This window comes from Macaca fascicularis, chromosome 15 (assembly GCF_037993035.2).
Source record: "Macaca fascicularis isolate 582-1 chromosome 15, T2T-MFA8v1.1".
NCBI classification, from domain to species: domain Eukaryota; kingdom Metazoa; phylum Chordata; class Mammalia; order Primates; family Cercopithecidae; genus Macaca; species Macaca fascicularis.
Genome location: NC_088389.1, coordinates 121,933,635 through 122,077,813, shown reverse-complemented (window position 1 = coordinate 122,077,813; position 144,179 = coordinate 121,933,635). Strand labels below are relative to the sequence as shown.

At 45.2% G+C, this 144,179-nt stretch overlaps 1 protein-coding gene and 1 long non-coding RNA gene across 5 annotated transcripts in view; both read left to right on the top strand.

Annotated features, from left to right (window-relative positions):
- The window catches only part of ROR2 (receptor tyrosine kinase like orphan receptor 2), a 219,442-nt gene extending 164,297 nt beyond the window's left edge, over nt 1-55,145 (top strand). For 2 of the 4 annotated variants that reach the window (XR_001485448.4, XM_074017849.1), the window contains exons 2-9: nt 8,250-8,327; nt 23,963-24,250; nt 25,371-25,401; nt 40,508-40,635; nt 44,512-44,826; nt 46,770-46,981; nt 51,158-51,360; nt 52,643-55,145. Coding sequence is in view for 3 of the 4 variants with exons in the window: in XM_074017849.1 (XP_073873950.1) it covers nt 51,178-51,360; nt 52,643-54,085 (1,626 nt within the window). In the remaining variant the exon portion in view is untranslated. Of the gene's footprint in view, nt 1-8,249; nt 8,328-23,962; nt 24,251-25,370; nt 25,402-40,507; nt 40,636-44,511; nt 44,827-46,769; nt 47,016-51,157; nt 51,361-52,642 lie in introns of all 4 variants that reach the window. The other 2 variants (XM_005582234.4, XM_074017848.1) reach the window with 1 other exon arrangement.
- Nucleotides 55,146-78,302: 23,157 nt separating this feature from the next.
- On the top strand, nt 78,303-142,781 carry LOC135967604 (uncharacterized). Its single transcript, XR_010581750.1, has 3 exons — nt 78,303-78,874; nt 138,932-139,085; nt 142,599-142,781. It is a non-coding gene; the product is annotated as an uncharacterized lncRNA (long non-coding RNA).
- The last annotated feature ends 1,398 nt before the right edge of the window (nt 142,782-144,179 follow it).

The window sequence follows — 144,179 nt, the reverse complement described above, 5'->3', positions numbered from 1 at the left end:
TTGGGCTTGGGATTTGAGAGGAAAGGAGCCAAGGCTAACTCCAGCCTTGTGGCCTTAGCTGGGAGCAGGGTGGAGTCAGCACTGATGCAGCTGGGCGGCCCCGCCAGGGCGCAGGTGTGTAACGGGAGGCCGGACTGCGGCATGGACAGGTCAAACATGGTGCCTCCTGGACACGCAAGTGGAGGTGTGGGCAGGTGGCGGGATTTCTGAGTCAACTTTCAGGGGAGCGGTCTGGCCTGGACAGGTGGTTTGGGAGTTGTGGGTATTCTGGTGTTATTTAAAACAAGCCTTTAAGGAGTCAGGATGGAAAGAGAGGAAAAGCTTTTCCATTCAGAGGACTGGAGAGGAGGAGAGACTCGCAAGCGGGCGGAGGCAAGAAAAGATCCAGACGTGGGCAGCGGAGTGGGGAGGTTGTGAGCGGTGTGCGTGGAATGGGGGCTGTGTGAATGCTGACCCAGGGTCGTTACCCACAGCGGTCAGGCTGCAGAAGGCCGGTGCCGCCTCCATCCCTGGTGTGCCCTCCAGGCCTGACACGCTGCTCGCAGAGCCGCAGAGTGGCACTGGTGTAAATATTATGAGAAAAAGAAATGTCAGCCAAAGAGGGAAGAGCTGAAAAACTCATTTGGGCACAAGACTAGGCCTAGGGAGGGGCCGCAGCTGTGGCTGAAACCCCGGAGGGGTGAAGTGGGAGGACCGCCGGTCTCAGCGGATGGCTGTGAGGGTTGGAGGCGGCTTCCATATAAGTGAGAGTTGGGCTCAGAAGGGAGGCGTTTGGGGCACTAGAGTCACTAACTTGGCAGCTCCTCTGGCATATGGGCAGTCCCAGCACGCCTGAACTTAGCCCAGAGAAGAGAGTCTATCCATCCCTTCTCAGGGCGGCACTCACCGTCAGGCTGAGCCTTGCCGTTGTGAGTCACTCTCAAGTCAGCACTAAGTTTTGAAGACAAATGATGCTTCCCCTTATAGGCTGAATTGTGTCCCCCGAAAATAGAAACACAGGAGTCTTAGTCCTCTGTGTCTCAGAATGTGCCCTTATTTGGAGATCAGGTTTTTACACAGGTAGTTAAGGTAAAAGGAGGTCATCAGGGCCCTCACCCTGTGGGACTGGTGACCTGTAAGAAGAGAGATTTGGACAGAAAGACAGTGTGCATGGAGAGACAGTGAAGAGATGGAACGAGAAGCCACCGTCTGCAAGCAAGGAGTGACCTGCAGCAGATCCTCTCTCCTGGCCCCAGAAGGAACCTGCCCTACTGACACCTTGATCCTGGCCTTCCAGCCTGGTGAACTGTGAGACAAGGCATTTCCATTGTTTAGGCTGCCCCATCTGTGGGGCTTTGTTGTGGCTGCCCTGGGAAACTAACACAGAAGCCACCTTAAAAAGAATCACTGCTGTTTCCTGTGATCATATCAGACATTTACCCCTGTTTAATTCCAAGACTCTGAAGCAAATTCTGGCTGCCAGAGAATCTTCTGCTTTTGAACCCCCTCTGGGTTAGCCTCTGACTACATAGCCTGGGTCCTGGTTGATTATTATTCTTCCAATGTGGCGCAGGGAACCTAAAAGACTGGACACCCCTGAAAAGCCTTAAGCAAATGAAGACATCTGCTTTCGCTGCCAAAGGATAGCGCAGTTTCTTTCCTAATTAGGGTGGGGTTTTTTTTTTTTTTTTACATCCCTCCCTTTAATTAAAAACTTTCCAGAGATTCAAGGTGAAAAAGTAACCTTTTATATGCGTGGGAATAACGAATATTCCAGAGCTACTTCCTTGAAACTAGATGAAAAGATACAATAAACCTGGAGCCTTTACTTAGCATTTCTGTTTGCTCTTTTTCTGCTGGTCTCGGTGCACAAACAAGCAGCCACTTTGGAGAAAGCCTCAGCTCCCTGTCACAATGATGAGGGGATCTCACCTTCTCACTGTATCTGGTGGGGGTGGAGGTGCGGCGTTTGGCCTCCCAGCCCCGCCGGGCTCACGGCTGCCAGGGCTGTGGACGCTGGGAAGAGAGGAGGTCTGTGAAAGGCCTCAATTCAGCCGCCTGAACGGCCTCTCTCCCCCTTCAGCTAAATATTCCTTTGGCCCCTGACAGTGGGCTTTTGTTGGGGGCTCTGGGGGCTGTCAGAGACAGAAAGTAGAAAGAGCTTTATGAAGGCAATATTGAAGGGAGTTCGGCTGGTACATTGACTCACTTGGGGGTTTAATACGTTTGCTGTAGAAGTGGAATCGAAGCAAAGTTTAAATTGGTGAAACGGTTACTCCATTTTCAAGTGGTTGAGTTTTAACTCCCTATTTCTAAGTAGAGTTAAGCCAGCCCCTGAAGGAATATAAGACCAGAGGCGAGTATTTACTCAACTCAAAGTTAGAAATAATGAAAATAAAAAATTACAGACTGTTAAGACCACTACCAATCAGGTACTGGCAGCCCACCTTGCGTGCTGTTTGGTTTTCTAGCTGCAGTTAACACACAGGGTGCAGTGTCTTAGTCACGCATTGCCCGAAACAGTCTCAAGGCTCTTTGCTATTGACATACTTCTCCTGACCCAGGTCCCAGACGAATAATGGCCTTACCCTTTCACGACTTTATACTCTGCTCCTTCCCAATTTTTCACTTTCCTACCTTAACTGTTGCCTTTCTAGCATCATGGGTGTTTTTGATCTGACCTGTTGCTGAGCTGAGTAGTTGTTCTGGAACACGAGTGACATTTGCACTTGTACGTGGGCCAGTGGGTACACGGAGCGTGCTCGCAACGTAGCTCATTGTGAAATCTATCCTTGCCATTCATTCAGGGGGTGTCTGGTGTGCAGCACCGCCACCTTCTCAGGCTGTGCTTTTTCCCTGCCATGGCTTCTGTTCTTCCACACATCCTGCAAATTATACCTTCACATGAGGACAACCAAATCCAAGAATGCCAAGCTCTGGTGAATAAAATAACCTTACTAATTAAAAAGAGACTGCTTTGAAGTTGTCTGAACATTCTGAAGACTGCATCTAATTACATCACAGTAAGCATACCGATTCAGATCAACAGGTGAAGAGATGAATGGATGAAAAGTCTGAATAACAAAGCACGTTTAAAAGAAACGCAAATCAAAACCAGAATAGCACCATGGGCTCAAATCCAAGGGCATAGGTGAAACTTCATTAATAAATGCTTGCTTAATGGTGTGTCTGCTGTTAATGAGAGAATGATTGTGATACTGAAGGTAGTGCCTGGGAATCAGAACAGACGTGCTTGCTACTTCACAGATATAAATTTATCTTTTTTTTTTTTTTTTAGATGGAGTTTCGCTCTGTCACCCAGGCTGGAGTGCAGTGGCGTGATCTCGTCTCACTGCAATCTCCACCTCCTAGATTCAAGCGATTCTCCTGCCTCAGCCTCCCAAGTAGCTGGGATTATAGGCACCTGCCACCATGCCTGGCTAATTTTTTGTATTTTTAATAGAGATGGGGTTTCACCATGTTGGCCAGGCTGGTCTCAAATTCCTGAGCTCAGGTGATCTACCCGCCTTGACCTCCCAAAGTGCTGGGATTATAGGCATGAGCCACCGCGCCCCGCCAGTTATCTTATCTTGTTAATGCCGTAAATCAAGATGTCACATCAGACGTCCATGTTGAAAGAAGGTTTTCAGAAGATGGTTATATAATTTCTTTCTTTCTTTCTTTCTTTTTTTTTTTTGAGACGGAGTCTTGCTCTGTCGTCCAGGCTGGAGTGCAGTGGCATGATCTTGGATCACTGCAAGCTCCGCCTCCTGGATTCACGCCATTCTCCTGCCTCAGCCTCCTGAGTATCTGGGACTACAGGCGCCTGCCACCACGCCCAGCTAATTTTTTGTATTTTTAGTAGAGACGGGGTTTAGCCAAGATGGTCTCGATCTCCTGACCTCATGATCCACCCACCTCAGCCTCCCAAAGTGCTGGGATTATAGGCGTGAGCCACTTCACCTGGCCTGGTTATATAATTTCTAATTATTCAGAATCTGCACCTCCAGCTATTGCAGGCCTGATGTGACTCTCTTAACAGCAACCTGGCATCATCACTATCAACAGTGAACCCTTTCACTTTGGCCATTCTGTAGACACCAATTGGTTCAGCCTGGAATATACAACACATTCATAAAGTGCTTCCAAGAATATGCTACGAATTCCTGCTTAAGAGCTGATGTCACCATGCCAATGGCAATTCCTATAGGACTCAGCTAAAAAATCCAACATTCTCCAAAATGTTTTAATTTCTAAATATTTGCCAGCATGCTGTCTAAATCATTGAATAACATATTAAATCCAGTGAATTTGTGTCTGATTCTGTTCATAGGGTTAGGGTACATACTTGGCTTTGAGGCCATTTACCAGGGATTGCACCATTAAGAATGTAAAGTATTGGCTGGGCACGGTGACTCATGCCTGTAAACTCCTAGCACTTTGGGAGGCTGAGGTGGGTGGATCATTTGAGGTCAGGAGTTTGAAACCAGCCTGGCCAACATGGTAAAACCCCGCCTCTACTAAAAATAAAAAAAATTAGCTAGGCGTGGTGGTGGGCACCTGCAGTCCCAGCTACTCGGGAGGCGGAGGCAGGAGAATCACTTGGACTCAGGAGGCAGAGGTTGCAGTAAGCCAAGATCGCACCACTGCACTCCAGCCTGGGCAACAAGAGCGAAACTCTGTCTCAAAAAAAAAAAAAAAAAAAAAAAAAGTAAAGTATTTGGAGGTAGATGTTTTATGCAGTTCTCTACCTGTGAGACTTGGTTTTAAGGGATTGAACAAGGTGATAGAAATGTGTAATTGTTCTTCAGTAAACTTTCTACTTTAGTTTTAGATTTATAGAAAAGTCGTGGGTAGTACATAGAGCCGCCACGGACCCCACACCCAGTTTCCCCTGTTGTTAATACCTTACCTTGGCGCGGTACATTTGCCCCATAATACGGGTGCATTATTCTTGACTAACGTTTCACACTATTCATTTCCCCTGAGTTTTTACCTAATATCCTTCTTCTGTTCCAGGGTCCTGACCAGGATACTACGTTATATTTAGTCTTTGCTTCTAGACTGTCCTGTGTATTTTTGACATGGATAAAACTAGATATTGAATGTGCCATTTCATTATACCAGCCACACTTAAATTTTTGTTTCATATTAAATGTTTTCCTCTCTTTAAAAAGTATAAAAAAGCTAAAAGGAGCTTATAAATCACCACTCCCCTACTGACCTACCCAAGGGTTGAGTTTCCTTCTGGCTTCACCTCACCACTCTGTGATGTTTTTACAGTGAAAATGACCCAGGTCCAACAGAGAAAAGTCAGGGCACTGTGTCTGTCGTACGGATGACATTCTTGATGGTCATGTAGGGCACACTTACGAGCATTTTACCCAAACGAAGGTCATGTGGTTTGGCTAGAGTGGGGTCCTCATTTTCAGAGAAAAATATATCGAAGCCCTGAGGAGTCAGGACAGATGAATCTCCTCTCAATCTCTTTTCTGGTGGCCCAGAAGGCCGTGTGGCCTCTCTCTTGCTCCACCAGCTAAATCCAGGCAACTAACCAGGACAGGGACCTTGCTTGGTGAACCCGTCATCTAGCTGGGGTGCAAGGGTGCCTGCACCAGGTGAAAACCAAACAGGCCTTTATGTAAAGAACGACTCAGCACAGGCACCTAGGAGATGTTGCAGGGCGCACCACCGTGATGAGTCACCAGCCATATTGGGTTGGCAGTCACCACCGAGGCAGGTTGTGGTGTTGTGAGGCTGTCACAGAGTCATTGGGTCAGGAACGGTGATAGCCCTTTAGGTGCAGAAGCACATGCTCAGTACGTGTGCCCAGTGCAACATCCATTGTGGTGGCCCCTAAACTGGCCAAGTTGAAATCGTTCCCCGATCTTCTGAGTAGCCAGCCATTCCTCCCGGCTTGTGTGCAGCAGGAGTGGGGGCGTGTGCAGGTGTCCCCACCAGGCGAGCCTGGCTGCTCCTAAATTGCCCCACCTTGGGAGCAGCAATCCTAGTAGCTCCGGCATTTTGGGGTAGTTCCTCCCTTTCATACTTCAGTCATCTCTGAGGCCTCACGTACGTTCCCCACATCCCCTTCTCCTTGTGGAGCCAGCCCCCCAAGTCTGGGAAGTGGTCTGAGCGAGCCTTATTAATGGCCTTGTTTCTTAATCCCGTGGCACAGTATGCTTTCTTCTTTTTTTTTTTTTTCTTTTTGCTACTACAGGGCATGCATTTTAAAAAGTATAATTATAAAATTGAAGCTTGTTCAAAATACTGCATATTGTATGATTTCATTTATAGAAAATGTCCAGAACAGGTAAATCCATAGAGACAGCAGATTCGTGGTTACCAGGGCTGAGGGAGACACGACACGCTTGGCGGGGGGATGACTGCTAATGGGAATGTGGTTTTCTGGGGGAGATGATGAAATGTTCTGGAATTTCATAGGGGTGATCATTGCACAACCTTGAGAATGGACTGAAAACCACTCAATTGCACACTTTAAAATGGTGAATTTTATAGTGTGTGAATTATATCTCACACACATTAAAAAATTGATACTTGTTCACAGTAGAGCCATTTAAATTGAAATAAAAGAAATTTAAATTACCTGTAATTCCAGATGACTAATAGTAACATTTTGATGATGATGATGATGATGATGTGTGTGTGTGTGTGTGTGTGTGTGTGTGTGTATGTGTGTGTGTGGCAGTTTTGTTATTATTGTTTCCATGTTTTGTTTATTTTGGAGGAAAGGTGGTATTCTTAGCTCTTTTACGGGTTAGGAGAAACCCTATTGGGTTCTGCTGAAAACACTGAGCCCTGTTTTCACTTGTACCCATCCTACAAGTTCACATACTTCCTGTCACACTTTGCATATCAACTTTAGAAGGCTGCAGTATCTGGAGTGAGCCCAAACTATGTAGTATAGGGAGACGACACTTTAAAATTTCAAGATATAAATGGTGTCTTAGTTTCTCAGATTAGCAATAACAACCTAGTTTTGTTGAAACTTAAAGTGTCAGTTCTAAGGGTCTCGTGATTGGACATGCTGAGTTTATTAACCGCGTTTGACTGGCAGAGGAAGTGAAATTTCCACGCGTGAAAATGCCTCCATTTCTGAATTAGAAACTGACTTGGGAAGAGCCAGGACTCTTTTCCACAGGGAAATTGGGCTAGTGAAGCTTATTTTTCTTTGGGGTATGTATTTATTTGAGTGTTTCACACCATTTGTCAATTTCTAAGCAGTTAATAATTTTTATGTCTCTTTTCGATGTGTGTATATAGCGTAAGTATGTTTGATTTCATGTGGTCTCTCTACATTTAAACAGTGCTGAGTGATGGTGTGTGTAATGTGCTGATTTAAAATTTCAAATCCAAACTGAAGTCTTTAATACTTCAGCAGAAATCCATGGACCGCCTTGCATAGCTGACGCCAGCCTCTGTTCTGTAGCAGAAGGTGCTTCTGTCTAGGTTTCCATGATGGAACCACTCGTCCTCCCCCAGGGATGCAGCACCGGCTGGCCCCATGTGGTTTACCTACTGTTGAGGAAGAGTAAAATACACACAACTGTTAACCTGGGGAAGAATGGTAGGATTGCCGTGGGAGAGGTGTGTGGTTTGCAGGGAGACTTAAGAGAAGAGAAACGTTTCTTCTGAATGGTTGCTCATGGACATTTTATGAAAGATGGCTCAGGGCTTGGCTTTTGGGGGTGGGTAAATTTGAACTAGAAATGATAAGAAGAATGGAAGTGAAAAGCCACAGCACCCATTTATGTCCTTTACATTGTGGGGTGGGTACTTGGCTGCTGCCACTGGCTCTGGGGATGGGGAGGGCAATGAGTTGCTTAAGAAATCCTCCAACTCTGAATTTATTACCCAATTACCAGGACCTCCATCTGGAGGGCAGCCTGCGGCATCTGGCTACAGAAATGTTTGATTTTGCCAGCCAGTGCTTTGGTTTCTTTCTCTCCCTCTCCCTCCCGCTCTCTGTCCCTCTCTGAATGAAGCCCAGGCTCCACTGACTTACTTCCATACCTGGTTTGCAAAGCCCCCACATTTGCTATTCTTGGGATAAGCTTCAAAGTCACTTGTACTGTTATGTCATATCTTTATATCACTATAAAATCCCTCCAGAGGTTACCGTAATGTCTTATCCCTCTGTGTTTTTTACAAATACCGTGTAGTTTTGCTAGAATGTCATTGTCTGCATAAAATTAAAGGCTCCTGAAAGGAAAACTTGTTTAATACCTATCCTGGTTTCTTTTTCCCAGGTGAAGTGGAGGTTCCAGATCCGAACGACCCTTTAGGACCCCTTGATGGGCAGGACGGCCCGATTCCAACTCTGAAAGGTGAGCTGGGACATGCAGGTGCTCTCTCTGTTCTTGGAACGCCCTGTGCTGAGGCTCATCTTGCCCTGCCATTGCCTGAAGGAAGGCGCTGGGGGTCCTCTGGCCCCTTGCTGCCCCCTGGTGGTGGGCATGGTGGACTGCCACCTTGTTTCCTGTGTTTCTTGACTTGGAGGGCATTGAGGGCCTGTTGGGGCCACAGGTGGGAGGTGACATGCAGGGAGGCGTGGGCGGACAGTTGGTGGCGGCCTGGCAGATGGGGAAGGGGCCTGAGCAGAGCCTTAGGAGCTGGATTCCTGTTGCCTGTGACTCCAGAGGTGTGTGTACGTCTCAGTGGGCAGGCGGCCCTCCTCCTCTCAGCCACCTGGATTTCTGCCTTGTGGCTTCAGCTCTTCCCCTGGGTCTGTGGTCAGAGCCATGCTCACTTAGCACACCTCGCTGGAACGCACCACAGATTTGTCGGGTGGATAGAACAAGTTTCCCCCGGATGCAGACCTGTGGCTTGAGGAAGTGATGCATTTGCTGATGCATGTAGTGTCACCTCAGCCGCAGATAGCCTGTCTCAGTCAGCTCGGGCTGCCTTAGCAAGCACCACAGACCGGGCAGCTGAAACAACACACACTTCCTAGTTCTGGAGGCTGGAGGTCCAAGATGAAGGTGCCAGCACGGTTGGGTTCTGGAGAGGACCCTCCTCCTGGCTTGCAGACAGCCGCCGCCTTGCTGTGTCCTCATACGGCGGAGAGAGAGAGGTCTGTTTGATTCTCTTCTCATAAGGACACTAATCCCGTCATGGAGGCCCCGCTGAAACCAGCCCAGTAGTCCTATAGGCAGTTCTTTGGGATAAACAGAGAACTTGACCCTGGTCTTAAAGTTTGAAACTTACATTTGTTTTATCTTGAGTTCCTTCTAAAGGAAAAGGATGCCCAGACCTCTCAAAAAAGTATTGAATCATGCTTCTGCAGGCCCTCCTCCATCATGTCTGCTTCTGTACCCCTCCCTAGTTCCTGTTTTCTCACACACAGTTACTTTTCTTCTCTGGTGTATAAACCCCAAGTTTTAGTCCATCGGGGAGATGGATTTGAGACTGAGTTCTCATCTCCTTGACTGCAGCACGTGATTAAAGCCGATTAAAGCCCCTTTCCTTGGCACTGCTTGTTGTTTCAGTGATTGGCTTTCTGTGTGGGGAGCAGGAGGACCTAGACCGAATCCCAGTGTTTTCGTAACACCCGCCTCATGACCTCATCTAATCCTAATTACCTTCCAAAGGCCTCACCTGCAAATATCATCACATTGAGGGTTAGAGCTTCAACTTACAGGTTTGGGGGACACAAATGCTCAGTCCATAACAATAAACTGCTGGAACAGCCACTTTATTTCTGTGCAGTCTACAGAGTGGCTCTGCACAGCATCTGCATGGAGGTCAGTTGTTTAAAACCAAGAGCAGGTGGAGCTCTGCCCAGCATGCAGGGTGGTGGTGAGGCTGGTGCCTGGTGCTTGGAGGCTTCCTTAAGAGGATTCCATCCTCTGTAGGATGTTAAATGTAGAAAACACATGCTCTGAAAGCTTGTTTAGCACACTGGCCTTGGGGACCACATTTCCTTAGGAGTAAAAATAGTTTTTGATGGTTAGATTCTCAACTTGTTTCTCAAAAGCCTGACAACCCACAGTGCAGAAAGACCACAGATACTTACTGATTGCCCCCATAGCTGGCTCTGCATGAGATCCTAGGACATGGTGTTGGCTGAACCGTGCTCTTTGCTGTGTGGAGTTTACAGGTCTGGGGAGAGTCAAGCTGTCAGGTGATTGTGAAATTCTGAATTGTGGCAAGTGACCTGAAGGAAGAGATCAGGTTTGGGGAGGGTAGAAGAGAAACGGGTCTCTTGATTTGGGGACAGATGGTTGTGCTGAGATCTGAAGAGTGGACGCTGGCCAAGTGAAAATGGGAGGGAAGTGTGTGCCAAGCCCACTGGGGGCCCTGGGTCAAGCGGGACTTGGTGTCGTGGTGGTGCCACAGGGCAGATGCCTGGCTTACGGGCTGGGGCAAGGTGGAGGTCAGAGTCAGCTGGGGCTGAATCCCTGAATCTCAGTAGGGCAGCCGGGAGGCTCTTGAAATTCAAGTCAGTTAGAATAAATAAATATTACGAATTCAGTTCCTTGGTTGTACTAGCTACACTTCAATTTGGCAAGAGCCTCCCACAATGGGTAGCACAGATCTAAAATGTACCAGTATCACAGAAAGTTCATGGGGGCAGCGCTGGGCTATGCCCTGCACAGCACTTTAGGTCCCGGAATTTGTGTTTCATTGTCAGTTGTTGAGGGCGTCTGGTCTGGGGGGTGGTGCAGTCTGATTCACTCTGTGAAAAAATCACACGGCAGCTGTCAGGCACGGTTCGAGGAGAAGCAGAGGATGCAGTTGAGGGAGTGGGGGCGAGTGACGAGAAGCAGACAGGCCACAGTAACGGCCGAGAATCCAACTGGAGTCATTCCATAGACTCTGATATTTCCTTGGGAAAATGTATTGCAGTCCTTTGTTTCAGATGCGCTGCAAACCTCTCGCCCAGATGGGGAGCGTGGGGGCTTCCTGGTGGGCCTGGGGCGGGGCTGTGCTGAGGCTCCTGGAGCGCGGGCTGCAGGGGGCCTGAGACTGCTTGTGGGATGGGAGCTGCTCTTTAAGTGGAGTGATCATAAGTAACCCTGTGAGGCAGAAACAGCTGCATATTCATGATGCACTTAGGAAGATACATTTGCTTATCAAGGTGAAAAAATGACCATCAGATGAAATTTAACAGAAAATTTTATTCCCTGGATGCTGCAAGCTCCCAGCATTTATACGTCAAATTCAGTGCCCTAAGGTGGTATTCTCTCACTTCCCTTTCTGGAAGTGGAGCAACTTCTCAAGCTTAGAATAGAATATTTTCTGCTGTGCTTTTTGTTTGTTGGGATTTGATAGCCTCTTGACTTCTTTTGTTGTTGTTGTTAACCCACAAGCGATTGGGTTAAAAACCATGTGTGTTCACTGCGTTCCCATGACTGAAAGGAGTTGAGAGATGACAGAGTTTGGAAGTTTGCCTTGGACTTCTGAGAGCACAGAAATGCTGACGCTGAAGGTGGCCCGTCAAGTGGGCACATCTGTACATACATGCATGTTTATGAAAGGGTAGTACAAAAAGAGAGCAAAGAACCACAGACGGCCGGGCTGTGTTTCTTTGCAGTAGCAGGAAGGGCCTGGTTAGATGGTGGCTTCACCCTTCCCCTGGGGCCAGGGCCTTGGGCATGGCAGTTTCAAGATGGGAGTACCCCCTGGCGTAGGCGGGATGAAAGGACTTGCTCAGCTCGCTCCAGGCACCCAGAAGCAGTAGCTGATGCTGGCGCCATTTGTTAGCATCACAATCATGATGATTTGTGGATCCATCAGCACCCTTAGTGGGACAGGATCCATAGTGAACTGCCCGCCCCCGCCAAAGTCTCAGGGTAGGGGCCCCAATCTTTCCCCTGCTCGTTAATTATCTGGTTCTGTAACGTGATTTTACTTCCTTTTGAGTTCTTGCTCTTGCACAAATGGAGACTGACTCCACCCGTCCTTCTACTCCTGGCCCGTTCCTTATATCATTTAGTGATAGAAGGAGTCGGCCTTGCAAAGCCAGACTCATTCGTCCTGCACATTTTTGCTCATAGAGCTTCTGGGAATGTCACGCTTGGCCACATTTGGCCTAATCACATGTATAATCATAGCTGAATGTACTATATTAGCTATTTATTTAACCCAATCATCAGTCATGATGTATGAACATCTGCAATATCACTAGCAGGTGACGTTGGCCTGTGGACCAGTTCATCAGTGATAAGACAGCTTTACCTTTGGCCAAGCAAAAGCGAATCCAAGAATTAGCTGGAAAAAGTGTTTTTGTTCAGATGTCCTAGGTCAGTATTTGGGATGAAGCTTATATTTGATAGATGGTATCGAGAGAGAGAGAGAGAGAGAGAAGTTCCCAGAGCAAAAAGCCTATATAGAGAAAGTAAACACCGAGGATGTTGTGATTTACAGATGAAAAGTTTGCCTTCGGTTTTCATATGCCAAAGTTCTGTCATTGTTTAAGACTGCAGGCGACTGTAGGACTCGGTTATCACCAGGTTAACATGTGAGTGGATATTTAACAGAGCTTTGTCTTCCCTTGTTACCTTAGACGTCCAGTAGACATACATACATACATGTTTTAGAATTATCATTCTATTACTTACAGAGGCTTCTATCTGACCTAGAAACCACATGCTTTTTTGTTCCAAGGCTGTGTTTTAAGTGCACATGGAATACAGCTTGTGTTTTGTAGGATCAGTACTTTGGAATGTTTGTGGGAAGTGGATAATTTCTGAAGTTCGGGGCGGGGTGGTGTGGGCTCGCCTGTCTGCTGGCCTCCTGTTCTGGCTCCGCCAAAATAGACCCGGCGAGCTGTGTCTCTGTCTTTGGAGAAGAGCTGCTCCTCGTCCACACTGCAGCCAGCAGGGGAATTCCTGACTTTGCCCATGTGAGGATGTGTTGCAATTATAGGTGATCTCAAGTGGATTCTAAATAACAGGGTAGTGAAACCAGTGCCTTGGTTACTAGGCTGTTCCCTGCTATTTGTGACATGTCAGGCTGTGGTGCTGAACTAAAATTTCCTTGGAAAGAGAAAACAAAGCAGTCAGCAGAGCTCCCTGAGCTGACACGGAGACCGTGCCTATTGGTCTCTGTTTACCAAGCATCAGTTTCCTAGTTCATATAGGTCTTACCGGCTGAATTATTGTGTGTGTTTCTGGTTTATTCTGGAACTCCTGGCGTGCGTGCCTGTGTGTATGCATGATGGTTTGATAGGTTTAACATAGAGTGAGGGTCTCTGAGGCTAAGCGGGTGGAAAATGAAAATAGGATCATCACTGCAAACAGTCAGCATTCAGTCTGTGAGGTCTGTGATTCGCAGCTCGGGCTCAGCATCAGGGTGCGCCATGCGACTCTCCCAGCTGTGTCTCCTCTGGCCAGGCACCCCATGGAAAGTTACTTTTGAGGCTCCAGCTTCTGAATGTACAGAATGGGCACGATGAACGTGAGTTGTTCTGAGCGTGTGCAGAGACGGCAGTTGTGCGTCAGCTGCTGGGTGCACGCCTGGCTCCAGGAGGCAATAACGTTGTTGTGCCTGGGCTTGTTGTTCCCTTAGAATAGGGAAGACACTCCCTGGGGTGGGTGTGCTCCAAGCGCCCGGACCAGAATGTGAGAGGCACCCTCCCCACCTATACCAGGTGAGCCTGGGGTGGGCCCCGTGCTGACTGCCAGCAGGCAAGCCAGGGTAAAGAGTACGAGGACTGTCCTCCTGCCCGCTGATTGGAGCCTGTCCTCAGAACTCTGCTCATCCTGAGAACATCCAGATCGAACACAGAGCTGACGCTGAGGTCTACCAGATACCCACAAGGGGCACTCAAGCACAGATAAGGATGCACAGGGCAGCGTGGTGCAGTCCCCAGGGCCACCATGCGGGCATCCCTCTGCAGCAGACTGCTCTGTTATTCCTCAATAATTTCCCTGCAGAGGGAGAAAGGACAGGGTCTAGACACATAGAACAATAAAGAGAAAATAATGTGAACAGTACAGTGCAGCAGAAATGCACAGGGAACTGATGGTGGTCTGGATGTCCAAGGCGTTACTCAGATGGGCACGGGGGGTTTCTGGGAGGATGTGGCCCCTGAACTGAGGCTTCTTGCCTTCAGCATGTATTTACCAAAGCCCACCGCATGCTGGGCGCTCAAGAGTCTCTCAAAATGTCTCAGTATGAGGCGGCGTGGTCTCCACTTCCCCTGGGCTCACTGAGTATCCTCCTAAGCGGGAGAGGCAAGCCTGGGAACCACAGAAGGACCTCAGATCATGAAGGTGCTGGAGGAAGGCAGGGCCGGGACGAGAGTGAGCGGTGCTGGCTGTCGCCGATAGGGTGGTCAGGAGGCTGAGCCCCACAGAGTAGGGGCAATGGCTGGCAAAGGCCCCACAGCTCAGGATGCTCCAGGCAGGAGGCGGGCATGGGAGAGAAAGGGAACGTGGGGTCCCACTCAGAGCAGCAAGGCTATGACACCCAGTCTCACAGTGGGCGCCCAGGGTCAGACTCGGGTTTCATTCTGGCCACTTTGGTTGTTATGTAGCCAAGGGCAGGAGTGGGGGATGGAGTCCCACATGGCTCCGTGCTCAGGGAACCCCAGGGCAGCTCTGAAGGTGCTGATATACTTAAGGGGCACAGGCAGGGACAGGACCAGGCCACCACCAAGGAGGCCAGAGTGGGCTCCATGTTCTCATCCTGGGGCATCTCAGCCCTGTGGGTGTTGGCTGGAGCTAGAAACTCATTTTACAAGGGCACAGGAGGCTTGCACTGAGCCCAGTGTCCACATCCATGTCCACCCTGGTCTGCGGATTGCTAGGGGTACATTTTGTATGGCACAAAGAGAAGCTCCAAGCTCCAGGGTGACATGGGGAGGGAGCAGCTGCCGAGCACTAGGACTTGGTGGAGGGAAACCTCCAGGCAGGTCATTCTTAGGTTCCAGGTCAGAAGCCAGTTCAGCCCCTGCCAGTCTTCTCTGCCCCCGCCCGGCCCACAGCCACACAATCCCAAGCAAACCTTTCCCTAAGACGTTTTCTAACATCCATTGGACAAAACAAACAAGATTTCCAGGTCGTGAGCCTTGCACCACTCTGGAGGCTGAAGGCCATGTTCAAGGCGCCTTCGATCCAAGTAGGGGAGCCTTTGTCCTCCTATTGGCTGTGAGTCTGCAATGCCCGTTGTGTTGTCTGGATCTGGAGCCACTGAATGGTCTTGGAAGAAAACTCAACCCCACAAATAGGAGATTTCAAAGTGCACCGTTGGTTGTTCGGGGCAGAGTTTGGGCCGGGCATCTGAGACTGTCTGGACTGTCTGTAGACCCACAGCAGCTTCTTGCCATCGGTGAGGCTGATTCCTGCCTCCGAGCCTTCCCTGCAGTCCTCCATCAGCCCCTCTCTTTTCCCAGGGGTAGAGTTCTGATAGCCCGCGCCCAGCGGGGTGGCGTCCCTATGGTGGGCGGCCATTTCCCTCGTCTGACTGGTATTGTCAGTGGCTGTTGTTCTTCCTTCTGTGGGTGACACACACGGACAGCAGTGATTATTCCTGAGCTCGCTGGGTTTGAGACCGCACTGCAAAGGACTGTGCCACCACCTGTCTGTCTCTGTCTGTCCCCGCGGTGTGCACACACAGGTGTCTCTGTCTCTTTGGGTGGGTGTGGATGTCACCTGTGTGTAGGTCTTAGTTTTAGTTTCTTGGACTGTCTCCTTCCGTCTGCAGCCGTTCTTCTTTCTTCTTCAATTCCTCTACCCTTGCAAAGGATAGGTCCTTTGTCATAGCAAAGGATCTCAAGACAAGATGCCTTAAGACATCAGAATGTTTTCTCTCAGCTCTGGAGGCCAGAAGTCTGAAATCAAGGTTTGTTGGCAGAGTAGGTTCCTTCTGAGGGCTCTGGGGACAGTCTGTGCCATGCTTCTATCTGAGCTCCAGGCATCGCTGGCAACCCTTGATGCCCATGGTGCTCTGTGGCTGTGGCAGCATCCCCCCATCTCTGCTCTTTCTTCCCTCTAGGTCTGTGTCTGAAATTCCCTGTTCCTATAAGGAAACTATCGTTGGATTAGGGCCCTCGCTAATCAAGTAGGACTCCTCTGAACTTCATTACATCTACAGTGACCCTATTTCCCAGTGAAGTGGCACTCACGGGTTGCGGGGCTGAGGACTTCAGCGTGACTGGCTGGGGGACACAGGTCAGCCCACCATAGTCTCGGTTTGTCCAAAGGTACAAACATTAGGTGCTTTTCTTCATCTCGCAAGTCCCCATGCTTCTTGTTTTCCTCGTTTTCTCTGACTCCCATCCTTCCTGACGCTGCCCCTGGTTTTCTGCAGCTGGCTGCATGCACCGCTCAGCAGCTCAGTGGGAAAGCCTGAGGAGAGTGGCCGCTGTTCCACGCCCGCAACGGATTTATTAACCTGAAAATATTTTCCCTCGGGAGGAACAGCTTTACGTCCTTCCTGCAGCTCTCAGGATTTCCATTCCACGTGCCCTTCCAAGAAATTTGTTTTATTTCCCACTAATCCAAGCTCCACAACCTCATGATCTCTAATACACAAAGTTTTCTTGATCTTCCCGGACTGATCCGTGTGACCCGGTAAAAGCAGATCCTCAAACGCCTGAGTAATTTGACCAAGTTGGTGAATACTTGGATGATCAGCTGGGATTTAAAAATCATAAGTCAGCCGGGCATGGTGGCTCATGCCTGTAATCCCAGCACTTTGGGAGGCTGAGGTGAGTGGATCACGAGGTCAGGAGATCAAGACCATCCTGGCCAACATGATGAAACCCCGTCTCTATTAAAAACACAAAACTCAGCCAGGCATGGTGGCGCGTGCCTGTAATCCAGCTACTCGGGAGGCTGAGGCAGTAGAATCATTTGAACTAGGGAGTCGGAGGTTGTAGTGAGCTGAGATCACGCCACTGTACTCCAGCCTGGTGACAGAGCGAGACTCCGCCTCAAAAAAAAAAAAAAAAAAAAAAAAAAAAAAAAAAACGGCAGGGCGCGGTGGCTGAAGCCTGTAATCCCAGCACTTTGGGAGGCCGAGACGGGCAGATCATGAGGTCAGGAGATCGAGACCATCCTGGCTAACACAGTGAAACCCCGTCTCTACTAAAAAAAAAATACAAAAAATGAGCTGGGCGAGGTGGCGGGCGCCTGTAGTCCCAGCTACTCGGGAGGCTGAGGCAGGAGAATGGCGTGAACCCGGGAGGCGGAGCTTGCAGTGAGCTGAGATCCGGCCACTGTACTCCAGCCTGGCGACAGAGCGAGACTCTGCCTCAAAAAAAAAAAAAAAAATCGTAAGTCTTTGATCTGACTGTGACTGCAGCAGAGCCGTGTTCCCTGGTGATGAGATTCCTTTGTTACTTTGCCTTTGGGTTGTTCTAATGCTTGGACTCAGCTCCCTGTCCAGAGATGTGCAGTGCACAGAGAGCTGGCCTGGGCACAGGGAAGACAAGCCTGTACCATCAGTTGCTAAAGTCGTGCCACTGTTGAGTTAGAAAGGGGAGTCAGTTAAAAGGGAAGACTTCTGTTCTGTGTAACGCTATGCAGTGTGAGTGCTGCCCAAATCCAAGTGAGCCAAAACCTCGGTCGGCCATGCCTGGCTCCTTTTGGCCTGGCAGATTGTTTCTGGAGAGGTTTGGGGCAGCTACAAAGGCATGTTTTTGTGAGTTGGAGGAGAGCTTAGAAAATGGTTAGTACAAACCCCGTATTTTGCACATAAGGGAAAAATGAAGCCAAGAGAGGCTAAATGACTGGCTATAAATTAAACACCAAGGGAGAAAGGAATATTGTGCTTACTCTCTAGAGAGCTTTCTCTCCCGCTTTCATGTGTGGCCCCTAGAGAATCGATGACGTTGAAAATGGTGGACCAGACTCATTTGGCAGCCCTCCCACGTAAATTACATATGAGTGCTCAATAAAATGCTAGTAAAAGATGCAAATGCTTATATGAACGTGCAAGGGAGATGGAGAAACGCCCAGGAGCCAGGAATGGAAGGGAAGCAGGATTATAAGTGACAGCCCTGGGCTGCCACAGAAGAAACCACTTGAGGTAGCCCCCACTACATTTGCAGCCTTGGAGAACAGCCCGCTTCTCCTAGGTCCTCAAGAAGAGTTTATCTGACACCAAGGGCCGAATTTTGAAGGCATCATGGAGTTATGACATGAGCTCACCAACAGTGAAAAGTGGTGTCACCGCATGGCCATGGCACACATGTGGACATGTCTGTGAGCCACAGAGCAGAGAGAACACCAAAACGTGGACACACCAAATCCACCAGGGCTGTAATGTCAGAGCAGGCCCGGGAACATAAATGCTACACTCGAGAATACGCAGGGAGAGGGAAATCCTGATGGAGAGTAAATGAAAGAAGTCACCTAAAGTTACTGACGTCACTTGGAATTGGATGTATTAAGTTTCCTCTAATCAGGAGAAATGAGGGGTTAGGAGAAAAATCTAGCTTGGTTTAGGAAAATAAAGGAATGTACATTTCTTGCACCATAATGTAAGGCCTATGAAATATCATCCCTGCTGTAGAAACGATTCTGCTAGGTCTGGTTTCATCAAGAGCCTTGGGTTTCCACACCAAGCCAGGAGGGAACCCATGGGCTCCACAGAACTGAAGCTTTGTTGACAAGCTTCCCTGTGAAGCTCAGAGACCTGCGCGCTGGAGTCCTGGAGAAGAGGGATGAGCACCTTGCCTCGGGGTCAGCCCCCGGAGGTGACATGAGAGATCGCCTCCACCCTGGCTCCAGATGGGAAACACAGAAGGCTCTCCCATGAGAAATCAGCTGGGACAGGCACCTCTGGAAGCCAGATTTACATTACCAGAATGCTGTAGGACATTCCAAGCCAAAAAGTGAAGATAAAACTTGGCACTGGCTGTCAAGCGAACCCAGTCCTCAAGGGATTCCCTCAGAAAAACCAGCCTTACAATAAAAGAATTACACAGCACACTTGGCGAAGCCCAGGATGAGTGGCAAGCTAGTAAACAATGAAGCTAGTAGGATTAAAGATAAAGGAGGAAACAGAAACCACATGGAAGAAAAGCAGTGGTGGATTTGAAAAGGAACCAAACAGACCTTCTAGAAAAGAAAAATATAGTCCATGAACTGAGAAACTTGATGGATATGTTACAGGGTAGATGCACATAGCTAAAGACAAAAAGGTTAAGGAGTATTAAAAATAGGTACAGAGAGAGCACAGTGGAATTATCATATGAGGAAAACCAGCATATATCTAGAAGGATATTTAATATTTTATGAAATACTGATAGAGGTTTTATAGACTTGACAGAAAGCACAAATCTTCAGATTTGAGGAAGGGCACTGAGACCTGAGGAGGATGGAATAAAAATAAATTTACTATTAATGATAGACAATCTGGAATGGCAAAGACAAAGGAAAAATATTGAAAATAGCCTAAGAAAGGGAAAGTTCAGAATACTTACAAAGGAACAAGAACTGCAGGACTTTCACCAATCACTATAAAAGCCAGAGGACAGCAGTGCCTCAAATTCTATACCCAGCTAAACTATCATCCAAGTGTGAGAGTCATGGATGTTTTTAGACCAAGACTAAGAGTGTTTACAGGCTTAGTCCTTTACCCAAAGAATGAACGTTATTCAGGATGAGCTCAACTGAACCCAAGAGGAAGGAGTGAGGTGCAAGAAGTGTTGGTGAGGAAAGAAGTTGGTGAGCAAGTTGGTAGATCTCAAAATACTCGTGACAGTAAAGATAATAATTGGAGACTTAAAATCAGAGTGTATCTAAGCACTAGGAAGCAGTTCCAACATCTCTCTCTCTCTCTCTCTCTCTCTCTGTGTGTGTGTGTGTGTGTGTGTGTGTGTGTGTGTGTGTGTGTAGCTCATAGCATTTAAAGCCTTTTGTAATTGGGGGACTTTGCTAAATGAGGTATGCCTATAAAAAGTAGTTAAGCTAGCCACTTATATAAAACTTTCAAATAAGAAGAGGGGGAAAATGGAGAATTTAAAAATCCAATAGAAGATAGGAAAGAAAAAACAAAAGGCAATGGAAACATTAAAAATAAAACTTACCAGTTAAAAACATAGACTCAAAATGTAAAATTATATGCCACTTATAAGAGTTATGTCTAATACAGAATCATAAAAATGATGAAGATATTAAAAAGATAAAAGTAGGGCTATGTTAACCAAAGGTTCCCTGAGGATGGCTATAATAATATCAGATAAAACAATCTTTTAGACAGAATTGTTGCTTAGTGATATATGGACCAAATGATGTAATAAAACTGAAGTTGGGAGTGCATTCAGCCCCTCATTTCCCATATTATCAACTCAACTTGACAGAATTACTAAAAGCTATTTGACAAATGCAAAGTCTTTGAGTCTAGTAGATAAACATACTAAAAATATGAACAACAAAATCAACAAACTTGATCAAATGGGCACTTAAAAATAAAACTCTGCCATGAACGTAGACTAAGCACGTTCTTACTAAGCATCTGTGGACCATCTCCAGGAAGCTGACTCTGCGGCGCATATCTCAGTGGCTTCAAAGAATTGTCACCACACAGACCATGTTCTGTGACAACAGTGCAATTAAAGCACACTTTAAATAACTCATAGCTAAAAATGTCATAAGATACATTACACGATATTTGGGTCTGACTAATGATGTGAAGATTAATTTATTGGATGGCTAAAGAAGAGTGGAAGGAAAATTTTACACTTAATGCGTACATAGAAAAGGAAAAAGATATAAAATGAATTAACTACAGAAGTTGGAAAAAGCATCAGGATAGATGAACAGACAATTACAGAAGGGGCACCCCAATGACGAGCAATATTCTAAAGAATGTGGAAGCTCACGAGGAAGTCATAAGATGCGAACTAAAACAGTAGTGCAGAACTATTTTATGTCCATCAGATTGGCAAATATTTTAAAGCCCTCAAACACCAAATTCCAGCACAGCTGTAGGGAAGCACTTTAATTCAGTTACTGCTAGTGAAATACAAATTGTTTCAAGCACTTTTGAGGCTCAGATCAATGAAAGATTTCAAGACTCTATGACACCACATCTGGTTAAATATTTTTTCCCCCCTTCCAACTTTTATTTTAGGTTCAGGGGTACATGTACAGGTTTGTGACTTGGGTAAATTGTGTGTCATGGGGGTTTGGTGTACAGATTATTTTGTCACCCTGGTAATGAGCATAGTACTCAATAGGTAGTTTTTTAGTCCTCACCCTCCTCCTACCTTCAGTCCTCCAGGAGACCCTGATGTCTGTTGTTCCCTTCTTTATGTCCATGTGTACTCAATGTTTTACTCCCACTTATAAGTAAGAATATGAGGTATTTGGGGTTTTGTTCCTGTGTTATTGTGCTTAGGGTAATGGCCTCCAGCTGCATCTATGTTGCTGCAAAGGATATAATTTTTCTTAATGGCTGCATTGTATTCCATGGTGTATAGGTACCACATTTTCTTTATCCAGTCATGTGTGTACTTTTGAGAGACTCTTGTATATGCACAGGACAAGATATCTATATAGGTGGTCTTTAAATATTATAATAGCAATAATGTAGAAATAGCTTACTATCCTTCAACTGGGAAATGGATAAGGAAATTGTGGTTTGTTTGTATAATGTACCATTATATTACACAGTAATTAAAAATAAATGTTGCCCATCAACCAACATAGATGGATGAAATGAAGCAACTAAAAAATAGGACCTTTCAGGAAAAATTTCTAAAAACGTAAAATAATAAAAATATGCATTGGAATAATGCATACAAGTTCTCTGGAGCAGAAGAAACAAGAGTAGGTTTTGGTTGCATTCTAGAATTTTTTTTAAGTGTTCAAAGTAAAATATGGGAAAATTAATGTCAAATCTCGATACGTTTTGTTCATGGTTACCGTTTGATAGCTGTATTTTTCTGTATGTTTGCAGCATTTTAGCATTTAACCTTTTTAAATCAAAAAATACTGAAAAAACAGGCAAAAAGATATGGGAGATATGAATTTTGAAAGCAAAAAGGTTATGTTATTGTTATTTGAAGAAGATGTTATCTATGTAGAAAATCCAAGGCAATCAACTCAGAAACCGTTATAACTAAGATAGCTGAGTAAAGTGGCAAGATCTTTAAAAACTTGCAGGTGGGATTAATTTAATGATTTTGAGATGAGAGGATCATTCTGGCTTATCTGGGTAGGCCCAGTGTAACCACAGAGGTCCTTAGGAAACCGGGGCTGGAAGACTGGATTCAGCAGTAGATGTGGCAATGGAAGCAGAGGTTGGAGTGATGCAGTGGGGAGCCACTGGCCAAGGAAAGAGGGGGCCCCTAATGTTACTGAAACACCAGGGTTTGGTCTAGGTCCTGCTGCTCACCACACGGAAAGCCAATCACTGAGACAAAAATTATTGCCAAGAAAGAAGGCTTTAATCCAGTGATGCAGCTGAGGAGATGAGGTCTGCCTCAAATTCATCTCCCTAACTGACTAAAATGAGGGCTTTATATAGCAGGGAAGAAATGTAGCTATGTATGGGAAAACAGGAACATGGAAGGGGTAAAGAAGCCATCATGATGATTGAGGGCCTGGTGTCTTATTGTCTCGATGTGATATGATGATCTTGTGAGTTTCAATTCTTTGATACTTTTTTAAGAGGTCCTTTTCTGAGGAAGGGTCAATTTCTATATTTATCCAAAAGAAATGTCTATGGCAGGGGTCCTCAACCTCCTGGCTATGGACTGGTTACTGGCGCGTGGCCTGTTAGGAACTGGGCTACACAGCAGGAGGTGAGCAGAGGGTGAGCAAGTGAGGCTTCATCTGTATTTGCAGCCACTCCCCATCAATTACATGACCACCTGAGCTCCACCTCCTGTCAGATCAGCAGCAGCATTAGAGTCTCATAGGAGCACAAACCCTATTGTGAACTGCACATGTGCGGGGTCTAGGGTGTGCGTTTGTGAGAGTCCATCTTAGGAGCAGCCCACTCACTCCCCATTCTGGGTGCTTTAAGACCCCGTGTGCCCCCTAGTGTGTGAGCGCGGGACTGCTGCTGTCTGCTCTGGACAAAGCCTTCAGCTGCCCTCAGCACCGTAACTTCTGTTCTGTTTACAGGACAGTGATTAGCTTGGTTTGGGGATGTCCATGTTTTGTCACACATCTTCTTTTTATATTTTACTTCTGTGGCTCTGTGCTTAATGATGTGGCAAGCGGGGAGGAGGGACTTCCTGAGCATGAATTTACATCATTTCGACCAGCCCAGGTTAGATGTAGTGTTGGAAAGAGAAGCACAGTTGATCCTCATCATTTGCAGATTCCGTATTTGTGAGTTCACCTAATACCTAAAGTCTATTTGTAACCCCCAGATCAATACTCGTGGTGCTTTTGTGGCTTTTCACAGACACACGCCCAAGGCAGTGAAAAATCTGTGTCCCAGCTGGTGTTGAACAAGGCGATGGTCGGCTTCCTGGCTTCTGCTCTCATACTGTGAACATGTGGCCTTTTCTTGGTCTATTTAGTACCACGTTTCTTGCATAGTTGGGCTTTCTGTTGGTGATTTTACTGTTTATGATGGCCCCCAGGCACAGCGCTGAAGTGGTCTGGTGTTCCCAAGTGCAAAAAGGCTGTGACGTGCCTTATGGAGAAAATAATGTGTGTGAGAGAAGCTTCGTTCAGGCATGAGTTATGAGGCTGTTGGCCATGGGTTCAATGTGAAGAAATCAACAGTACACATTGAATATGGTGTCTTTAAACAGAAACACACATAAACCAAGGTTACGTATTGGTTAGTTGATGAAAATATTATGACGAGAGGCTCGCAGGAATTTGACTCTGTGTTTCCCGTCGGAGCAGTGGTTCAGTATTCACTAATTCAGTGTTCCCTGTAGCATTCTGGGAGATAATTACCACAGATAACAAGAACCTATTTTAGTAGGTGACAGAAAATGGAAAACTTCCCTTGGAGGAGTTCCTAACGGAACCCCCAGGTGGCCCTTCCCTCCAGCCCTCACTGAAGCTTGTTCTTTTGTGACCCCTCTTCTTGGCAGGTTACTTTCTGAATTTTCTGGAGCCAGTAAACAATATCACCATTGTCCAAGGCCAGACGGCAATTCTGCACTGCAAGGTGGCGGGAAACCCACCCCCCAACGTGCGGTGGCTGAAGAACGACGCCCCGGTGGTGCAGGAGCCGCGGCGGATCATCATCCGGAAGACAGAATACGGCTCGCGACTGCGAATCCAGGACCTGGACACGACAGACACTGGCTACTACCAGTGCGTGGCCACCAACGGGATGAAGACCATTACCGCCACCGGCGTCCTGTTTGTGCGGCTGGGTGAGTCGGGCAGTGAAGTTGAAGTCGTGTGGGTTGGCAGATACGAAGGTTCCCAGCCACCGAGCAAGAGGTCCGGTTGCTATTTGAACACACGAGTCAGCACGCGGGGAGAGCAGTGAAACCATTCCCTAGGGCCTTCCCCGTGTGCCCCAGGGCACAGCTTGACCTGTTACCCATTTACTAGTAATAAAAGAAAATACGGCCAGGTGGTGGCTCACGCCTGTAATCCCAGCAGTTCGGCAGGCCGAGGCGGGCGGATCACGTGAGGTCTGGATTTTGAGACCAGCCTGGCCAACATGGCAAAACCCCCATCTCTACTAAAAATACAGAAATTAGCTGGGTGTGGTGGTGGGTACCTGTAATCCCAGCTACTCGGGAGGCTGAGGCAGGAGAATCGCTTGAACCTGGGAGGTGGAGGTTGCAGTGAGCCGAGATCGCGCCAGTGCACTCCAGCCTGGGTGACAAGAGTAAAACTCTGTCCTAAAGAAAAGAAAATAGGTGCAGATGGAGTGGTTTATAGACCGGGAGCCCAGAAGACAATCCCAGGCGCACACGGGGAGCCGAGGTGTTTATCAGGAAGGCCATGTGTTAGGAAGTCAGGCGTCCGTGGGAGGGTGGCCACACTGCAGGATAACTGGGCAGGGTCCGAGGCTGGCCTGGCTGGGGTGGGGAGAGAGCTGAGCGCGATGACCAGAGATTCTGAATCTCTGTGCTCGTCACACCTGGTGAAGGAATTAAGTGGCAGGAAGGAATGTGTCCCCTTCATCCCAGCCGTGAAAAGCCCCCAGGCAGTGAACGTCCCGGTCATGCCACCCAGGCCCACGCCATCCGATCACAAGTGGTAAAACAGATTCTGTGTGTAAAGACTAGATGAGAAGAGAGAGAGTAAGGACGGCAAAAACTCCAAAAACAAAGATACCCTCAGTGTGAAAGCGCCCCTTCCCTTGTTTGTGGTTTCCAGCCTTGCTGACGTAACCACGAGCGGAGCCTGAGGCCCGAGGACAGCTGTCCCCCAGTGAGCCCGCTGGCTTCGGCCTGTTTGCCACTGGCCTGATTTGAAGAAGGTCGTATTCCAAATCATGGAGTATTAATAACTCGTCTTTTTGTTTCCTCTTTTTAGGTCCAACGCACAGCCCAAATCATAACTTTCAGTAAGTATCTATATCCCCCAAACCATGTTCTGCTGCTCTGAGGGTTTTTGTTATGTAAGAATCTGGGTTTTAAATCCTGCCAGCTCATGTCTTTGCCGAATTTGCTAGAAGTTGGCTGGGTTTCATACAGGGATGGCCACGTGCTTGCTTAGGGTTGGGAAACGTTTACATTTTCCATGTTTCTTGTACAGAAGAAATGTCAGACAACCAAAAATGGTTAATTTCTTTCTGTGATCATGACTTTACACAGGGCTACTGAGAGGAGTATAAATATACAGGCCAGGGTGCCCGGGCACCAGGAAGGATCTCGGCTCATTAGTACGTTTGGAAACAGGGACATAATTCACTCTGAAATCCCAGCACCACCAGCTGCAGTTAATGAATGTGTGCCCCTGAGCCTTGGGCCACCCTGTGACAGTGGGCGGGGGTCTCAACCCCACCTTGCAGATGAGGAGACCGAGGCTCACAGCCAGGCTTACACTCCTTCGAGAGCTGCTGGCAGCAGTGGCTTTGAACTCAGGCCTCTGCTTTCCCAGCACGAGGTTGTCCACTGTGGCCAGGCTGTCTTGGGAGTGTCCCCTCTGAACGGCCCACGTTCTCCCATCGTGTACACAGAGGACTGCTCATTCGTTGCCTGTGTTTGAGCTGAGCAGTGACTGTCCAGGTCTCCTGCGTTTCCTCCTCAGGCCTATTGGAGAGCAGTGCTTGGTGAAGTGGTGGGTAAAGTGTGCAGTGTTGGCTGATTTCTGTTTCCCTGGGCCTCGTATCCATTATCCACCCATGGTGTGCTGCTGCAGGCTCGGCAGGGCTGCGACCTATCTCAGCAGACATCAGCAGCTTGCTTACAGAGGGCAGATTTTCTTTTTAGCCAGGCCCGGCTCTTTCACCCAGACTGGAGTGCAGTGGCATAATCACAGCTTACTGCAGTCTTGCACTCCTGGGCTCAAGCCATCCTCCCCCGTTCAGCCTCCCAAGTAGCTGGGACTATAGGCGCGTGCCACCACACACCCAGATAATTTTTTCTTATATTTGTAGAGATGGGGTCTCACTATGCTGTCCAGACTGGTCACAAAGTCTTGCCTCGAGCAATCCTCCCGCCTCACCCTCCCAAATCACTGGGATTGTAGGTGTGTGCCACCACACCTGACCTAGAGGGAAGATACTTGGGAAGATTCTGTGCTAAGCAATAGTGATGGAGCATTTTTCCTTAACAATCCTTTAGACACACAGTAAGGAAAGAAGAAATTGCATCATGAGCACAATTATGGGGCTTTGGAAAGGGCATATAAGTCATTTCAAAAGTCAAACTATTGTTTCCTCTTATTTTATATTTATGTATTTTATTTCAGTTATTTTATTTTTCGAGACAGAGTCTCACCCTGTCACCCAGGCTGGAGTGCAGTGGTGCAATCTCCACTCACTGCAACCTCTGCCTGCCAAGTTCAGGCAGTTCTCGTGTCTGAGCCTCCCAAGTAGCTGGAATTACAGGTGCGCACCACCACGCCCAGCTAATGTTTGTATTTTTAGTAGAGACGGGGTTTCACGATGTTGGCCAGACTGGTCTCGAACTCCTGACCTCAAGTGATCCGTCCACCTTGGCCTCCCAAAGTGCTGAGATTACAGGCATGAGCTGTTGCACCTGGCCTATATTTGTGTATTTCATAAATAAAACTTTTATAGTTCATTTATATATATTTACATAAATATCTTATGTAACTAGATAATATATTGTAAATATAGAACATACAGAGCTATAATTATATAAATATTGAATATATTCATGTATTTATATACAAATTGTAAATTTATATATATATTTATATAAATTATTTCACAATATTTTTACATTGACTTTCTTCTCATTTTAAGTTATGGATTTAATCCACACATTGATGTAAATGACTGGGGCAGTTTCGGAAAGTCCTGCCTGACCTCCCATACTTCCAGGCCTCCCACCTCCCTTGTCACGAAGGTAAATCATCCAGGGAGTTTCTAGGCACTCAGTACATGCATACATCTACCCAAGGAAATACATGTTAAGAAAACAATCAACTTGAAAAAAGGTCTAAAAGAACAGAAATTACTCAGTATTACTGAGGCAATGAAGAAATGCGCTTACCTATACATGATCAGTGAGAAATTTCTGGAGTGCTATTTGACAATAAACATAAAACTATTTTTAAAAAGAAATACCTCTTAACAGTTTTACGTACTTTTTTACTACTTGACATGTTTAGTTAACCATTCATAGAAATCTTTCCATCTCAGTGTGTTTGAAGTTTCCAGATGCTCTCTTTCCCTCTTTCTGGACTCATGTGCAGAGCATGTGACTGTTCCATCGCGATGGGCATTCCTATGAGGGAAGCCTCATCCCAGCCACTCGTGCCACCGCGTCTCCCTGCCCTGGCCCTGGGACCTGTGGCTGGGTTTCTCTAGGAGAGATTCTGAAGAGGAAAAGCTGCAAGGGCACAGGCACCCCCTTTTTATAACTGATACTGCAAATTGGCCATTCATAGGTAACCTTCCCGACACAACGGCAAAGGACCCATTTCTCCTTATCTTCCATAAGATGACTTCCAAACTTGTTAACTTCCACCACTGGAAGGATGGAAAATGAATAAGTGACCCGCTTTGTTCTCCATTTCCCTGGTTACTAGTGAGGCTGAGCATGTGGACACACGTTGCTTGGCACTCATGTCTCCTCTTTGTCAATTGCCACTTCATATTCTTTGCTCGTTTTTCCTTTACATTGTTTCTTAATGAATTTTGATAATTCTTTATGTCTTATTTCTTGATCATATAGACATTAAAACTTTTACAAATGATTAATTTGTTTTTCATGGTGTGTCTTGTTAAAGAATGTCCTAATTTCCTTGAAAAATTCTGATGATAGTTTGATTGGAATGACAATGAATTTTTAGGTCAGTTTGATGAGAATATCTACATTGAATTTTCTCATTAAGGACTACTTTGCTTTGTGTTCCAAGGTGTTTTCTTTTTCTTAACATTTTATAATGAAAAATTTCAAACATACAGTTGAAATAATTTAATAGTGGGTTCCTATAGACTCACCAACTAGATGCTAGCATTTACATTTTACTGTGCTAACTTTATCACTTATCGTTCCAACCAGCCTCCATCTATCCATCAATCAGATTTTTCGTTCATTTCACTGAGTTGCAGATACTTGTACGTTTACCCTGAAATACTTCAGCATGTGTATCATTAATGAGATTGCAGTATCTGTGTATGATTTTTGCTGCTGCTGCTTCTTCAGTTAAAATTTGCATACCAATGAAATGCACACGTCTTAAGTATAGCACTAATAAGGTCTGACAAATGCATACATCTCTGCGATCCAAACACCCTGTCCAGGTACAGAACCTCTGTCACGCCTGCAGGTTCTGTCGTGCAACTTCCTAGCCAACTCCCTTCTACCCCAGGCATCCACTATTCTGATTTTTTAAGTAATGGATTAGTTTTCCTGTTATTAAGCATCACAGAAATGAAATCCTTCAGCATGTAGCCACTTAAGCCTGGTATCCTTTTAGCACAGTGCTTTTGAGATTCATCTGTGTTGTACACATATCCGAAGGTTATAGCTGTTTATTGCTGAATAGTATTTCACTGTATGAACACACTAGTTGGTTGGTGGACACCTAAGCAGATTCCAGGCTTGACTAGTATGAATAAAGTTCCTTGTGTAGGAATACTCTATACAAGTTTTTTGTGGACATGTATTTTCATTTCTGTGAGTGTTACCTAGGCACAGAACTGCTGGATTATAGGGCATGTGTGTGCTTAATTTTTAAGACATTCCTGGACCTTCTCCTAAACTCTTTTTACCTCCACCCACAGTGTGGGAGACACGTGATCACTCCACATATTTCCCAACATCGGTGCGGTTAGCCTTTTTAAGTGCAGCTATTCCAGTGTATGCAGTGATTCAAGTGACTTTTATATCATTCCAGCCTTTTGAAAGAGTAATTTTTACTAGTGATTTATACATTTTCAAGTAAATATATTTAAAGCTGTAAAGTTTCCTCTGAATACCATCTCCCTGCTTCCACCACGCATTTAGGCTTTTGTTGTTTGATACTGTTTTCTGACTTCTGTTGCGTTATTATTAGGGAATATGGGCTGTTTATGTTTTACTCTTGATTATTTATTGAGATGTTTCTTTGTAACCGGTTAGACATGGTCAATTTTTGTGAATCTTGCCTATTGTTTCAAAAATAAGTATGCTTTGATGTGGCTGCACATTTCTTGACTCATCTATGAGATTGAGTATAAGTATGTTATTAAAAGTATCTTTTTTTTTTTTTTTTTTTTGAGATGGAGTCTTGCTCTGCCGCCCAGGCTGGAGTGCAGTGGTGCGATCTCTGCTCACTGCAAGCTCCGCCTCCCGGGTTCACGCCATTCTCCTGCCTCAGCCTCCTGCGTAGCTGGGACTACAGGCGCCCACCACCACGGCTGGCTAATTTTTTTGTATTTTTAGTAGAGACGGGGTTTCACTGCATTAGCCAGGATGGTCTCAATCTCCTGACCTCGTGATCCACCTGCCTCGGCCTCCCAAAATGCTGGAATTACAGGCATGAACCACCGCGCCTGGCCAAAAGTATCTGTATTTTTTTTGTCCACATGGGTACCAGATACCTGAGGATTTGTGAAAGTCACCCACACTCATTCTGGATTTGCTAGTTTCTATTAGCTATCTATTGTTCATATTTCACATGTATTGTAAGGTTATACAGGTTTTTGTGGGGTTTTTCGGTTTCTTTTTACAGTCCCTTTTAATGCTTTTTGCCTTGAATTCAGTTTTGCCTAACAACAATAGAGTTCATGTGCAGAGCATGTGACTGTTCCATCGTGATGGGCATTCCTATGCTTTTTAAATTTGCATTTGCCAGGAACCTTTTTTATGATTCCTGTCCCACTCCTTAGTTTTTCACCTTGCTGTGTTCTGTTTTATGTAGGTCTCTCGTAAATGATGTATAACTAGACTTTTTTGGGAGGTTGATGTGGGAGACTTTCCAGTCTGAAAGTCCATGTTAATACATGTAGGTTAAATTCATTTTAACTAATACACAGTATTCCATTCTGTGAGTCAGTTTCCACTTTAATCTTGCATTGGCTGCTGAGTGAAGGTTAGTTCTTTTCGCTGATAGGGACCCTCTTATAGTGACTGTCCATCCCATGTCTCTTTGTCCCTGTGGGCGAAAGTCCTCCAGGGACAGAGATCAGGAAGCAGGTGTACAGGTGCGCATCACCCACCTCTCCCAGGAATGGCCAGATTGCCCTCTGTGATGGCCAAGTCATTCATAGCCTCACGTGAGTTGTTATTTCCTCATGTTTTCCAGCACATGGTATTATCAGAACTTAAAATGTTGCCAGCATCTTAGGTGTCAAATAGTAATTTTACATTACATTTCACCAGTAAATAGTGAGGTCAAACATCATTTTGTCGTTTTAAAAGCCATTGCATTGCCTGTGTGTATCCAGCCTATCCTCATTATTTGCAGATTCCATATTTGCAGATTTGCTTATTCACTAAACTTCGTGTCCCCCAAATCAACACGCGTGATGTTTTCATGGTCATTCTTGGACACGCACAGAGTGGAGAAAACCTGAGCTCCCTGACACGTTTCCAGCTGAGACCGAAGGAAACAACGCCACCTTCTTGTTCTAGTCCTCATGCTGCGAACACGCATCCTTTCTGTCTACTTAGTGTCACTATTTGTGTCACTATTTTTCCTATTTGTGTGCTTTCTGTTGGTGATTCTGCTGTGGTGAATGGCTCCTAGGCGTGGCGCTGAAGTGCTATCTGGTGTCCCAAGTGCAGGGAGCTGTGATGTGCCTTACGGAGAAGATGTGTGTTAGAGGCTGTGCCTTTTCCACGAATCAGTAATATAGATGTCTTTAACCAAAAATGTACATAAAACAAGGTGTGTATTGATTGGTTGAAGCAAATGTTGTAACCAGGGGCTCTCAGAAAGCGAACTCTGTGAACAGTGGCTTAATATTCACTAACTCAGTGTTTGTCTTGACATTATAGAAAATAACTATGGCAGATAACTAAAATAGACTGCACTTTGTCCATGTTTCTGTTAGAATATGTGTTTTTCGGTCAGGTGTGGTGGCTCACGCCTGTAATCACAGCACTTTGGGAGACCAAGGCGACTGGATCACCTGAGGTCAGGAATTTGAGACCAGCCTGGCCAACATCGTGAAACCCAGTCTCTACTAAAAATATAAAAATTAGCCGGGCATGGTGGTGCATGTCTGTAATTCCAGCTACTCAGGAGGCGGAGACAGGAGAATTGCTTGAACCCAGGAGGCAGAGGTTGCAGTGAGCCAAGATCACGCCACTGCACGTCACTGGGCAACAGAGCAATACTTAGTCTCAAAAAAGGAATATTTGTTTTTCTTGCTTTATAAGCGTTTCAAAATCATTTATAGATACATGCCATTCCATAGTTATTGCTCCATCTAGAATTTATTTTTATGCTGGTATAAACTAGTATTCTACTATGATGTTTTTCTCTACAGATGGCCTGGAGTCTTGGCATCATCTAATGAATGACCTAATCTGTAATCATTAAATTTAATATCAGCCCTGCCCTATGTGAAATTTCGATAGATGTGGGTCTGCTTATAGGCTGTTTTGTCCCTGTAGCTTCTGTTCCTGGACTAATTCCACAGTATTCTAACAGTGCAGCTTTGTAACGTATCTGTCCATATGTGGGGAACGATGCCCTCCTCCACTGCTGTGGACCGAAGTGTTTCCCCCCAAATTCATGTGGTGACAGAGCCTGTACTGGAGACAGGACCTTTGCCAGGTGATTAAGGTGAAATAAGGTCATAAGGGTGGAGCCCTGACCTAAGAGGACTGTACCAGAGGAAGAGACATAGAGATCTCAGGTGCCATCTGGAAGGCAGGAGGAGAACCCCCACCAGGAGCCAAATTGGCTGGCACCTTGATGTTGGACTTCCAGCCTCCAGAGTGTGAGAAAATACATTTCTGTTGCTTAAGCCACCCAGTCTATGGTATTAGTTATGGCAGCCTGAGCTGATGATTGACCCACCTTATTACCATACCATTTTTCTAAATTGTCTTTCCTGTTATTTGCCTTGTACTTTTCCTTGTGAATTTTATGTCTTTGTATTGGAATTGAATAGAAGTTTGATTGATTAGGAGAGAACTGATGCTGCTGTTTCTAGTTTGTAGTTTGATATTTCTTTAAGTTGTCTGTGTGCTTTTCTTATTTTTTTTCTTTTCTTTCTTTGGAGATGGAGTTTCGCTCTTGTCGCCCAGGCTGGAGTGCAATGGCACCATCTTGGCTCACTGCAACCTCCGCCTCCCAGGTTCAAGAGATTCTCTGCCTCAGCCTCCTGAGTAGCTGGGATTACAGATGCCTGCCACCACGCCTGGCTGATTTTTGTATTTTTAGTAGAGGCCGGGTTCCACCATGCTGGTCAGTCTGGTCTCCTGACCTCAGGTGATCCACGTGCCTTGGCCTCCCAAAGTGCTGGGATTGCAGGTGTGAGCCACCACGCCCGGCCTCTGTGCCCTTTGCAATATGGTTTTAGAATTTTCTCCATGACGACCCGGCACGCCTTTCTTAAGTATGTTTCCAGGTGGTTCATTGATTCTGCTAATGATACTGATATCTGTCTCTCCCAGATTTTATTTTTAAATTGTGTGCTAGTAGTGGTTGAGAAAGGCATTAAATTTTAGATACAAATCTTATACCTACAACTTTGTTGAACTTTTTCATTTCATTATTTTTTCCTGAAGTATCTTTTGGATTTTTTTCTATGGGGGAATTAAAGTTTTCTACAAATACATTTTTCTATTCCCACCTTTATATATTAATAAAAATTATCTATATATACAACACAATGTTTTGATATATGTATACATTGTGGGACGGCTAAATCAAGTTAATGGACACATGCCTCACTTGACATACTCCTCATTTTCTTGTAGTGAAAACACTTAAAGTCTGTTTTCTTCAGCAATTTTTTTTTTAGATGGCATCTTGCTCTGTCGCCCAGACTGGAGTGCAGTGGTGGCACAATCTCGGCTCACTGAAACCTCTGCCTCCCAGGTTCAAGCAATCCTTCTGCCTCAGTCTCCCGAGTAGCTGGGATTACAGGCGTGCACCACCACGCCTAGCTAATTTATATATATATATATATAAATAAATATATAAAATGTATGTATGTATATATATAAAATGTATGTATGTATATATGTGTGTGTGTGTGTGTGTGTGTGTGTGTATATATATATATATGTTTTTTTTTTTTTTAAGTAGAGACAGGGTTTCATCATATTGGCCAGGCTGGTCTTGAACTCCTGACCCCAGGTGATCTCCAATACATTGTTATTCACTATAGTCATGTTGTAAAACCCATCTCTTCACCTTAGTCCTCCTTCTAACTGAAATTTTGTATCCTTTAACCAACATCTCCCCAGTTCCACAGTCCCAGCCTCTGGTAACCACCACTGTGCTTTCTGGCAGAGGGCTTTTCCACGCGAGGACATTCTTTGACTTTGTAGTGCATAGTAGCAGCCCACTGGCCGTCATCTTTCTGCCGCCATGAGTCTCTTTTCCCCAGTGACCCCGACTGTGCTTCAGTAGACTGACTCTTCCCCCGCCCCGCCATAATGATGTGCTCATGATATCTCCGGACCATAACCAAACGAAGACAGAAGGAGAGAATCAGTGAGCTTAAAATAACAATCCATAGGTTCTCTGATTCTTTTTCTCGACCAGTTTATCCTATCAGTGGCACCTCTTTTGGGCCACTTCCATAGAAAATGCACAACAGTTAGCATTCTTCCGTTGTTGGTCAAGAGGTGTGTCCTCTCTGTATAAAGGGAGAGTTGAACAGCAAACAGTAGTATCGCCTTGGCTTAGCCCTGTGTGCAGTGTGACAGCAAGACACGGTACCGTGGATTCTCAGCCATGAACTCTGATGGTTGCTGACACAGGGCTTCCACTCACGGCTCTTCCTTGGGTGCTGTCCTGGCCCATCCACATGCGTGGGCGCTGTGGTGTGTGGGACTAAAGCTTGTGCATGTTGAGGGAGGTGGATATCCTTGAAGGTTAAAGGATTTACCACCATAAGACATTGCTTTCCCTTCTATCCCTGTTAAATTAGGGGCGAGGAGGGTGTGTATATGGAGAACAAAGCTTGAAGAAAAGGTGGTGCCTCCACAGAGGGAGTTTCCGAGGCCAGGGTTATCCAAGCTGACTCAGCAGCAGTGCTGGTTGTGCTTGGGGGTTAATGCTAAGCTGCCTGTCTCATATTTCATATTTCCTGCTCTGCTGAGAAGTGGCACATTCAGATGAGTGTAGGCCCAAACACAGGTCCTGCTTCTCGCGGGAGGAAGGTGGTGGGGTGGGGAGTGCTGCCTTCGTGAAGTCAGAGCACCAGAGCCCTTGGCTGGCCTGTGTTGCTGCCCTGGACCCACCCCGTGGCCCACAGGTGTGTGCATGCATATTGTGCTTCTCACACACACCTGCTCAAGGAAAGTGTGGTGTTCTTTTGAATAATGAAAAGTTGTGTTAATTATTGGCCTCTGGGAAATCACCTTCCTGGGGCCATGGCCCTGTTATTTTCTTATGGAAACAAGCATCAGTTAATTCCAAGACGTCAACCGTTCTCCATCCAGACGCTTGTGACCCGGGACTCCTTGTTTCCAAGTCTGACTTCTCCAGCCCCACATGTTCACCCACATAATGAGCCTCTCCATGGGGATGATTTGAAGGCACCTCTCGCCGAGTGTGTCTACATGGAATTCGGCCAGCTGCCAGCCCAGACTCCTTCCATTGCTATTTTGGGGGAGTTTTCATAAGTCTAGTTCAGCGTTTATCCTAATTACAGGAAAACAGCACTATAAAATTGAAAGTGCCAAGTAAGAAGCCGGTAATTAGAAATGACATCAGCAGAAACCAAGCCAGGCCAGGCATGGTGGCTCAGGCCTGTAATCTCAGCACTTTGGGAGGCCAAGGCAGGCCGATCACTTGAAGTCAGGAGATGGAGACCAGCCCGGCCAACTTGGTGAAACTCTCTCTCTACTAAAAATACAAACATTAGCTGGGTGTGGTGGCGTGCGCCTGTAATCCCAGGTGCTGGGAGGCTGATACCCGAGCATTGCTTGAACCTGGGAGGTAGAAGTTGCAGTGAGCCGAGATCACACCACTGCACTCCAGCCTGGGCAACAGAGTAAGACTCCATGTTTAAAAAAAATAACAAAAATAAAAAAAAAACCAAGCCGCCTTATTGCTGACAAACTTGGGCAAAAGGCTGACATTTGGCATTTGATAATAAAGCCCTCAGACCACCAACCTAATCAAGTTCAACTTAATTCAGACAGAGCTTGAAGGAGGGAAGCCAGTCTAATTTTTTTCTCAGTAACATCTTTTTATGATAAGTTCTATTTTCTAGAAAATACAACTTTCCTTAAGTCCCATAGTACAGAAACAGAATAAAAGCGAGAAACTGAATTTGCTTTAAGGTTATGTGATACGAGCAGTAGGTGACTAAGTAGGCAATCATCAATAAGGTAATTTGAGGATAGATACACACATCTAAATGCAGACTATAGGCCGGGCGCGGTGGGTTACTACTTTGTAACAAAACAATAGGGGAAAAATGTTAACTTCGTACACAATGTGTAGCTACATTTGAATTTTGACATGGATTCCTTTTCAACCTTAAAAAAGCCTTAGTTTCCTTTAAAGCTCCGTCATTATTAATACCTATGAAGGTTTATTCTCAGCATGTGTCATCTAGGGGAAGGCTGTGGATCCACCCCACCATCTTGCCAGTCTCGGTGGAGGAGCACCTTCCATCACAGTCTGCTGGCCCCTGCTTCTGTTTCTCCCCGATCTCCTACCCCTCTCCTGTTGCTTATCTTACCCAGGGTTGTCATTATTTTACATTATTATTATTATTGTTGTTCTTGTTGTTGTTGTTGTTATTATTATTTGAGTCAGAGTCTTGCTCTGTCACCAGGCTGGAGTGCAATGGCACAATCTCTGCTCACTGCAGCCTCCGCCTGGGTTGAGCGATTCCCCTGCCTCAGCCTCCCGAGTAGCTGGGACTACAGGCGTGCACCACCACACCCAGCTAATTGTTTGTATTTCAGTAGAGATGGGGTTTCATCATGTTGACCAGGATGGTCTCGATCGCCTGACCTCGTGATCCACCCACCTCGGCCTCCCAAAGTGCTGGGATTACAGGCGTGAGCCACCGCTTCCGGCCGGGTTGTCATTTTTTAGCACCCTCTCTCCTCCTTGACAGTCACTTCTTGGTGTAGAAGTTTCTTCTTCATCCATGTCCTGTCAGGCTTTGGATCAGTGCCTGGCAGCGTGAGGGCAGGGGATTTCCACACTGCGTTTCTGAAACGTGATGCTCCGCCAGCTGGGGAGCATGTCTACTGCACTTACGTTGCTGAAGGAATTTTATAGCTGCCAAATTCCGTCTCAGCCCTTTCCTTGCTTTCCCAGGGATTCACTTAACAGACTCTCTCCAGCTCTGTTCCTTGTCCAAGGCTCCAAATGTGACAGATAAAGATAAAATATAATTGTTTGAAAATAGAAAGCAACTCCCACTTGTTTTCTCAGACAATTCAAAAGCAAAGATGCCATTTCCCAAGCACTTCTGTCTGGCTTTTTGGAGAGAGATATATATATCTTTTTTTTTTTTTTTTTTTGAGACAGAGTCTAGCTCTGCCACCCAGGCTGGAGTGCAGTGGCATATTCTCGGCTCACTGCAAGCTCCACCTCCCAGGTTCACGCCATTCTCCTACCTCAGCCTCCCCAGTAGTTGGGACTACAGGCACCTGCCACCACGCCCGGCTAATTTTGGTTTTGTATTTTTAGTAGAGACGGGGTTTCACCATGTTAGCCAAGATGATCGATCTCCTGGCCTCATGATCTGCCCGCTTCAGCTTCCCAAAGTGCTGGGATTATAGGCGTGAGCCACCACACGCAGCCTAGATATTGTCTATTCAGATTGAAAGCCCACGTCAGTGAGAGATGTGTAAGCGGGGTGTGATGGCGGGAGACTCCCCACCCCCTTGTCATCTTCCTTACACCCCCTTGCTCTCTCGGTCCTGTGGGCACCTGACCAGCGGCCGGGGAGAAGCCTGCAACTGGGGGAACAACCTTCTCTTCCTTGACTCTTGCAAGGTAGGAAAGAAATTGCTCACATTGGTGGCGTCATCCCAGGAGACTGAGCTGAATCTCATAGCTTAGGCATAGCTGACATTAATCTGATCAGTAAGGTCTTAATGATTTTTCCAGCAAGAGTGGACAAGCACGCGGAGCCCGCCTCCAGACAGGGGCATGTCCAGCACATACCCGGGCAGAGGTGACTTCCATTTGTGTTGGTAGTGTGGCCAGCGTCTAATCAGCAGTTAACGTCAGCTCAAAATGAGTGAAAGCGAGACAGGCAGGCGCTCATTGTTAACATATGTGCTGCCCATTTAAACTACCGTTAAGGAACCCGTAACCCAAGGAAGCAATGGCTGGTGAGCTGGAGTTAACACCAAAATCTCCTTCTTTGAATTATTATTATTTTGAGACAGAGTCTCACTCTGTCGCCCAGGCTGGAGTGCAGTGGCGCGATCTTGGCTCACTGCGAGCTCTGCCTCCCGGGTTCACGCTATTATCCTGCCTCAGCCTCCCAAGTGGCTGGGACTACAGGCATCCACCGCCACGCCTGGCTAATTTTTTGTATTTTTAGTAGAGACGGGGTTTCACCGTGTTAGCCAGGATGGTCTTGATCTCCTGACCTCGTGATCCACATGCCTCGGCCTCCCAAAGTGCTGGGATTACAGGTGTGAGCCACTGCGTCCAGCCCCTTCTTTGATTTATTTATGGCTCCAGGTTCTGTTCTTTAAGAAAATGGTTTTCTGCAGAAGCTTGAGAAGGTCTCTGCTATTGCAGGTGTTCAGCCTCTGCCTTAGCAAGAGAGTTCAGATAGGAATTTTAAGTCCATTTGGTTAAATTGAACACAGTCTTTTTTTTTTTTTTTTTTTAAATTTAAAGACAGGGTCTTGCTCTGTCACCCAGGCTGGAGTCCAGTAGTTCGATCTCAGCTCACTGCTGCCTCTGTCTCCCAACTCAAGTGATCCTCCCACTTCAGCCTCCTGAGTAGCTGAGACTATAGGCACGTGCCACCATGCCCAGCTAATTTTGGTATATTTTGTAGAAACGGGGTTTCACCATGTTGCCCAGGCTGGTCTTGATCTCCTGGGCTCAAGTGATTCACCAGCCTTGGCCTCCAAAATTGCTGGGATTACAGACATGAACCACTGTGCCTGGCCTTAAATGGAACAGAATTCAGATTTCATTTGGGGATGGTCTGCTCTAAATGGATGTAGGGTGGAAAGCTGAGTGCTCTCAGGCTTGTGGGGTAGGTTCCAGATTTGCTGGAAAAGAAGCTACTGAACTACAGGCCTGACGTGCTCATGCAAGGCTTGTCCTAGCATCTTCAGTCCCCTCTTCCGCCAGCAGTCGCAGCCCCCTGATGTGTCTGCTGTGGCTCACTGGCATCACTGGACCTCTGGAGGGTGCTGAGCACCACTTTAAAATCCTCCAGGATACTTATCACGATGGCTTTCATTGGCTGATGCCAGACCAACAGTTTCTGCAGAAAATAATTTACCACAAACTCCAACCTGGGGACCTGGAAAAGGACTGCGCCCTCCTCCCATCCATGCAGGCTGTCCCCGTGGGGACCGGGAGGAGCAGGAGGGAGAACAGCCTGCCCGTGCCTTTCCCTCTTCTGACCTCCTGTGCCTGTGACACGTGGTCTGTGCTGTCCATGCAGCAGGGCCAGGTCACACTTCTGTGTAGAGTGGGCATGCATGTATGTCATTCTGTGAGTTCTTTGAGGCTTGGACTTCTTGGAGTCCCTCCCATCACCTTGGAACATAGTAGAGAATACATTTGTGTATTGCTTTTCTCCTTTCAAATATTTCTGCTGTTCACCTTCTAGATTGTCATCGTTATCATAAAAGCCTTACTTGCAAACAAGGGAAGTTTGCAGGGGCATTGCCATAGTGTCTCTGATGTATTAAATAGTTCAAGGGTAAGGTGAAACATGTACTCATGTTCTGGGTGTGTGCACGTATACACAAACACGTACCCATCCCTGTGTACTCTTCACCTCAAGAACCATCTTCACGCTTAATCAGTCCTCCTCTTTTTGTTCCATACTCCCTTAAAGATGTGGAATTTTTTGAAATTAATAGTCATTTTTTAGAACAGTTTTAGGTTTACAGAAAAATTGAACAGAAAATCCAGTCTTCCCATCCTCCTTCTCATAGTTTCCCATATTTTAATGTCTTGCATTCATGTGATACGTTTATTGCCGCTGAGCTGATATTGATACATTATTATTAACTAAACTCAGTAGTTTACATTAGGGCTTGTTCTTTGTGTTTTACCTTCTATGGGTTTTGCCCAGTGTATAGTGACGTGCGCTCACCATTACAGTATCATACAGAATAGTTTCACTGCCCTAAAACCCCAGTGTGCCTCCTGGAATCCCTCCCTCCCTCATAACCCCTGGCATCCACTGGCCTTTCTCCATAATCAGTCTCTGTAGTTTTGCTGTCCATGGTTTTGCACTTCTAGAATGTCATATGGTTGGAATCATACAGTATGTAGCCTTCAGATTGGCTCATTTCACCCAGTAATATGCATTTAAGTTTCCTCTCTTTTTATGGCTTGATAGCTCATTTTTTTTTTTAGCACTAAATAATACTGCAATGTCTGGATGTACCACAGTTTGTTTATCCATTTACCTACGGAAGGACATCTTGTTGCTTCCAAGTTTTGACAATTATGAATAAAGCTGCCGTAAACATCTATGTACAGGTTTTTGTGTGGACTTAACGTTTTTTACTTATTTGGATAAATACCAAGTAACAAAATTGCCGGATCTTTTTACTTCTTTGGATAAATACCAATACCAAGTAACAAAATTGCTGGATTACAAGATGCTGGATCATAAAAGAAGTCATTGGCAGGAGCTGGCACCTCCCAGAGCTCTAACAGACTTTGTGTGTTTTTACCAGGGACGATTACCACGAGGATGGGTTCTGCCAGCCTTACCGGGGAATTGCCTGCGCGCGCTTCATTGGCAACCGGACCATTTATGTGGACTCACTCCAGATGCAGGGGGAAATTGAAAACCGAATCACAGGTGGGAGCTGCAGACCTTTCTCACAGGATGATAAGTGCACGCACAGCCACCTGTCGCACAGACGGCGGCCACTGTGTTTCATCAGTTAATGGCATGGACATTGGGTCCCTCTTCCATCTCATCTGTAGTAGAAAACCAGAGATCTTTTTTAGACGTAGTTGCAATTGCTAACATGATTTGCCCTAAAAATGTTCCTGGCCTGTATGTTTAAATTAGCAAGTGTGGGTTACTTAGAATATACTTCTGCACTTTTAACTCAGCCAGACTGTGTGGGTGCAAAGCACTGTCCTCACTGCATCGCCAGGGCCTCCCGCCCCGGGCCCGCCACACTGGCGCAGGCAGCCTCAGCGCCCCACACTAACTCTGCCTGACTTCTCATTCTGCACTTGCTGACTCTTCTATCCTCTCTGAGCCACATTTGGTCTAAAGGCACCCAGGCCTGATTGCAGCTGTCTGGGGAAAGAGTCGCGGGTCATCAGTGGTAGGGATGCTGCAGTGAACACATATTTTTGTCAGTCCTGGGTTTCCAGAGAACAAAGCCAAGGCTTTGGGTACCTGGTTCAGGGTCTGAGAAAGTGGCGGGTCATTTAGGAACTGCAGCTGCTCATCCTTGGTCTCTTTAGGACTTAACTTCTCTGATAGGCTGTCCCAGTTCCAAGCATACAACTCATTGGTGGGGTCCGGGGTCCTTCTTAGGGGAAAGGCCTTGGAAAGCAAGAAAATGAATTAGACAGAAGTCCTACAGAGCCCTCCTCCTGCTGTCCCTGCTCTCCCCACAAACACATACACGTTTTCTCTCCAGACCCCATAAGGAGCAAGAAATATCCTGTGCAGACGGCAGGTGCCCCAGCACCTCAGTTTAGTTGGATCCTCCCCATGGGAGCGGGAGGCTCTGCTGCAGGTTAGAATCAGTGGGTGATCTCTGATGCCCGTGCTCCCAGGAGAGGGTGATGGGGCAAAGGGGATACAGGGCACTGACCTGGTAAGGGGTGACAATGAGGATCCAAGGCAAAAAGTCACCTCATGTCACTGACAAGCCCTTCTAAGTTCAGGTCACCCTCAGACTAGAGAGCCAAAGGTCACATTCACGGTCACAGAAGAGACTGCCTGGCCCATGCTGGTACAGAGACCTCTGAGAACAGGGCCGGGGGTCCTGTGCAAAGTGAAAGTGCCATCATGAGACAGAGAGGAACCTGGAGGTGCCATCCTGTTCCAGCGGGACGTGGTTTTGAGAAGACAGCTACCTCTGACTGCAAAAGCTTTCTTTGCCATTAAAGTAGGACTTCTCAAAGGATTTTACCGAAACACACAGTGGGAAATAGAGAGTGTACTTTATACCATGACTTAGTATACACATACGTGTATTTCACTCAACTGCTATAGGTTATAGGGAATAACTTTCACCCTTCCTAAAAGCGGTGCACTTGGATTTTTCTCTTCGGTTTTATTTCATTAAAGAAAAAAGTGACTGGGCGTGGTGGCTCATGCCTGTAATCCTAGCACTTCGGGAGGATTGAGTGCTAGGGAGGCTGAGGCGGGCAAATCACGAGGTCAAGAGTTCAAGACCAGCCTGACCAATATGGTGCAACCCCCGTCTCTACTAAAAGTACAAAAAATTAGCTCGGCATGGTGGCGGGTGCCTGTAATCCCAGCTACTCGCGAGGCTGAGGCAGAAAAATCACTTGAACCCAGGAGGTGGAAGTTGCAGTGAGCCCAGATTGCGCCACTGCACTCCAGCCCCAGCAACAGAGCGAGACTATCTCAAAAAAAAAAAAAGCCCTTAGTAGGAACCGTGTGCACTCTGACATCCTCTAGTCTGTTCTTATCGTCTTTTAAAATGCTAGCCACACACTCCAGAATTAATTAGACACCCCACTAATTGGCAAGCACTGATCCAGGGCACACGATTGTCCCTCAGTTGTCTCTTCAGGAGTTGTTTAAGGAATCAACTTACATCCAAGCAGCCTGGTTTTATAGCAGCTTTTAGAGAAGAGTGTAGAATGAGGATTTTCTAGGTCGGTGGCTTTTCGAAAACAATAAATTTGAAGTTGCCCTCAACAGACTTGTGGTTTTGAAATAAGCATAGTAATGACTGTTGTGTGCAGTGTTCTGTTAGAAAGCGTTGTGTGACATTCAGGGTGTGGACAGATAACAGGATGTGAGTTGTTGGATCTCTTTGGTGCCTAGAATTGCACTTTCAGAAAGAAGCAGTACATTCTCAGGGTGAGGAGAAGGAGAAAGGAGGAATGCTATAAAGATGAGTGGAGACATCGCATCAGTGGATTAGCCCAAGACAAGTGACAGCTTTGGCGTTCTTAGGCAGTCTTTCCCTGTCCGGAGGTCAAGGCCTACCTACATTTTTGACAGCCTTCCATATAATCCCAAATCCGTAATGATGGGATTGAACCGGACTGAAGCCCCAGTTCTTCCTCCAAATCCAAGACATCCTGCATTGTAACCGCTTACCCTCTCTGTTCCTCCATTTAAGTATCGGCCACAGGAACCCGGAGGAGGGGAGGTGATGTGACGAGCACAGCAGTGCCCGCACGCAGTCAGGACAGTGCGGCTGCTCCCGCCCACTGACACCACCTGTTACCCGACCCCTGGGCCCGTTCATGCCGAGGGCCACGTTATAGGCTGTGTGTGCACTCTCATGTCCCAGTGTGGGGTCTCAAATCACCCTTCAGGTACAGAAACAGGCCCGGAAAGGCGTGAGTGATACCACAAAGTGATCACGCACCAGGCTGTTCCCCCACACAGCTGCCCCTCCTGTTCCTGGTTGGGTTCCCAGAGAATGACTGACAGCGGCACTGCCACCTGCTGGCCAAACCTGGCACAGCACGTACACGCTTTCCTTGCCTGGAGGTCAATTGAGGCCAGCATTCTGGACAGCGCTCTGTATAATCACCAAATAATCGCCAAATCTGTAATGATGGGATTGAACTGCATTCATGGGTGGAGCTATGGCTCCTCAGGGACTAAATGCCAGCTTCTCAGCTGGGCGTGCAGGCAAAGGGGCCTGTCTGCCTCCAGTGTCCCCAAGCTCAATTGTAAACCAGCCTTTCACAGGTGAAAGTGGGGTAGTGAGCCCAGGGCAGGCCGTTGCAGTCCTTAGAGTCCTGCCTTGGCCAGCTTCTTCGTCCCTACCAGTGTCCAGCCATGCCCCCAGGTGCAGCAGATCTCCCCCCAATGCCCCCACTTTGTTCCCGAACTCACCTCATAGTCTCACCACCACGCTGCATCCTCTGACATCTTGCCCTTAAAAAATAAACTTCCCTACCAAAGGGGGCTCTGGATCTTGGGGTTTCTCTGCTCCCCCTTATCATAGAACCTTCCGGAGTTTTAAGGCGGCCCTCCTTCCACTTTGTTGCTGTCACCGTCTTGACTTTCCACATTTTACCAGCTGCCTGCCTCCTCCAGCTGCAGTTCACAGCGCTGAGCTGACTCCCTCTTCTGGGACATTGGGAAGCCCCGGGCTGGGTACTGCACCTCTTGGCTTCTCCACACATAGCGGGTCCTTAGGATCTGCTTTTGCATCTGAACTCTGAACCATCCTGTCCTGGAAGAAGCACCTAGCGGAGTGAGCTAGGGGCCGAGTTTTCTTTCTTTCTCGTTCTGCTTCTGATGTTTCTAAGTGAGGCCTGGGACCAGGGGCTTTTCTGTGTCTGCTGCAAATCAGAGCAGGTGATGGCAGGCTGGGCTGCTGGTGGGGAGCCTCTCCAGGGTGGTGTGCGGGGCTCAGGGTTGGGGAGTCTGGGGCAGGGTATCAGGGGGCCGAGTGGGCAATCTGGGATGCGGGGCTGGGGGTGGGGACTGGATGAATGTCAGGGGCGCGAGGTGGGTCTACCGCTAACGCGAGTCTCGCGGGCTCTGCAGCGGCCTTCACTATGATCGGCACCTCTACGCACCTGTCGGACCAGTGCTCGCAGTTCGCCATCCCATCCTTCTGCCACTTCGTGTTCCCTCTGTGCGACGCGCGCTCCCGGGCACCCAAGCCGCGTGAGCTGTGCCGCGACGAGTGCGAGGTGCTGGAGAGCGACCTGTGCCGCCAGGAATACACCATCGCCCGCTCCAACCCGCTCATCCTCATGCGTCTGCAGCTGCCCAAGTGTGAGGCGCTGCCCATGCCCGAGAGCCCCGACGCTGCCAACTGCATGCGCATCGGCATCCCGGCCGAGAGGCTGGGCCGCTGTGAGTGCCCGAGGGCCCCGGGCGGGACCGGTGGGCGCAGGGATTGTAGGGCCCTTGAAATGTGTATAGGGCGGCGGGTAAAGCCCAGGAAGCTCCATCTGTCCGGGCCCCGCGGAACCCCGTTAGCAGCTGAGAGCCCCACAGCCCAGACCTCCATTCCAGCAGGGCAGCAGGTGGGGCCTTGGAGCAGGGGCTTTGGAGCCTTTCAGCCCAGGGCTCGCATCTGGGCTTGCACTGTGTCCAGCTGTGGGACTCAGGAGAAGTCCCTCCACCTGCTTGAGCCTGGGATTTCCCTTCCCTGAAATGGGAGTGATCTCATTTCCTGTGGAAATGGCTGTTGGGGGCATGAGAGGAGACAGGGCCAGCTTCCTGATTTTCCCGATGGTCAGCACACACTCGGGCGCCCGGGGAAATGCAGACTCTCAACTCCTGCCCCAACCTCCTGAAACCTGGAGGATCGGTCCCCAGAAACCTGCAGGATCTTTAGCTTTGGACAGTGTGAGGCCCGCGGAGATGCTGCAGGACCGGCCTGGGGGGCACCAGAGAAGAACCTGTGATGATCAGGCATGGCTAGGGAAGGAAATACTGCAAGCACCCTGCACCTTTCTCCAGCTCCCTGCATCGTGGGCCTAGGGGATAAGCATGGGGGATGGGGACAGTTCTGAGCCCGGGGCCTGGGTGTGGCCTTTTTGGGGTCTGCACAGGACGGAGGAGCATGCTCCCTACTGCCCCTCTTGCTGGCAGCAGAGCAGCCCCTGCCCTCTGGAGGCTTAGTAAACCGCAAGTTGTTGAGCCCCAGAAGGGTGACCATGGCCAGTCAGGGTGACAGACACAGGGAGCCGTGCTGATGTCCCTGAGGAAAACCGTTGGCTCACATCACTGCATCCATCAGGGTTGTTGCTTCCCTGAGGACTGAGACCCAGGGAACGGGCCACCTCCGCCACCGCTCCAGGACTGTATTTAGCATGGTTGGCTAATCTGGGGGTCCAGGAATGGGGAGGACTTCTTACCAGGACAGTGAGGGCCTGGTCCCCGGGCCCATTGCCTGCATTTCAACCCTCACTGTGACTCTGGGCAAGTTGCTAAGCTCTCATATCCTTATATTCCGTGGGGCTGGAATGAAGGTCAAATGAGGCAATATTTAGGAAGGGGTTGTTTTGTTTGTTTGTTTTTTTTGAGACAGATTCTCACTCTGTCACCTAGGCTTTAGTGCAGTAGCACAGTCTCAACTCACTGCAACCTCCACTTCTCAAGTTCAAGCGATTCCCCTGCCTCAGCCTCCTGAGTAGCTGGGACTACAGACGTGCACTACCGCACCTAGCTAATTTTTGTATTTTTAGTAGAGACGGGGTTTCACCATGTTGGCCAGGCTGGTCTCGAACTCCTGACCTCAAGTGATCCACTCACCTTTTGAGCCATGGTGTCCAGCCAGAAGGGTTTAGAGCAGCCTCACACATGGTAAACACTACAGAAATGTTCACCAAATGCACACCCCAACCCCAGGGTTCCTTCATGGAGGTGTCGTGGCCTGTACTGTTCTCACCCATGGCTGAGCAGGGTACCCTGAGGTGGAGGGGCCGGGCCTGGGAGTTCGCCCTTCTTGCCCGCACAGTTGGCTTTCTTCCTAGAGCAAGTGATCCTGAGGCTGGGGGGTAACACCGTCATTCTGGTGGGGGGGTGGTGTGCAAGTGCCTCATGGGTCCTAGAGATGGTCTGGGGGCTGTGGAATAACTTCCGACAGTTTCCTTCCCCATATATATCCCTGATGTGCCCTGCATTTAATTTGTGGGCTTGGGACTTCAATAAGCCATTACTTTTAATGCCTCTTTTCTGGTAAGTTATGTGAAATCTTTGGATCTTTTGGAAATTCTAGTTTGGGCATGTGTAGGCAGAATGGTTTTTTTGTACCCCGGAGGTTTTCCTAACGTGTTTTCCTTGTTCAGACCATCAGTGCTATAACGGCTCAGGCACGGATTACAGAGGAACGGCAAGCACCACCAAGTCAGGTCACCAGTGCCAGCCGTGGGCCCTGCAGCACCCCCACAGCCACCACCTGTCCAGCGCAGACTTCCCTGAGCTTGGAGGGGGGCACGCCTACTGCCGGAACCCCGGAGGCCAGATGGAGGGCCCCTGGTGCTTTACGCAGAATAAAAACGTACGCATGGAACTGTGTGACGTACCCTCGTGTAGTATGTATTCTCTCTCTTTTTTTACTGTGTTGATTGTTGAGTGAACCTTGTGATGAGGGCGTTCTGTCCTGACCTGAGTCGGGGTGTGCCTCTGTACAGTGGCCACCAGAGACCTCTGATCTTACCACGGTGACCATTTTAAATAAAGCTTTTGGGCCAAGCGCAGTGGCCGATGCCTGTAATCCCAGCACTTCGGGAGGCCGGGGCGGGCAGATCGCTTGAGGTCAGGAGTTCAAGACCAGCCTGATCAACATGATGAAACCTCATCTCTACTAAAAATACAAAAATTAGCTGGGTGTGGCGGCACACACCGGTAATCCCAGCTACTCAAGAGGCTGAGGCAGGAGAATGACTTGAGCCCGGGAAGCGGAGGTTGCAGTGAGCAAAGATGACCGCACTGCACTCCAGCCTGGGCAACAGAGTGAGACCCTGTCCCAAAAATAAATAATAAATAAATAAATAAATAACACAAGTTGTCACTGGTTATGAAAGTAACATCTGACCATTATGAGACATTTTAAAATACAGAGAAGTCTGAAGAGTCATGTGCAGATCACCCCTAATGTTACCACCCAGCAGTGACTTGTTTGCATTTCGGCCCACCGCCTTCCACCAGCCCTTTTCCCGCGTATGGATGGTCCTGGGATATTCACTTTGACGTTTTGTTTCTCCATTAACATTATCGCCCAGTGCGGTGGCTCACAGCCTGTAATCCCAGTACTTTGGGAGGCCAAGATGGGTGGATCTCTTGAGCCTAGTAGTTTGAAACCAGCCTGAGCAACATGGCAAAGACCTGTCTCTACAAAAAATACAGAAATTGCCCAGGTGTGGTGGCGCGCCTGCTTGGGTGGTGGAGGTGGGAGGACTGCTTGAGCCAGTAGTTCAAGGCTGCAGTGAGCCGTGATGGTGCCGCTACACTCCAGCCTGGGCAACGAAATAAGACCTTTTCTCAAAACCAAAAAATAACCAAAAAATGCTATTATTGCTTAGTATTTCCTAATATCAGTAAAAATAGTTCCCTTCCACCCACCAGCTTTTGAGCTTTTCACTGCTTCTCAGGTTTGGTGGAGTGAGGAGAAAATAGAATGCATTGCTTGTCCCCATTGCTTGCAAGCGTGTCTGTGATGTCATGAATACGGAAGCGCGTGTAGTTAATGGTTGACAGCTTTAACAGTTCTCACCTCTGTCTTCGTCATGCCCGGTTCGCCAGTTCCAGGCAGCAGGGTAACCAAGGCCGGGCTGGGAGCTGGAAGCAGCGATTGGTGAATGAGTGGGCACCCGCTATAAAGAGAGAGCAGTGGGTGAAGCAAGGCTGGGTTCACCGTGCACCTGGAGACCTCCTGGGGCGCAGGCCCGCATGTCTCTACTCCGAAGTGCAGGAAGTAAACACTGGCACTGATGACCTTCCTGACATGTGATTCAGCAGCTCCAGATTTGGCATTGCCTCTGGCTCAGCAGATCAGACACAAATCTTCAAGAATGTGTTCATTATGGGAGAACAAATTTTAAGAATGAAATTATCAGTCATTCAAATTGCGGTCTAGGCACTCTGGAGCACGCTAGACCTTAACGGTTTCCTGCAATGAAGGATGGCCCTGTGCCCTGTAAGGAACAAAAGCAGGTTGTAGGACAGAGCTGTGGTAGAGGTGCTTTTTTGCTCATTGTTTTGTTTCTGGCAAAAAAAAAAAAAAAAAAATGAGTGGGAGTGTGTGTGTGAGCACACACAGGCTCCTGACTTTTATGAGGTTTTGGAAAGATGGATATCAAAGTTTTAGCAGTGATTTCCCAGACCTACAAAAGTGTTCAAATATAAGACTTTTTTTTTTTTTTTTTTTTTTTTTTTACAGTGAGTAGGAATTACTTTTGTAATTAAAAATAAATCAAAACATGAAAAAAATATATGATTTTGGGCCCGTCAGTTATTAGAATCTTGTATTGCAGGTTTGTACTTACAGGGCATAAATGGAAGGATATTTATTGCAGAATCACTTGTGAGAGCTAAACACAAAACACACTGTTTATCAGTAGGGCTGGATGGGGCAGTTGGAGACGCCCGTTCTGTGGAGTGGCATGCGGCTGTGGAGAACACGCACGTCTATCCGCTGCAACATGAGCTGCTGTCCAAGAGATTTTATTCTGCCAAAAAACCAGGAGCAGGAAAATACGGATGATATGACTCTACTTAAAATGAAGTTCGTGTAGGCCGGGTGTGATGGCTCACGCCTGTAATCCCAGCACTTCGGGAGGCCGAGGCAGGCGGATCACGTGAGGGCAGGAGTTCAAGATCAGCCTGGCCAACGGGGCGAAACCCCGTCTCTACTAAACATACAAAAATTAGCCAGGCATGGTGGCGGGCGCCTATAATCCCAGCTACTCGGGTGGCTGAGGCAGGAGAATCACTTGAACCTGCGGGGGCAGAGGTTGCAGTGAGCTGAGATCCCACAACTGCACGCCAGCCTGGAAACAGAGCGAGACTCTGTCTCAAAAATAAATAAAGTTCATTCAACATTCGAATTAAGAAAACCATATAAAACTACTGTGTCTATATGTCAGAATAGTTGAATATCGGTTGTTCCATGTGTTTCAACCTAAAATATATGCAAAGTTCAGAGAACACGAAACTTAACCATTTATAGTCTTCAGGAAAGAAGGCTGTTAGAAATACGATCTTTTGAAAGGCCACATTTCTATAATACCACAATTTTTCCCAGTAAGCATGAGTCGTGCTGGTAACGTTAAGTAGAGAATAAAAGCAGGTGATGGTGTCGGTGTGAGCTCACACCTCTGGTCTTGGCCTGAGAGAGGCCTGGACTGTCCTGCCAATCTTAATAATGAAAAATGAACCAAACCCTAGTAAGAAAGAAAGAATCGGCATCCCCGGTGCCCGTAAGATTTCTGGGACACCTGCCTTGGAACCCATTCAGAGGGGAAGCTGCTAGGTGGGGCCAGAAGAAAGTTTTGTTTGTTTTACTTGATTTCATCTTATTTTGGGGAGCAGGGGTGGGGCAAGGCTGGGTTTGGGACAAGGTGCTTTTTTCCTAAGGTGGCAATAGCATGTTCACTTTTAGGATTGAGTTAGCTCTTTTAGGCATCACATTGACCAGAAATCACTTGTTTGCTTCCAGATGAGGAGTGCTTTGCCCCCGGCAATGGGGCCCTCTAAGTGATACAGTTATTGGCAGGGTTAAGGAGAAAACAGAACACCGTGGTTTTCCAGGGATGTGGGAAAGTGGCTCCCTAGAGAACTCACCTTCCACCAGGCTTAGGGTCAGCCTCCTGAAATGGCGCCACTTTGCCTTACATTCAACTGCTTTGATGTGCGGGGTGTTTGGGGGCCACACAGCCTGGGAGGAGCCAGTCCTGCCGGGAGGCCTGTTCAAAACCTGAGGTCACCTCTGCCTGCCTGGTGTGCCCCCTGTACTTTTCTGTAAATCCTGTAGAGGGAGACAAAGAGTTACTTTTCCCTGTGACAAAAAAATGCAGGGACGGTAGCTGGTAGCCTTGACTGTTGGTACCCTGTGCCTTCTAAGAATTCTTATGCCCCTGTTGGATATTGTACTGGGTCAAGTGCATGGACTACTGGTGCTCTTTTAAATCTAGTGCATGTTTAATTATTATCCCAAAACAATCTGTCATCATTAATTAAAAATGTGAAGAAAACATTACAATGTTGAATGAGGAAAAGGATCGTGTCTAATCCCAGTACCAAATTTCACTCACCTTGGACAAGGATCTCCAGTGAATTTCATCAACTCATCAGTAGCTGGGGAGGCCCTGATAAAAGTGAAATTGGGCAGAGCACCTATCTCCGATGGTTTTCAAACCTCAGGAACAGAAAGCGGATGTGGTCATTATTAATATTGAGATCATTAGAATTCGTGTACTTCTTACGCTGCGTATTCCCGCTTGTTTCCAGGTTGGGCACTTTTGGGTTTTGTTTCCCCAGGATGCAGCCGGGTGTGCGTTTTTTGGTGCATCACGTTTTTTAAGGTGTGCTGTGCCCTTTCACCCTGTTGTGTAACTTAGGTGATGACCCACGTGCGTGTGAAGGTTTTGGCTGGAGGTGGAGGGTGGGTTGGTAGAGAACTTACAGTTGAAAAGGGATGTTTTCTGAAAAATCACGAAAGCCTTATTATTCACAGGTCCTCGAGACAGCAGCAAGATGGGGATTCTGTACATCTTGGTCCCCAGCATCGCAATTCCACTGGTCATCGCTTGCCTTTTCTTCTTGGTCTGCATGTGCCGGAATAAGCAGAAGGCATCTGCGTCCACACCGCAGCGGCGACAGCTGATGGCCTCGCCCAGCCAAGACATGGAAATGCCCCTCATTAACCAGCACAAACAGGTCTCCGTGCTTACGTATTCTACCTGGGTGGCTCTGCCAGGCTTAATCCTCAGGGGTGGTTCCCCCGACGTTAACTGTCTTAATTTACTTGATGCATAACACATAATTATTTTAAACTCCGCTTCATTTTGCCATTTTTTTTCTGTAAACTAGATCAGGACATGTGTGTTTTAGAAAATAAATGGCAGGCGTGTTGGGAATTCACTGCCCCAGAGTTCATGGGCTTCCCTTTGCCTGGACCATGCTGCCCCTGTGGGCCCCAACGAGCATCCTCACTGTCCGGGTGCCTCAGCTCTGCCCAGAAGACACACAAAAAGAGGGCTCCAGTGCCCCCCCATAATTTTTCTTGTCACTTTTGGGTTGGGTTGGTTTTGCTTTGTTTTGTTACAGGGAAGGATAGAAGAAGAGCTCTTAAATGGGAGTAGGCAGACAGGTTACCACTAAAAGGCCACCCCTCATCCCAGAGCAGCCTTAGATGGGAGTGGGGCACTGAAACACAACAGAAGAGAACGTGTGCTGCAGCCTCTCCAGCTTGTGTTGTACAAGGGTGTTTACACTCATTGCAAAGCCGCAGGGAACATCATTCTCAGCCAGCTTTGCAGCGGCTCTTCAGGGTGGCCAGGAGGGAGCTGATGCCCTTGGCTCTTCAGCCCCAGAGTCGGTGAGGGTTTGCTGTGGGCAGGGGCTGGCCAGCGAGGCGAGCACAGAGCCCTGGGGCTTGCATGGTGGCCCAGGAACCTCTGGGGAGGGTGAGGGCTGGCCACACAGGAGGAGCTGGTGTCACAGAGACTGAGAGAGATGAGGGTTCTCAGGGCTCCTATCACTTGTGGGGTACTCCTTCCAAGAACGTGTTTAACTCAGACCTCTGTAGAACAACTGGGCGTTGGAGGGGACCTGGTGGGGTATGTCCGGGGCTGCCCCAGGACAGCTGGTGCCTGGGCCTGGCTGTAGGGGGGGTGTGTGGGTGTGTCCACACATGCACAAGTGGGAAGGAAGTCTGCAGTGTGTCCCAGCTGGATTTTGGAGGGACCTTATGTGTAGCCTGGTTGGGATCTGTTGAACATTGCAGACGGGAAGCAACCTTGACATCAGAGCCGTATTTAAGGTGAAGCAGAGAGCTGTGGGTGGGCAGGCCAAGGCTGGGTGGGTGAAACCAGAGGCTCTTCTGCAAGGCCCCCCCAGTCGAGGCCGCACGGGGACTCCACTCCTCCCGGCTGCTCTGCACCTCCCTTCAGGGCTGCAGTGACAGTGATGTTTCACGTGGGGCTTTTCTTCTTGACAGGCCAAACTCAAAGAGATCAGCCTGTCTGCAGTGAGGTTCATGGAGGAGCTGGGAGAGGACCGGTTCGGGAAAGTCTACAAGGGCCACCTGTTTGGCCCCGCCCCGGGGGAGCAGACCCAGGCCGTGGCCATCAAAACACTGAAGGACAAAGCAGAGGGGCCCCTGCGGGAGGAGTTCCGGCACGAGGCCATGCTGCGAGCACGGCTGCAACACCCCAACATCGTCTGCCTGCTGGGCGTGGTGACCAAGGACCAGCCCCTGAGCATGATCTTCAGCTACTGTTCGCACAGCGACCTCCACGAATTCCTGGTCATGCGCTCGCCGCACTCGGACGTGGGCAGCACGGACGACGACCGCACGGTGAAGTCCGCCCTGGAGCCCCCCGACTTCGTGCACCTGGTGGCACAGATCGCGGCAGGGATGGAGTACCTATCCAGCCACCACGTGGTTCACAAGGACCTGGCCACCCGCAACGTGCTGGTGTACGACAAGCTGAACGTGAAGATCTCAGACTTGGGCCTCTTCCGAGAGGTGTATGCCGCCGATTACTATAAGCTGCTGGGGAACTCGCTGCTGCCCATCCGCTGGATGGCCCCGGAGGCCATCATGTACGGCAAGTTCTCCATCGACTCGGACATCTGGTCCTATGGCGTGGTCCTGTGGGAGGTCTTCAGCTACGGCCTGCAGCCTTACTGCGGGTACTCCAACCAGGACGTGGTGGAGATGATCCGGAACCGGCAGGTGCTGCCCTGCCCGGACGACTGTCCCGCCTGGGTGTACGCCCTCATGATCGAGTGCTGGAATGAGTTCCCCAGCCGGCGGCCCCGCTTCAAGGACATCCACAGCCGGCTCCGAGCCTGGGGCAACCTTTCCAACTACAACAGCTCAGCGCAGACCTCGGGGGCCAGCAACACCACGCAGACCAGCTCCCTGAGCACCAGCCCAGTGAGCAATGTGAGCAACGCCCGCTACATGGGGCCCAAGCAGAAGGCCCCGCCCTTCCCACAGCCCCAGTTCATCCCCATGAAGGGTCAGATCAGACCCATGGTGCCCCCGCCGCAGCTCTACATCCCTGTCAATGGCTACCAGCCGGTGCCGGCCTATGGGGCCTACCTGCCCAATTTCTACCCAGTGCAGATCCCAATGCAGATGGCCCCGCAGCAGGTACCTCCTCAGATGGTCCCCAAGCCCAGCTCACACCACAGCGGCAGCGGCTCCACCAGCACAGGCTACGTCACCACGGCCCCCTCCAACACGTCCGTGGCGGACAGGGCAGCCCTGCTCTCAGAGGGCACCGAGGACGCACAGAACGCCCCAGAAGACGGGGCACAGAGCCCCGTGCAGGAAGCAGAGGAGGAGGAAGGCTCTGTCCCAGAGACTGAGCTGCTGGGGGACAGTGACACTCTGCAGGTGGACGAAGCCCAAGTCCAGCTGGAAGCTTGAGTGGCACCAGGGCCCAGGGTTCGGGGACAGAAACCCCGCTGAGACCCCACGGGGACCTCAGTCGCCATTGAGAAGACACTATACCCAGCAATCACGAGAGCCCGCCGGCCAGCGGGCTTGTTTACAGACAGGGTGAGGTGGAGCCTTGCTCCTCTCTGTCCTCTGACACAGACAGCTGTCCTGCCTAGGAGCATCCAAGCCAGGCAGGGGGCCTGGTAGCACGGCATCCTGAGGAGCAGGACACATGGTCACCCCCAGGGCTGCCTACATTGATTCTGGTGGTAGACTGGTAGTGAGCAGCAAATGCCTTTCAAGAAAATAGGTGGCAACTTCACTCCGTGTCGTATATGGAGCGAATATTTCGAAACGTTGGGAATAAGGGCCTGCAAAAGGCAGCGAGGAGGCACCTCGGTCTTGAGGTTCCCGACAAGCCATCTGGTCTGTCGCTTTGAGGATGAAGGGGCTCCATTTCTGCTGCCTCCCTGCCCAGAATATTCTCCCTTTAGCAGCCAAAGATTCGTTGGAACCGAGGCTGCCCTCTGCTGCCTGTTGGGGTCGGAAGACAAGGGGCTTCTGAAATGGGAGTTCCTGAGATACAACAAAACGTGTGCCTTTGAAGAAATGGACAGCTTTGTGTTTGGTGAAATGGTTTTAATTATACTGCATGTGTATTTTGCCCACTTTTTGGGAATTCAAGGGAAAGTGTTTCTTGGGTTTGGAATGTTCAGAAGAAGCAATATTGTACAGAACACAGTATTGTTATTTTTTTTTAAGAATCATGTACAGACCTTAAATGTAATTTATATGTTTTTAATATGCCATTTTCATTGAAGTATTTTGATCCTAAGATAATGATTTTAGTAATTTAACTGTTTACGTTACCCGTGTTGGGATCCAGCTGGTCTTGGTTTGCTTGTCTTTGTACCACGTGCACAGGAGGTCCATTCATTTTAGAGCCCCTGTTACACAGACTCACAGGCAGCCGTCTGTGCCCCGCACACATCGTTGGTCCCATTTGTAAATCCCACACCTGGTGTATCCAATAAAGTGAAACAAAGCATTTGGTTGACTCTCTTGCGGGCTGTCAGGACGCGAGGCAGCGGGAGGCAGTGCTGGACGATGGAGATGCCGAATGGTGATGATTCGGGCTGAGCCCTTTCTTGGGTTTGGGAGGTTTGCCCCGAGCCAGGAGCCCCAAGCTAATGGGGGTATCCCTTGGCAGATAAATGATGGAACTAGTCCGTGGCTTCTCTCTGTTAAGGTCTCAAATGCGGATTGGTTAATTGCAGATGGTGTGAAGATGGTCTTTGGTTTTAAACTTGTCCCCTCCTGAGGTCCCAGAGCCCCTGAGAGTTTTAAACCTGGAGCCTGGCACTTCTGGGGGCCCTGGAGCAGGGCTGAGTTCAAGGGAGGGGGTGAAAGAGAATGGGCCTCCTTCACAGGCTGCCTGCATCCCCTGCTCCATCTCCAGTGCAGTTGGCTGGTCCAAGGTACACCTGGGTCAGAGCACAGCTGTTACAGGGTCACCTGGGGAGAAGTGGCTTCAGAGCTTCCAGTATAACTGGTGTGGAGAGAGGACGCAGAGACTCGGGTGTAACAAGTCCCCTCACTTGGAGTAGATCCCACATAGTAGGTCATCAAACTGACCATGTTGACCTGAAATCTTGTCATAGGGGAGAAATCTTTCTCTTTTCTTTTTTTTTTTAGACAGAGTCTCGCTCTCTTGCCAAGCTGGAGTGCAGTGGCACGATCTTAGCTCACTGTAACCTCCACCTCCCGGGTTCAAGCGATTCTCCTGCCTTAGCCTCCCGAGTAGCTGGGACTATGGGCATGCGCTACCATGCCCGGCTAATTTTTGTATTTTTAGTAGAGATGGGTTTCACTACATTGGCCAGGATGGTCTCGATCTCTTGACCTCGTGATCCACCTGCCTTGGCCTCCCAAAGTGCTGGGATTACAGGCATGAGCCCCCGCACCCGTGGTAACATCTTTTTCTTACCCACTGCAAGGCTCATGGCTGAGGCCCCCATAACAAAAGACAGCTTAATAAGAGAAAAGCCTCAAGCGACCCAAAGAAGCAGGGAAGCCTGGGTATTTCCATACCAAGTTTGGTGGAGTGGACAGGCACACAGAAGTGTGATTGGACAAAGGGATGTGACCCATGGCCATAGACCCGGGCAGGGGCTTGTTTGCCGGCTTGTTTGTTCAGATTCTTTTCTTTGTCCCTGTATCTTCAGAGATAAGGAGCTTCCCTTCCTCCTGGCAGAGGGAGGGCACCTCTGGAATGAGGGTTTTATGGCCTGTCTGGGAGGAGAAGGGTGGGAGAAGTTCAGAGAGACCTTCCTGATTCTGTGGCTTCCTCAAATGCCAGGTGCCACTTTTTGGGGGATCATGTCCTGACCCCATCACTGTCCTCCCCTGGCTTGCGCATAGCGCTGCTCACAGATAGATTCACCCACACACAAACAAGTACAGAGTTCTGATGTGCATCCTAAAAAGTCAGGATGGACCTCCCTTCCCAGCAGGAGCAAGAAATGTGATGAGAGTAAGGATCTGGAGCACCTCTCCCGGCCAGTGGGGTCTGGATTGAAAAGTAAAGCAGCTCACGGTGAAATGGAGTTACTTCTCATTTCCACTGAGCTGAAAGAGGAACTTACTTTTATCTCGAATTTAGTACACCTGATGGCTTAACTGTTGCATCAAGACCTGAGAGTGAAAAATGGGAAATAGCCCCCCTGTGGCTGCTTTCTCCACAAGCAGTCAGTTGAACATCACCCTGCCCTGCCAGAATTAGCCCCCCGGCAACTGACAGTGCTGCAGACACTCTGCAGAAAAACGTTGGGAGGTTTATTTTTGCAGAGTGGGGGAAGATTTTGGCTTGGGGGATTTTGAACATCTCTGTGTGTTACCATTATTAAGTAAAACCTTGATGCATCGTAAGATTACTGAGTGTTTCAAGTTCCTGCAATTGATCAATAGTGACTTAGTTGGGATGTTCCGGAACAATTGACTCTAGAGCTGAGACGCACGATTCAGATAAATCACTAGTAACGTGCCTGTCCTTGTTCATACCCACACAACAGGCAAGTTTTTACAGCTATTAAGTCACTTAAACGTGATTTTTGATCCAGCCAATATGAACTCACAAATGCCTTTGCACTCCGTATATTTTTTGATCATCATTGTTGCAACAGTCTGTCAGAGCACTGGACACATTTTTCTCTGTTGATTTAGGGTGCATGACTACTGCAGTATACAAGAGCTTCCAACTGACTCAGGAAAATCCCTTGGTTCTCCCAACATGTTTAAACACTCAATTCAGGTTTAGTTTGACCTCACAGTTCCACACCGATATCTATTTTTGGACAGTTTGTGATCTGATGTTTGAAACAAATCTTGCACAGGCATTGGTTTTATGTGTTTCCTAGGGGAACATCTAACATCCTTTCTGAGATGAACTTTGAAAAGGGGGTTGTGTCAAAGTCAGCGTGCTTCAGAGTAGATCTCTGACCCTCTCCTCACCACGGCCAGTCCACGTGAACTTCCTAAGACCATTTGTCCTCCCCCCCAACACACTCTCCTCCCTCATCATTCCCCAGAGTAGTAGAGATTGCAAGTATTTCTTGGCCTGGCTCTTAGTGGGCGTCCAATGATTGGCTCTTGAAATAAAAGAGCAATGCTCCATTTAGGGAGAGAAGGTCTGGGTGTAGGTTTACCCGATACCAGCTGCAAAGAAGGACATAGCGTCGTCGTCCTTGCAGTGCCGTGTTCCTTTTCATTTAACCTATTAATTGCTGAGTAGCTGACATAGTCCTATAAAGATGCCAAGGGAAGTTGCACCCCTCATTTGCCCAGATTTCGCTCCACCCTCCCCCTACAAGTAACTGCTGTTACCTGTTTCTGAGGGATCTTCCCAGAGTTCCTTTATACATATGTAAGTCAATATACACGTGTGTTCTTCTAGTTCTTCCTTGACTTTTTTGCACAAACGGGAACCTTCTCTACAACTTGTTTTCTGCCTTGCTCTTTTCACTGGACCGTGTGTTGTGGTGACCTCAGCTTGTTAGTGGTAGGGAGCTCTGGTTCATTAGTATTCTGTGGTAGGGGTGGAGGGAACTTGGTTAAACCCGTTGTTCACTGCCGCTGTGGAGTCTGCGAGTGTCTGCTGGAGACATCCCCAGAGTGGCTTTGCTGGGGAATGAGCTGCCAGTCATCAGCGCCACAGTGCTGTCCGTGGGGCTCGGCCAGTGCACACAGCCACCAAGACACCAGAGAGTGCTGGCTCACCCAACCCTGGACTGCTGTTCATATCTCTGCCCAAGGCAGCTGCCCACGGAGGGCCTGGGGACACATGGCTCAGCTCTCATGCATGCTTTTAAAAAGACAGGGCAAGTTGGCATCTTAAGCTCATTGTTTTTTACACGAATTTGTCCTGTTCATGCTCCTTTTGAGTCAGGTGTTTAGTGAAAATGTTGCCCAGAAGCAGAGAGGTGTATCAAACCATCCACTGGGCATTGGAAGGCCCTTGGGCATCTGCAAGTACCCAGGGGAGGCACCAGAAGGAAGTGACTATGTCTCTGGAACTTCAGAAGCCAACTGTTACACCCCTCTAGGATGGCAGCTACAAGCCCCGTCCCACACCCAGGATGGCAGCTACAGCCCGCCCCCCCCCGCCACAGGATGGCAACTTTAACCCCTCCCAAGCAGCTACAACCTCCCCAGGATGGCAGCTACAACCTCCCCAGGATGGCAGCTACAACCTCTCCCAGGATGGCAGCTAAAACCCCCCAGGACAGCAGCTACAATCTCCCCAGGAAGGCAGCTACCACTGCCCCCAGGATGGCAGTTACAACCTCCTCCCCTAGGGTGGCAGCTACAACCCCCTCGAGGATGGCAGCTACAGGTCCCCCAGGAGGGCAGCTATAACTCCGATAGGATGACAGCTATAACCCCCCCACACAGGATGGCAGCTACAACCCCCTCAGGATGGCAGCTGTAACCCCCCAGGATGGTAGTTACAACCCCTGCCCCCCCCAGGATGGCAGCTATAACCCCCCAGGATGGTAGCTACAACACTGCTCCTCCCCCCAGGATGGCAGCTACAACCTCCTCCCTCAGGGTGGCAGCTACAACCCCCTCAAGCATGGCAGCTACAGGTCCCCCAGGAGGGCAACTACAACTCCCACAGGACAGCAGCTGCAACCCCCACCCCCACAGGATGGCAGCTATAACCTCCCAGGATGGTAGCTACAACACTGCCCCCCCAGGGTGGCAGCTACAACTCCCCCAGGATGGCAGCTACAACCCCCGCCCCCCCCAGGATGGCAGCTACAACTTTCCCCCAGGGTGGCAGCCATGCGCCCCCCGGTCGGCAACTACAACCCCCCAAGATGGCAGCTACAAGCCCCCCAGGATGGCAGCTACAACCACTGCAGGACAGTAGCAACAACCTCCGCCCACAGGGCAACTATCACTCCCCCCAAGATGTCCCAACCCTGCCCTTTCACTGCTGCAGTCCACCAGGGGCCAACTCCAGACGGACTGGGGTGCCTACGTGAATGATACTTGATGACTCAAAGTGGAGGCGGTGTCTGGGAAGGGAGAGGGGTCCAGACAGGTGGAGGGAGTCCAGGAGGCAGGGAGGCAGTGGCTTCTCCAGCTCCTCCTGTGCATTGGTGCCAGCTCTGTGTTCTCCCCACGGCACTGCCTGCTCCTGTCCGGTATCTGACAAGGCTGTCTTTCCAGCCCTATTGCCTTAGCTGCACAAGCGTTTTTCTACATTTCACTAGCCGTCTAACACGGCTTTTCTTTTCCTGGTTTTGAAAAATCATCTTTTTGTCTTTCCTTTCTTTTTAACTGCATTTTGATTGTCTCCTCACCATGGTGGGGTCCTCACAGGAAAACTGCACTAACGCCACCTCTTTTGGGGGAAAGCCAGTGTAAACTGATAAGAATGTGGAACCACAGCATTTTGTTCAGAAAATTCACCATTACTTTCAGATACACAAAATAATTCAAATTAGGCTACAGGAGCCAAAGACTAACATGCGGATTGCCTGGAATATTATTAGTGTTCCCAAAGCATCCTCCTGTTTCTATTATTTCTATTTTCAACTTGCTGGGCAAAGCTTTTCCCATAAATAATGCAAAGGGATACTGCAGTCACAGCACGGAACTAACACGGGCCAGTGTCAGATGGACTGACAGGGTGGGAACAGATGGGTACACGGACCTGCAGTGCTCTTGAAGTCTGGCTGTTGCCTCCTTTGACTTTTCTTTTTTTTTTCTTTTTTCCTTCCCTTTCCCTTTCCCTTTCCTTTATTGCGGCACTATTCACAATAGCAAAGACTTGGAACCAACCCAAATGTCCATCAATGACATACTGGATTAAGAAAATGTGGCACATATACACCATGGAATACTATGCAGCCATAAAAAAGGATGGGTTCATGTCCTTTGTAGGGACGTGAATGCAGCTGGAAACCATCATTCTGAGCAAACTATCGCAAAGACAGAAAACCAAACACCGCATGTGCTCACTCATAGGTGGGAATTGAACAATGAGAACACTTGGACACAGGAAGGGGAACATCACACACGGGGCCTATTGTGGGGAGGAGGTAGGGGGGAGGGATAGCATTAGGAGATATACCTAATGTAAATGGTGAGTTAATGGGTGCAGCACACCAACATGTCACATGTATACATATGTAACAAACCTGCACCTATGCACATGTACCCTAGAACTTAAAGTATTAAAAAAAAAAAAAAAAGACGGAGTCTCACTCCCTCGCCCAGGCTGGGGTGCAGTGGCGCGATCTCGGCTCACTGCAAGCTCTGCCTCCCGGGTTCCCGCCATTCTCCTGCCTCAGCCTCCCGAGTAGCTGGGACTACAGGCGCCCGCCATTGCATCTGGCTAATTTTTGTATTTTTAGTAGAGACGGGGTTTCACCGTGTTAGCCAGGATGGTCTCGATATCCTGACCTCATGATCCGCCTGCCTCGGCCTCCCATCATTTAACTTTTCTTATGTGCTGCGACCTCACACCTCTTACTCTGGGATACCCACAGCGTCTTTTAACAATGAGTTCCAGGCCCCATGCAGGCTCTTCTGGTCCCGGCAGATAGAAATCTGGGGCTCAGTTAGTGTCCACTGGTTGTGTTACAGAAGACTGAGTCCCACTTCATATTTTAACAGCTTTGTTGTGGCATAATGTGTCCAGAGTTGGTTCCTGCTGGTGCCTTCCTGGTCTTGCTGACTTCAAGGATGAAGCCACCGACTTTGGAGGTGAGTGTTCAGCTCTTAAAGATGGTAGGGGCCCAAAGAGTGGGCAGCGGCAAGGTTTATTGTGAAAAACGAAAGAACAAAGCTTCCACAGCGTGGAAGGGGCCCTGTGCGGGTTGCCACGCCTGGCTGGGGGGTGACCAGCTTTTACTTCCTTATTTGTCCTGGCTCATGTTCCGTTTCTGTCCTATCAGATTGCCCTTTTTTCAGTCCTCCCCACGATTGGCTACTTTTAGAATCTTGCTGATTGGAGCATTTTACAGAGTACTGATTGGTGCATTTTACAGAGCACTGATTGGTGTGTTTTACAGAGCGCTGATTGGTGCATTTTACAATCTTCTTGCTAGCTACAGAGCACTGATTGGTGCGTTTTTACAGAGTGCTGATTGATGCATCATTTTACAATCCCCCTTGCTAGGTACAGAGTGCTGATTGGTGCGTTTTTACAGAGCGTTGATTGGTGCATCTTACAATCCTCTTGTAAGACAGAAGGGTTCTCCAAGTCCCTGCTCAACTCAGGAAGTCCAGCTGGCTTCACCTCTCAATAATTTATTTGCATAAAATTCACTCATTCTAGGTGTCAATTCAGTGATTTTTAGTTTATTTGCAGAGTGTGCAGCCTTCTCCCCAGTCTAATTTCAGAGCATTTCCATTATCCTACAAGGATCCCTTATGCTTGTCAACCCCAGGCAACCTGTTCTGCTTCCTGTCTCTATGGATTTGCCTTTTCTGGACATTTCATGTTAATGGCACCATAGAATATGTGGTATTTGCTTCTGGCTTCTTTCACTGAGCAGAAAGTTTTCAAGTTTCATCCATGGTGTACAGAGCGAGACTCCATCTCAAAAAAAAAAAAGTCCTTTTTTCTTTTTTGCTGCATAGTATTCAATTGTATAGATATACCACGCTGTTCATTCATTCATCCATCCATGGACATTTGAATTTGTCTAGTTTGGGGCTATTGTGAATAATGTTCCTGTGAACATTTGCATACATTCATGTGTGGACATACGTTTTCACTTCTCTTGGGTAGAGTCCTGGGAGTGAAATCGCTGAGTCATATAGTAAATTGTTGATTTTTGTTTTTGAAAAAGGGTCTCACTCTCTCACCCAGGCTGGAGTGCAGTGCTGCAAACACAGCTGTCTGCACCCTCGACCTCCTGTGCTCAAGGGATCCTCCTGCTTCAGTCTCCTGAGAAGCTGACACTACAGGCCCATGCCACCATGCCCGGCTAATTTTTTTTCTTTTTCTTTTTTTTTTTTTTTGTAGAGACGGGATTTCACCATGTTGCCCAGGCTGGTCTCAAATTGCTAAGCTCAAGCAATTCTCCCACCTTTGCCTCCCAAAGTGCTGGGATTACAGGCATGGGCCACCACACCCGGCATTTGTTATCTTTTAAAGAAACTTCCAAACTATTTTCCATAGTGGCTGCACCATTTCACCTTCCCACCAGCAATGAATGATGCCTCCAGTTTCTTCACATCCTCACCAGCACTGGTTATTATCTGCCTTATGTACTGCATATATAGCTATCTCAGTGGGTGCGACATGAGAGCCATGTACTTTTAAGAATATCTGAAGAAAACATTACTTAGATGAAAGGATTGCTGTCACAGAGAAAGTTCTATCAATAGTTTATGGATTCTTACCAAATCCTTTCATTTATTTATTTGTCCATAGGGCCATTCAACAAATGCTTCTTGGGCACAGGCTGGGTTCAGCGGTGAACAAGCTGGGGAACACCATCCCTAGTCTCTGGAGGCGGGTTATTCAACAGGAAATACTGTAAACAAACAAACAATCAAAAAAAGAACAAACAAAAAAACAAAGAAACCAGAATAGATCTTCCTGAGACAGGAGTATTTGCTGCGTGATGCCTCAGCCAGAGCGCAGCTGCGGCAGCTGATGAGGCCGGTGCTCACAGCATTAGATAAAGGGCAAAAGCCTGCCGCCTCCATCGCGGGCACACCAGGACATCTGGTACCTGTGTTCCTCTGCAGCTTGTGATTTCCAGCGGCTGCAGTCTTTCTTTGGAGGCAGAGCTCTTCCTTCACTTGAAGGAAGTTGCAGAGTCCTCAGTTGCAGAGCCCAAGACCCCCACGGTTCTGCCTGGGAACTTCGGTTGGGACAAAAAAAAAAAAAAATTACTAACCTACATTTCATTTAGAATTGAGATGTAGCATTTCCTCTTATTATACACGCAGGAAAAAACCCAGAGACGTATCGCTATTATGGGTGGCTGGTCGCCACTAAACACTGGTTATTTTCATGTCACTTTGCAGCTGTGGCCGATACTAGAAATTCTATTTCGCTCATCACTGCTTGACAATAACACACATTATCGGGCCCGCTGCAAAATCTTGTTATTGAGTTAATACAGAAGCACACGTATGATAACACATCGCAATGTTATTTTTAAAATATTTTGATAATTTTAGTATTAGATGTTATCTTTGAAGTTTGAGTGTTTTACTTTTTGTGTTATGAAAGTATACCCTGAGAAGAGACCCAAGTCCAAATGGGTCCGAGGTGCAGAAAAGGTTAGGGGCCCTGGAATGACCAGTCTTCTTCTGGGACCACTCCCCTGCCAGCGGGAACCCCCGGGAGGACGCGGGTCCTTAGCTCAGGCCCTCACTTCATCCGCTGCGCTTCGGCTCTGCTTCCTCCCGGCTGCGGAAGCGCACCAGGCCTCCCCGCAGGCGCCTTCCGGCCCACCCCGGGCTCCTGGCCCTACCCAGTTCGGTGCGGAGCCGCGCGAGGTCTCTGTCTATCCACCTACAGTCTCATTCTGTTTTGCAAAGTGCACTCCAAAAAGGACACGGCGCCGGCCCCGCGTGAAAGCACGAACGATGTCTCCGGCTGAACAGGAGCACAAATTGTTCTGAAGGTTGGTTGTGTTTTTTTTTTTTAGAGTAAATGTTGATAAGCTGCTGTTCTCACTTGGGAGCTGGTGCCTGTCTGCTGTGCTCGCGGGCTCTGAATTTTTAATTTTAAGATTAGAAATATTTAAATTTTAATTTAACTTTAAAATTGAAGTTAATTTTTTTATTTTTTATTTCAAAAAATTATTTTTTTAAATTTCAAGTAAATTTTCTTCAAGTTTTAATTATGCAGTAAGAGTAAACTTCTAGTTACCTAAAATAGTTTTCCACGTGAACTTCATTCGCTTAACATAAAAGTTACGTTTCTTTCCTACAAAATACAATTGACCATGTTTACAAGGGTTCTCTCTCTCTTTTCCCTAAAAGTAATTTTAGTTCACAGCCAGAAAAAGGTCCTTCAGTTTAAGAAGGGAGGTAGGGGGGAGAGCATAAATTCCAGTCCCTAGAGAAATATGTGTGTCGAGGCACCTGAAAGTCACAGATGGGGGAAGTCGGTCCCCACCTGCGAAGGTGGGAGGTGAGGTCCGTAAGGCAGGGTTTCTCCCTCTGTTGTGTTCACTGCTGGTCCCCAGCACAGAGAGGCACTCCGTAAATAATTGTCCCCACACACACAGATACACAGTCATATACACATACTACACACACACACACCACATTCCACACACATACACACTACACTTACTCACACATAAGAGCTGCTCTCTGCTGGCACGCAGGTCCCCGGACGGGGTAAGAGGAGACTCACGTGTTTTGGGGGCGCCCTCTCTAAGGCCAGTGGTCCCATAAGAGCGAGCAACGCTTTTCTTTTCTAATTTTAGGTAAATTTTCTTCAGGTTTTAGTTATTATGCAGTAAGAGTAAACTTCTAGTTACCTAAAATAGTTTTCAATGTGAACTTCATTAGCTTAAAATCACTGTTAACATTTCTTTCCTACAAGATACAATTGACCATGTTTACAAGGGAAAGTGATCTGGTAAAAGCTGGCTTTATTATGTGGGTTCTATAAATATGCAAACTCATTGCACATGTAATATTCTCTTTTAACAAATTGTACTAACTTGATTATCCCTTCGGGATTTTTTTTTTTTTTCTGAAATAATCTAGTCTATATAAAAACCCAATCTCTTCCTCGCATGTGCAAGAAAACTCAAGTGCTTATTAGGAAAGCTCTGTGTTTAATATACTGTGGCCAACACGATTATTTGGAACAGCATTTTTTGGTTAAATTGTGGGTGAAATGCTCTATCCCAAATGCAAACATGCGGTATTAGAGACCAGACCACAGAAATCCCGATCGTCAAACCGATCCGATGTGAGATTATTAGATTAACCTGGACCACAGATGGAGCTCTCAGTCTGCTGGCGGCCTGGTGCTATTCTGGGCACAGAGATGGGGCACAGAACCAAACAGACACATGCAGAGAAGTACATTCTACAGGGTTGGGAAGCTCAGTTCCCTGAGGAAAACGCAGCTGGTGAGGGGCATTCCTTGGCCTGAGTGGGTGGTTTAAAGAGTCTGCTCGGAAGACTTTTCCACTAGTCATCAACTGTGCCTCTAAAAATCACTGTAACTAAGAATCATCTAAAAAGGTGTCTGCACCTGAAGCCGGTAATGGCTTCTTCACCCTCTAACTGGAAACGAAAATGTGCAGCCTACAGCAGCACAGGCAGCTTATTTGCACAAAAGAGTGTAACATAAAACTGAGAAAGTCACTCTCATTATTTAAAAAAAAAAAAAAAAAAAAAGCATCCCTGAAAACTGTAACTTTCAAGTTAGTGAGACTTGGATCTCAGGATCATAGAAAGTGGGAAAATGACTGGTGGTGAGTCATTTGGATTTGTATGGGACACAAGAAGCCACTCTTAATCCACATGATTAGCCACACCGGAACCCTTAATTATCCTTCAAGCAGCAATGAAGGAACCAGGAGAAATGCCACTAGAAAATGAATTCTAATTAATTGTTCATCCAGATCCTTCTCTCTCTCTTTTCCCTAAAAATAATTTTAGTTCACAGCCAGAAAAAAGGGCAGGAGAGCAGTTTACAGTGGGGGGTGTAAACATCAATCTGTGGAGAAACATGCATGTTGAGGCAGCTTCAGAGTGAAAGCCACAAATGGAGGCACTTGGTCCCCTCCTGTGAAGGTGGCATCATGGGAGGTGAGGTCCCCAGGGCAGGGTTTCCCCCTCTGTTCGGTTCACTGCTGGTGAACAGGGTAGGTGTTCCATAAATAATTGTCCCCACACACATACACATACACAGATACTCATACACATACACCACACACACAATTTCACACACACCACACATACCACACACACCCATACACATACACCACACACACACCCCCCACACATTCCACACACCACACATACTACACACCACACACACTCATACACACCACACATACACACATTCCACACACACCACACACACTCATATACACACACCACACACACCCACACACCCACACCCACACCCCACATACCACACACACCCATACACATACACCATACATACCCCACACATGTTCCACACATACCCATCCACATACACACCACACATACACATACACCACACACCCCACACATATTCCACACACATTCCACACACCACACATACTACACACCACACACACTCATACACACCACACATACACCACACATTCCACACACATCACACACACTCATATACACACACCACACACACCCACACACACCCCCCACATACCACACACACCCATACACATACACCACACACACCCCACACATGTTCCACACATACCCATCCACATACACACCACACATACACATACACCACACACCCCACACATATTCCACACACCACACATACACATACACCACACACCCACACCACACACATTCCACACACCACACGTACTACACACCACACACACTCATACACACACACCACACATACACCACACATTCCACACACACCACACACACTCATATACACACACCACACACCCACACACACACCCACACACACACCCCACATACCACACACACCCATACACATACACCACACACACCCCACACATACCACACACACTTATACACACATACCACACATACATACACCAGCACCACACAGGCTCATACATACACCATATACAGACACATATTCCACAAACACCACGCACATTCACACCATATACACATTCACATACACACTTATACACACACCACACACATCACACACACCACACACATCTTGCACACACCACATACAAACTACATACATACACACCACACATCACCAACCCACACCACACACACATATATTACACACACACACCTCATATACCATAGACACACAACATATACACACCACACATCTCACACACACCATACACACCTCTCACATATCACACATATCACATATCACACCACACACATCACAGATACCACACACACCTTGCACACCTCGCACACAAATTCACACACATACACACCACACATACAGCACATATATCGTGTGCACACACACAAACACTCCAGAAACACCACACATCACACACACCTCACACACCATTCACACATACACCACACAGCTCACACATACCACAGACACCACACACACAGCTCACATACCACATACATACACCGCACACATCACACACCACACACCACAAACATGCACCACACACACACCTCACATACCACACACATCACACACACCATACATATACACTCCACACTCCACAAACACCAAACACACACCTCACACACACACCACACACAAACACATACACAGCACACACACCTCACACAAAAACACATCACACAAACATACATATATACGTGCATACCACACACACCAAACACATCACATACACAAATGCACATACACAGCACATATACCACACACGCGCAAACCGCACACCACACACACACCAAACATACAAACCTGACACACACCACCCACACACCACACACCACACACCACACACACACAGACACATGCACACACACTTCTCTTCTATCCCAAGGAGTGCAATTACTTGTTCACTGACTGATTTTCTTTCTAAAAATCCTCATTGAGGATTTCTGGTAAATAAAATTCTCCACCTCTAAATTTTTTAGCATTTAGGCTGTTTCTAAACTGTTGCTCTTATAATGTCACGGTGAACATTCTTGTGCACAAAACATTAACCTGCCACCTTACCTGGCTTAGCCGAGTGTGGGATCAGTGGTTGCAGTTACCATCTTTGTGTGGTGCCAGTGTGATCCTATCTGCTTTTCTCGTTCTCTGTGTCTTACCTTTATTTATCTTTGTTTTGTTTTGGTTTTTGATACTGTTTTGCTTTTCTCGAACTCAAGGTGATTTTCTTCTCACAATCTACCTCCACAGATGGAAGCCGGGGGAACAAAGTTTCGTGTTTCACCGGAAGCCCCTCCTTTCTCCCCCTAACTCGGCTTCAAGCGCAGCCAAGTAATAAAGCCCTCACACAAGGTCACTGGTCTTGGTGACCGTGTGCATGAATTCACATGTGCAGAAGAAAAGGAAAACACTTTTCCTGCACTTCCCTCCTACCATGAAATTAAATTATTGAACTTTTGAAGGCGACTTCTCTTGCACCAAGTAAAAATCTCTGCATTCGTTTTCATTTGGATTAAAAAGTAGGACACCAGTACTGATGTGGGATGAAATGGGGTGCATGTTGGGTGCCGGTGCTCTGTCAGAAGTTAATCCTTCAGAGAGTTCCACTGCCAAATGCCAGGTGACCATCCACCAAAGCCAGACACTACAGTGGTGAGGACGGATTTCAATCAGTAACTTTTTTTTTTTGAGACAGAGTCTTACTCTGTCGCCCAGGCCAGGCTGGAATGCAGTAACACAATCCTGGCTCACTGCAACCTCCGCCTCCTGGGTTCAAGGGATTCTCCTGCCTCAGCCTAGTTCCTAAGTAGCTGGGATTACAGGTGTACGCCACCACACCCAGTTAATTTTTGACTTTTTAGTAGAGGCGGGGTTTCACCGTGTTGGCCAGGCTGGTCTCAAATACCCGACCTCAGGTGATCCACCTGCCTCCGCCTCCCAAAGTGCTGGGATTACAGGCATGAGCCACTGCACCTGGCCTTAATCAGTAACTATTGGCAATAGGAGAAAGTTCATCATGAACTCATCAATCTGAACAGAAGTGACCAGGCATTTTAAAGGGAGGATGAGGGACTAGGGAGTGTGTGAGTGGGGGCTCAGTGGAGCCAGGGAAGTGAAAAAGTACAGAGTTGGGAAGGTGGCTTTGGTCCATGTGAAACCCATGGATTTGCTAACTAACTGACATGTATCAAGATTAGACTCCTGTCCACCCGCAGAGGCTGGGAGACCCTGCTTGAAGGCCCTACCTTCAGGTGTTGGCTGGAGTAAACTAAATTCTTTTGGCAGCCTTGAATTTTCCTAGGCAGGCACATTATGGGGGCTAGGGATATAGTGTGAGCTATTAGAAACTATGTTAGAGTTTGTTGGGGCCTGGTTGAGAAGGGGCTCAAAAGAGGCTGTTTAGAGTTTGGCCAAGGAAGAATTTTTGTCACTTGCCTGAGGCCAAAAAGATTGATTAAAAATACAAAAAAAAAAAAAAAAAAAAAAAGGCGGGTCACTGTTAGTTAATCAGAAATATTAAGGTCAGAAATATTCAAAGAGATAATGAAGGGGTCCATGTTTTGATAAAAGGCCATGAAAAGTCATAGAAGCCACAACTGGTCCACACCAAACTTGGCAGATAGGCGTCTAGAGCAGCAGCTCCCAGGATGAATAGCCACCATGGGAATATTAAATGCACCTTTCAGAAATTGAAAGAGCAAGTCAGAAAAAATATCTGCAAACATTTCATTCTGAAGGACACAATCCCTCAGCTTGGTCTAATTAGGCAGACTGATAACCTTGGTTCATACACATAGTATCAAGTTTTTCTTATAGCACATTTTTAGTAATCAATCATGTACTTAACAACGAAATAAGTCTTATTAAAATCCCCAAAGTAGAAATTTTACAAACTGTTTTTGCTGATCATAATTCCATAAATCGTTTTGTTGTTGTTGAGACAGGTCTTGCCCTGTCACCCAGGCTGGAGTGCAGTGGCATGTCTGCTCACTGTAACCTCTGCCTCCCAGGTTCAAGGAATTCTCGTGCCTCAGTCTTTCCAGTAGCTGGGATTACAGGCACGCACCACCACCCTGGCTATTTTTTTTTGTATTTTTAGTAGAGACAGGGTTTCACCTGAATGTTGGCCAGGCTGGTCTTGAACTCCTGGCCTCAGGTGATCCCCCCACCTTGGCCTCCCAAAGGGTTGGGATTACAGGCGTGAGCCACCACGCCTGGCCCGTAAATCTTAATATGACCAAAAAAATAACTACTTCCAGCCAGGTGCAGTGGCTCATGCCTGTAATCCCAGCACTTTGGGAGGCTGAGACGGGTGGATCACCTGAGGCCAGGAGTTCAAGACCAGCCTGGTCAACATGGCAAAACCCTGTCTCTCCTAAATATACAAAAATTAGCCAGGTGTGGTGGCAGGGAGAGTGAGGCAGGAGAATTCCTTGAACCTGGGAGGTGGAAGTTGCAGTGAGATGAGATTGCACCACTGCTCTCGGGCATGGGCGACAGAGCAAGACTTCACCTCAAAAAAATAACTACTTGAACACTTTTCTAGGTAAACCCTGGATCAAAGAAAAAATCGAAATCAAATGTCAAGGTATCTAGAGATTAATGAAAGAAGAATACAATTATGGGATGTAGCTAAAGCTGCATTCTAAGGAAAAGTTGGAGCTTAACTACTACTGTTATTTAAAATCAATAAAAAGAGCAAGTACAATTTACATTCACAAACAGGAAAGAGCCCCAACCCCCATCGTCCTGTCCACACTGCTGTGACACTGGCTTTCAGAGCCCTCAGAGCTTCCTCAATTCTTAACTCTTTTCTCCTTTGCAATCCACCCCTGTTCTTTCTTCCCTCTGATGTCCTTACTCAGGCCTCGTCTTCAACCTTTTCCTTTCTGAGTGTTCTACCTCTGCTAGTAACTTGTTAAATGAATAGTAAACTGATTTTTTGTTTCATTATTTTCTGACATTAAAAGTGATAAAGAACTGATTTCCTGGTAACTTTAGCAAGATGGTGGAATAGGAGTTCCCCTTCTTGTATCCCCCACAGCAACAACAATTTTACAGCCATCCACAGACAAAATGCCTGTGTGCGAGCTCTGGGATCCAGGTAGGAGGTTCCAAAACCCTGGTGGAGGCCATGACCAAGGAAGGCCATTTTGAGAAAGCAGGTTCACTGACTGTGGCAGTCCCAGGTGGCCAGGCTCACTGACTGTGGTCCCTGCTACAGACCTGGAAACAGCCCATTCCCCTGTGGACTCAGCTACAGTCCCATTTGGCCTTAGTCCTGCCACCAACATGATCCACCAAAGGCCCTAGGAGGAGTCATGCTCACCCATGCCTCATGCAACATATCCAATGACTGAAGTTTGACCGCCGGTCCTGAAATAGTGCTGAAACAAGCTCCAGCCCCTTTCAACCATGACTTGAGAGTGGTTCTGCTCACCGAGGGCATCAGATGGAGATATACCCAACTGGGACCCTGGACCTCAGTCCAACTGGAGATAATGAAGTGACCCTGTGACCCAGCCCCAATTCTGCTAAGCCATGATTTAGGGGCAGTCCTGACCACCAAGGAACCCAGCAAGAGGGACATACATGTCCATACCCCTGGAGGCAGACTTGCAGACCTCAGTTTCTGCTGTAGACTCTGAAGCAGACTTGTGACTTAGTTCTAGCCCCACTTAGCCATAGCCCAGAGTCAGTCCTCCCCACCCAGGGACTTTCCCAGTGACCCAATAGGAGACCTCTCAGGGATCTGGCAGAGGCCACACTCATCCACACACATGGTAACAGGCCCACTGTTTGCAGACCCAACTGAGCACTCTGAAGTGGATTATTGTCCTAGTGCCAGACCTACTGCCCAATGTTCTAGAGGCAGTTCCATCTGCCCGGGGACTAGGTTGAATTATCACCCACCTGAATGTCTGGTAACAGGCTTACCAATGATGGACCCCATGCAGATCCAGGAACAGCCACATAACCTGGCCCCAAAGCCACTCAACTGTGATCCCAGAAACAATCCCATTGGTCTGGATAGCAGCAGAAGGTCTTTGCCTGCAAAACCAGCCTGTAAAGACTAGAAGAAGGGTTTGCTCCTTCAAATGTGCAAACACCAATGCAAGGCTACGTGGAGCACAAAGAGTCAGGCAGACATGACACTACCAAAGGAAACTAATAAAGCTCCAGTAGCAGACCCCAAAGAAATGGAGGTCTACAAATTGCTTGATGAAGAACTCAAAATGAAGTCAGGCCTCTGTACCTGTGGGTTCTGCATCCATGGATTCAATCAACCATGGATCTATTTTTGTGTCTCTAACTGCACACAGATAGGCTTTTTGTTGTCATTATTCCCTAAACAATACAGTATAACAACTATTTGCATAAAATTACACTGTGTTAGGTATTATAAGTAAGATGATTTAAAGTGTACAGGAGGATGTACATAGATTATATACAAATACTATGCCATTTTATATCAGAGACTTCAGCACTCACAAATTTTCATATCCATGGGAGGTCCTGGAACCAGTCTCCCATGGATACTGAGGGACAACTACACTTATTTTAAAGAAGCTTGATGAGATATAAGGACACAGACAGACAGCTAAACAAAATCAGAAAAACAATGCATGAATAAAATAAGATTAATGGAGAAAAAAGAATCAAATTCTGGAACTGAAGAATACAATGGCAGAACTAAGAAATTCAATAGAGAGCTTCAGCAGCAGATTTTATTATGCAGAAGAGTCAGTGAACTCAAAGACAGGTCATTTGAAATTAGCCAGTTAGAGGAATAGAAAAAAATAATGAAAAAGAATGAAGAAAGTATACAATACCTATAAGACACCATCAAACAAATGAATATATTCATTTGAGGATTTCTAGGTGGAGGAAAGAAAGGAAATTAAAGCCTATTTAAAGAAATAATGGCTGAAGGTTTCTCAAATCTTGGGAGGAATACGGACATCTGGATTCATGTTTAAAAATAAAATGTTTGGAAGGCTGAGGTGGGTGGATCACTTGAGGTCAGGAGTTCAGGACCAGCCTGGCCAACATGGTGAAACCCTGTCTCCACTAAAAATACAAAATTAGCCAGGTGTGGTGGCTCATGACTGTAATTCCAGCTCCTTGGAGGCTGAGGTGGGAGAATCGCTTGAACCCAGGAGACAGAGGTTGCAGTGAGCTGACATTGTGCCACTTCCCTCCAGCCTGGGTGACAGAGTGAAACTCCATCTCAAATAAACAAACAAACAAACAAACTGTCATTAAACTCACCAAGAAAAAAAGAGAGGACTGAAATAAATTAAATTATAAGTAAAAGAGGAGACACTACAACTGATACCACAGAAATATAAAGGATCATAAGAGATTATAATGAATATGTATATACCAACAAATCAAATAAGAAGAAACTGATAAATTTCTAGGCACAAACAACCTACTAAGGCTGAAGCATACAGCAGTAGAAAATCTGAACAGATCAATAATGAGTAACAAGAATTTTATTACTAAATTTAATTAATGAATAGTAATAAAATGTTTCACATTAAAGAAAAGCCTAGGACTGGCTGGGCGCAGTGGCTCATGCCTATAATCCCAGCATTTTGGGAGGCCAAGGTGGGCAGATCACGAGTTCAGGAGATTGAGACCATCCTGGCTAACATGCTGAAACCCTGTCTCTACTAAAAATACAAAAAAAAAAATTAGCCTGGCGTGTTGACGGGTGTTTGCAGTCCCAGCTACTCAGGAGGCTGAGGCGGGAGAATGGCATGAACCCGGGAGGTGGAGCTTGCAGTGAGCCGAGATTGCACCACAGGACTCCAGCCTGGGTGACAGAGTGAGACTCCATCTCAAAAAAAAAAAAAAAAAAAAAAAAAAAAAAGGAAAAAAAAAAAGAAAAAAGAAAAGAAAAGCCTAAGACCAAATGGTTTCACAGATGAATTCTACCAAACATTTAAAGAAGCATTATTGCCAATTCTTCTCAAACTCTTCCAAAAATTGAAGAGGTAAGAACACTTCTAAACTGATTTTACATTGCCAGCTTTATCCTCATACCAAAGCCAGATAAGGACATTACAAGAAAAGATAATTACAGGTCACTATTTTTGATAAGTGTAGATTTTTTAAATCTTCAAGAAAATGCTAACAAACCACCTTCAAAGCACATTAAAATGATCATACAAACTGAGCGTGGTGGCTCACATCTGTAATCCCAGCAGAGGCGGGTGGATCACGAGGTCAGGAGTTCAGACTAGTCTGGCCAAGATGGTGAAACCCCATCTTTACTAAAAATACAAAAATTAGCCAGGTGTAGTGGTGGGCGTCTATGGACCCAGCTACTTGGGAGGCTGAGGCAAAGAATTGCTTGAATCCTGGAGGCAGAGGTTGCAGTGAGCCGAGATCACACCACTGCACTCAGCCTGGACAGAGTGAGACTCTGTCTCAAAAAAAAAAAAAAAAAAAAAAAAAAAAAAAAGGATTATACACAATGATCAAGTGGAATTTTTCCCTGGGATATAAGGATAGTTCAACATATGCAAATCAACAAATGTGATACACTACATTAAGAGGATGAAGGACAAAAACCATATGATCATCTTAATGGATGCAGAAAAGATGTTCAACAAAATTCAACATCACTTCATGATTTTAAAAAACTCTCAAAAATGAGGTGGAAGAAATGTGCCTCAACACAATAAAAGCCATATGCCATAAGCTCATAACTAACATCATGTTCAATAATGAGAAGTTGAAAGTTTTTACTCTCAGGAACAAGAAAGGATAATTTTCATTACTATTTAACACAGTTCTGGAAGTCTTAGCCAGAACTAGGAAAAGGAAATAAAAGGCACCCGAATCAGAAAGGAAGAGGTTAACTGTCTGTGTTTGTAGATGACGTGATCTTATATATGGAAAACCCTAAAGACTCCACCAGAAAATGGCTAGAACTAATAAATTAATTCAGTAAAATTGTAGGATACAAAATTAACATACAAAAATCTGTTGCATTTCTATACACAACCAACCAACTATCCAAAAAGAAATTAAGAAAATAATCCCATTTAGAATTTCATAAAAAATCCAAAATATGTAAGAATAAGTTTAATCAAGTAGGTAAGAGATCTGTACACTGAAAACTATAAGACAATGATGAAAGAAATTTTGAAGACAAAACATATCCCATGTTCATGGGTTGGAGTGATTAATACTGTTAAAATATCCGTAGTGATATGTGAATTAAATGCAATCACTATCAAAGTTCCAATGGTATTTTTCACAGATATAGAAAAAATTCATATGGAACCACAAAAGACTCCAAATAGCCAAAGAAGTCTTGAGTAAGAATAACAAAGCTGGAGGCACCAAATTTCCTTATTTGAAACTATATTATGAAGCTATAGTAATCAAAACAGTATAATACTGGCTTAAAAACAGACACATAGACAAATGGAACAGAATACAGATCCCACAAATAAACTCCAGTATATATGGTCAACTAATCTTTGACAATAATGCCAAGAATACACAATGGGAGAAAGGACAGTCTCTTTAATGAATGGTGTTGAGAAAATGGATAACCACATGAACCCTTATCTTACATCACACACAAATATTAACTGAAAATGATTCAAGTGTAAAACCCAGAACCTTAACACTCCTAGAAGAAAACACAGAAACAATCTTCTTGACATTGGTGTTGTCAATGATTATTTGAATATGACACCAAAATCTTAGACAACAAAATAAAAAATAAATAAGTGGGACTAGATTACACTAAAAAGCTTCTGCACAGCAAAGGAAACAATAAAATGAAAAGACAACCTACAGAATGGGAAAAAATATTTGCAAACCATATATCTGTTAAGGGGTTAATATTCAGAACATATAGGGACCTCACACATCTCAATAGCAAAGCAAGGAACAAAGCAATGTAATTGAAAGATGGACAAAGGGTCTAACAGACATTTCTCCAAAACAACCATACAATGGCCAACAGGTATGTGAAAAGATACTAAGACTTACTAACCATCAGTGAAATGTAAATCAAAACCATAATGAGTACCAGCTCATATCCGTTAGACTTGTTGTCAACATGATAACAAGTTGATAAGATGATATCAACAACATGATAACATTGATAACATGTTGATAACAAGTCTTGGTTTTTTCCAAAAGTCAAATTGATAAGTTTTTTTCAAAGAGTCAAATGATAACAAGTGTTTGTGAGGGTGTAGAGAATAGGGTGCCCTTGTACACTGTTGGTGGGAATATAAATCGGTATAGCCATTTTGGAAAAGAATATGGAGGTCCCTCAACAATTAAAAATAGAACTATCATATGATCCAGGACCCCTACTTCTGGGTACATATCCAAAGGAATTGAAAGTACCTCAAAGAGGGAGCTACACTTCCATATTCATTGCAGCACTATGAACCACCTAAGTGTGATGGATAAATGGATTAAAAACATGTAGTATATATACACAAGGGCATGTTATTTGGCCATAAAAATAAGGAACTAGCTGGGTATGGTGGCTCATGCCTATAATCCCAGCATTTTGGGAGTTCTAAGCGGGTGGACTGCTTGAGATCAGGAGTTCTAGACCAACGTGGGGAGCATGGTGAAACCCTATCTCTACAAAAATACAAAAATTAGCCGTGTGTTGGTGTGTACCTGTAATCCCAGCTACTCAGGAGGCTGAGGTGGGAGGATTGCCTGAGCCCAGGGAGGTTAAGACTACAGTGAGCCGCGATCCTGTATTTTAGCCTGGGGGACAGAGTGAGACCCTATCTCAAAATAAACAAATTAGGAGGTACTGCCATTTATGACAACATAGATGAATCTATAAGACATGATAAGTGAAATAAGCCAGATGCAGAAAGACAAATACCACAGGATCTTGCCTATATGTGGAATCTTAATAAGTTGAACTCATAGAAGTAGAGAGTAGGTAGTGCTATGTTTAACAGGGATGGGGTGTGACATGTGTGACAGGGAATGGGGAGATGTTGGTCAAAGAGTACACACTTACTGTTATAAAATGAGTAAGTTCTGGAGACCTAAGGTAGAGCATGGTGACTATAGTTAATGATACTATGCTGTATACTTGAAATGTGCTAAGAGTATCAATCTCAAAGGTTCTAACCACTCACAAAAAGGCAACTATGTGAGGAGATGGGTGTGCTGATTAGCTTGTTTGTGGTAATCATTTCACAGTGCATACATTTACCAAATCATCACATTGTACACCTTGACCATGCACAATTTTCATTATTCAATTATACCTCAATAAAGCTGGTGAAAAATAAGAAAAATAACTGACTTATTTAATTTCTTCCCTAGTGAGAAAATCAGACTTAACTCCCACTGTCCATGGGCAATTATTCAACAATGTTCTATTTTGGGTGTGCATTGCCTGCGACTGGCTCGTCTGCCACCCCTCTCTGGCATCACCCTCCTTGTTTATTGGCACTTCCACAGCAAAGAAGGAAGGGAATTTTAAAACAGCAATGCCCAGACAAGTCTGTTTTATTTTTCTCCCCCTTTTTTTGGCTGAGGTAAGTCTGTAGTGATTGATTCTCAATGTTATTTTTTTCTTTTTAGTGATTCTAAGATTCTCCAACTTGACAATAGGAGTGTGTACAGCTCTTGCTAACATCATGTTGGTTCTTTCTCTTTTTGACCCAGTGTATGACCCTAGAGAAAACTCTTAACTTCTCTGAGCCTCTATTGCTGAAACAATCAATTAAGTAATACTTAGAGGAATAACCCTCAGAGCTGTAAACACAAGTCTGGAGTCTAAGAAAATTGGAGCCTCTGAGCTAAATGTTGTCCTTCCTTTCCTTCCTTGTACAAACTCAGAATTCTAAGTCAGGATTACTCCTTTTTTTCTTTTTCAGACGGAGTCTTGCTCTGTCACCAGGCTGGAGTACAATGGCGCAATCTTGGCTCACTGCAGCCTCTGCCTCCTGGGTTCAAGCGATTCTCCTGCCTCAGCCTCCCAAGTAGCTGGGACTACAGGCGCTCACTACCACTCTTGGTTAATTTTTGTATTTTTAGTAGAGATGGAGATTTGCCATGTTGGCCAGGCTGGTCTCGAACTCCTGGCCTCAAGTGATTTGCCCGCCTCAGCCTCCCAAAGTGCTGGGATTATAGGCGTGAACCACCATGCCCGGCCAGGATGACTCTTACAAGTTCTGAGAGTGGGAAAAAACACACTCAAAGGGTTTTTTTGTTTTTGTTTTTAAATTATATCACTCAACAATAATCAACTCAGAAGACTTCCGTGACCAAATGTGTGGGGATTTTTTTCCCCCCACACACCAAGAAAGCAACAGATTCTACAAGGGACAGCAGTTAGGTATCCTCCAATTCAGTTCTGACACTGTCTACCTGGAGAGAGCGTCAGATCCCACAAGGCTCATTCCTGCAGGACTGCACCTCCTTCAGATGCCGGTCCCCAGTCCCGTCTCCAGAACTGACTGACCAGCTTCAAGGTGAGGGTCCCACAACCCCCTCTTTGGGTTTGATTAACTTGCTTGAGTAGCTCACAGAATTCAGGAAAACACTTACTCTACTGGTTTGCTGTAAAGGATATTACAAAGGATATAGATGAAGAGATGCATGGGGCGAGGTATGGGGGATGCGGAGGGTGAGGGGCAGAGCTTCCGTGCCCTCCCCAGGTGTGCCACCCTCTGGGGGCCTCCATATGTTCAGCTCTCCAGAAGCTTCCAAATCCTGTTCTCTTGAGCCTTTTTATGGGGACTTTATCGGATAGGCATGATTGACAACCATGGAGAAATGTGATTGGACAAAAAGCCTATGATCTAATACTGATAGACTAAGCAGGAAACCCCACAAGGCCTGCGTGTTCAGATCCTTCTTGGCCTCTCTGAGCACCCGTCCTTCCCCCAGGGTATCAGCTAGGACTTCTCCAAAATGGCGGTCTTATGACCTACAATTGGAAAGGGAGGTTAAAGAATTTCTTTATGGCCAACTCCATGACAGACAAGTGGGAGAAGAATCCTGCCTGGAAGAGAAAAAGCAGCAGGTGGAAGGAGGGTAGGCGAAGGTCAAGGGACTGTTTTGTGAGGCCTAAAGCACCCCAACATTATAATAAGGGTTATGAGAGTCATGAGCCAGGAGTGAAATGTGGATGAAAACCAACATATATATAGCATAATGTCACAATTACTGACTCCATTTTTTACTTTTATAGGTTATTCAAGTTTACTCTCTCTTTTTGAGTCAGTTTTGGTCATTGGTGGCTTTCATCTAAGTTGTCTAATTTGTAGTACAAAGTAGCCTTTACTCCTGATTTTTCTAAGGTCTAAAACTAACTACCTACAAATTACTGTCGACAGATTACCATAAACTCAGCGGCTTAATAAGAGGCATGATTGACAACTGTGTGGAAATGTGATTGGAAACAAGACCACGGTCTAATAACGAGACTGGGAGGGAACCCCGGGCAAGGCCTGTGTGTTCAGATTCTTCTTGGCCTCTCTCTGTGGCACTCTTTCCCCTAGGGTAGGAGGCAGGACCCTTCTGAAATGGGGGCTGTGTGAGCCACAGTCAGACAAGGTAGGGTAGAGAATTTCTTTCTGGAAAGGCAGGCAAAGATTAGAGGCCTAGTCGGTGAAAGGAGAGCAGGAGGTCAGAGAGAGAGAGATTCTGTTTGCTGAGGCTTGCTTTTGAGGCCTTAAGTGCTCTAACACTACAGCAAGAGCTAGGGCAGTTATGAGCCGGGAATTGTGCAGTAAACACGGGATGAATTTGCGGAGATAAACACAGGACATTCTAGAATTACATAATCCGACCTCAGCCTCCCCAAAATCCTGACAGGGAGGAGGTACTGTTCCTACTTTTCCCCTGGGGAAACGGGCTCTGGGTCATCAAGCAACCCAAAGCATCCTTTAGTAAAAAACAGGCATTTAGACTAGGGCCGTGACTGTGTCTGGGGGTGGGAACAGGAGTGCCAGGTGGCAGACTGGAGGTGCCACACCTGGGGTGACAGCCCCGCTGTCTGCAATCCCACCAGCCCTTTGCACTTGGAGGTGCGAGGAGGGTCTTAGCCCTGTAGTGTGGGGTGCAGTGCAGGGGTTCTGGGGAGCATAGGGACTCCTCCTTGCAGTGGAGTGAGGTGGGTGCGGGTCCTGAGGGAGGGAGGGGGGGACGAGGAAGCTCCTCGGGCAGGTTGCTCCCCCTCCCCACCCACCTCCCCCAGCCCTTCCTGCTGCGGCACCTTTGAGCTGCTGTGGCCCCCGAGCCACAGTGCCCTGCAGGACAGGTCCTGGCGCCATGGGTGTGATGCTACTGGGCCAAAGGGGCCCTGGGCTGCAGGTCCTCTGGGGCTCCCAGAAAGATCCCTGTGACCTGAAGGGCTGGCAGGGGTCTGTGCAGTGGGGGTCCCCAAGAATGAGCCTCAGCCCGGAGTCACCGTGATGGATGAACCCGGCTGGTTTTGTTTTGTCTTTATGGAGATGTGGGCCCATTTGTTCTTTTAGCATCAATTACTTAATGTTAATTTAACTGTAAAACCACACATCAGCCAAAAATGGAATTTTATGATTGTGTTACCCTCAAAGTGGGGAAGCTTGTTTTCTACTTCTTAAAATGCTGTGAGATCGCTTTTTAAATGGCAAGATGGAAAGCTTATGTTGTTAAAATGGCATATATTACACATCATTTGTTTTATTATGTAATTTATTATTGTTCTTTGTAATTTTATATTCATAGCCCCAAGTAATAGAGATCCCATTAGCTAGAATATACTGGAGTGGGAGGATCTTTTAGAAAGTTTTAGAGGCCGGGCGCAGTGGCTCACGCCTGTAATCCTAACACTTTGGGAGGCCGAGGCAGGTGGATCACGACATCAGGAGTTCGAGACTATCCTGGCTAAAACGGCAAAAGCCCGTGTCTACTAAAAATACAAAAAAATTTTCTGGGTGTGGTGGCAGGTGCCTGTAATCCCAGCTACTCGGGAGGTTGAGGCAGGAGAATGATGTGAACCCAGGAGGCGGAGGTTACAGTGAGCCGAGATCCTGCCACTGCACTCCAGCGTGGGTGACAGAGGGAGACTCCGTCTCAAAAAAAAAAAAAAAAAAAAAAAAAAAGTTTTAGAGGAAAGAACTGTCAAAGCAAAATAGAGGGGCAAAAGGACATAAGAAAGAATCAAATTGCTCACTAGAAGCTTATTGAAAATCTTAGACAAAATTCTCTCAAATATAAACATTAGGCAGTAAGAACAAATGCCTCTGCCCCCATGCACAAAGTTTTTTTTAAAATTTTTTTAATTTTTAAATTATTATTTCTTAATGTGCAGGTTTTTGAAATCTAGTTTTTAAAGTTTAACTTCTTCAATTTTTAAAAGTTATCTCTGGGGAGGAATTCTTCAAAAGTTAGTATTGCCAGAGCGGGGAAACCAGAGAAGTGTGTAAAATGAAAGTAATAAAGGAAGAAGTCAGCAGTAGCCTCCCTTGCTGAAGGATCAGTGAATATCTGTACGTTCTATTTTCCAAAAGGAGTTGAAGCAATTGAGTCAGTCAGTAGGCACTTGCTGTGCACCTTGGGTACCAGAGCTGGACTGGAGGAATCGTGGGATTTTAGGAACGTTGTTGAGGGTTCTTGATGCTGGAGGCCGGGCTGGTGGGCAGAGGGACCTGGGGACATAGACATAGAGACAGTCCTGTCCTAGCAGACTCATAAGGAAGGGAGAGAATCACACCAACCCCCTTAGAGGACGGTTAGGACAGGACTTTGTGCAGACAAATGAGAGATGGGACATTCACATCCTGTTGGCGCTGCAGTCATTGTTTGGCAGTTTCTTATAAAATTTAACGCATAAGTATTTTATGACCTGAAAGTTCCACTACTAGGTGTTTGCCCAAGATAAATGAAAACATCTGCACAAAGAATTGTACGTGAATGCTCATAGCAGCCTCATTCCTAGTGTCCAAACATGAGAAACAAACGACATGTCCATCAACAGGTGAATGTATATCCAGTCAATGGAATGGAATACTCCTCAGCTGTCGGAGTGAAACACACACACACCACACACACATCACACACACATCACATCACACACACACCACATATACACCACAAACATACATCGCACATACATACACATCACACACACATCACATCACACACACACCACATACACACCACAAACATACATCGGACATACACATCACACACACACATCACATCACACACACACCACATACACACCACAAACATACATCACACGTACACACACATCACACACACCACATACACACCACAAACATACATTGCACATACACACATCACACACACACCACATACACACCACAAACATACATCGCACATACACATCACATACACCACACACACACCACACACATCACACATACAACACACACACAGCACACACACATCACACACACACCACACACACATCACACACACACCACATACACACCACAAACATACATCGCACATACACATCACACACACACCACATACACACCACAAACATACATCGCACATACACACACATCACACACCACATACACACCACAAACATACATCGCACATACACACATCACACACACCACATACCACAAACATACATCGCACATACACACACATCACACACGCACCACACACACACACCACACACACATCACATCACACACACACCACATACACACCATAAACATACATCGCACATACACACATCACACACACCACATACACACCACAAACATACATTGCACATACACACACATCACACACGCACCACACACCACACACACATCACACACACATCACATCACACACACACCACATACACACCACAAACATACATCGCACATACATCACACACACCACATACACACCACAAACATACATCGCACATACACATCACACACAGCACACACGCACCACGCACACACCACACACACATCACACACACCACACAGACACACACCACACAATCACATCACACACACACCACATACACACCACACACAATCACACACACCACACACATCACATACACCACACACACACCACACACATCACTCATACAACACACACACACAGCACACACACATCACACACACACCACACACATCACACATACACACACCACACACCACAAATATATCACATCACACACACACCACATACACATGACACACACATATCACACACAGTCACACACACCACACGCACCACAGACACATCACACACACACCACACACACACACCACACATACCACACACACCACACACACACTCCACACACCCCACACACATCACATCACACACCACATACACACACACCACACACACACCACACACACCACACATCACATCACACACACACCACATACACACCACAAACATACATCGCACATACATATCACACACACACCACCTACACACCACAAACATACATCGCACATACACACACATCACACACAGCACACACGCACCACACACCACACACACAGCACACACACACCACACACACCACACACATCACACACACACACACCACACAATCACATCACACACACACCACATACACACCACACACAATCACACACACCACACACATCACATACACCACACACACACCACACACATCACACATACAACACACACACAGCACACACACATCACACACACACCACACACACATCACACATACACACACCACACACCACAAATATATCACATCACACACACACCACATACACATGACACACACATATCACACACACACAGTCACACCACACGCACCACAGACACATCACACACACACCACACACACACACCACACATACCACACACACCACACACACACCCCACACCCCACACACCCCACACACATCACATCACACACCACATACACTCACACCACACACACCACACATCACATCACACACACACCACATACACACCACACACACCACACACACAATCATGCACACCACACACACGCCACACATATACCACACACACATCACACACACACCACACACACATCACACACACCACACACACATCACAAACACATATCACACACAATCACCTCACACACACATCACACACACCACACACACACATTCCACACACACATCACACACACACCACACACACATCACACATCACACACACATATCACACACATCACATCACACACAAATACACCACACACACACATCACACACACCACACGCACATCACACACCACATGCACACATCCCACGCACACACACCCACACACACATATCACACATACACACATCACACACACATCACACACACACCACACACACATCACATGGGTCTCAAAAACAGCAAACAGTGCCTATGGTATGATTCCATGTGGAGTTCTAGAAGAGGAAATGCTGGTCTATAGTAATTAGGCAGCAGTTTGGGGGTTGTCTGGAGCCAGGGGTGCAAGTACAGGTGGAAACTTTTAGGCGTGATGGAAATGTCTGCAGCTTGAATGTGGTGTTGCCTACACAGGTATATACACGTGTCAAAATGTACCAAGTGATACACCTTAAACTGATACAGATTATACACTTTAAAGCAGTGGTCCCCAACCTTTTTGGCACCAGGGACCAGCTTCGTGGAAGACAATTTTTCCATGGACCAGGGAGGGGGGATTTTTTCAGGATGATTCAAGCACATTACATTTATTGTGCACTTTCTATTATTATTCCATTGTAATATATGATGAAATAATTATACAACTCACCATAACGTAGAATCGGTGGGACCTCTGGGCTTGTTTTCATGCAACTAAATGGTCCTATCTGGGGGTGATGGAAGACGGTGACAGATCATCAGGCATTAGATTCTCATAAAGAGTGTGCAACCTAGATCCCTCACATGCGTAGTTCACAATGGTTCGCACTGCTGTCAGAGTCTAATGCTGCCACTGATGTGACAGGAGGTGGAGCTCAGGTAGTAACGTGGGTAATGGGAGGGACTGTAAATACAGATGGAGCTTCACTGGCTCTCACCTCCTGCTGTGCGGCCCAGTTCCTAACAGGCTGGGGGTTAGGGACCCCTGCTTTAAAGTATACCTCTATTTACCTATGTAACAAATCTGCACGTCCTGCACCTTTACCCCAGATCTTAAAATAAAAGTTGAAAAAAAATAAAGTAGTGATTTTAAAAAAAATTCAAAGGACCCTTCAAATGTTCTTAAATGTGGATGCTAATACTTGCCCAACACAAAAGTGCAGAAGGTGAGTGGACAGTGTTTGCATTCAAATGAAAATTTAAAATCTATGCAGTTATGTGGATGGTCTCAAACTCCTGACCTCAGGTGATCCACTTGTCTCAGCCTCCCAAAGTGCTGGGATTATAGGCGTGAGCCACCACACCAGGCCTAATCTTTTATTATTGAAGAAAGAAAAATGTCTTTATAAATTTAGCGTTGCCTTTGTGTACAGTGTTTGTAACATCTACATATAGTGTACAGTAACGTCCTACGCCTTCACATTTCTCACTGACTCACCCAGAGCAACTTCCAGTCCTGCAAGCTCCGTTCATTCTAAGTTCCCTATACAGCTGTACAATTTTTCATCTTTTACACTGTATTTTTACTGTACCTTTTCTATGTTTAGACAGGTTTAGATACACAAGTACTTGCCAGTCTGTTCCAATTGCCTACAGCATTCAGGACAGTCACATGCTGTGCAGGTTTGTAGACTGGGAGCAATAGGCCACGCCATATAGCCTAGGCGTGCAGCAGACTGTACCAGCTAAGTCTTTACGATGTTCACACGGTGACAAAATCACCTAACAACACATTTCTCAGAATGTGTTTCCATTGCCAGGTAACGCGTGACTAGACTTGTTTGAAACGTCTATGGTCGCTGATCGGGGTGGGTGGAGAGTAGGAGGGCATGAAGGCAAACGGAAGCAGGTGGTGGGGAACAAGAGGAGGGGAGCAAGACGGGGGAGGCTTCCTCCTTGGAACTGACCACGTCCTATTTCATCCATTCTTTCTTTCCAGTCCAGTCTCCTAGAGCCTGCTTCTGCTCCCCTAGGCTATTTTTTTCCCAAGATGTTCTTTTGCAGTTGTCATCCCCGGCGAAACTTAAGGACAAAATGCAGAAGGACATTAGTCCTGGGCATGGGTCTTCTTTGAGATCTGTGGTTCCACGGTGGTAACCATAAAACCATAAGTTGTGCTTTACAGAAGTTCTTTTTTTTTCTTTTTTGAGATAGAGCCTTGCTCTGTCGCCCAGGCTGGAGTGCGGTGGTGCGATCTCTGCTCACTGCAACCTCCGCCTCCCAGGTTCAAGTGATTCTCCTGCCTCAGCCTCCTGAGTACCTAGGACTACAGGTGCCTGCCACCACGCCTGGCTAATTTTTGTAGTTTTAGTAGAGATGGGGCTTCACCATATTGGCCAGGCTGGTCTCGAACTCCTGATCTTGTGATCCACCTGCCTTGACCTCCCAAAGTGCTGGGATTACAGGCATGAGTCACTGCACTTGGCCCCAGAAGTTCTTCACTGTACTATTTCAGCATCAAGTGAAATAAATTCCGTAACACTCGTGTATTAGTCAAGGCTCTCCAGAGAGACAGAACCAATAGAATATAGACAGATAGATAGGCAGGTAGATAGATAGATAGATAAGAGGGGGGTTTATTCAGGAAATTGGGTCACGTGATTATGGGAGGCTAAGAAGTCCCACCACAGGCTGCCTGCAAGGTCAAGACCGTGAGATCCTGGTAGCATGGCTCAGCCCAGTACCGAGGCCTAAGAACAAGGGAAGCAGAGAGTGTAACTCTCAATCCGAGACCAAAAGCCTTGGAAGCCAGGGGGCCATTAGTGTTAAGTCCCGGAGTCCAAAGGCTGGGGATCCTGGAGTTGTTGTGCAAGGACAGGTGAGGAGGAGTGCGTCCCAATGCCAGCAGCTAGGTGGACACATTCCCCCTTTCTCTGGTTTTCTTCTTTCCGAGGCTCCAGCAGGTTGCACGGTGCAGCTTCCACACTGGAGGCAGAGCTTGCCCACCTAGTCCACACAGAGGCACACTAACCTCCTCTGGAAACACCCTCACAGATATACAGACACACCCAAAAACAATGTGCCACCAGGCTTCTAGATGTTCCTTAAGCCAGTCAAGCTGACACCTAATATTAACCGTCGTGACTGGTGGTGGCCTTTTGTTCTGCTACTTAACTTTTGCTGACTGGATATGTATGAAATGACCTCATTTAGATTTTTAAGTGGACATTTTTAATTTTGTGTTCATTTGTGTTTTTCTGATTACTGGAGAAGTCAAACACCTTTTCACAGTTTCTGGTCATCTGGGTGTTTTCCCATCAATTGAGTCTTCATGTTTTCTGGCCATTTCTGCTGAGTAGTTTGTCATTTTCTTATTGTTCCACAGGAGCTCTTTACATCTTCTGGATACTAATTCTTTTTTTTTTTTTTTTTTTTTTGAGACGGAGTCTCGCTCTGCCGCCCAGGCTGGAGTGCAGTGGCCGGATCTCAGCTAACTGCAAGCTCCGCCTCCCGGGTTCATGCCATTCTCCTGCCTCAGCCTCCGGAGTAGCTGGGACTACAGGCGCCCGCCACCGCGCCCGGCTAGTTTTTTGTATTTTTTAGTAGAGACGGGGTTTCACCGTGTTAGCCAGGATGGTCTCGATCTCCTGACCTCATGATCCGCCCATCTCGGCCTCCCAAAGTGCTGGGATTACAGGCTTGAGCCCCCGCGCCCGGCCTGGATACTAATTCTTAGCTGGCCAGATGAATTGAAAATATCTTTTCTAGTATATTGCTCAACTTTTATCTTTCTTTATAATATCTGTCTCACAAAATCTTTTTTTTTTTTCTTTCTCTGTAATTCAGGCTGGAGTGTAGTGGTGTGATCTTGGCTCACTGCAACCTCTGCCTCCCAGGTTCAAGTGATTCTCTTGCCTCAGCCTCTCGAGTAGCCGGTACTACAGGTGCATGCCACCACACCCGGCTCTTTTTCTGTATTTTTAATAGAGAAGGGGTTTCACCATATTAGCTAGGATGGTCTCGATCTCCTGACCTCATGATCTGCCCACCTCAGCCTCCCAAAGTGCTGGGATTACAGGTGTGAGCCACCGTGCCTGGCCCACAAAATCTTTTACATTTAATGTAATAGAGTTAACCAGCTTTTACATGATGCCTCGTGTCTTATTCAACAATTCTTTCCCCATCCAGATGTCTCATAAATACCAGACAATATTTTCTTACAAAAAATTTAAAGTTTGCTTTTCACATTTAGGTATTTAATCTAGAATACATTATTTTAGTGCATGGTATGAGGTTGCAAAAATAAAACGTACCTATTTTTCTGTAGGATAGGCAATTGTCCAGCACCATTTATTAAAAGTTGATGTTTCTCTGTGAGTGGGACGCACTTTTGTGACACACTGTCACAGTATGCATAACAAAGGAAGAAGTCTATTTGCAGACTATTTTCTCCACTGGTTGATTCTTCTAAACACATTTTAAAAACAAATGCTTCTTGGCTGGGTGCGGTGTCTCGCGCCTGTAGTCCCAGCACTTTGGGAGGCCAAGACAGGTGGATCACTTGAAGCCAGGAGTTGGAGACCAGCCTGGCCAACACGGTGAAACCCTGTGTCTACTAAAAATACAAAAATTAGCCTGGTTTGGTGGCACACGCCTGTAATCCCAGCTACTCGGGAAGTTGAGGCAGGAGAATCACTTAAACCTGGGAGGCAGAGGTTGCAGTGAGCCGAGATCACGCCACTGCACTCCAGCCCAGGTGGCAGAGTGAGACCCTGTCTCAAACAAACAAACAAAACCACTAAAAACCACAAAAAAACCCACAAATGCTTCTTTAAAACAAATATATTCTATTTTTAATAATTTATGTTTTATGCTTTATGCTGTCATGTGTGCATATACATTAAGTCAGGTTGAGAAATTACATTCTTTTTTTTTTTTCTTTTGAGACGGAGTCTCGCTCTGTCGCCCAGGCTGGAGTGCAGTGGCGTGATCTCGGCTCACTGCAAGCTCGGCCTCCCGGGTTCACGCCATTCTCCTGCCTCAGCCTCTGAGTAGCTGGGACTACAGGTGCCCGCCACCATGCCCGGCTAATTTTTTGTACTTTTAGTAGAGATGGGGTTTCACCGTGATAGCTAGGATGGTCTTGATCTCCTGACCTCATGATCCACCCGCCTCAGCCTCCTAAAGTGCTGGGATTACAGGCGTGAGCCACCGTGCGCGGCCCAAGAAATTACATTCTTATATCACAATAAATGAGTCCTAATCTATTAACCTTATCATCTGGGCAGTAGAGCTGTATGCAGAAGAATGCCATCTTTTTGTTGTGCCTCTGAATTGCTTGTAAGGCCACAAGACCAATGCTGTTTTCTGTCACTTCTGATAATTTGGGGGAAATGGGATACTTGAGGGTCACCCTCCAAGGAAACCAGTCGGTAAATATTTGATTGATAGGCAGTTTCCATTTATCTACAAAATGAGATTACTCTTCATATGTGAGACATGATTCTGCAAGTCCTAAGAGAGTTCATCATGCATCCTGTTGTTTATTTTTCTTTTAGAACTCCCAAGTTTTTCTTGACCAGACAACCCATCATGAAATTTAGCATTGCAAAAATTCTGAATTGTTGGACAATGAACCCAGTCTTCAAAATTTACATGGGGGAATCATTGTGGTGAGGTGCAGGGCACATCTTGGATTAGCTCTATTTTGTGAAATAAGATGTACTTGAGAAATAATCACTGTATTTTTTCCTTTTTCTATTTTATATGTTTTGGTTGATATGAATTAGTTGTGACAGTGTCTGTGGTGGGCAAAACCTTAAGTGACCTCCCCCAGGGTCCCCACGTCTGGACGTTCACACCGTTGTGTGACCCCTGCCTTGACTGTGTGTGTAACCTGTGGCTTGCTTAGACAGACACAATACGGCAAAGGTGATGGGCTGTCACTCTGGTGGTGAGGGTATGTTAGATTAGACTCTGTTGCCAGCTCACTCACTCTGGTCTCTCTCTCCCTGGTTGGCTTTGTAAAAGCAAGTTGCCATGAGTCAGTCCCAGACATGCAATGACACAAACTTTGTCCAACACACGACCCCAGGGAGCGTTCACAACCAAGCCCTGGGGACATCATGATTTCAGCCTGAGAGACCCAGAGCAGAGGCCCGGTTGAGCAATGCCTGGACTCCGACCCCTGGAACCTGAGAGATGGTGCATGCATGTTGTTTTAAGCGGTAATAATGTTTGAAGTAATTGATGATACACGCGTGTTGTTTTAAGCAGCAATAATGTTTGAAGTAATTGTTATGTGGCAATAGAAAACTAATACGTTGACTTACAGATGATTGCTGAAAGTCACTTTCCTGGCTAATGCATAAGATGGTTGGAATGTTCCAACCAATTCCACCGGGTTTGTTTTATCCAGAGAAGAGATATGAGAATGTTTATATTAACTCTTTCCCAGGGCCTCTTACATTAACTTGTAGTTGAATGCCCATCCGTGGTTCTAAAACGTGGCCTAGTTCCTACTTTCCCCTGCCTGTTTTATTTGTTCGCAAAGTCAGCTGACTTGAGCTTGCAGCTCCAGCAGGGAGGGGTCCTTGTCTTGCCAGGTCTCTGCTGTATCCCTCAGTAACCAGCGAGGGCTGGGTACACGGCAGGTTCAAGAGATACTGGTTAAATAGGTAAATGAACAAATAACTGTCATCATATTCTTCATAGTGTTATAATTCTCTGTCTCAGACTCTAGGGTAAGCGTTTTATGTACATTATCTCCCTCAATCGCTACAACAGCCGTGCTGGGTAAGTGGGACCCGTCTCCTTGGACAAGTGGAGAACTGGGGTTCCCAGAATTTAGCGACCACCAGAGATCAAACGGAGATGCAGTGGCAGCACTGGAGATCGGACCGATTCTATTTAAAACACTTGTCTATTTAAGTATATTTAAGAACACACACACACACAAATATATATACACACTCACATATACATGCACGCAATAGATATACAGCATATATTTCTATATCAATACATATATTTGTACTATACACTTATAAATAAAATTTAATTTTGGTAAATAAAATGATATATAAATTTAGCAAAAGGATTGAAATTCTTCTCCGTCTACACTGATCTCTCTCGAGGGAGTGCAGTTTGGCAGCCCGGCTGCGCGAGGCTGTTTCCTGCCTGTGGGGTCCGCGCCGCGCCTCCGCGGGCTGTAGATGGCGCCCGAGTCCCGGCAGCGCCGGCTCCTCTGCGCCTTGGCAGCGCCTGTATTGACTCCTGGCGCCCTGGGCTGGTAGGGGAGCGTATTTTCTCACAATTAATTCAGATGGGTGGCCCCATTATGGGCGCTTCTTCATCTGTGAATTATTTCGTGTGAAGAGAAGTGCTTGCGCATGCTTAATTTCTAACCGTGTTTCGGGGCCTCTGTGCCAGCCCCCGGCAGGGAAGTGGGGAAAGCTCGGGGTGGGTTGGGGCTGGAGGGCGCTTCTCCAGCCCGGCCAGTGCCGGGAGAGCGGGCGCCGGGGAAGGAGCGTGTATGCGGAAGCCTCCTCTGAGCCTCTAAAGGACCCACATCACCTCGGTAATCTCACAACATCCTTGTGAAGGAGGCACGAGTATTAGACCCTTCGCAAAGAGGAAATGGCCTAGAAAAACTATTCTGAAGAATAGAACTAGAATAAAACTATTCTAAAGAAAGAGAATGGCCTGAGGCTGCTCCCGCCAGGGTCCGAGGCTAGCCCATCTCCACCTCGGGCACTAAAGGAGCGAAGAGAGCAGAGATCTCCGTGCATTTCTTCAGCCGCTAGTGCTTGTTCCTCTTTTTTTTTTTTTGAGACGGAGTCTCGCCCTGTCGCGGCCCAGGCTGGAGCGCAGTGGCCGGATCTCAGCTCAGTGCAAGCTCCGCCTCCCGGGTTCACGCCATTCTCCTGCCTCAGCCTCCCGAGTAGCTGGGACTACAGGCGCCCGCCACCTCGCCCGGCTAGTTTTTTGTGTTTTTTTTTAGTAGAGACGGGGTTTCACCGTGTTAGCCAGGATGGTCTCGGTCTCTTGACCTCATGATCCGCCCGTCTCGGCTTCCCAAAGTGCTGGGATTACAGGCTTGAGCCACCGCGCCTGGCCGTGCTTGTTCCTTTTTATCGTCAACAAGGACCAGCAAAGTCATGGCGATATGCTGGCACCTCGTTTTGGAGGGTGTGACCAGAGGAACTGCGTGCTGTGGCCATGGCACAGACGTCCCCAGTTCCCAGCCCCGGCCAGGTCCCCTCCTGCTGGGGTGGGGTGGGGTGGCAAGCAGTCGGGACGGCCCATCCGCAGCGCCCGGTGAGTGCTGGTGCCTTGGAGGGGGCCACGTGATGTGTTGAGTGGGTGTGGGGGGAAGGTGGGGGAAATGGTGTCACAGAGGTCTTTGATGTTGTAAATAATTTCTATGCCATCTTAAAGAGCCAACTCTGGAAAAATATTAGTTGAAACGGGATCCAGCTAAACATGATAAGCCAACAAGGTGTGAAATGTGAGCTGTTGAGTTTTACGTCCACGCCAGTGTGTACAGTTTTTAAGTCTGGTTTCTGTAGGGCTCCATGGCAAGGGGGCTGGTGGGGACACCTAGGACAGACACTTCTTACAAGGCTGAGGGCGTCGGGCTCCCTTTCCCTGTGCTCTCAGTTCACTGCAGTTTGGATGCCAGGAAGGCTAATGTCTGACACGCCCTCTTTTGGGATCAAATAACCCAAACTAGTCAGTTCTAGTAAATTTAGAAATTTACCAAGAGCTGGAGTCCCCTTTTCATTAAATCCATATGCTTGCCGGAAGTTAACGGGAGTCATAATAAAATATTGAATGAGACAAACACTATGAAGTGAATTACACTAATTTTTGTAGTAAAACCACAAGCTTCGTTTGCACGATGAAAAAATACATATTGAGGCAGAACTCTACGATTGGTGTGTTACGTATGAAATTAAAGGCCTGGGACCATAAAATTGTCCTTTAGTATCTGGGGCTGATCAGATTTGTAATGACTTTTATATGAGACCACAGATTATTTATAATCGACTTACTTAAATAGTCTAACTGATATTGTTGAGGTAACTTTAAAACCTTTTTTGCTGAATGACTCACCCAGGAAGCTGTGAATCTGGAAGATTCTGCCTCTAACAGGCTTCCAACCACTTCTCCAGAACCGGTGGCTCATCATTCGCTTCTCCCAGAGCCTATCCAGATGTTAACACACGATGACACAGAAACCAGCACCCCTTTTTCCAGCATACTGAAGGTAAGGACTGTGTTACCAGGATTCAGTTCAGACTTAGAAAGTGCTCAGTCTGGCTGGGCAAGGTGGCTCGTGCCTGTAATCCCAGCACTTTGGAAGGCTGAGGTGGGCAGATCACAAGGTCAAGAGATCGAGACCATTCTGGCCAACATGGTGAAACCCTGTCTCTACTAAAAATACAAAAAAATTAGCTGGGTGTGGTGGTGCGCGCCTGTAGTCCCAGCTGCTCGGGAGGCTGAAGCAGGAGAATTGCTTGAACCTGGGAGGTGGAGGTTGCAGTGAGCCGAGATCGTGCCACTGCACTCTAGCCTGGTGACAGAGTGAGACTCTGTCTAAAAAAAGAAAAAGAAAAGAAAGTGCTCAGTCCGTGTGGATGGATTAAAATTTGAGATGAGTTTCATAAGGTAGCCCAAAGGATAAATCGACCTCATTTCCTTCTACTCCTATGCCTCAAGAGATCCTTCCTGCATGCTTATTAGGGTATGAGAAGAAATTACTTGTTAAAATTCAGGAGTGGGACAGTAAAAAGATAGTAGAGTGTTTAAAATCTTTTATTCCTTTGCTTTACTGGAAGCAAACAGAGACTTGTAGGCTATTGTTTTATTGTTTGTCAAATGTTTTGTAGGTGTGAAATTAAGAATGAGTCAGGCAACTGTGCAAGATGCCAAGGGTACAGCAACCAAGTGCAGGGACTGTATCTTCTGGAGTTTCCAGCCTCACAGGAAGACAGTCAATCAGAGAATCAAGACAGAGAGGGGGAAATTTAGTGACAGAGGGTGCCTTTCCTAGACAGAGGTTTTTTGAGGAACAACATCTTTATTACACAAATATTGCAGTGGTGTTGACAGAGTCCCTCCCTTTCTTCTCTCAGCCCTACATTGTATTCAGATGCATGGAGAATCCTGGTAACCTGCACGCAGGTGCTGGGCAACACCTGGCCCGAGAAACTTTTTGGGGTCTAGGGAAGCATAGGAGGTAGATCAGTAGTCTGGAGTTAGAACCACGTTTCCTGAAAAGGAGCAGAAGTCATCCAGACAGAAAGTGGGAAGTGCCTGCTGCAGGACTGGGGCTGTCCCAGGCCAAGGTTCCTCCTTGGTGCAAGCAGGAAAGGCTTTCAAAGACGTGAAAGAAAATGAGTATGTCTGGAATGCAGCACCCAAAAAGGGGAGCCTGGGGAAAGAGGCAGGGAGACTGAGAAGGCCTTGATGAGAACCAGAGCCAGGAGGTGGACGTCATTTACCCTCAGCCAAGGGAAGAGTCATCAAAGGGGTTGAAGCATAAGAATGACATGGCCACACCTGTGTCAGGATGAATCAGGTGGGGTATGGAGAATATATTATATGTGAAAGCATCCAGGAAAATGCCACTGTCACGTCTCAGGTCTGTCTTATCTTAGGTTACCCAAATGACTTGCTTTATATTTTTGCTTTGTCTTGTCTTTGTTTATAACTTAAATCCATTTTAAAAAGTTGCAGCCGCTGCATCACCAGGTGGTATAACCACATGCAGTATCATGTCAGGGCCACGGTAACAGAGGCCCACAGGCCGAGCGCCTTAAACGGCTGAAATCTATTTTCTCACAGTCCTGGGGGCTGGAAGTCTGAGATCAAGCTATAGGCAGGGCTGGTTTCTTCTGGGGCCTCTCTCCTTGGCTTCCAGATGACTGTCTTCTCTGTGTCTTCATATTGCAGTCCCTCTTTACCAATCTGTGTCCTAATTTCTTCTTATAAGGACACCAGTCATATGGGATTAGGACCTACCCTAATGGCCTCATTGAAGCTTAATTACCTTTCTGCAGACCCTCCCTCCTCATACAGTCACAGTCTGAGGTATTGGAGATTAGGACTTCAACATGTGAATTTTGGGGTGTTGTGGTGAGATGCAGTTCAGACCATAACACTCTACTTAAGTAAAATGCTTTTTCCAAAATGTTGCTGCAAAAGAATTTTGAAGCAAAGGAACCAACAAATTTTTTCTTAAAACTCTGGAAGCTCAAGCAGTCCAATTTAATGAAATTCATTTACTACCAAGTAAATGCCTGTGCACACAATGTACTCCTCTAGAGAAAAGCCTATTGTCACTGCATCTGTATAATTGAATCACAAAAGATGCCTCCCTTGCCTCCCCCCACGCCATCAAGTCCTTTCATCTGTTTCCAATAAGGGAAAAAAGAGGACTCTTCTGGGCATGTTTACATTTTATCTTTAAACAAAACTAAATGGAATTTGACATGGTAAAGCCAGGCCATGTTACATATCAATGTGAAATGGAACGTTTCTCGGGCCAGGTGTTGCCCAGCACCTGTGTGCAGGTTCCCAGGATTCTCCACGCACCTGAACAGAATGTGGGGCCCCGAGAGGAAAGAGAGAGACTCAGTCAACACCACTGCAATATTTGTGCAAGAAGATGTTCCTTAAAAAAACCTTTACTGCCTTTTATTGACTTTAAAAGTCACAGTTTTCCTTAAATACTTCTTTTTTCCCAATTTCACTGTAACTTACATCATATTCTCTTACATAAAAATTACTCTCCAGACTGAAATGCTTCATTCTGACATCTGTCCAAAAATGTTTCTTCTGCAACTTGCAGTCGTAACTACTTGTTTTAATACCACCAACTCCTTCTTCCTGCTGTCACGTTCTTGCAGAAAAGGCAAGTGAAAAGAAAACATGCCTCCTGGGATCCCGGGAAATGCAGTATCATTCTCTGTCGAGCGATTTGCCATATTTATGTAACCAGTGGAAAACAAACACAGACATGTACTACAATCAGGAAGCTCCAGTTTGCTCTATTTTTAAAAACCTTGGTCTGCTTTCTTCAGAAAGAGAGTCAGCTGGAGTCAGAGTTTATAGATTGCTTATCAGCAAGGCCATCCCCTGCAATGATCAGCCTAAAGACCTCCCATTCAAAAAGTTAGGGAGCAAAAACTAGACCATATGCCCAAGTTAGCATAGTCCCTATTTTTGGGAGTTCGTAGCCCTACCCTATAGTGCAAAAGTGGGAATGGCAGAATTTACTATGATAGCTAGAGTAGTGTGGTGTGACAGGAAAAAAAGAAATCACTGACAACAATGACATTTTGGGGCAGAACTTTACAATGAACTTGTTATGTACGAAGTGGAAGGCCTCTGTCTTGAAATCTTCATTAAGTATCCAGGGCCTGTGTTTCCCTGAGATTTTCTATTTCTCTGATATGAGACCAGAGATTATTTGCAATTTAGTTATTGAATATTCTAAATGACTGGGTCATAGAGTCACTTTACATTTACTGTAACCCCAATGGGAATTTTGAGCGAGATCAGCAATTTTATTCTAAACATTTTCTGAAAGAATAAAAAAATAGCTAATATATAATAGTTTAGAAAAATAAAGAAAAATTGAGATTTCTTTTCTTTACCAGAAGCAAAACATACTCTAGAGACTTCTACTTCTGGGGAAATGAAGCAGATACACATTTACCTAGTCGCTCCAATAAGTATAACTAAAAACCCTAGAAGTTGTGTATAAGACAAACATCCGAATACTTTGATTGGCAGACAAGAAAGCAGACTGTTTAGGGGCTTTGGGACCCAAAGAAGACTTGGTGATGAGTTCTCTGGGCTTTCTTTTGCCTCTCGTATCTTAGACTGGATACTGGAGAAGCCAGCAGTCTGTAAACACCAATGTGCGCCAGACAAAAAAAAAGTTCCAAAAAAAGATCTGCTTCCCCTACCTAGACAGAGGATCAGGAGAGGGGCAGCCTAGCAAGACAGAAAACTTTCAGACAGTAACTGCTGTATTCAAACCAAATGCCACAGAAAAAACTGTGGTGGGACTCCAGCACTTACAGGTGGCTGAGTGGGGACCCTTGACTTTCACTCCTGAGAGGCCAACGGGTGCCCCAGCTCCCCGCTGGGTGGCAGCAAGTCACCTTGTGTCTGGTGGCATCAGTGGACGTCACGCAGGGAGCCTGTGCTTCCAACCTGACTCAGGGATAACAAGGTTCCTCCTCCTTTCAAAGGTGGTGTCCCAAGAGGCTTAGTAGAAAGTCAAAACCTTCTCTATCCATCAGCAGGAGAAAGGCCCTACCCCCAGCTGCCTGAAAGAATGGCTAAATTCCAAGTTCAGAAACACCCGGAGCCTAAAGAATATGCTCCCAAATAATCCATAGGTCAAAGAGAGAGTCTCAAGAGAAATAAAAAGCATACTGAACTAAATGAAAAGGAAAACACTTCTTATCAAAATGTGTGGGGCACAGCTAAAATAGTGCTGAGAGAGAAATTTGTAGCAATAGATGTTTACATAAGAAAAAAGTAAAATTCTCAGCCAGGCGCGGTGTCTCACACCTGTAATCCCAGCACTTTGGGAGGCTGAGGCAGGCGGATCACAAGGTCAGGAGGTTGAGACCAGCCTGGCTAATATGGTGAAACCCTGTCTCTACTGAAAATACAAAAATTAGCCAGGCGTGGTGGCAGGCACCTGTAATCCCAGCAACTTGGGAGGCTGAGGCAGGAGAATTGCTTGAACCCAGGAGTCGGAGGTTGCAGTGAGTGGAGATCATGCCACTGCACTCCAGCCTGGGTGACAGAGCAAGACTCCGTCTTGGGAAAAAAAGAAAGAAAGAAAGAAAGAAAAAAGTAAAATTCTCAAATGAGTAATTTAAGCTCTCACAAGAAACTAGAGGAAGAAGAGCAAAATAAATATACAGCAAGCAGAAGGAAAGAAATCATAAAGAGAAGAGCAAGAATCAGTGAAATCGTGAGCAGAAAAACAGTAGAGAAAACCAATGGAACAAAAAGTCTGGTTCTTAGGAAAGATCAATAAAATTGACAAAAAATTCTCAGAAATCTAGGAGTAGAGGGGACTTCAACTTGATAAGGAATATGTACAAAAAACCCTACAGCTAAAAGCATGCATAATGGAGAAAATTGGAATGGTTTTCTACTATGACTGGGAACAAGGCAAGAATGTCCACACTGTCATTGCTGTATTCAGCACAGTGCTGGAAGTTCTAGGCACTGTAAGCAGCAAGAAAAGGAAACACCAGTCATGTAGACACTAAAGAAAGGTATAAAACTGCTTCTACTTGCAGATGACATGATGATCTGTGTAGAAAGTCCCAAGGAAAAGACAAAACCAAAAAACTCAAACTCTTGGAACTAATAAATGAGTTTAACAACTCATTTATAAGCAGGATATAAGGGCAACTGTAAAAAAAGTCAGTTTTACTTTTATATACTAGCAATGAACATGTATAAAACAAAATTTAAAATACAATGCCAGTTATAATCACTCAGAGAATAATAAAATATTTGGGCATAAGTCAAAGAAAACATGTATGGGACATGTATGCTAAAAACTACAGAGTACTGGTTGAAAATCTAAATTAATGGAGACAGAATTTGAGTTCATGGATTGGAAGATTCAACATAGTGAGAATGTCAATTCTCTCCAAATTAACAAACAGGTTTAGCACCATTCCTATCAAATCCTAGAAAGATTTTTTTAATAGATATAGGCAAGACTATTCTAAAAATCTATATGAAAAACAAAGGAACTAGAATAACTAAAATAATTCTGGAAAAAAGAAAAAAGTGGAAGCAATCACTTTACCCAATTTCAAGACTTACTATGTGGTTACAATAATCAGTACTGTGGTGCTGGCAGAGGGATAGACATACAGGTCACCGGAACAGAATAGGGGACCCACTGGTAGTTTCACAAGTATGGCCAATTGATTTTTGACAGAGTTGCAAAAATAATTTGATGGAGAAATGATAGGCTTTTCAACAGATAGTGCTGGAGCCATTGGATATCCACAGGCAAGAATGGAATGGAATAGAATAGAATAGAATAGACCTAAACCTCACACCTAGTGTAGAGGTTTACTCAAAATGGATCATAGATTTTAAAATAAACCATAAAACTTATAGAAAAAAACATAGAAGAAAATATTTGGGTCCTAGGGCTTGGTGAAGAGTTTTCAGTCATGCCATCAAAACACATTCCATATAACCAGCTTAGAGAGGAACATAAATGGGCTGAAAAACACAGCATGAGAACTTTGTGAAGCATACACAAATATCAATAGCCAAATCAACCAAGCAGAAGAAAGAATATCAGAGTTTGAAGACCATCTTGCTGAAATAAGTCAGGCAGACAAGATTAGAGAAAAAAGAATGCAAAGGAAAGAATGAAACCGCCGAGAATTATGGGACTATGTAAAAAGACTGAAGCTATGATTAATTGGAATACCTGAAAGAGACAAGGAGAATGGAACCAAGTTTGGAAACACACTTCAGGATATTGTCCAGGAGAACCTCCCAACCTAGCAAGATAGGCCAACATTCAAATTCAGGAAATACAGGGAACACCACTAAGATACTCCACAAGAAGATCAATCCCAAGACACATAATTGTCAGATTCTCCAAGATGAAAAAGAAGGAAAAAATGTTAAGGGCAGCCAGAAAGGCCAGGCCAGCTACAAAGGGAAGCCCATCAGACTAACAGTGAATCTTTCAGTAGAAACCCTACAAGCCAGAAGAGAGGGGGGGCCAATATTCAACATTGTTAAAGAAAAAACTTTTCAACCTAGAACTTCATATCCAGCCAAACTAAGCTTCATAAGTGAAGAAGAAATAAAATCACTTTCAGAAAAGCAAATACTGAGTGATTTCATCACCACCAGGCCTGCCTTGCAAGAGCTCCTGAAGGAAGCACTAAATATAGGAAGAAAAAAACAGTACCAGCCACTGCAAAAACACCAAAATATAAAGACCAATGGCACTATGAAGAAACTGCATCAACTAGTGGGCAAAATAACCAGCTAGCATCATGATGACAGGACCAAACTCACACATAACAATATTAACCTTAAATGTAAATGGGCTAAATGTCCCAATTGAAAGACACAGACCGGCAAATTGCATAAAGAGTCAAGACCCTTTGGTGTGCTGTATTCAGGAGACACATCTCATGTGCAGTGACACACATAGGCTCAAAATAAAGGGTTGGAGGAAAATTTATCAAGCAAACAGAAAGCAAAAAAAAGGTAGGGGTTGCAATTTTAGTCTCTGACAAAACAGAATGTAAACCCACAAAGATCAAAGACGACAAAGAAGGGCATTGCATAAAGGGATCAATTCAACAAGAAGAGCCAACTATACTAAGTATATATGCACCCAATAGAGGAGCTCCCAGATGCATAAAACAAGTTCTTAGAGACCTACAAAGAGATTTAGACTCCCACACAATAGTGGGAGACTTGAACACCCCTCTGTCAATATCAGACAGACCAACAAGAGAGAAAATTAACAAGGATATTCAGGACTTGAACTCGGCTCTGGATCAAGTGAACCTAATAGATATCTACAGAACTCTCCACCCCAAATCAACAGAATATGCATTCTTCTCAGTGCCACATATCACTTATTCTAAAATTGACCACATAACTGGAAGTAAAACACCCCTCAGCAAATGCAAAAGAACCAAAATCATAACAAACAGTCTCTCAGATCACAGTGCAATCAAATTGGAACTCAGGATTAAGAAACTCACTCAAAGCCACACAACAACATGGAAATTGAACAACCTGCTCCTGAATGACTCCTGGGTAAATAATGAAATTAAGGCAGAAATCAAGAAGTTCTTTGAAACCAATGAGAACAAAGAGACAATGTACCAGAATCTCTGGGACACAGCTAAAGCAGTGTGTAGAGGGAAATTTATAACATTAAATGCCCACAAAAGAAAGCAGGAAAGATCTAAAATCACTCTCTAACATCACAATTAAAAGAACTAGAGAAGCAAGAGAAAGCAAATTCAAAAGCTAGCAGAAGACAAGAAATAACTAAGATCAGAGCAGAACTGAAGGAGATTAGAGACATGAGAAACCCTTCAGAAAATTAATGAATCCAGGAGCTGGTTTTTGCAAAAATTAAGAAAATAGATAGACCTCTAGCTAGACTAATAAAGAAGAAAAGAGAGAAGAATCAAATAGACACAATACAAAATGATAAAGAGGATATCACCACTGACCCCACTAAGTACCAACTACCATCAGAGAATAATATAAACACCTCTATGCAAATAAACTAGAAAATCTAGAAGAAATGGATAAATTCCTGGACACATACACCCTCCCAAGACTAAACCAGGAAGAAGTCAAATCCCTGAATAGACCAATAACAAGTTCTGAAATTGAGGCAGCAATTCATAGCTTACCAATAAAAAAAAAAAACCCCAAGACCAGATGGATTCACAACTGAATTCTACCAGAGGTACAGAGAGGAGCTGGTACCATTCCTTCTGAAACTATTCCAAACAATTGAAAAGGAAAGACTCCTCCCTAATTCATTTTATGAGGCCAACATCATCCTGATACCAAAACCTGGCAGAGACACAACAAAAAAAAGTAAACTTCAGGCCAATATCCCTGATGAACATCAATGCAAAAATCCTCAATAAAAATATTGGGAAACCAAATCGAGCAGCACATCGAAAGCTTACCCACCATGATCAAGTAGGCTTCATCCCTGGGATGCAAGTCTGGCTCAATATATGCAATTCAATAAACATATTCAATCACATAAACAGAACCAGTGACAAAACCCACATGATTATCTCAATAGATGCAGAAAAGGCCTTCAATAAAATTCAACATCCCTTCATATTAAAAACTCTCAATAAACTAGGTATTGATGGAACATTACCTCAAAATAATAAGAACTGTTTATGACAAACCCACAGTCAACATTATACTGAATGGGCAAAAACTGGAAGCATTCCCTTTGCAAACCTTCTGCACAGCAAAAGAAACTATCATCAGAGTGAACAGGCAACCTACAGAATGGGAGAAAATTTCGGCAATCTACCCATCTGACAAAGATCTAATATCCAGAATCTACAAGGAGCTTAAACAAATTTACAAGAAAATAACAACCCCATCAAAAAGTGGGCAAAGGAAATGAACAGATACTTCTCAAAAGAAGACGTTTATGCAGCCAACAAACATATGAAAAAAAGCTCAACATCGTTGATCATTAGAGAAATACAAATGAAAATCACAATGAGATACCATCTCATGCCAGTCAGAATGGCGATTATTAAAAAGTCAACACACAATAGATTCTGACGAGGCTGTGGAGAAATAGTGCTTTTATACTGTTGGTGGGAATGTAAATTAGTTCAACCATCGTGGAAGACAGTGTGGTGATTCCTCAAGGATCTAGAACCAGAAATACCATTTGACCCAGAAATCCCATTACTGGGTATATACCCAAAGGAATATAAATCATTTTACTATGAAGACACATGCACACATATGTTTATTCCAGCACTATTTATAATAGTAAAGACATGGAATCAACCCAAATGACCATTGATGATAGACTGGATAAAGAAAACGTGGCACATATATACTGTGGAATACCATGAAGCCATAAAAAGGAATGAGATCATGTCCTTTGCAGGGGCATGGATGAAGCTGGAAGCTATCATCCTCAGCAAACTAACACAGGAACAGAAAACCAAACACTGCATGTTCTCACTCATAAGTGGGAGTGGACAATGAGAACACATGGACACAGAGGAGAATAACACACACTGGGGTCTGTCAGGGGGTGGAGGCTGAGGGAAGGGACAAATAGCTAATGCATGTGGGGCTTAAAACCTAAATGACAGGGTGATAGGTGCAGCAAACCACCATGGCACACATACACCTATGTAACAAACTTGCACATTCTGCACATGTATCCCTGAACTTAAATAAATAAGTAAATAAATAAATAAACACATTCCGTAAAAGCAAAAAGTTAATATATTGGACTTTATCAAAAGTTAAAACTTTGTTCTGCAAAAGACCCTGCTAGGAACACGGAAAGACAAGCTACAGCTTGGGATAAAATATTTGCAAACCACATCTAGCACACAGGACTCATATCTAGAGTAACAAAGAACTCTCAGAAACCAACATTAAAAGACAGCAATCCAACTGGAAAATGGGTGAAAGGCAAGAAGAGAATATGCAGATGGAAAATGAGTGTTTGAAAAGATATTCAACGTTGGTCCATTCCAAGATGGCTGAATAGGAACAGCTCTGGTCTGTAGCTCCAAGTGTGATCAATGCAGAAGATGGATGATTTCTGCATTTCCAACTGAGGTACCTGGTTCATCTCACTGTGACTGGTTGGACAGTGGGTGCAGCCCACAGAGGGTGAGCTGAAGCAGGGTGGGGCAATGCCTAACCCAGGAAGTGCAAGGGATCAGGGGATTTCCCTTTCCTAGCCAAGGGAAGCTGTGACAGATTGTACCTGGAAAAATGGCTCCCTCTTGCCCAAATACTGCACTTTTCCTACAGTCTTAGCAACCAGCAGACCAGGAAATTCTCTCCTGTGCCTGACTCGGTGGGTCCCACACCCACGGAGCCTTGCTCACTGCTAGCGCAGCAGTCTGAGATCGGCCTGTGAGGCTGCAGACTGGCGGGGGAGGAGGGTTCACGTTGCTGAGGCTTGAGTAGGTAAACAAAGTGGCCAGGAAGCTCAAACTGGGTGGAGCCCACTGCAGCTCAGCAAGGCCTACTGCCTCTATAGACTCCACCTCTATGGGCAGGGCATAGCTGAACAAAAGGCAGCAGAAACTTCTGCAGATTTAAACGTCCTGTCGGACAGCTCTGAAGAGAGAGGTGGTTCTCCCAAAATGGCGTTTGAGCTCTGAGAACAGACAGACTGCCTCCTCAAGTGGGTCTCTGAACCCTGTGTAACCTAATTGGGAGACATCTCCTAGTAGGGGCTGACAGACACCTCATACAGGTGGGTGCCCTTCTGGGATGAAGCTTCCAGAGGAAGGATCAGGCAATATTTGTTCTGCAATATTTGCTGTTCTGTAATATTTGCTGTTCTGCAGCCTCCACTGGTGATACCCAGGCAAAAAGCATCTGGAGTGAACCTCCAGCAAACCTCAATAGACCTGCAGCTGAGGGACCTGAGTGTTAGAAGGAAAACTAACAAACAGAAAGGAATAGCATCATAATCAACAAAAAGGACATCCACACCAAAACCCCATCTGTAGGTCACCAACATCAAAGACCAAAGGTAGATAAAACCACAAAGATGGGGGAGAAACCAGAGCAGAAAAGCTGAAAATTCTAAAAACCAGAGCACTTCTTCTCCTCCAAAGGATCACAGCTCCTTGCCAGCAATGGAACAAAGCTGGATGGAGAATGACTTTGACGAGTCAACAGAAGTAGGCTTCAGAAAGTCGGTAATAACAAACTTCTCCGAGCTAAAGGAGGATGTTCGAACCCATCACAAGGAAGCTAAAAACCTTGAAAAAAGATTAGACGAATGCCTAACTAGAATAAACAGTGTAGAGAAGACCTTAAATGACCTGATGGAGCTGAAAACCATGGCACAAGAACTTCGTGATGCATGTACAATCTTCAATAGCTGATTCGATCAAGTGGAAGAAAGGATATCAGCAATTGAAGATCAAATTAATGAAATAAAGCAAGAAGGCAAGATTAGAGAAAAAAGAGTAAAAAGAAATGAAAAAAGTCTCCAAGAAATATGGGCCTATGTGAAAAGACCAAATCTACATTTGACTGGTGTACCTGAAAGTGACGGGGAAAATGGAACCAAGTTGGGAAACACTCTGCAGGATATTATCCAGGAGAACTTCCCCAACCTAGCAAGACAGGCCAACATTCAAATTCAGGAAATGCCGAGAACACCACAGAGATACTCCTTGAGAAGAGCAACCCCAAGACACGTAATTGTCAGATTCACCAAAGTTGAAATGAAGGAAAAAATGTTAAGGGCAGCCAGAGAGAAAGGTCAGGTTGCCTACAAAGGGAAGCCCATCAGACTAACAGCAGATCTCTCTGTGGAAACCCTACAAGCCAGAAGAGAGTGGGGGCCAATATTCAACATTCTTATAGAAAAGAATTTTCAACCCAGAATTTCATATCCAGCCAAGCTAAGCTTCATAAGTGAAGGAGAAATAAAATCCTTTACACACAAGCAAATGCTGAGAGATTCTGTCGCCACTAGGCTTGCCTTACAAGAGTTCCTGAAGGAAGCACTAAACATGGAAAGGAACGACTGGTACCAGCCACTACAAAAACATGCCAAATTGTAAAGACCATCGATGCTATGAAGAAACTACATCAATTAATGGGCAAAATAACCAGCTAACATCATAATGACAGGATCAAATTCACATATAATAATATTAACCGTAAATGTAAATGGACTAAATGCCCCAATTGAAAGACACAGACTGGCAAATTGGATAAAGAGTCAAGACCCATCAGTGTGCTGTATTCAGGAGACCCATCGCACATGCAGAGACACACATAGGCTCAAAATAAAGGAATGGAGGAAGATCTACCAAGCAAATGGAAAACAAAAAAAAGCAGGGGATGCAATCCTAGTCTCTGATAAAACAGACTTTAAACCAACAAAGATCAAAAGAGACAAAGAAGGCCATTACATAATGGTAAAGGGATCAATTCAACAAGAAGAACTAACTATCCTAAATATATATACACCCAATACAGGAGCACCCAGATTCATAAGGCAAGTCCTTAGAGACCTACAAAGGACTTAGACTCCCACACGATAATAATGGGAGACTTTAACACCCCACTGTCAATATTAGACAGATCAACGAGACAGAATGTTAACAAGGATATCCAGGACATGAACTCAGCCCTGCACCAAAGGAACCTAATAAGACATCTACAGAACCTTCCACCCCAAATCAACAGAATATACATTCTTCTCAGCACCACATCGGACTTATTCTAAAATTGACCACATAATTGGAATTAAAGCACGCCTCAGCAAATGTAAAAGAACAGAAATCACAACAAACTGTCTCTCAGACCACAGTGCAATCAAATTAGAACTCGGGATTAAGAAACTCACTCAAAACTGCACAACTACATGGAAACCAAACAATCTGCTCCTAAATGACTACTGCATAAATAACGAAATGAAGACAGAAATAAAGATGTTCTTTGAAACTAGTGAGACAAAGACACAATGTACCAGAATCTCTGGGACACATTTAAAGCAGATTTAAAGCAGTGTGTAGAGGGAAATTTATAACACTAAATGCCCACAAAAGAAAGCAGGAAAGATCTAAAATCAACACTCTAACATCACGATTAAAAGAACTAGAGAGGCAAGAGAAAACAAATTCAAAAGCTAGCAGAAGACAAGAAATAACTAAGATCAGAGCAGAACTGAAGGAGATAGAGATACAAAAAACCCTTCCAAAAAATCAATGAATCCAGGAGCTGGTTTTTTGAAAAGATCAACAAAATTGATAGACCGCTAACAAGACTAATAAAGAAGAAAAGAGAGAAGAATCAAATAGATGCAATAAAAAATGATAAAGGGTATATCACCACCAATCCCACAGAAATACAAACTACCATCAGAGAATACTATAAACACCTCTATGCAAATAGACTAGAAAATATAGAAGAAACGGATAAATCCCTGGACACATACACCCTCCCAAGATTAAACCAGGAAGAAGTTGAATCTCTGAATAGGCCAGTAACAGGCTCTGAAACTGAGGCAATAATTAATAGCCTACCAACCAAAAAAGTCCAGGACCAGATGGATTCACAGCTGAATTCTACCAGAGGTAAAAAGAGGAGCTGGTACCATTCCTTCTGAAACTATTCCAATCAATAGAAAAAGAGGGAATCCTCCCTAACTCATTTTATAAGGCCAGCATCATCCTGATACCAGAGCCTGGCAGAGATGCAACAAAAAAAGAGAATTTTAGGCCAATATCCCTGATGAACATCAGTAAGAAAATCCTCAATAAAATACTAGCAAATAAAATCCAGCAGCACATCAAAAAGCTTGTACACCACGATCAAGTCGGCTTCATCCCTGGGATGCAAGGCTGGTTCAACATATGCAAATCAATAAACATAATTCATTACATAAAGAGAACCAACAACAAAAACCACATGATTATCTCAATAGATGCAGAAAAGGCCTTTGACAATATTCAACAGCCCTTCATGCTTTTTAGCATGAGAGTTTTTACTCTCAATAAACTAGATATCGATGGAACATATCTCAAAATAATAAGAGCTATTTATGACAAACCCACAGCCAATATCATACTGAATGGGCAAAAACTGGAAGCATTCCCTTTGAAAACAGGCACAAGACAGGGATGCCCTCTCTCACCACTCCTATTCAACATAGTGTTGGAAGTTCTTGCTAGGCCAATCAGGCAAGAGAAAGAAATAAAGTATTCAATTAGGAAAAGAGGAAGTCAAATTGTCCCTTTTTGCAGATGACCTGATTCTATGTTTAGAAAACCCCATTGTCTCAGCCCAAAATCTCCTTAAGCTGATAAGCAACTTCAGCAAAATCTCAGGATACAAAATCAATGTGCAAAAATCACAAGCATTCCTATACACTAATAACAAACAGAGAGCCAAATCATGAGGGAACTCTCATTCACACTTGATACAAAGAGAATAAAATAGCTAGGAATCCAACTTACAAGGGATATGAAGGACCTCCTCAAGAAGGACTACAAACCACTGCTCAACAAAACAAGAGAGAAAACAAATGGAAGAACATTCCATGCTCATGGATAGGAAGAGTCAATATCGTGAAAATGGCCATACTGCCCAAGATAATTTATAGATTCAATGCCATCCCCATCAAGCTACCAATGACTTTCTTCACAGAATTGGGAAAAACTACTTTAAAGTTCATATGGAACCAAACAAGAGCCCGCATTGCCAAGAAAATCCTAAGCAAAAAGAACAAAGCTGGAGGCATCAAGCTACCTGACTTCAAACTATACTACAAGGCTATAGTAACCAAAACAGCATGGTACTGGTACCAAAACTGATATATAGACCAATGGAACAGAAGAGGGGACTCACAAATAATACCACACATCTACAACCATCTGATCTTTGACAAACTTGACAAAAACAAGAAATGGGAAAAGGATTCCCAGTTTAATAAATGGTGCTGGCTAGCCATATGTAGAGAGCTGAAACTGGATCCCTTCCTTACACCTTATACAAAAAGTAATTCAAGATGGATTAAAGACTTAAATGTTAGACCTAAAACCCATTAAAAACCCTAGAAGAAAACCTAGGCAATATCATTCAGGACATAGGTATGGGCAAAGACTTCATGATTAAAACAACAAAAGCAATGGCAACAAAAGCCAAAATAGACAGATGGGATCTAATTAAATTAAAGAGCTTCTGCACAGCAAAAGAAACTACCATTAGAGTGAACAGGCAACCTACAGGATGGGAGGAAATTTTTGCAATCTGCCCATCTGACAAAGGGTTAATATCCAGAATCTACAAAGAACTTAAACAAATTTACAAGAAAAAAAAAAAGACCATAAAAAAGTGGGTAAAGGATATGAACAGACACTTCTCAAAAGAAGACATTTATGCAGCCAACAGACACATGAAAAAATGCTCATCATCACTGATCATCAGTGAAATTAATATCAAAACCACAATGAGATACCATCTCACGCCAGTAGAATGGCGATCATTAAAAAGTCAGGAAACAACAGATGCTGGAGAGGATGTGGAGAAATAGAAACGCTTTTACACTGTTGGTGGGAGTGTAAATTAGTTCAACCATTGTGGAAGACAGTGTGGCAATTCCTCAAGGATCTAGAACTAGAAATACCATTTGACCCAGTGATCCCATTACTAGGTATATACCCAAAGGATTATAAATCATGCTACTATAAAGACACATGCACATGTATGTTTATTGCAGCTTCACAATAGCAAAGACTTGGAACCAACCCAAATGTCCATCAATGATAGACTGGATAAAGGAAATGTGGCACATATACACCATGGAATACTATGCAGTCATAAAAAGGGATGAGTTCATGTCCTTTTCAGGGCCATGGATGAAGCTGGAAACCATCATTCTGAGCAAACTATCACAAGTACAGAAAACCAAACACTGCATGTTGTCACTCATAGATGTGAACTGAACAATGAGAACACTTGGACACAGGGCAGGGAACATCACACACCAGGGCCTGTCAGGGGCTGGGGGACTGGGGGAGGGATAGCATTGGGAGAAATATCTAATGTAAATGACAAGTTGATGGGTGCAGCAAACCAACATGGGCACATGTATACCTGTGTAGGAAACCTGCACGTTGTGCAAGTGTACCCTAGAACTTAAAGTATAATAATAATAAAAAAAGATACTCAGCGTCAAACCATATTGGGATACCACTATACGTTTATTAGGCCAGCAAAACTTTAAAAATAGTGATAACCCTAAATGCTGGCAAAGAAGCAGAAAACCGGTATCTTTCATACATTGCTGGTGAGGATGTAACATGATACAGCATTCTTTTTTTTTTTTTTTTTTGAGATGGAGTCTCGCTCTTTCACCCAGGCTGGAGTGCAGTGGTGCAAACTCGGCTCACTGCAACCTCTGCCTCCCGAGTTCAAGCGATTTCCTGCCTCAGCCTCCTGAGTAGCTGGGATTACAGGTGCACGCCACCATGCCTGGCTAATTTTTGTAGTTTTAGTAGAGATGAGGTTTCACCATGTTGGTCAGGCTGGACTCGAACTCCTGACCTTGTGATCTGCCCACCTCGGCCTCCCAAAGTGCTGAGATTACAGGTGTGAGCCACTGTGCCTGGCCGATACAGGCATTTTTAAAAGTCATTTGGCAATTTCTTAGAAAACTAAGCTTGCACTAACCATACAATCTAGCTACTGATTTCCTGGGCTTTTATCTCACTCAGATCAATGAAAACTTATATCTGCACAAAGCCTATAAATAAATGTTTATAGCAGCTCTATTTGTATTACCAAAAGGTGGGATCGATGACAGGATTCCTCCATGGATAAATGGTTAAGCAAACTACGATACATCATACATGGAATACTACTCAGCAATAAAAAAGAAAACAAGTTATTGATACATACAGTACTTGGATGGGTCTCAAGAGCATTATGCTGAGCAAAAACGTCCATATCAAAAGGGCAAATACTGCATGATTTCATGTATATATAAATATATATATTTTGTTAATTCAAGAATGCTCTGTGTGTGTGTGTATATATATATACAATTTTGTTAAAAATTCAATAAACAAAATTGTGTACATATAGATATATAGATACACACACTTTCTTATTAATCCAAGAATTGAGTTAACAAAAATTGTAGAGATAGGAAGCAGATTAGTGATTGCTAGGGATTAGGAATGATGAGGTGGGAATGGAAGTGGGTGTGACCAGGGAGATCTTTGTGGTGATGGAATACTTTTGTATCTTAATTGCAGTGGTACTTACACAAATTTGCACATGTGATAAAATGACACAGAGCTATAAGCACACTGTACAATGTCAAGGTCCTTGTTTCACTATTGTACTATAGTCATGTAAGATATAAGTAACCAGTAGGGGAAACTGGGGAAGGGTACTTGGGACTTCCATGTACTATCTTTGCAGCTTCTTATCATCTATAATTGTATTTTTAAAAGCACCAACCCTAATGTAATATAAAGTTACAACAATTAAAGCAATGTGGTAACAACAGAGACCAGTGTATCAGTGGAACAGAACAGAGTCCAAAGTTCAAACAATTAAATATGGAAATTTCACATATAATAATAGTGGCATTTCAAAACCAAAAGTATGAATTATTTAATTGAGAAAATAGGCAAGCCAAAACAAGTTAGTAACATGTATAAATTCATAAATATGTCAAGTCACTTACACAAATTCCAGAAGGTTTCAATAAGTAAAATCCTAATTATCAGTGGCAGAACACATATATTATTTTTATCATATCCAGGTGGTAGGAGTCTTTCTAAGCATCATATAGAATTCGGAAGCCTGAAGGAGAAGAATAACAGAGCTGATATTTAGAAATAACACATTGTGATTCTGGAAGTCATACCATAAATAAAGCAAGACCTATGACAAATTTTGAGGATATATTTGGGACACCATAATGAATAATACATAAAACACCTAATGAGAAAGAAAATAGATAATAGAAAAATAGACCAAAGGAATGAACAGAGAAAAAAATTAAAATGCCAAAGAAGCTCACTGTTACCCATAATTAATGAAATCCGAATGAATATACTGAGACATCATAAAACATTTATCACAGTGGCAATGATTTAAAATGACTCACTATACCTTGTGTTCTGAGGATGTGAGGAAATGGGCACTCATAGAAAGTTCAAGGGTAGCATCACTATTTGGATAACAATTTGGCAATAGCTAGAAAAATTTAAACATAATGACCCTTGGATTCAGTAGTTTAAATTCTAGAAGTTTGTCTCATAAAATTATTTGGGCAAGGGTGTCAACATATCTGGAAGAGGAAATTATTTGCAGCATGGTTTCTAATTTTCCAAAGTTAAAATCACTATAGACTCTTTCACTCGACAGTTAATTTGTACATAAAATGTGTTGTCTCAATTTATTAGAATATTGTGCAGGTTTTGAGAATTGTGAAACAAAACTACAAATACTATAAATACTTGCAAATGCAGGGAGTATCAGTTCAAGTGAAACTTGAATTTAAAGAATGAGGATGCAATTTAAGCTTCTATCATATATTAGCAATTGTACATGAGTGTGTGTCTATATATAGATACACCTATGTATACACACACACATATTTATACGTACTGATGTAATCATAGAATATTTATAAAATGATCCAGAATAATTATCATTTATTATATATAGAAAGATTTATTATCTAATAATCTAATATTAGATATTATTATCTATAAATCTAATAATCTAGAAAGATTTATTATATCTTTCCAGAGAGAACTGAGGGATGGGAAATTTGGGAGGGATTATTTATTTTCTTTAATATACTTTTAATCTTTATTAAAGTGATATAAATACATTGCTTAAAATGTGAAATGAGACCGGATGTGGTGGCTCACGCCTGTAATCCCAGCACTTTGGGAGGCCGAGGCAGGTGAATCATGAGGTCAGGAGTTCAAGACCAGCCTGGCCAAGATGGTGAAACTCTATCTCTACTAAAAATACAAAACAATTAGCTGGGTGTGGTGGCGGGTGCCTGTAGTCCCAGTTACTCAGGAGGCTGAGGCAGAGAATTGCTTGAACCCAGGAGGCGGAGGTTGCAGTGAGTTGAGATCACGCCATTGCACTCTAGCCTGGGTGACAGAGTGAGACTCCGTCTAAAAACAAAAAAAAGTGAAGTGGTACCACAAAGTTTAAAATGAAAACTGACCTTAGCTGTTAGATGTGGGTTAAAAGTCTCCAGGTGGTGGCTCTGGCCTGTAATCCCAGCACTTTGGGAGGCTGAGGCAGGTGGATCACTGAGGTCAGGGGTTCAAGACCACCCTGGCCAGAATGGTAAAACTCCATCTCTACTAAAAAAATACAAAAATTTAGCCAGATGTGGTGGCAGGCGCCTGTAATCTCAGCTACGTGGGAGGATAAGGCAGAAGAATTGCTTGAACTGGGGAGGCGGAGGTTGCAGTGAGCCGAGATCGTGCCATTGCACTCCAGTGTGGGTGACAAGAGTGAGACTCCATGTAAAAAAAAAAAAAAAAGGATTCAGTTAAAGATAATTTGACAAGGGAAAAAGCCACTATTGAAATAAAGTAAGTAACACTGGAAATAAAAAAGAAGAAAATATGAATTAGGCCAACACAGGTATCTACACATCAGCATAGACCTACAATTACCTTCCTGTTTTGTGACTCTGTGACACAGCACTGTCGAGAGGTTACGGAAAGTTCCAAAGGAACGAAACCTCTTCATGTGGTTATGAGACAACATGGCCAGGAAGTGGGACCACAGGACCTGGCAGCAGGCCGTGATCATCTCCCTGGTGTATGAAGGGCAGTGATCGGACAGACGCCATCAATGGGAGAGTGTGCTTGTTCAGCTGTTGTAGTCAATGGGAGTAACTGTTGTGTCTTCCTTGGTTGGGGACAGGGAACGAAGGAGGTGTCCAGAGTATAATGTCACCAACAATTTCTCCAAGACACCAACAGCCTGCTAGAACTTCCACCTTGTTTCCCCTGTTTCACAAAGAGGCCATACAAAATGGTGGCACTTGGAATGCTTTTTCCCTAGAGCAACACGATGGACCTAGTAAAGGTCTTCAAGGGTCTGTTTTGCATCAGCTTCAGACTTTTCATGGCAAGCCACAAAAAGAATCTAAAATATGCTTATTCCTGACAGACCCTAGTCTCTAAATTTCAGAATTCACGCATCATTCAAATTATTAATCTTCTTTTCAAATGGTTCTGGGGACTGCCAAGCATGCGACTTTTTCTTAGTGTTTTATGTCTTTCTTTTTTACGTTAACAAGCAGCAGTGTTTTCTTTGTGGAATTAAACTCCACAAAAATATCTTTGCAAGCAGATTTGTGTCTTGATAACAATCTGTTGATTAATTTGGCGACAGAATGCTGATGGAGTGCGTGAATCTCTGGGAAGACTTCCAGCAGATACACATCAGTGTAATTAAACGCTGCCAGCATTTTACAACTGTCAGGTTGATGTTTTACCATTCTGACACCCAGCCTGGCTTCAGCTTGAAGGGGAGTGCCTGTGTGTCTTTCACCACAGTTCATGTGCTAGTTCACACTGCCCACTGCTGCCCCCCTCCCCCGGCTCCCCAGTTTCTTTCCTGGGTTCCTTGAAGATGCAAGAGGGTTGAAGATACAGGAGGTTGAAGATACAGGCGGGATACAGAAGTATCCGAGGGTTGCAGCTTCATCTGTTCTTTCACCTTTCCCCAAAGATCCTTCTCTGATTTGTCCAAAGGTGATGCTGATAATCAGGAAAGCAGCCCAAGAGGTGGGGAAGAGGGGAAGAGCATAGGTTTTGGATGAAACAGAATCGTATTTAAATCCTGGTGCTATTTACAAGTTTTGGAACAGAATCTGTTTCCTCTTGTGTCTAATGGAGTAGGAACATTTTAATAGGAGACTTTTGGGAATTAGAAGGCAATGTTTGGGAAGTGCTCATTAGTCCAGGAACATGGATATATGGGACTTAGAAGTCCTTAGTAGTTGCTAAAATACAAAAGGCTTTTACACTTTCTGAAACAGCTTTACTTATACTGAATCTTGTAATCCCTCCAGCAAGCCAGGGAGGTGGGTGGGGCAGAGGTGTTTACATCCTCTGAGAGAGGAGGAATATGAGGCATTAGTCGATTGCACAACTTGGCCAGGGCTTTCCAGACCAAACCACCCCTTGGTGCCTTTGGGGTGGGGCGGAGAGGGATCAGAGACGCGAACGCAAAGACTGAGTGTGAGGGTGAGATGACAATGTGGAGCACAATTCTGGGACCTGCTGAAACCTTTGGGACTACCTTTTGGCCCAGTTGATGGGACAGCCCAGGAACTCTTTACAAACTGTTCGTCTTTTTGTGAGTGAGTCTGAGCGTTGACTCCTCAGCGTGGTAAATCCTCTTCATGACAGGAGTGGTCGCACCCAGGGGATTCATTTCTGGGAAGTAGAAAAGAAACGGGGATTATTTAGATTCCATGTCTTAAAATTCGTGGTAATTCTACCTGTGTGGGACTGCTTTTTAACTTTGCTCTGTCTCGTGCACCATAGAATCCTGAAAGCTAGTACAGTTGAACCCTTTTCTGTTATTCCATAGCCACGTGGTAATGCCTGACATGACAGTGTTTTGAGTTCAGGCAGTGCTCTCCATATGTCATTTACAGTGAGCAGAACGCTCATCAGGACAGGGGTTTCTGAGTCATGTGGCCACAGCCTTGCAGCTACTTATAGAGAGTTAGGATGGGGCTCCAATGGCTTTCTCATCTCTGCTTAAGCCTTCTGGAGATGGGTAACGTCTGTAGTCCACACATTGCAGCCCGTGATAAAAGATACCTCCTTGCGTTGAAATTGTTTCTGCTTGATTCTCATCCATCAACTATGCGTTCTTTATTTCAAATATGTGTTTATGTAGCTTCTGTTGGTAACTTATGAAATAGAGCCAAATCCCTCTTCTAGAGGATATGTCTTCACAAATTTAGTGACAGTCCCCATTCACCCCCCATGCCTGCCTTTGTGCTCCTTTTTTCAGGCCATGACCCCCAGCCTGTGTGTCCTCTACACAGTGACGAGGGTTTTAGACCCTTCCCATTCTAGTTGCATTGCTTGAGAGACACCCCAGTCTGTCCTTGTATTCTTGGATTCTTCCCACCCACGCCACGGTGCTCCAGTATGGTCTAAACCTTCAAAGCAGAGCGTGTGTTCATCCTTGGGTCTCCAGCCCCAGGTCCTGGCAGACTAAAATACCCAAACAAAGAACAGGCAGTCACAGCATCCTAACCTCCACTTGCTCCTTGGTCTATATATGGCAACTTTTTAACAAACCTATGGCCACATTAGCTTTGTGAGAAGCTATTGAATGAGTTTTTGGTTAACTAAACCCCACCTCCTAGTCTTGTTTTGCCCCAGGTGTCTTGTTTTGTACGTGCTGTTAATTTCTTGGATTCAAGTAGAGGACTTCATGTTTATTCCTCTTATACTTTCCTTTGTAATACATACCCTTCATCTTGCAGTTCAAGGTATTTTTGGACTCCACCCTGTCATCATGAGTACTTATCATTCTTCAAAGCTTCCAATCATTCATTAAGCTTAGTTAAATTTAATTAATTAATTTTAACATTTTGCTTTTAATTCTTTTTTATTTCAATAGCTTTCGGTGCACAAAAGGGTTTTTGGTTACATGAGTGAATTGTATAGTGGTGGAGTCTGGACTTTTTGTGTACGCAACCCCCAAATAGTGTACAGTGTAACCGATAGGTCGTTTCAAAAGGTTTCCCAGAATCCTTTCTTCTTTTCCACTTTTGCAATGTTTCTTCATTTCCCCCTTCTTTCTTGCCTAATAGAGAAGTGACATTTCGCTTCTCTTTTATACACACACACACACACACACACACACACATTTTCTTCACTTGGGATATGAGTCAATGTTAAACCAAGAGTAACTTCACCAAGAAATTCGGCAACTAGCTAAGGACCATAAAGCCCTACAGGAGAACTACCAGGGGCTCACAAACCTCTAAGGTGTGGTCCATGTGAGAAATCTCAGAGGAGTAGGAAGGCCCTGGGAACTCCACTGTGAGAAAATGCAACTCAAAATCAAGGAATGCTGCTCCAAGTCAATCCATCAAAAATATGATGGAGACGAAGTAGAAGTAAAAAGTTTCCACTAAATGTCAAGGATATTACACAGGGGATTAAGAAAGCATTTACCATTTGAGTTCCTGAGGAATCCATCAAAGGAGGCAATGTATGCACAAACTCTGATTGAAGTATGTTTGGGAGCTGGGACCGAGACAGTGGCAGGAGACAGGAGAGGAATGTGGCGCACTCCAGGACTCCGGACAAAGTGCCTGCTAGTTTCTAATATGAGTGAAACAGGTTTATCCAGCATTTCAACACTCATTTTAAATGCATTTAAATTCAGTGTTAATGTTGGAACATTTCAGTGATGCATCTTATCACTGTAGTGTTGTCTTCACCACCTCAGATGGCTCCTGGAAGTTCCTGCTGCCCATAGAGTGAATCTAAGCTCTGTTACTGGGACATCCAGTCCACATATATGAAACATTTCTAGTATTTAGTATACAACCATATTTAGAAATATATAATATATAAAATGTATCAGAGATTGACAACCTATGACTCATGAGCCCACTACCTGTTTTTGTAAATAAACTTTTATTGCCACACAGCTACACTCATTCATTTACATATTGTTTCTGGCTGCTTTTGCTGTGATGGTAGAGTTCAGCAGTTGCAACACAGGCCATATGTCCCGCAAGGCGGAGATATTTACTATCTCCCTCTTTAAGATAAAGTTTTCCAACCTGTAGTATATAATATAACAACATGACATCTAACACGTAATATATCACACATACTATGTTTATAAAAAATAATGTACTAAATTGTGTATAATATGCAATATATGATAATATATTAGGTCATAATTCATCTATAATTCTCATACTTGTCTAAAGTTTGGGGGTAAGGTATTTGCTGGTTTGCACAATTTAACCATTAGAGCATTTCTCTGGAGAAATTGTTGTGTTAGAACATCTAAAAATCGTGGGTTTGAAATATGGAAACTGTTCTGCAAAAATAATGATTGATACAGCAATTAAAAAACACAATTCTAGTTATGTTTTCCAAATAAATGGTTAACAGATGGAGTAACTTTTAAGGCTGGTTCGCATCAAGGACTGTGGTTCAAATTGGGGTTGAGTGATTGATTCAGCCATTTAGAGAACACACACATTGGCGCAAAGTCAGTAGATTTGAATTTTGTGGTCCAGGCAGAGAAACAGCTTTGGGGTCTAGAGCATTCAAAAGCTAATTTGGGGGGAAATGGTATAAAAATCCAAATGTGTTGAACAGATGTATGGAGATTTTTCACTGTGTGCTTCTCTGACCCATTCAATTTGCTACGCTTCGCTCTTTGGCTAAGTCTTTACTGCAAAGTACCAGGGTAGAGCTGGTCTGTGATATTACGCAGGCTTTATCCCACAAGATGACATGAGAAATCAGACCATTTATTTCATGGAGAGCCTGCAATGTGTACTTGAGCCTTTATTTTCTGCCCTCTGATTGCAGCAGACAGGTAGGCCTCGGTTGCTTTGTAAGTAATAACAAAGCTGTCTCATTCTAACCTACGCAGATGCAGTAGGACTTTGGTTCACAGGCATTAATGAAGAGTACATAAACTTTTGGCAGAATTGCACACCTCCTTCTGTCTGTTCACAAAGAGACATTGCATAATCTTACTGGAGCCAAACAATTCTCATCGAATGCGTATGAATATTCACTGAATGCACAGGAATTAAATTATGAAGGCGTCTGTTACACCACGAGGGACTTACCGCTAAGCTGGGTACTTCTTGTTTATTTGGAATGTCAACTAAGAACGTTTCATCCAAATGAGACAATAAACTTTTTAGTGTCCCTCTGCTAAACTCAGACAAACTATTAAGTGTGTGTATGATGTGGCAGGCGGCGTGGCCAGTGGTCCGCATACTCCCTCTGGAGTCGGATCAGCAGTATGGCACTGGTGGTGTTTGCTGCGGTCTCTTGTTACCAACTCCCCGCCAGTGGCATCCCTCCCTTGTTTTGTTTCCCTCCCTTTGATAACCTGCTTCTTTTAGGACATGAATTCACAGCGGGTTAGTGACCAGCAACAGTGTATTGGTCATGTGGGGGATTTGCCTGTCCATAGAGGGGCAAAGCTTTAGAAAGCTTCAGTTGGGAAAGATCTCTCTGAGCATCTCAGCTTTGCTTGACAGAAGGCCACCTGCAAGAAGAACCATGTTCACTCTGCCTCCAGAGGCCACAGACTGCTTTGCAGAAATGCCTCTCTCAGGACTTTGGCAGCACGGTCTAAAAAGAGGGGTCTCTGGGGTCCAGCACACTTTAGCCCTATCGTAAGCAATGTGCTGGGAACTGGTGCACATGAGGAGCTAGTTACATATTTCCATGGTCCAGCACACTTTAGACCCATCCTAAGCAATACGCTGTGAACTGGTGGGTGCGAGGAGCTAGTTTTATATATATATATATATATATATATATATATATATATATATATATATATATATATATTTTTAAGATGGAGTTTCGCTCTTGTCGCCCATGCTGGAGTGCAATAACACGATCTCGGCTCACTGCAACCTCAGCCTCCTAGGTTTAAGCGATTCTCCTGCCTCACCCTTCCGAGTAGCTGGGCGCACGCCACCATGGCCGGCTAATTTTTATATATTTTTAGTATAGACAGGGTTGTGCCATGTTGGCCAGACTGGTCTCGGACTCCTGATCTCAGGTGATCCACCCGCCTTGGCCTCCCAAAGTGCTGGGATTACAGGCATGAGCCACCATGCCCGGTCTAGTCATATATTTCTAATGCAGCCTCATCTCCTACCAATGGCAGTAGGATCCTGGATTGGGAATTGCTGCCATTGGGTGCCCTCTGTGAAATTGGCCCCTGGGTCCTAACAAGTTCAAGGCTGAGAAGGAGCGGTTGTGAGATGAACAGGTACTTGTGGTCTGACTGTGGGTGGAACGGGCGCTGTCTGGTTAGTGGGGAGAAGAGTTCTCTAATTACCAGCGGGCTTTTCTCTCTCTGACTAATTAATTCTGCTTTGGATGCAGCAGCCCTGCTCTTGTCGGGAGAGATAGCATGTGCACTCGCGAAGCCGGGCGCCCGCGCACTGCCTCATCAGCTGCCTAAGCAGAGGCCTCGGCCTTGCAGAGTGATTTTGGCACAGCGTATGTATCTTGTGAGGCTTAGAAAGCCACTGACATTTCGAAATCCTCCGGGACTTTATTGCTCTGCTGTTACTCCGCCGTCGCTCAGGGGCAGTGTGTCATCTGCTCATTATTCCCTGAGCTCGTTAGCCTGGCCCTCTGTGATGTGGAGAGGGAGGGGCCGCCCCCAGCAGCTGCGTGGAGTCTGATGTGATCCAACCTGTTGGCCTCGTCATCTCACCTGGTTTTCATATCCAGCATGTGCTACGTGTTTATTGACTGGGAGGGTTTGGAAATGACTTTTCTTTCCACAAGTACTGAGAGTCCCAGCTGTGTGGACATGAGCGTCTTGTGTGCAGAGAACTTAGTTCTCATCTCCCGATGCTGGAACACAATGGAGGTTTTGCCAAGATTAGAAGGATGATGGGATTGACAGTCCCTAGACTTTGTTAGGCCCTGCTCAAGGGGGCTGGGTTTGAGCACCACATCCTATGGTTGTCCTGCTAACAGGTAGTCATCTGAATGGGCTTAAGTAGGTGAGACAGGAAGGGAAAACAAAAGACCTCACCCATCCACAAGTGCAAGATCTTCCCTGACGTTCCAGCGCTCAGTTCACTCCTGGGATGGGGAAGCTTCAGGTTTTGAGGAGCGTCTGTTGAAACAGGTAGATGAAGAAGCTGAATTCGTGGATGGCTGATGTCTAGCTGACTATATAGGATGTGAATTTGTTTAGTTCTCAAAGGAATACTGGGGATATTTTCTTTCCCAGTTTGCCATTGAGATGAGCCATGAAGAGGTTTTCCCAATGGTACAAAGTAAGTATAAGGCCGGGATTTGAACAGTCCTGTCCACTGTGCCACGCTCCCCACGAGGATGGGGTGCACATGCTGGCCAACCTCAGCCAAACCTTAGAGGATCATCACCGGGGAAGGAAAAAGCCACTTCTTCCAGTGTCCAAGTATTGCAGGAAAACAAGGAGATAGAGGAGGGAAGGACCCAGGGATCAACATCTCAGAGAAGAAAGGCAGTGGAAGAGCCTAAGAAGTGAGTGAGAAGTAGCCTCTGGGGCTGTGCCCTGACCCCACACTCCACTCTCTGCACTGACCTAGGTGGGAAACAGAGGTGAACAAGTAGGGTGGCCGGGGGGCAGTCCCAGCAGAGAGGACGGGGGCCCCTGTGCTACTGGGTGGGATGCGGCTGTGGTTTTGGTGTCTGACTGGGGACCTTGTGGAGGGGATGTCACTGCAACAGGGGTGAAGTGACCCTGGGTACCAACAGTGGGGTAGGTTCCCGGGCTCCAGGACCAAACGGCCTGGGTTGGGGACAAGACCATGCTGTCTTGCAGAGGATGGACATAAGAAAGAAAAGCACTCCTGCACAAAACCGAGGCTCTGTTAGAAAAGAAGGAGGAGGCCGGGCACGGTGGCTCACGCCTGTAATCCCAGCACTTTGTGAGGCCGAGGCAGGCGGATCACGAGGTCAGGAGATCGACACCATCCTAGCTATGACGATGAAACCCCATCTCTACTACAAATACAAAAAAAGTAGCCGGGCGTGGTGGCCGGCGCCTGTAGTCCCAGCTACTCAGGAGGCTGAGGCAGGAGAATGGCATGAACCTGGGAGGTGGAGCTTACAGTGAGCGGAGATCACGCCACTGCACTCCAGCCTGGGCTACATAGCCAGACTCCATCTCAAAAAAAAAAAAAAAAAAAAAAAAGAAAGGAAAGAGGAAATATTGACATTAGATTGACATTGGAAAAGGGTTACTAATGTTAGGAAGGGAAAATTGACAATGGGAAAGGGAAATTGACAATGGGAAGGGGAAATTGATACTAGAAAAGGAGAAATTGATGTTGGGAGGGAAAAACTGATGAAGGGAAAACAGACCCTTCAGCGTCTTCCCTGCATCCAGGTGAGTGATGCCAGCCTGTCGGGAAGGCTTGGGCTACTGATAAAGCTCATGCTCAGGCTTGGTGGCACACAGAGGGCAGTGTCTCCACAGCCCTTAGCGCTGTGATGAGTAGCTGATGAAGTACCAGCCTGTGCTTCATGGTGTCATGCATTTCTGCTTCCCTGCAATTCAAGAATGCAGGGCATCGTCTAGTGGGAATAGCTGGCCCTGCTTCTGGCAAGGCCCCTCACCTTCCTTCTGCATATCCTCACTCACCACTGGCCAGCAGCGTCTCTTCCAGGAATTTTGCTTTCTCATCTCAGACTCTGAGAGCATTGGAGTTTATATTTTCTTTTAGCTTAAAATTCCCCTCTAGCTCCACCCCCTCACCCCCAAACTGGAGTCAACTGACCTCGCCTTTCACTGAGAAATAAATGTGCTCTGGGGAAAACCCCATTGTCCTCTGGAGTCAAATCCTCGCTCTGCCTGAGTCTCTGTCTTCCGAGCCCCAGCTCCCATCTTCTCTCCCTTATGTCTCCTTCTCTTTCCTGGACCATCCGTCCTCTCTCTTTTTTGATTTTTCCCATCAGCCCACCACCCCATTCTCTATCTCCCATCTCCGACAGAAGACTTTGGACACGGAGCCTCTGATGTCCTCACTCCCTCGTCCCCTGCCCAGAGCTGGCCACAAGTTCATCCTCAGGCATCATCTCCTATAAGTGTATTTTGTCCCTATAATTTAGTGTGAATTCATTCACTTCTCCCCATTATTACCAGCCCGCCCAAGCCTCTGACACCTCTCATCAGCGTGGCTAAGAGCCTCCTGATGGATTGACCTACTTCCATTACATTACTTCTCCAACCTGTTCTTCTTAAAGGAATTATTATTTTTAAAAAATATAAATCAGATTACATCATGCTCTGGTGGAAAACTCTTCTGTTTTTTGCAGTCACTCAGATTCACATGAAAATCCGAATCCCTTTCCAAGGCCTGAAAAGCCCTGGGAAGTCTGGGGTTGGCCAACACCCTGAGCTGGTCTCAGCCCGGGTTCCTCTCCCAAGCTCTGTCGCAGCTGATGTTCTCTTCCCCGTGTGTGAAAAGCCCTTTCCCATCTCTGGGCCTTTGTCTCTTGCTGTTTCCCCTGCTCTTCTTTTTTTTTTTTCTCTTTTTGAGACAGAGTCTTGCTCTGTCACCCAGGTTGGAGTGCAATGGCGCCATTTTAGCTCACTGCAACCTCCGCCACCCAGATTCAAGTGATTCTCCTGCCTCGTTCCTCCAGAGTAGCCGGGATTACGGGCGTGCACCACTATGCCCAGCTACTTTTTGTATTTTCGTAGAGATGGGGTTTCACCATGTTGGCCAGGCTGGTCTTAAACTCCTGACAGGTGATCCCCCCGCCTCGGCCTCCCAAAGTGCTGGGATTACAGGCGCCACCGCACCTGGCCTCCCTTGCTCTTCTAACAAGTGCCTTCCTGTCAGCTCCGAGCCCCTAAGGGGCTCCCCCAGCCCCACCTGGAGCAGCGCCTCCAGCCCTGCTGGCCTTTTTGTCACATGAATCACTGTTTCTGCTTATTTCCTCTGTTCCAGTGCTCACTGCTTTTTTATTCATTAGTCTGCCTTGTCCACTAGAATGAGCTCAGTGTGCTGCTCTACCTCTTGTACCTGGAGCAGTGCCTGCAATGTATAGATTATTTGATGGTCAGAGTCCTCCACATCGTCATTGTCCTCCCTTGCCTCATCAGGCTTGCCTGTCATTTACTTTTTTAAAAAGGTTTTTATTTTGAAATAATTTTATATTCACAAGAAGTTGCAAAAATACTACGGAGTGCATTTATAGCTTTCTCTGGTAATGTCTTACATAGTAACCATGGAACAATCCTCCATCACCAAAAACAGGAAAATTACATTGGTATGGCACTGTTAACTAAACTGCAGACTTTACTTGGACTTCATAAGATGTTACATGTACTCATTTTTAAATTATTATTAACATTATTGGTGTATATTTCTATAAAATTTTATCACATGTCATGCAGTAAAGGGTTAACTCCACAGGCTTGGGAGTTTTAAACCTCGCACATTCCAGAGGAAGGGCTGGCCCTTGGCTAGCTCCTGGCAGAAAAACTCTAAACCCTTAGACTACCCTTCCTGATAAGAGTGTGCTTGTATACCTGTCCACCTTGGGCCACTCCAGATAACTTCTGCTAACAATGTGATTTATGGTGGAGGCCTTGGGCCATGCAGTATCAATCTGACCTCTGGAGGAGGTGGAGACTAACTAAGGAGTCACATGGGCCATGCATGTCTACAGGACTGATCCCCTCCCTAAAAGAAGCCTGGTCACCCAGGCTGGTGTGAGCATCTGTGGATGGCTATACTGCCTGCATGCTGAAATACATTGTTGCTGGGAGAATTTCTATATTATTCTGTTCTTGCATTGCTATAAAGAAATACCTGAGACTGGGTTATTTATTTATTTATTTTGAGATGGAATTTTGCTCTTGCCGCCCAGGCTGGAGTATAGTGGTATGATTTTGGCTCACTCCAACCTCTGCCTCCTGGTTCAAGTGATTCTCCTGCCTTGGCCTCCTGAGGATTACAGGTGCCTGCCACCATGCCCAGCAAATGTTTTTTTGTATTTTTAGTAGAGACATGGTTTTGCCATGTGGCCCAGACTGGTCTTGAGCTCCTGACCAAAAGTGATCCACCTGCCTCGGCCTCCCAAAGTGCTGAGATGAGCCACCATGCCCAGCCTATTTTGTTTTCTTGACTTATTTCACTAGCTAGGACTTCTAGTATTGTGTTGAATATAGGAGTGTGTCATTAGTCAGGGTTCTCTAGAGGGACAAACTAATAGGAAATATATATATATGTATATATAGAGAGAGAGAGAGGAAGAAAGAGAGAGAGAGAGAGAGAGAGTTTATTAAGTATTAACTTACACGATCACAGTGTCCCACAACAGGCTCTCTGCAAGCTTAGGAGCTAGGAGAGCCAGTCCGAGTCCCAAAACTGAAGAACTCGGAGTCTGATGTTTGAGGGCAGGAGGCACCCAGCACGGGAGAAAGATGTAGGCTGGGAGGCTAGGCCAGTCTTTCCTTTTCACGTTTTTCTACCTGCTTTATATTCACTGGCAACTGATTAGATGGTGCCCACCAGATTAAGGGTGGATCTGCCTTCCCCAGCCCACTGACTCAAATGTTAATCTCTTTTGGCAGCACCCTCACAGACACACCCAGGATCAATACTTTGTATCCTTCAATCCAATCAAGTCGACACTTAGTATTAACCGTCACAGAGTGGCAGGAGTGCATCCCTTGCCTAACTCCTAAACTTAGGAGGTGAGTCTTCAATCTTTTACATTAAGTATGCTGTTAGCTGTAGGTTTTGTGACTGTGTGTATGCATGCACTTCATCATATTAAGGAAATTCCCTTCCATTCCTAGTTGCTGCTGAGAGTTTATCATGAGTAGGTGCTTTTAGCTCAATGTTCTCCATTATTTTTTTGTTTTCAATTTTACTCATTTCTGCTCTATCTTCATTATTTCCTTCCTTCTACTTGCTTAGGATTTATTTTGCTCATCTTTTTCTGGTTTCTGGAGGTGAAACCTTAGATTGCTCATTGAGAACTGTGTTCTTTTCTAATATAAGCATTTAGTGTTATAAACTTCCTTCTAGGCACTGCTTTAGCTGTATCCTACAGATTTTTATTTTATGTTGTCATTTTGTCTTCATTCAGTTCAATGTATTTTTCAATTTCTCTTGCAACTTTCTCTCAGAACCATGTGTTATTTAGAAATGTGTCATTTAGGCCAACCGCGGCGGCTCATGCCTGTAATCCCAGCACTTTGGGAGGCCGAGGTGGGCGGATCACGAGGTCAGGAGATCGAGACCATCCTGGCTAACACGGTGAAACCCCGTCTCTGCTAAAAATACAAAAAATTAGCCAGGCGTGGCGATGGGCGCCTGTAGTCCCAGCTCTTCAGGAGGCTGAGGCAGGAGAATGGCATGAACCCGGGTGGCAGAGCTTGCAGTGAGCTGAGATTGCGCTACTGCACTCCAGCCTGGGCGACAGAGTGAGACTCCATCTCAAAAAAAAAAAAAAAAAAAAAAAAAAAAAGAGATGTGTCATTTAATTTCCAAGTGCTCAGAGATTTTCCTGTTATCTTTATGTTACTCATCTCTAGCTCAATTCCATTGTGTTCAGGGAACATACTTTGTATTATTTACATTGTTTTCAATTAGTTAAATTTTATTTTATGGATCGGGATCTTTTATCTATAATATTAGTGTGTGAAAATAGTGTATATCCTGCTTATGTTGGGTGAAGTGTTTTATAAATGTTAATTGGATTTCATTGGTTGATGGTTATTCAGTTCTTCAATAGCCTTGATTATTTTCTGCCTAGATCTTGTATCTATTAGGAGACACCGAAGTCCCCGATAACAATTGTGGATTTTTCCATTTCTCTTTCCAGATCATTCAGTTTTGGCTTCATGTTGTTTGGTGCATACACATTTAGATTGTTATATTTTCTTGGTGAAGTAATCCTTTTATCATTATGTAATGCCCCTCTTTATCCTTGGTAACTTTTATTGGTCTGAAGGCTACTTGGTCAGACATTAATACAGACACTCCTGCTTTCTTTCTATCAGCATTTGCAAGTTGTATATTTTCTACCCGTTTGCTTTTTTCGTGTCATAGACTGTTGAATAGCTGTTGAAATGTAGAACCTTACCACCATTTGCGTCCCTTTATCCACCTCCCTTCTTATGACACGTCTAAATATTACCTCTATGTACATTAAGTCCCATATTAGACAGTATTATATTTTTTGCTTTCTACCTTCAAACATGTGTTTGAAATTTTAAGAGAATAAAAATAATCTATTATTTTTAACACAATGCTTACCTTTTCATTGTTTTTTATTCCTGATTTTCCAAGTTTTAATTAATTAATTAATTAATTAATTAATTAATTTTTTGAGACAGAATTTCACTCTTGTTGCCCTGGCTGGAGTGTAATGGCGCAATCTCAGTTCACTGCAACCTCTGCCTCCCAGGTTAAAGCGATTCTTCTGCTTCAGCCTCCTGAGTGTCTGGGATTACAGGCATGCACCACCGTGCCCAGCTAATTTTGTATTTTTAGTAGAGACGGGGTTGCTCCATGTTGGTCAGGCTGGTCTCGAACTCTTGACCTCAGGTCATACTCTTGGCCTCCCAAACTGCTGGGATTATAGGCGTGAACCACTGCACCCGACCTATTATTTATTTTCTCTCTGTAGAACTGTCTTTAGCAATTATTTGTTTTATAGCAAGTCTGTTGGCTGAATTTTAAAAAAAGTTTTCTTTCATCTGAGACTATCTTTATTTCACTTTCATTCCTGAAGGATATTTTCCCAGTTATAAGTTATTAGACTCTTATAGGAAAAAAACCTATTAGGAAAAAAACTATTCTTTTTTTTCAGTACTTGAAATATATTGTGCCACATTTTTTTCATGTTCATGAATTCTCATCACCAATCTAGAATCATTTGGGTTTTAAAAAATAGTTTTCTCTTTTAATTGCCTTCAAATAACATGATTTTTATCTTTATTTTTTACTAATATCTTAAATTAACATATATTTGACCATTAAAGATTGTATATATTTAAGGTGCATAATTTGATGATTTGATACACATATACATTGTGAAATTAAGCACTTCAAACTAATTAACATATCAGTCACCTCAGATAGTTATCACTTTTTCTGGTGTTGAGAGTACTAAAGATGTGCTTTCTTAGCAAATTTCAAGTATACAATAAACTCTTGTTAATTATAGTTTCATTGCTGTATGTTAGATCTGCAGAACTTATCATCTTGCATAACTAAAACTTTGTACCCTTTGACCAATATCTCCTCATTTCCCTCTCCCCCCAGCCTCTGGTAACCATCATTTCTACTCTTTGTGGGTTCTATTATTTTAGATATCAGATAGAAGTGAGATCATACAGTACTTGTCTTTTTGTATCGGCTTTTTAAAGTTAACATGATGTTGTCTAGGTTCATCCATCTTGTTGGAAATGGTAGAATTTTCTTATTTTTAAGGTGAAATAATATTCCATTATGTGTGTATATCACATTTTCTTTTTCCATTCTTCTATTGATGGACACTTGTGTTTCTATATCTTGGCTATTGTAAATAACGGTAAAAGGAACATGGGAATGCAGTTACTTCTTTGAGATCCTGATTTTATTTCCTTTGGATGTATATTTAGAAGTGGGACTGCTGGATCAGGTGATAGTTTTATTTTTAATTTTTTGAGGAACCTCTCTGCTGTTTTCCATAATGGCTATTGTGGTATCATATGAGTTTTAAAACTGTTTTATTCTGTTTCTACTAAGAATGCCACTGGGATTTCAATAGAGATCATGTTAAACCTGTAGGTCACTTTGGATGTATGGACACTTTAACCATATTAATTATTCCAATCCAAGAACACAGGATATCTTTTCAGTTATCTGTATCTTCTTTAATTTCCTTTATCAATGTTTTATGGTTTTCAGTGTACAAGTCTTTCACCTCTTTGGTTAAGTTATTCCTAAATATTTTATTCTCTTTGTTGTTATTGTGAATGAAGTGGTTCTCTTGATTTTCTTTCTGGATAGCTTGTTGTTTGTGAATAGAAACATTACTTTTTTTTCATGTCGAGTTTGTATCCTGCAACTTTAATGAATTGTTTTTTGTTGTTGGTTTTTGAGTCTTTAGGGTTTTGTACATGTATGATCATGCCATCGTTTCAGCATTTTCCTTTCTGATTAAGAGGTCTTTTATTTCTTTTTATTGCCTAAGTGGTCTGGCTAGGACTTCCAATATTATGCTGAAAAGAAGTGGCAAGAGTGGGCATCCTTGTCTTGTACCAGATCTTAGAAAAGAAGCTTTCAACTTTTCCCCATTGATTATGATGTTAGCGGTGGACTTTTTATATACAACCCTTATTGTGTTGAGGAAAGATCCTTTTGTGCCTGTTTTGTTGAGAGGTTTTTTTTTTTGAGATGGAGTCTTGCTTTGTTGCCCAGGCTGGAGTGTAGTGGCATGATCTCGGCTCACTGCAACCTCCGCCTCCTGGGTTCAAGCGATTCTCCTGCCTCAGCCTCCCGAGTAGCCGGGACTACAGGCACACACCACCACGCCCAGCTAATTTTTGTATTTTTAATAGAGACGGGGTTTCACTATGTTGGCCAGGCTGGTCTCGATCTCTTGACCTTGTGATCCGCCTGCCTCGGCCTCCAAAGTGCTGGGATTACAGATGTGAGTCACTGTGCCTGACTGAGAGTTTTGATTATAAGTTGAGGTTAAATTTTGATCAAATGCTTTTTCTGCGTGGTTTAAAATGATCATGTAGTTTTTTTCTTTCATGCTGTTAATGTATCACATTGGTTAATTTGTGTTTGTTGAACAATCCTTGCCTTTCTGAAATAAATCCCACTTGGTCATGGTATAGAGATTTTCTAATGTACTGCTGAATTTGGTTTGTTAGCATTTTAACAAGATTTTTGGTAGCTGTGTTCATCAAGGCAATTGCCCTGTAGCTTTCTTTTCTTGTTGTGTCTTTACCTGGCTTTGATATCAGGGTAATACCAGCCTCATAAAATGAGTTTGAAAGTGCTCCCTCTTCTTTTATTCTTTAAATCCAGACACTTGAATCATGTTCTCTTGAAAATAATGCTTTATTTATCTCTGGTTGCTTTAAAAATTGTTTCTTTGTCTTATGTTTTCAAAAATTTATTATTATGTATTGGGGTGTGGATGTCTTTGGATTTATTCTAGTTGGAACTCTCTAAACTTCTCGAATTTGTAGGTTAAGTTATAACTTGTAACCAAGTTTTGGAATTTTTCAGGCACTACTTTTTCAAATACGTTTTCACCCTCACATTCTTTCTCCTCTTCTTCTGAAACTCCTACAACGTGAATGTCAGATCTTCTGCTATTGCCACACAACTCTCTGAGGCTCGGTTCAGGTTTTCAGTCTACTTTTTCTCTTTTGTTCAGGATGGTTCACTTCTGTGTATCTTTTCTACTTTACTAATTCTTCCCTCTGTCATCTTCATTTTACACATGAGCCCATCCAGTGAGTTTGAAAATTTTGGTTAGTGTGTTTTCAGTTTTACAATTTCCATTTGGTTCTGCCTTATATTTTGTATTTGCTGAGATTTTCTATTTTTCCATTTGTTTGAAAGGTGTAATTCCTAGTTGGAGCATTTTTATAATCACTATTTTAAAATACTTGCCAGATAATTTCAACATGTGTGCTATCTTGCTGTTTGTGTCTATTGATTGTTTTTTTCTTATTCAAGTTGAGGTTTTTGATATGACAGGTACATTTGGATTGTATCCTGGACATTTTGAATATTATGCCATGCAGTCTTGGTTCCTATTTAAGTTTTCCATTTTATCAGGGAGTCAACCCATTTAACTTTAGAATGCATATCCTGGCTTAATTCTGTGAACTGTGGCTCCAATGTCAATAGTTTCAAGTGTTCACAGCAGTGTTGTGGATGACCCAGAGTTAATCTGGAACCTGGGCAACATTCCACACCATAGTTCAGTTCTCAAAGTCATTTCACACACGGACTACTTGGGGGTATTCCCAGAGCTTTATACCTAGACTAAAAGATACCTTTCTTGGCTGAGTGCGGTGGTTCACCTCTGTAATCCCAGCACTGTGGGAGGCGGAGGCGGGCAGATCACGAGGTCAGGAGATCCCAACCATCCTGGCTAACACGGTGAAACACCGTCTCTACTGAAAATACAAAAAGTTAGCCGGGTGTGGTGGCAGGTGCCTGTAGTCCCAGCTACTCAGGAGGCTGAGGCAGGAGAATTGCTTGAACCCAGGAGGCGGAGGTTGCAGTGAACTGAGATGGCACCACTGCACTCCAGCCTGGACTACAGAGGGAGATTTCATCTCAAAAAAAAAAAAAAAAAACCAAAAACCAGGCACGGTGGCTCACGCCTGTAATCCCAGCACTTTGGGAGGCCAAGGCAGGCGGATTACAAGGTGAGGAGATTGAGACCATCCTGGCTAACACAGTGAAATCCCATCTCTCCTAAAAATACAAAAAAAATTAGCCAGGCGAGGTGGCAGGCGCCTGTAGTCCCTTGGGAGACTGAGGCAGGAGAATGGCATGAACCCGGAGGTGGAGCTTGCGGTAAGCCGAGATCGCGCCACTGCACGCCAGCCTGGGCGACAGAGCCAGACTCCGTCTCAAAAAAACAAAACAAAACAACAACAACAACAAAAATACCTTTCTTTAGCCTCCTCTTCTCTGTAACTTCCCCTTCCCACTGTCCCACACCTTTGCTGCTGTTCACCTCCTGCGGGCCAGGGATATTGGACAGCGTTCCCCCGAACAGTCTTTGTGGCCACTGTGTCTGGTGGGAGGGGTTGAGAGGCACTGCCTTGGCGTGCTCCCTTGGCTAGGAAGGAGGGTGTTCGCACAGCTCCACTCCACTGCCTCTGTGGCTGATGCATCAAGTGTGTGTAGGGGACACAACCTGCCTTTGCTGATGTTCGCTCCCTGTAGGGTGGGAATGGTCACCAGAACTGTCTTCCACTGTCTCTACTGCACCTAGTGGTGAAGAGGAGGGAGGCTACTATTGCTTGCATTTGTGCAGGGGCTGGGGCAGGGGAGTGGTTGACAACCCAAAGAGTCTCTGCAGATACGGTGTAGGTGGGGAAAGGCACAGCTGCTTTCACGGTTTTGCCTTGAGTAAGCCTGTGTGGTTTCATCCTGTGGGGCTGTTCTCTGTAAAGTTTTGGCTAGAGATAGTGGGTTTTCCTTGGGTTTTCTCTACCTTTTTGACAGTGCCTATTGGGGATTCTGGATTGCAGGCGGATGTAGGAACCAGGGCAAGAGATACAGGAAGCCGAAAATCCCCAAAGAGCTACCATCAGGTTCTACGTGGAGTCCTGAAGTCCCCAGTCAGTCTCTTTTCTCCGCCTTTCAGGGACTGCTAATGGTTGCGTTATGCATTTCATCTAGGTCTTCAGTTATAATTAGCAGGAGGGATAGGGCGGAATGTGCTTATTTCCTCTTGCCTGGAACCAAAAACTCTCCCCTTTTGCTTTTATTGATAAAATATTAACTCATTTAGACCGCCACTTTGAGCCCAGAACTATACCACTTTCCCTGATGTTCCTTCTCTTTAACTCTTACAGTCTTTTACTATGCGTCATGTAATTTAGGACATAATTATATACCATAATTGTATACCAACTTGTAATTCTTGCTGATTCGTTCATGTTTATTATTCGTATCTCTTTAACTAAATCTTAAGCCTCACGTGGAAATACATGAGATGTCTTCTCTAGCCCCGTAGTGCTTGTCACAGTTCTGGGCTCAAGGTTGGCACTTACTGTTTCTTGGCTGAATTAATTAGAACTCTAATACCAATGTGCTTCCGAAGCCAAACTGACCTGCTTTCAAACCCTATCTCTACATAACAGTAGTTGTAGTATCTTAAATAAGTTACTTAATCTCTTTGAGCTCTGGATTCCTCATTTGTAAAATGGTTTTCATAATACCTTTATCACAGAAGGTAATGTTGTGAGAATTATAAGTCAAAATAAGCCTTAAGTATACACTGCAGTGAAACAGTTGCTCACCGTTTTTTCCTTTTTCTTCCCTCCTCATTAGCTTTGTGGGAACCTATCCTCACTTCATAAGAATAATAGGAGTTAAAAGACAAAAAGGGAAGTTGTGGCAGATTCCAAAGATGCCTTTTTTTTCCTACTTTTGTTGGGCTGATTTGGATCCAGAACATTGCACACTCCTAACTTGTGCCACAGCAAGAATGAGCTCTTTTCTCTCTGCTCCTCCTTGAACCTCTTTCAATATTGAAGTGCCAACATTCGAACCTTCAGAAGGCTCCATGCAGCAGCTGGCTCAAACATAGCAGCTCAGGGCACCCACCTTTTAGAACACTCAGGCTGTCTCTCCCTCAAGAACTCCACAACAATGATCTTGGCTGATTCTGTAAGCTGACGAGGCTCCAAAAATGAAAGTAGCCAGATTCTGAGGATAAGGCAGAAATTGGGGGGGGCGGGGGGGGCGGGGCGGGGGGAAAGTCCAGGACTGTGAACAGTGCAAGCTGCTGACATTTGCTGCCTGGTCATCTTGGGAGTCCTGTGTGTTTCTCCTGGGGACTAGCAGTTGGTAAATGTGACTCCATCACCTTCCAAGCAGCCTGTGTCCTCAGAGGGCACGGTGCTTTTATGCTGGCAAAGCTGTGTGGGGAAAGGGAGAGGGTGGCAGGGTCTAAGAGGAGCACTGTGACTTCATGTCACCTGAGAAATGTTTGAGGCAGGGGGACACAAAAGGAGGAAAGGAAAACTTGCCAAGGGAGGACATTTAATATAACTAGTTGATGAATTTTGTTGAGAATATCCAGAGAGGGGTCCTTGGGAGGTGATGCTAATCTGGAAAGACTTTGAAGAAACTGTGAGGACTTCGGGGTGGTGGGGATGGAGACTCTCTTTTAAGGAGGAGGGCTTCAGATTGTTAAAAAGAAAATCAAAGGGGTATACTTGCATAGTGGTGGGGGAGACAGAGTGACGGTGCAGTTAATCATCAGATAAACCTGTAGGTGTAAAATGAAAAGTGAGCCTGGCTTGACAGTCAAGACTCCATGAGTGCCTCTTAGAAGGAGAGTCGGTGCCCTCTGTTGATGCAGACAAGGCCAGCAGGTGCGCCATCTTCCCCCATTAGGAGGGAAGCCGTAGGCTTTCATTTGGTACCAGCCTGAAACCTGTGGAAGGCAAGGCCAGAACAAACATGGTACCTTTCCAGCTGGGAGTCTTTGAGTAACACTTGACGTGGATCTGGAGAGGCAGAGTACTCCTAGGAGCGTGAGAAAAGAGGTCCTGGATGACACCTCTGCCTCACCCATCTCTTTCCCTGAGCGGTTCAGTTCTGGCCCCAAATTTGCATAACCAGCTCAGAAGAAATGTCTTTAGGTCGGGCGCGGTGGCTCACGCCTGTAATTCCAACACTCTGGGAGGCCGAGACGGGCGGATCACGAGGTCAGGAGACCATCCTGGTTAACACGGTGAAACCCCGTCTCTACTAAAAATACAAAAAATTAGCCGGGCATGATGGTGCGTGCCTGTAGTCCCAGCTACTTGGGAGTCTGAGGCAGGAGAATGGCATGAACCCAGGAGGCGGAGCTTGCAGTGAGCCGAGATCGCACCACTGCACTGCAGCCTGGGCAACAGAGTGAGACTCCATCTCAGAAAAAAAGAAAAAAAAAGAAATGTCTTTCAAAGACATTTGAACACTGGGATGGCTTCCCAGTGTTTTCTTCTCAAGTCACATATCTGGGGGAAGTTCTGGCCAACGCCATCTCTTCTACCCCTTACACTTCCAGAGGTACCTCGCTTCCCAGAGTGGTGTTTATGTCTGGGTTTTATCAGGGTCCTGTCCACATCCCTGGCTGGCCCCTCCCTTGGTCTGGCTCTGCCGGCATGGAGGTAAGAGTCCATCAGATGGCAGGTGATGGCAGGTGAAGAGGGGAGATAGCATTGGACAGGGTGAATGCTTCAGGCAAATGGCCCTGGGCTGAGCATGCTGAGGCCTACCTCTCCTCCCCAGGCCTTTAGCCCTCCGTGTCCCTCCATTCTGGAAAGCGCCATGTATGTAAGTCCCACTCTCAGAACTCAATGTGCTTTCACATGAGTGCACAAGTGCGCAAACACTTTAGAAGCTCGTGGAGATGTGACTGGAGAAATGCTCAGCAAACCTTGATGGCCTTGAAGAAGGTGTTGAGGGGCAGATTCGGTGCACCAGTGTGAAGGAAGAAGAGGTGGGTCTGCCTGAGGTGGGCAGCACAGGCAGCCGGACCAGTGTGCATCTGGCGTCTGGGGCCCAGGAGTCCACCACAGTCCCGCAGCCTCCACTGAGTCAACTGCTGGATAACACTCACCTCTCCAACTTTGCCTCTTTTCTTTCCTATAAAATTAGGATATTAACTTTAGAAATTAAGATGCAGGTGGTTTAAAAATATACAAATTTTGGCATGGGTATGTAATAATTATACTCCCTTGTACCTGAAATGTCCCTAAAATGAAAGAGATCCCCTCCCACTTCTCCCAATTATTGCTAAGGCTCGTGGCTATAGGTGAGTGAGTCTGAAGGGCTAGAGCCTACGTAGCAGAAAGTAATGAAGGACCAGAGTAACCGCGAGGGAAGGAAGTGAACACGTGGACACATGGGATCTGTGGGCTGGAGCGTTTCTGTTCAGCTTTACGAACTGGTCCTTAAGGTAGATGTTTAGATTTCCAAATGGTTTGTTGCCATTTCTTTCCATTCAATGATTTTTTTGTTTTCCTGGAGAAAAAGATAGTTCTTTCTCTCGGGGAAATGCCTCATGCACACACTTACAGGCAAACACACGCACACACATGTGCACACACATGCTCACACACATGCACACAAACACATACACACACTACAGAAAATTTAAAGCAATGGTTCCTGTAGCTGCTACAACCTTCACATTTACAACCAGCTCACACGTATGTTATCATTGATGAGGAGCAAACACTCTGCTTACTCACGTCCCTGTGCAAGTGTGCAGTGTGTGTGCTTTATTTATAACTGCTGGGGGAATTCCCGATTTGTTATTTGTAGGCATGTATGATTCTAGTGCAACACTAAAGTGATGTAATTTTCTTTGCTTAATTTCCCCAGTGTGCTTGTAATTATTGATTTACCAAATGAAAGAATTCTCATTTCAGCAGGCAGTCATTACTTCAGCCACTCCCGTCTTGGCTGTCTACCTAGATGGAGGAACCTGCCAAGCTTTGTGCTATCCTGCGTAGCATCAAAGGCCCATTGAACTTCTTGGGGCCATGTTACTTCCCTCCCAGGCACTGTCCCTAGGAGGAGCAGTGTTTGCTTAGGGCCTATGGGCTGATGATGGCATATATAGCACATTATCTATTTGTTTACTTTCTGCAGTATTTCCATTAATCTTCAATTTCTACTAAAGCTGTACACTACCTAACGCTGTCAATGCCGGTGTTTAAAATAAGCTAGTGTGATCCCTAGGCACGAGGTGAGCCCCTTGCTGCTACACCACACCATAATCAGTGTTCCTTCATGCCAGCAGTTCTCAAACTCTGGTCCCTGGTCCAACCGCTTCAGCTACATCCAGGGATGACATGCAAATTGTCAGGTCAAGCTCAGACTTACTGAGTTTGGGACTCAGTGATCTGTGTTTGAACAGGCAGCCCTGAGCAGCTGCCAGCGTGTTGGCTCTGAACCTGGACGGGGAGCCTGAAGAACTCTGGTGTAAGATGCTCAACTGCGAAGGCCTGCAAACCTCCCTAGGCTCCTTCTTTCCTCCCAGGCAGGGTTCTGATACTTGCTCAGGTCTGAGAGGGGCTGCCCTGGGAGCACCTTCCTCTTAGTGAATGTCACTTCTTCTCTGCTTACTTCTTTCTCTCTTTCTTTCTTTTCATCCAGCCAGCTGTTTCAGCCCTCTAGCACCTCTGGGCAGCCTGCCCTGTGACCCATACATGGAATTCCCTGAGGCCACGCCCAGCCTGTTCCACAAGAATGTCCCAGTTTGACTTTTATGTTCCACTGCACTTTGTGATTTATTTCATGGGGGCAACCTTGCCTGTCCCAGAGAACGTAGGCAGGCCTTGTGACCTTTCCACCCACTCTTGCCTTGGCTTGGCAATTGGGATGTCCTTTCTGAGACAAGAATAAACTCCAGGACCTGGACGTGGGGTCAGACCCTCTGCCCACTGCAGCTGGGCACACTGAGGGGAGGCAGTGGGAGTGGAAAAGGCACCATCAGTCTCTCTTTTTTGTACAACCCATGTTTCACCAGTGGCCAAAGCTGTCTCCTGCAGGCGGGCAGCACAGGGGGCTCCCAGGGAGTTACACTTGAGATAGAGGGATCTTAATCTGTCTTTGCATCCTCCAGGCCTGGCAGGTGCTTAAAGTGCTGCCACTAACTACTTGCGACCCTGGGTGAGTTACTTAACCCTTAGGTCCTTTCTTCTGTGAGCTCCATGGCAACCTCTGGAAGGGGGCTCAGAGGCCCCTGCTTGGAGTCCCTTGGAGGCCACCACACACCCAGGCCTGGTTCTCCTGCTGTTCACCTCACGTGGCCTGGGATTTTCAGGGCCCATGACCTGCTCCGGCAGGTTCTTCTAGGCAGAACTGACAAAATGCCTGACCACTACTTAAACTTTGAATTCTGCTCCAAGTCTCGAAAATCATGCCCTCAGGACCCAGCATCCCCTCTGCTGGTTGAACGTGGGGCATTTCCTCCCAAGCGTAGCAGGAGCTTGCCTTTCTCCCAGCCCTGCTAACTGCTTCAACACGGCTGTCTCGTCTCATCCAGGCTTCCCTGGGTGGGAATCAGACTCCCCTCCAGGGTGTTCCCCAAGCCTCTCATGCTCATGCTTCCCCTGGCTGAAGCCCCTCAGGAGACAGGAGTGAAAGAGACAGGGCCCACCTCTCCCCCTAGCTCTCTCCAAAACCCTTCCCCTAAAATCTTCTTTTCTCCAGTGCTCCTCCCTTGCTGAAGTAGAGGGGCTCAGGACTTGTCAAACTGGCTGGCTCTGAGCCATCTCTTTTGAAGATCTGAATTTGTAATTTTGTTTCTATTGTGTCTTGGTGCTTAGGTTTTAACCTCCTGTCATAGCAGTCTGAGATTTGCAGATTGCCTTTTCCATTATGACACCTGTAAGTTTACCTATGGGCAGGCTGTATTTTCCAAAGACAGCTACATCCTCATCACACCTGCTCTTCTGCAAGGTGACCTTGCCATTCCCCCAGTGCTGAGCAGTATCTATGTTTCCTGTGCTCAAATCCAGGCAGGCAAGAGAATCCCTGTGATTTTTGAGGTTAGGTCATGAAAGGTGATACAGCCTCCACCTGGTTCTCTTGAAGCTCCGACTGACGTGTAAGAAATCCAAGGCTGCCATGTTGTGAGGAAGCCCAAGCCACATGGAGAAACCACATGTGCTCGAGATTCCTGACCCTAGCCATGGAGTCACCCCCAGCTTTCTGGTTCTTCCAGTTGAAGCCCCCAAAATGATTGACAGAGTCACCTTAATCGTGTTCTTTCTAAAGTGCCCACAGAATCCATGAGTATGGTAAAAATAAATTTCAAAGACACTAAGTTTTGTGAGACTTTCTTACACTGATATAGAGAATTGACATACTTATCATCTGTATGGCAATGTCCCTGACTGTCCCTTTTGAGCTCAGATTCCTCAGAGGTCTGGGGCCTAGGTCCATGGGGATCCACCTCAAGGTTTCTAAGTTTTAACAATTCCACTTTTTTTCTTTTATTTCCCTAGCCCTAGGAGTGGTAGCTGCTTTTTGCAAATGCAATATTTGTGGTACTTCAGAATTCTTTTATTGCCATTTCAGTCACCTAGTTAATAATGTTTTACTTATTTGCCAGTTCTTTGTATGAAATTCTATTTAAGTAGCTGTTACAGTTTCTGTCTCCTGACTGGACTTTGACTGATACTAAAAATAGACACCATTTGTTATTCTGGGTAAAGACTATCAGTATTATTAATTTCATTAATTAAAAAAACTCAGACATTAGAGAAGTTGTAAATACAATGCAAATACATTATTTTATTTTCCTAAACCATCTAAGAGTATTTTGCTCATTTGATGCCCCCATGACAGCTGAACCCTTCAGTATGTATTTCCTACAAACAAAGACATTTTCCTGCATAATCACAATACATCCATCAGAATCAGGAAATTAATATTGATTTCCTACAAGCTTATAATCCACAGACCCATTCACATTTCATCAGTTGTGCAAATAATGTCTCTTATAGCAAAAGAATCCAAGCCAGGGCATGTGTCACATGACTCATAGCTTTGGTTAATCTGGAACAATTCCCCTTTCCTTGTCTTTCTTTGATTTTCATGACCTTGACACTTCTGAAGATTACACACAAGTTATTTTCAGAATGTCCTTCAGTTTGGATTTGCCTGATTTTTTTTTTTTTTTTGTAATCTGATTCAGGTTCTGCATTTTGGGCAAGAATACCACAGAAGTGATGCCATGTCCTCATAATGCACTAGCAGGTGCCACCTGAGCTTGATTTGCCCCGTTACTTACAATGTTCACTTTGATCTCTTGATTAAGCTGGTGTCTGCCAGCCTCCTTCACTATCAAGGTACTCTTTTTTATTTTGTAATTAATAAGCATTTTGGGGGGATCTACTTTGGAACTATGGAAATCTCCTCAATTTTTAATTTATTTACTTATTTATTTCTATCACTATGGACTTGTGCTTTCCTTTTTTACTCAATGGGGTATAATCTGTTATTTTCAGCATGTATTTTGACGACCAAATTGTTTCAGATTTGATCAATGGGAGCCCCTTTAAGCTGGCCTCTGCGGCCTTTTGTTAAGCTTTCATTATGCTGTGATTGCTTTATTCTTTCCTTATAGCACAAGACATTCCAGGCTCTTCTTACTCTTTCCCTGCCCTAGCACTAGAATCAGCCATCTCTCGAAGGAGCCAAGTCTTCTTTTAGTGGAGAATGGTATTTATTTATTTATTTATTTATTTGTTTGTTTTTATTTATTTCTTTTTTGAGATGGAGTCTCGCTCTGTCGCCCAGGCTGGAGTGCAGTGGCTGGATCTCAGCTCACTGCAAGCTCTGCCTCCCGGGTTTACGCCATTCTCCTGCCTCAGCCTCCCAAGTAGCTGGGACTACAGGCGCCCGCCACCTCGCCCGGCTAGTTTTCTGTATTTTTTAGTAGAGACGGAGTTTCACCGTGTTAGCCAGGATGGTCTCGATCTCCTGACCTCGTGATCTGCCCGTCTCGGCCTCCCAAAGTGCTGGGATTACAGGTGTGAGCCACCACGCCCGGCCGAGAATGGTATTTAAATACCAAGATCTGGCTTCTAGATGTGCTCATGGCTTTTAAGGTATTGCCCCTTCCAGACTCTTTCAGTGAAGAGAGAGCTCAGGAATATTTGTATACAAGCATTTACATGTCTGTACCCTACTCTATGTGTGTATGTATGTGTCTATCAACCTACTTATATATTGAAAAGCATAGATTTGTCCTAATGTCTCCATTTCCAATGCAAAACTGGAAGGTTCATTCTAATTTTCTTTTTCTGTGTATTGATTTCCTTCTCTGACCATGGGAAACTTGGCTTTCATTATCTTGAATATATTTGTTTGGTCAATTCCACCGTATGTAACCAATCTCCCATTGCCACTGCAACCTCTGTGGACATGCTTTCCACTCCACAAAAATCACCTACCGTATTCGTTTGCTAGGGCTGCCATTACAAAGTGCCACCAACTGGGTGACTAAAATAACAGAAAATAATTTTGTCATAGTTCTGGAGGCCAGAAGTCTGAGATCAAGATGTTGGCAGGATTGTTTTTTTTCCTGAAGCCTTTCTCCTTGTCATGTAGATAGCATCTTTTCTCTATGTCTTCTCATGATAGTATGGTTTAAATCTAACCCTCCAAAATTCAGGTGTTGCCAATGTGAAAGTATTAAGAGATGGGACCTTTAAGAAGAGATTAGGTCATGATGTCTCCTCCCTTGTGATTTGGCTTAATGGCCTCATACAAGAGGCTTCAAGCAGTGCTAAGCTTGCTTGCCCTTCTGCCTTCAGCCACATAAGGACAAACGTTCCTCCCTTCTGGAGGATGCAGTGTCCAAGGTGTCACCTTGAAAGCAAAGAGTGGACCCATTCCAGACACTAAACCTGCTAGCGCTGTGACCTTGGACTTCCCAGCCTCCAGAACTGTGACAAAATAAATTTCTGTTCTTTATAAATTACCCAGTTGGTGGTATTCTATTATAGCAACACAAAATGAACTAAGACACATGGTCTTCTTCCTATGTGTGTATGAGTACTAATGTCCTCTTCTTATAAAGATACTGGACTATGGCCACCCCAATGACATTATTTTAATTACCTCTTTAAATACCCTACTTTCAAATATAGTCCCATTTGAAAGTATCAGGGGTTATGATGTCAACATAGGAATTTGGGAGGACAAAATTCAGCCCATAATACCCACCGTTTCTCACAGGAGAAAGTAACTGTGTTAGTTAACTACGGAGGCAATATCATCCCAGTACACCACTCGCTCCCCCATCTTGTAGCTGTCACTTACCTTTGGGCTACTCCCCTACATTTATTGGGAACATTTCCTTTGTCTCCCTCATGAGTCCAACTCATGTTACCTTTTATCAGATGAGCTAACTGCTATCTTAGTAGGAATTCTGTGGCACGTTAACATTGACTACAAATTCTTTGACATCCTTTCCATATGAGAGTGGGATCTTTTTTTCCTCTCCTCGAATCTGGATTGTCCCATAACTGTTTTGATGAATCAAGTATGGAGGAAATGATGTTATGCAATTCTAGGTTTAGTCTTTAAAGCTTTTGTTTTGGTCTCTGAAAGTGCTGAGCTACCATGTCTGACTAGTTTACAAGAGCATGTACATGGAGATTCTGAGAATATATGGCATGGAAGAGGAGCCCAGCTGAGCCTAGCTGGCTCAAACAAGGCACCAGGTGTGTGAGAGAAGCAGTCTTGAGCTCCCTCAGCCAGACCAGCCACTAATTGAATATAAACAAGTGGCTGACACAAAGACCAGAGGAATTGCCCAGTTTAATCATTCTTGAATTCTTGACCCACAAAATTGCAAAATGTAATCAAATGGTTGTCATTTGAAGCCACTAAATTTTTAAGTAGAGCAATGTCCTTGTCTTTACTGGCCTTCGCGTCAATCTCAACTCTCATTCCACAGCTTCGATCCTGTCATTTCCTTTACTGCTTCAACACTGAACTGTCCATAGGCTGCAAGCACCTTTCTATCTGCTCTTCCTGTTACTTACTCTCACCATGCCAGAATTTAATATTCAGCAAACCTCATCAGTCTCAACTCCTGAAGTTTTCTCCAGTCTGTCAGCTGACTCTTGGCTTTGATTTAGTTCTTTTCTATCCTGTTCAAGCCACATAATCTATCATATCAATACTCTCTATCATGTTAAACTTCTGTGAGCAATTTCTGCTCCCAGCCTGCAAATTCGTATCTCTGGATTAGTCTACTTCCTCACTTCTTTCACTTCCATACATAGGAAGCTGGAAGTTACTTGAGTATTTGTTCTTTGGTTTTCTGCATCAGTTCCCTACAATGGCATTTAAAAGATAAGACAGCACTGTCTTGTTAAATAGGAATAAAGTTTATCGGGTAATTGAAAGGAAACAAAGAGAACTCTAAGTATTATGGAAGTAACAACTGCGGGAAGCAGCTACCACCCTTAGAACTTGAAAAACAAAGGAAAGAAGTTGCACTTCTTAAAACTTAAAATCTCAGAGGAGGGGGCCGCTTGAGTCTGGGGCCTAGACCTCTGAGGAGAGGTGTCTGCTGAGCTTATCGTTTAAATGCCATTGTAGGGACCTAATGCAGAAAACCAAAGAACAAATGCTGGCATTTCAAAGTGTGTGTGTGTGTGTGCGCGTGTGTGCGTGCGTGTGTGTGTGTGTGTGCGCGCGTGTGCATGCACGTGTTTCTGTGTTTTATGGGGGAGTGAGACTGGTTTGGGGAATATTGGGAGAACGTTTGGGAGCAAACTACTTATGGTGGAACGAATTACACTGTCAGGATGAAAAAGTAAAACATTTCTTTCTTTCTCCTCCAGGCTTCAGTCATCCCTTTAGTGCCTTCTACTGATAGAGCATGAATGTGTTTGCAGAGCTCCTGCCCCAGCCTCATATACTGAAGGTAAAAGGAGGGGATTGAAGCTGGGAGACAGTAGCCTAACAGATAGTATAGTAAGTTTAAAGTAAAATGCTTGTAGACAAATTTTGGTTTTGAACCCAAGATGGATAATTCTAAACTTGTTCTGAATCATGTTAGATGAATTTAACCTGTTGATAATTGTTATGATAACTCATATGCGTTATCTATTTCTTCAGTCTCATTTTGCGTATTCTGTTTATGTTGCTTTATTTTAAAATTTTCTTCATTTTCTTTCATATGCTTTTGATATGTTTCCTTTTAAAAAGTATATTATTCACCGGGCGCGGTGGCTCAAGCCTGTAATCCCAGCACTTTGGAAGGCCGAGATGGGTGGATCATGAGGTCAGGAGATCGAGACCATCCTGGCTAACACGGTGAAACCCCGTCTCTACTAAAAAATACAAAAAATTAGCTGGGCGCTGTGGCGGGCGCCTGTAGTCCCAGCTGCTCGGGAGGCTGAGGCAGGAGAATGGCGGGAACCCGAGAGGCGGAGCTTGCAGTGAGCTATCACAGCCACTGCACTCCAGACTAGGGGACAGAGCGAGACTCCGTCTCAAAAAAAAAAAAAAAAAAAGTGTATTATTCAGTGACTTGTAAATTAGATAGTTAATTCTGTTATACTGTGTTACCTAATTAAAATAACAATGATAACTACTTATTTGAAACTATATTTCTTTTCAATGGCAATAATAAAATTGGATAGGATACTACTTCCCACCAAAGAACAGAGGGCTCTGTTTTAAAGAAATTATGCTAAAACATAACTGGAAATAATATGTATTCCAGTCTGGGAGTCTATGTCCCATGCCTTTCTCATTTTGACTCTTGGTGAGCCCAGTGTCAGTGCCAGTTCCTTTTCTGCTTACCCAAAGCAAAACCTGCCAGTCTGTTTGCCCAGTCATGCCCCGCCCTGCCCAGAGCATCCGGCAAGAATTCCCACTCAGTGGTGAGACTGGTGGAAAACAGACTAATGTTCTCAACAGCAGAGGAAACCACACCAGCCACCCTGATCTTCTGATTTAACTGGAACTGAGCAACTGAAGACCAACTGGCACAGAAGGAGAAACTTCTGTGATCAATCCTTTTTCTGTTGCTTCTCTTGGTTTTATGCCTTTTATGTGCCTTGATATAAAAGGCATAAAATCAAGATAAGCAACAGAAAAACTGACAGCAAAGAAGAAGAGACTCAGAAGACATTAAAAATCCCCTTAATTGATAAATTTAAAGAGATTTTGGAAATATATCTAGATAACAAGTACGAGATGTTACGAAAATGTGACACAAAACCGAGACCTTTAATAAAATAAAATCAGGATTTAAAAAAAATTTCAATGGAAGTCCTGGAAAATCCAAGGAGCTCCTTAGAGTCAGGGCAAAAAGAAGGAAAATGTTAAAGAACCAAAGGAAGTATAGAAAACCCGCTCAGCAGGCCTTTCAGAAAGAGCGAACAGAGAAAATTAAGAGAACAAAATTATGTTCA